Here is a 141,533-nt window from a genome sequence, read left to right as displayed (position 1 = left end):
TTCCAAAAAAGTATTAAAATACTGTAATACATCAAACATTAAAAGCTTCCCTAAACAGGGCTGCCTTCAGATGTCCTCTAAAAGTCTGGTAGTTCTTGTTCTCTTTGACATCTGGTGGGAGGGCGTTCCACAGGGCGGGCGCCACTACCGAGAAGGCCCTCTGCCTGGTTCCCTGTAACTTGGCTTCTCGCAGTGAGGGAACCGCCAGAAGGCCCTCGGTGCTGGACCTCAGTGTCCGGGTAGAACGATGGGGGTGGAGACGCTCTTTCAGACATACTGCTTACAAAGTTCTTCTTTGAATTCATTTTTTTTTTTTGTAACTGTCGTCTTAATTGTAACGATGCCTTTGTCTTCATCTTTTTAATACCTTTCTTCATCATCTTTGTGAAAAGGAATGCTTTCTGACATGGGAGGGCTATAAGTCAAAGCCGGCAGGGAAACAGGGAAGTTTGGAGGAGACTTGGAGCTTTCGCACATGGTAGCAGCTGCAGTAAAGTGAAGAAGAACTATTGGGAGGCAATATCTAGTTCTGTGTCTTCATTTTGGCCAAGGACAGCTATACAGTTAATCAGTGCTGTTTTTCTAGAAAAAGAGGTGCTGGAACTCACCATGAACCCCTCCCTTGTTCTCTTATAATGGCAATGGCACCCACCTGAGAGGTGCCGGAACTGAGTTCCGGATGAAAAAAAGTCCTGCAGTTACTACATCTGATTCTGTTGTGAGAAGAGACTACAGTAATATTTCTCTGGCCCTATTTGTAACATAGACAATTTAAAAGAAAATAGGGACCAGGTTTCCACCCAGTTGGGTGGGTCAAGCACTAAGTGGTTATTTCAGTGATTTCTAGAGAATTCAAAATTGGAAGGTGCCAAAATGCATGACTCAAACAAATCAACCAAAATTTGCATTTTTCATGCATTATTATTATTATTTATTATTATTATTATCATCTGTATACTGCCCTATACTCACAGGCAGTGCTTTTTTTCTTAAAAAAAATGTTTAGGGGTACTCTTATTTTTGACTCAAAAACCCCCACCATTTTATAGTTCAAATCGGGAAGAATAAATACAGTAAATGGACAGAAGTACAAAGATTCACAAAATGTTTAGAGGTATGCGTACCCCGAGAAAAAAAGCACTGCTCACGGGTCTCAGGGTGGTTCACAACATAAATTCACAATATAAAAACACAAAATACATAATAAAATAAAAAAATCCAATTTAAACCACACATTTTAAAAGGGCATCAGATGTCATTTCTGAATTTGCCCTCCTTTTTTATATATAGTTCCTGTTCAATCATTTCTTATTTTCTAGCACTTTTCCCGTTCCTGCTGCTCGTGATAGCCTTGGTTTCCCCAAATCACGCTGAGGACCGCGAGGAATGGATGAAGTGTTTTGAGGATCCCGACTATGAGGAGCTGTTAAATGTTGCCAGAAATGGGCTGGGAAAGGCTTCAAATCCAAAGACCATTGTGATTGTTGGGGCAGGAATAAGCGGGCTCACTGCTGCCAAATTACTGAAAGATGCGGGACATCAGGTAATTGTACTAACAAAGGCTGCAATCCTGTGTACACTTTCCTTGGGGTCAAGTGGATTTACTTCTTAGTAGCCATGCATAGGGACGCGGGTGGCGCTGTGGGTTAAACCACGGAGCCTAGGACTTGCTGATCAGAAGGTCGGCGGTTCGAATCCCCGCGACGGGGTGAGCTCCCGTCGCTCAGTCCCTGCTCCTGCCAACCTAGCAGTTCGAAAGCACGTCAAAGTGCAAGTAGATAAATAGGTACCACTCCAGCGGGAAGGTAAACGGCGTTTCCATGAGCTGCTCTGGTTCGCCAGAAGTGTCTTAGTCATGCTGGCCACATGACCCAGAAGCTGTACGCTGGCTCCCTCGGCCAATAAAGCGAGATGAGCGCCGCAACCCCAGAGTCGGTCACGACTGGACCTAATGGTCATGGGTCCCTTTACCTTTACCTTTAGCCATGCATAGGTCTGCAATCTGAGAAACAGGTCTTTAATCTTGACAAAAAGGAGGAAGAAGGGGGGTGGGTCTAAAATGAGTGGTTCTGCAGAACATGGACTCTTTCCTGCCATTTGAGACCCTTAATTGTAGGTGCCAAGGTTTGAACTGCGCATCTTGCTCCATATAATGAAGCTATTGCCCCTCCTATGTGCAGAGTTATGTTTTTTGCATCCATGCTTGCAGGGCCCGATCTACTATGAAACTAATGAAGGTTAAGCTTCGGGGCTCTTAATCTCAGAGGGGTCCCTGATGTTACTTTAGTCCACATTGCTTAATTTTGGGGGCCATCTAGGTAAAAAGGTAAAGAACCCCTGGACGGTTAGGTCCAGTCAAAGATGACTATGGGGTGCAGCGCTCATCTTGCTTTCAGGCCGAGGGAGCCGGCATTTGTCCACAGACAGCTTTCCGGGTCACATGGCCAGCATGACTAAACCACTTCTGGCGCAACGGGACACCATGATGGAAACCAGAGCACACAGAAACACCGTTTACCTTCCGGCAGCAGCAGTACCTGTTTATCTACTTGCACTGGTGTGCTTTTGAACTGCTAAGTTGGCCTTTCAGAATATTTAGAATTAGCCAAATAGACAGATATAATAAGACAAAAACCAAAAAGTGAAGTGAAAAAGGAATGGGAGTCTCTAAATGAATACCTTAAAAGCCAAGGTTCGAGGACAGAAATCTGGCTGAGTCTGGAATAACCTTGTGAAGTGAAAGGATAAGAAAGAGGGATTTATATCTGGATGCTAGGATAGAGATGATAAGGAAACAGGAAAACACAATGAGAGGTAAAAGAGGTGCTGTGGGATTGGCGGAAGCCAATGTTTGTTTTTCTTTTTAGTGTTTATATTATTAACTTGTAAGATATGGATTTGTGGGGGTTTTTTGAATGTCGGTTTTTGTGTTTTGTGTATTGTTATTTTTCGATATTTTTCGTGTTGTGTGGAAAATACTAATAAAATTTATAATGTAAAAAAAATGAACTGCTAGGTTGGCAGGAGCTGGGACAAAGCAACGGGAGCTCACTCTGTTGTGCGGATTTGAACTGCCAACCTTCTGATCGGAAAGCCCAAGAAGTTCAGTGGTTTAGACCACAGCGCTACCTGCATCCCTTTTGGGTCTACTAGACCCCATTTGAGTTGGACAACTCAAATTCATTATTTTTGTTGTATGTATTTCAACAATCCCAAAGTTTGGGAGTCCGTAGCACAAATCTTATAAAGGTGTGGTGATCTGTCGTGGAACAACCCCACTGAAGAAAGTGGTTGCCCCAACCTTGTTTCTGGTTGTGAAGGGGCCCCCATGACAGTCCAAGCTTCAGGATCCCCAAAATGTAGGTGTGCTTGTTTGTTTCTGGAGCAGCAATCGGTAAGGAAGTGAAGCATAAACAGCGACAATGCATTTGTTCCTAGGTTCAGATTCTGGAAGCCAGTGACCGCATTGGGGGTCGGATAAAGACCTATCGTGAGAAAGACTGGTACATGGATGTGGGACCGATGCGTCTGCCCAAGGCACAGAAGTAAGGCAAAAAGCTTGTGGCCAATCATGCACAAAACTCATTCTGTTTTAGATACATCTGCGGATGAAGTACTTCATTTTACCTTGTACCCTCCTTCCCATTTCCTGGAATTAGCAGTTGGTGTGTTTTTTTTAGTTTTGAGTAGGCATCTGCCTAGAGAGCAGACTTGGGAAGGGGAAGTGTTATGGCTATCGGGTGGTTGCTCGAGAGCAATCAGGCAAGATGCCTCACTGGTCTGTTCTAAAGCTTTATTATTGGTGCTAAAAACCTTTACAATGCAGAGCGCCTCTATTCCATGTCTTGCTCATTCACTGGCAGAATCTGAGAGTGGGCGGTCCTTAAATCTTCCCCAGCAGAGTAGTCTCTTCACCCCCAGTCTACGCCTCCCCTCTCTGCGCGAAAGCCTACTGCGCAAGGAAGGCTTGGGTAACGGGGAACCTCCCCGCTTTGCTCAGGCAAGGTGTCCTGGCACCGCCTTGCCTTCTCCGAGCCCTGCATCTCCTCTCCACTAGAGGCGTGGCTTCCTTCCTCCGCTGAGGAAGGGCTGCTTCCCATGATCTTTGGGGGCTCTCTGTAATCCACCCGCCCTTTCCCCTCTTGCCCCTGAGTCAATAGCAGTTCCCTGACAGGAAGTGACCCTACAAGACCTGCTGCATTCTTGGCCATAACAAAATATGTTCAGCCTTTCGTTCCTATCAGGCATTATCCTCCCTTCTGATCTGTGGGTGTGTAATGAATGCTTCGCAGCCTTGCTAGCATCCCTGAATATGAAAGTATCATGTCCTGTTATATTATTTTACACATATACTTTTTTTAAAAAGGCCTTTCTTACTCCTTTCCCCCGCAGAATTGTTCGTGAATATCTTAAGAAATTCAACCTCACGTTAAACCCGTTTGTTCAGACGGATAAGAATGCCTGGTATTTCATTAGAAATAGAAAGGAAAAAGTGGCTGCGGTGGAGGAAAACGCCAAGCTGTTTGGATATGAAGTGGCTCCCAATGAGAGGGGGAAATCTGCCTCTAAACTCTTCCACGAGTCACTGGATCGGGTAGGTGTTTTGTAAAGAGGCTGTGTGTTCATGAACCAGCTTGCCTGCATCTTAAGGTCTTCTGGTAAGGCCTGGCTCCAAGTACCCTCTTCCAATCACATAGGACTATAAAGGCCCGCCCAGTCTAGCATCCTGTTTCTAGCCAACCAGATGCCTAGGCAAATCCAGCAGCAGGGCCTGCGTTCAGCAGCCATTCTCCCAAGTAGTGGTCAGCGAACTGGCATCGCTCGCCCGGCTTCCCAATGCCGAGTACTGCTGCTGGTTACAAAGAGGGAGAAGGGCAAGATTGGTGGGGTCCAGGACAGAGCCAATGCACCCCACTGCACCCAAACTATAAGGAGTTAGTTCCACAACACTTTGGCCCTCCCAACATTGGGAAGCCAGGTAACCACTGCCACGCTGCCCTGCTGACTGACACTGCCTCTCCCTGCTTGTGATTACCTGCAGCAGGTATTCAGTTCGGCAGTGGAACTGGTTACTCCCTTTAGCAGATACACACTATGCTTCTACAAAGGCCTTCCCATGGTGGTGCTCCAATTTTTTATTGGGGGGAGGGAATGCCCTTCACAGGGAGGCTGGCTGGCCTGGCTGTGACCGTACAAGCTTTTGGGGGGGGGGCAAATTGAGGCCTTTCTATTGGCAAAGGCAGGGACGCGGGTGGCGCTGTGGGTTAAACCACAGAGCCTAGGACTTGCCAATCAGAAGGTCGGCAGTTTGAATCCCCACGACGGGCTCCCGTTCCTCAGTCCCTGCTCCTGCCAACCTAGCAGTTCGAAAGCGTGTCAAAGTGCAAGTAGATAAATAGGTACCGCTCCCGCGGGAAGGTAAACGGTGTTTCCGTGTGCTGCTCTGGTTCGCCAGAAGCGGCTTACTCATGCTGGCCACATGACCTGGAAGCTGTACGCCGACTCCCTCGGCCAATAAAGCGAGATGAGCGCCACAACCCCAGAGTCGGCCACGACTGGACCTAATGGTCAGGGGTCCCTTTACCTTTACCTTTATTAGCAAAGGCACGTCAGACTATGGATGATTTCTGGAGTTGCTTTCTAGTCTGCTCTTCCCATCTTTTCTTTCTTTTCTCTTCACGCTTTTCGCAAAGCTTCTTTGTCGGTTTTGCGCTGTGTTCCTCTGTTGTGTAGATTCATTTTGCTCACCCGTTGTTGCGCAAGCCTTGCGTCTTTTGACGCGGGTGGTGACTTTTAATTGTCAAGGCTTTATGATGAAGGGTTTAAAACAAACAGACAAATAAAGCAACACATGCCCTCCACATCACACATAAGACAACTCCCATAATTCCCCATGCAGATATTATTACTTCCAGGCTGGGAACTTGCAGTGCACATGACTGCAGACATAGCCCACTTCCCAAGCCTTGCCCTGAAGTCCAGTTTGTTTCAAAACAACATGGCAGTGGTAGGAAGGAGCTGCTGCTGTTCAGAAAAACACAAGCCCCAAACTCCCTTTGGGCATCTGAAACTCAATGCACAGTTGTGGGTCATTACTGTTAATATATCGTCAGAGCATATCAGTTAACATAAGAATCACTTAATAAATCTTCAAATGTGACCAGAGTGTTTTTTCTTAACCAAATACTGAATCATAGAATCATAGAATCATAGAATCATAGAGTTGGAAGAGACCACAAGGGCCATCGAGTCCAACCCCCTGCCAAGCAGGAAACACCATCAGAGCACTCCTGACATATGGTTGTCAAGCCTCTGCTTAAAGACCTCCAAAGAAGGAGACTCCACCACACTCCTTGGCAGCAAATTCCACTGTCGAACAGCTCTTACTGTCAGGAAGTTCTTCCTAATGTTTAGGTGGAATCTTCTTTCTTGTAGTTTGGATCCATTGCTCCGTGTCCGCTTCTCTGGAGCAGCAGAAAACAACCTTTCTCCCTCCTCTATGTGACATCCTTTTATATATTTGAACATGGCTATCATATCACCCCTTAACCTCCTCTTCTCCAGGCTAAACATGCCCAGCTCCCTTAGCCGTTCCTCATAAGGCATCGTTTCCAGGCCTTTGACCATTTTGGTTGCCCTCCTCTGGACACGTTCCAGTTTGTCAATGTCCTTCTTGAACTGTGGTGCCCAGAACTGGACACAGTACTCCAGGTGAGGTCTGACCAGAGCAGAATACAGTGGCACTATTACTTCCCTTGATCTAGATGCTATACTCCTATTGATGCAGCCCAGAATTGCATTGGCTTTTTTAGCTGCCGCGTCACACTGTTGGCTCATGTCAAGTTTGTGGTCAACCAAGACTCCTAGATCCTTTTCACATGTAGTGCTCTCAAGCCAGGTGTCACCCATCTTGTATTTGTGCCTCTCATTTTTTTTGCCCAAGTGCAATACTTTACATTTCTCCCTGTTAAAATTCATCTTGTTTGTTTTGGCCCAGTTCTCTAATCTGTCAAGGTCGTTTTGAAGTGTGTTCCTGTCCTCTGGGGTGTTAGCCACCCCTCCCAGTTTGGTGTCATCTGCAAATTTGATCAGGATGCCCTTGAGTCCATCATCCAAGTCGTTGATAAAGATGTTGAATAAGACCGGGCCCAAGACAGAACCCTGTGGCACCCCACTAGTCACTCTTCTCCAGGATGAAGAGGAACCATTGATGAGCACCCTTTGGGTTCGGTCAGTCAGCCAGTTACAAATCCACTGAGTGGTAGCATAGTCAAGACCGCATTTTACCAGCTTCTTTACAAGAATATCATGGGGCACCTTGTCAAATGCCTTGCTGAAATCAAGGTAGGCTACATCCAATGAATGTTTTAAGGCTGGTGAGGAAGGTTTCAAATGGGCATTTCTGATCCAGTAACAATATTTATGTTTACCATGCAGGTAACAAAAAACTGCACGATTTTGAAGGAAAAATACGACTCATATTCCGTCAAGGTAGGCAAAGTGGGCCTTTGCTTGTCTGCAGTATTTTTACTTTGATCTGGATTGTTGCCCTTGTATAAAACTTCTGTATGAGTTACCAGTGCGAATGGTTGATGGCTGAACTTCGCCTGCTTGTTCTCTGTCTTAATGGTTCATTAATGTTAAATAGAACTTGAACTAAACAGCCTTCTGAATCAAAGACTGTGCTCTGTAAAGTGGGCCACCTGGCAGCACGTTCAGGTACATGCACGCCACACTAAATCAATGGAGCTATCCTCTTAGCACGTTAGTGGACATGGGCAGGCTCTGACAGCCTGTGCATTTGCACTAACAGTGAAAATACAGTGGTACCTCGGGTTAAGTACTTAATTTGTTCCGGAGGTCCGTTCTTAACCTGAAACTGTTCTTAACCTGAAGCACCACTTTAGCTAATGGGGCCTCCTACTGCTGCCACGCCGCCGGAGCACGATTTCTGTTCTCATCCTGAAGCAAAGTTCTTAACCCGAGGTAATATTTCTGGGTTAGCGGAGTCTGTAACCTGAAGCATATGTAACCTGAAGTGTATGTAACCTGAGCTACCACTGTACAGCCGTTCTGTTTGCTAAAATTATCATTAGGCCCATAGAATCATTGGCTGGTTGGGAAATTGGATGCAGAAGACAAAACAGGAATGGTGAATCTGTGATCATACTATTGGACTATGTTTGCGGATAAATTAGCTACAGTGGACGCTCAGGTTGCGAACGTGATCCATGCGGGATGCATGTTCGCAACCCGCAGCGTTCGCAACCTGCCTTTGCGTGTCTGCGCACGCGCGGGTTGCGCTTCAGTGCTTCTGCGCATGCGCAAAGCGTGATTTAGTGCTTCTGCACATGCGTGACTGCTGAAACCCGGAAGTAACCCGTTCTGGTACTTCCGGATTTCGGTAGTCCGCAACCCAAAAAAACCCAACCTGAAGCGGCTGTAACCCGAGGTATGACTGTCTAGCTCAAATAAGGAAGCATGTGTACTTTTAACTAGCCTTTCTCTAGCTAATCCCCAACCCCATTTCCTCCAAACAGGAATATTTAATCAAAGAAGGAAATCTGAGCAAGGGAGCAGTAGATATGATTGGTGACCTCTTGAACGAAGAAGGTGGATTCTACACTTCATTTATTGATTCTGCTATGGACTATGTGACCTTCTATGACGATGACAGGTAAAAGGGAGGGGATATTGTATCAGCTTCATTAATACTGTAACTGAGTTGGATAGAGTTTTGGTTTCTCATTATTCCAACCTGAAGGAGCGTCTCCACCCCCATCGTTCAGCCCGGACACTGAGGTCCAGCTCCGAGGGCCTTCTGGTGGTTCCCTCACTGTGAGAAGTGAGGTTACAGGGAATCAGGCAGAGGGCCTTCTCGGTAGTGGCATCCACCCTGTGGAATTCCCTCCCCTCAGAGGTTAAGGAGATGAGTACTTATATAGCATCCGAAGGCAGCTCTGTAAAAGGAAAATTTTAAAGGCTTAATGTTCTATTATGTTTTCATATATGCAGAAAGCCGCCCAGAGGGGCTGGGGGCAACCCAGTTGGATGGGTGGGGTACAAAGAATAAATTATTATTATATTATAAATTTGGTTGTCCACATCTCCACTTCAGTTTGCAGATTTATTTAGTTATTAAGTCCTTGTGAAAATTTAACTGCGCTTTTCTCCTAATATATGCATTTGGAAGAAGATCTGTAGATTATTATTATCATTTATTTATACCCTGCCCATCTGGCTGGGTTTCCCCATCCACTCTGGGCGGCTCCCAACAGAAAAGGAATAATAATAATAAAGCCAAAAAAAAAAAAATCAAAAATCAAACATTAAAAACTTCCCTAAACAAGGCTGCCTTCAGATGTCTTCTAAAAGTCAGATAGTTGTTTATTTCCTTGACATCTGATGGGAGGGTGTTCTACAGGGCAGGTGCCACTACAGTGGTAACTTGGTTTTCGAACATAATCCATTCCGGAAGACCATTCAAGTTCTGAAACTTTTGAAAACCGAAAACTCAATACGAAAGCCTCAATACGGAAAGCTCAATACGGAAGCCCTGTGGCATGTTCTCCATCTGAAAAGTGTTCAAAAACAGAAGCATTTACTTCCGGGTTCACAGCCTTTGAAAACTGAAATGTTGATCAACGGAGACGTTAAAAAACCGAGGTACCACTGTACCACCGGCCCTATTGCTAGGCAAAGTGAGGTGGCTGCCTTAGGTGGCAGATGCAAGCTGTTGGAGGACAGAGTTGTGCATGCCACACAGCCTGCACTATGGCTTCTAAGCCAGTTTGCTTCCTTCAGGTGTAGGGGTTGGTCCACTGCCAGTTCAGTCAGCTTCCAAGCACAGAATGGTAGTAGACACGATCTTGGAATAGCATTGGAGGGGCAACGTCTTGCCCTTTGCCTCAGGTGGCAAAATGTCTTGGTCCTGTTGGAAGTTTGGTAAATATATACAGTAGTACCTTGGGTTACATACGCTTCAGGTTACAGACTCCGCTAACCCTGAAATAGTACCTTGGGTTAAGAACTTTATCTCAGGATGAGAACAGAAATCGTGTGGTGGCGGCAGCAGGAGAACCCGTTAGCTGAAGTGGTGCTTCAGGTTAAGAACAGTTTCAAGTTAAGAACGGACCTCTGGAACGAATTAAGTTCTTAACCCGAGGTACCACTGTACTGCAGGGGTGTTGAGAAAGAAGTAGCCGGAAAGTATAACAAAAACGTAAGGTTATTACTCATGGCGCACAAAGTCATTCTTAGGCTTTACATGGAGCCAAGATGGAGCCAAGAAGTTAACTCTAGGACATGCTAACTCAACTTGGAAAAAAAGCAGGAAGGAAGTAAAACCTGAGATGAAATAAGCTGCTTTCTCAACAAGCAGTTACTAAATGAGAAGGAATCAGGGAGGAAGGGAAGAATAGGTTGCCTTTTGGTCTACCGTATACCCCTTACTGGGCCAACCACTGCAACTTGAGGTAAAAAGGCTGGAGGTGTCACAAAGGAGGGCCAGAGAAACACATAAAGATAAGAAGCGGCACAGCGAGGGGAAAATCAGCAGTGAAATGTGATGGCTGTGCTGCTCTGGATACCATCATTATATGCCTTAGTAACTGTAGGAACCAGAGAATAATAATATGCCATTTTGCTCTTGGGAAATATAAATGTTGCAGGGAGCATATTTTGCTTAGGTTGTTCAATGACTTTTCCTTTCTTTTCTTTTTCTGCTCCTGTTTCCTCCTTCTACCTCCCCAAGTTTTGAGGAAATCACAGGAGGATTTGACCAGCTCCCCAACGGCTTCTCCAGGGAAATGCCCGGGACAATCCGTCTAAGCTGCAGCGTCGAGAAAATACTTAGCACTGGCAAGAAAGTGAGGGTGTTTTACCGCAAGCGGGGCAAAGGAACCTTGTCGAGTCTGACCGCCGACTACGTCATCGTCACGGCGACGGCGAAAGCTGCTCGGCTCATCAAATACCAGCCTCTTCTTTCCCACCCCAAGGCTCGCGCTCTGCGTTCTTTTCATTACGCAAGCTCTACCAAAATCGCCTTGGCCTGCACAGACAGGTTTTGGGAGAAAGACGGGATCCGAGGTGGGAAGTCGATCACGGACCGCCCATCCCGAATGATCTATTACCCGAACCATGTCTTCCCTAGTGGCCTCGGGGTACTCCTGGCCTCTTACACGTTTAATGATGACGCTGACTTCTTCGTTCCCCTCAGTGAGGAAAAGTGCGTTGACGTGGTGATGGATGACCTGTCGGAAATCCACAACGTCTCCAAGTCTTACCTCAGATCCGTCTGCAACAAGCACGTTGTACAGAAGTGGGCCCTAGACAAGTTTTCCATGGGGGCCTTCGCTCAACCCACTCCATACCAGTTCACCCAGCTTTTCGAGGCTTTGAAACAGAATGAAGGGAGAGTGTACTTCGCCGGAGAGTACACAGCCCACCCGCACGCTTGGATCGACTCAGCCATGAAGACTGCTATAAGGGCAGCAAGTGGGATTCATCTCAGTGCCTGATCTGTGTTGCAGGACCTGCAAAACAGACCTTGGTGATCTTTATCCTTCATGAAAAGGAAAGCTCAGTTACTTGATCCTAGCTGATGATTCTTTGCGTACTGCCAGTTTTGTTTAGCAGCCACTGTAACTTTGCAACAGTTTGAATTCATCTGCAAAGGCGCGTTCCGCCATTGTCTCCCAAGGCAGACGGATGCCAACCGGCTAATGTTTTCTATTATTCTTTTTTGGAGAGTGTTTTGATTTTGTCTTCCCAATATGTTGTATGGCATATTGATGTGTTATCTGATTCCCTCCCCCTTTCTATGGCATAATGTATATATGCATATTTTATTTTCAATGGAAGTCGTTTGGAGACCCTTTGGATGACAAACAACTAATCAGATAAACAAACAAACAACAACAACAACAATAATAAATAATTTTTTTATTTATATCCCGCCCTCCCCAGCTGAAGCCGGGCTCAGAGTGGCTAACAACAGTAAATAAAGGGATTTTCTCTCAACCTGCTGTGTGTGTGTGGCAGTGGATGATGTGATGGAGCAAAAATAATTTCCTTATTTGATTCCTGCATTGCAGGGGGTTGGACTAGATGACCATCAGGGTCCCTTCCAACCCTACGATTCTACGATTATTCATCCACTACCCCTCCTCAATCAATTTATGGTGCTGTTGTTTTTTAAGTGATGCACAATATTAAAGAAGATTCATACTGAGGAGGATAAATCATATTTTTTAACTGCATTGCAAGGCACAATCTGTTTGCATTTTCAGGCTGCCAGGCTAATGGTCTTAAATGAAATAAACGCTGCTCAGAAGTCATTGACCGCATTCACACATCATTTCAAGCCATAGTTACGTCTAACTATGATTTGTGCAAAGCTGCCCAAATCATGACAAAGCCATTTTTCACCTTCTCACCCCTTGCTTTTTCCTGTAAGACCTATTGCAGTCGTTAAGAGTCGTCAACAGGCTCATCACAGCTATCTGCCAATCACCCATTCCCACCACCCTTCTGAGTAATACCCCTCCCCACCTTCTCACTATATAGAAGGATCTGGCAACTTCTGTTTCAGTGTATCTGAAGAAGTGTGCATGCACACGAAAGCTCATACCAAGAACTAACTTAGTTGGTCTTTAAGGTGCTACTGGAAGGAAAAAAATTTTTTGTTTTGACTATGGCAGACCAACATGGCTACCTTTCTGTAACTAACACTTATTTATGGTATGCAAAGGTGAAAGTTCAGAAAGGATTCACAAACCATATAATTAGGAAAAACTTAGATAGAGTATGGGATAAATATAAGAATTTATTAGAGGTAAGAACACCATTATGGCTCTCACTGCTGGAAGCTATAGTGGTAAAGAAAAAGAATATGATAGAAGGTTGAACAACTTATAGAAATTTATTAAAACAAGAGGGAGGAGAATATAAATTGAAAAAATTAAAGGAATTATCAGGAAAATTATAAAGTATTTAAAAAAGATAGGATACAAGGGTTGGGGAACAAATCTCACAACTGGAGAGAGACCTGTTGCAATGTAATATAAAAGTGTTGTCTAAAATGTATAAAATATTATTGGAATAGGAGCCAAAGGATGAGCAAGTGAAATCCTCAATGATACACTGGGCAATAGATATCGGTCATAACATAGATATGAAAGCATGGGAACTATTTGAATGGTCCACCCCCACTACTTAATGGATCCAAATGGCTTCCAGAGAGTTGTAGTGGCACACATAATACCATGTTGATGGCCTCTCAGCTGATTCCCTGGTGGCCTACTGGAATGCAGAGTTAACCAGGGCCATCGACTATCTGGCTCCAAAGGGCTGGCTCCGATTGCATGGAGCTCGCAAGAAGACACAGTCAGCCTAAGAGAAAAAAATATCCACTGCAGGGTCCTAAAAGTGTCACATACACACAAACACACACACACGCTCCTCCTCTTCCACGGCCCTTCCATTAAATCTCCCTCAGTCATTTACCACATATGTGATCTCCACCAGAACCTCTCTCTCTCCCACCTACATCCCCAACTCTCTTCCCAATCCATGCTCATCCATAGCACATGTCCCCCTTTTACCCCAACCACTCACTTCCAAGCACTTCTCTGAGATATCCCTGTTCCTGCATCAAAGTTGCATGGCTTTGAATCTTACACAATACTCCTGTTATCTTTGACTTCTGTTACAATTGCAAGGACATTGACCTTCTCCAATACAAAGTGGTCAAAAGGCCAGACTATGCTTGTTAGATACATAGAATGGAGTTATATAGTATTGCTCTTAATTAAAGGGGGTGGTGGGTGTGAATCCTTATCAGGAGGGCAGCATAGGGTGTCTGAGGGTTGCCTCTGTCCACATGCAACTTTGGTCTCTCCTCACCAACCCCCCTGCCCCATACAGATTACACCCATAGATTGCCTCTGGGGTGGCCAGCCTCAGAATTTACTCAACGGTATATTCAGAGTACATTTTTCAATCCGTTTCCTCAGTGCAGCCAGCACATCTCGGTTCCTCAGGCTGTATATCAGGGGATTCAGCATCGGGGTCATAATGTCACAAAACACAGAGATAACCTTATCCTGTTGTGCTGTTCTGTAGGACCTGGGTCTCATATACTTAAAACTGGCTGCTCCATAGAAGATGCCAACCACACAGAGATGGGACAGGCAGGTGCCAAAAGCCTTGCGCATCCCTTCCAACGATTGCATTTGTAGGACGGTCAAGAGAATGGCAATGTAAGAAGCCAGGATGATGGAAAGGGGACCCAGAAGCAAGATTATGCCGGTAAGGTATATCCCATGTTCATAAGTGGATGTATCAGAACAGGACAATTTCAGCAGAGCTTGGACTGTGCAGAAGAACTGATCGATCCTATTTGACTCACAAAAGGGCTGTTGGAACACAGAAATGGTGTGTATCAAGGCATGAAGAGAAGCACCGACCCAGACGCCGGCCGACATGGCCAAGCAGATCCTCTTGCTCATGAGGATGGGATACTGCAGAGGCTTGCAGATTGCCACATACCTGTCATATGACATGAGACTCAGCAGGAGGCATTCTGCTCCTGCCATGGTCAGCGTGAAAAACATCTGAGTCGCACACCCAGCCAACTCAATCGTGTTCTCCTTCCCTAAGTAATCCACAGTCATCCTGGGGACAATAGCAGAAATTAGACAGATGTCCATGAAGGACAACTGGCTGAGGAAGAAGTACATGGGGGTCTGAAGATCAGAACCAGTTTGGATCACAAATAGGAAGAGGCAGTTTCCAGACAAGGCGATGAGGTAGGCAAGTTGGATGGCAGCGAAGATAACAGTGTGCATCACGGTGTGGTTGAGAAGACCGAGAAGAATGAACTCAGTCCAGGACGTCCCATTCATCCTTCGTGTCAGAGGTGCACCTGAAAAGATGGAGGCATGAGAACTGGAGCAGAGCAAGGGCGAGATAATAATAATAATAATAATAATAATAATAATAATAATAATAATAAATTTTTATTTATATCCCGCCCTCCCCAGCCGAAGCCGGGCTCAGGGCGGCTAACAACAATAAAACAGTACAAAAGTACAACACAAACAACACTCTAAAATCATTCATTATAAAATTAATTAAATTCAAGCCACTGGCCACCATTGGGCCAGAGCTCCGCGAAGATTGCCGAGGGAGGGAGTCAGGCTGTGCCCTGGCCAAAGGCCTGGCGGAACAGCTCTGTCTTGCAGGCCCTGCGGAAAGATGTCAAGTCCCGCAGGGCCCTAGTCTCTTGTGACAGAGTGTTCCACCAGATCGGAGCCACAGCCGAAAAAGCCCTGGCTCTAGTTGAGGCCAGCCTAACTTCTCTGTGGCCTGGGACCTTCAAGATGTTTTTATTTGAAGACCGTAAGTTTCTCTGTGGGGCATACCAGGAGAGGCGGTCCCGTAGGTACGAGGGTCCTAGGCCGTATAGGGCTTTAAAGGTTAAAACCAGCACCTTAAACCTGATCCTGTACTCCACCGGGAGCCAGTGCAGTTGATATAGCACCGGATGAATGTGATCTCGCAGCGAAGACCCCGTAAGGAGTCTCGCTGCAGCATTCTGCACCCGCTGGAGTTTCTGGGTCAGTCTTAAGGGCAGCCCCACGTAGAGCGAGTTACAATAATCCAGTCTGGAGGTGACCGTCGCGTGGATCACAGTGGCTAGGTCAGGGCGAGATGAGAAGTGATGAAGGAAGCAGTGCAGGGGAAGGAGACAGATAGGAGCAAAGGAACACCCTAGCTGCCGGAACTTCTTTTTCAAACATTCTCTAAAGTAGCTCCATGTTATGTATTCAGTGGTCAGTGAGATTACATACATCATGCTGAAATGAGGATGGTTGGGGGTAAACCTCCAGGCTTGTATGCTTTAATTAGAGCTGCCACATGTCCGTTTCCCCCTGGAAATGTCCGGGATACCAATGTTGAAATTACAATCCGGGGGGATTGTCAGCAAAATGTCAGGGTTTTTGCAAAAAGCTCAACAACTTTTTGTGTCTGGGTTTTTCCTTCTTTGCATATGTCAACCCTAGAACTTGAATGCAAAAGTTTAGTGGCTTTCAGAAATCCATAGGGGTGCAGCTGGGTCATCTCAGAGCTGGGACTTTATTGTCCCACAGTCTTTGGGTGCTTCAGTTGTGACGCACACAGTTCTATTTGTGAAGCACACAGTTATTAGGGATCTAAAAATCAATTTAGAAATAGTCCCCTCCTCTCCTCTCGAATCCCCTGCTTTCTATCTCTCTCTACATTCCTGATAGGCAAGCTGGAGCAAGAGGAACAAACAACAGTCTGCCAAGTCTGATTGAAATAACAGAACCTTTGAGCATTTTAAACCCACATAAACCAGAGCACCATCATGCCTAAGGAATAAAATGCTCTTTGCTTTTGCGGCCCTTACACTAAGCCCATTCCCTTGGGAATAGAGGGTTGGGGAGACATTCAGTTTGCATTAAAAGACTAATCTGTCAAATCCACACTTTCCAGAACAAGGTGAGAACTAAAACGGAGACCTCCTTTGAAAGTCACACCTACCTGAATTTTCCAGCCAACCAGTGTTAACAAACATGTATAGAAAAGTGCACATAAACAAAACAGATAACTGAAAATGGGAAAGGAAAATGAGCAGCTGGCCAACACCCAGTCCCCCCTAGACTATAACATCTTTCAGAAAAGAGAGAGCAGAAAGGACTTGGCGGGGGCCGTTGTCAGATCTGTTCATAGCCTCAGCACACCCATCAATTCTGGGGGCTGATAGTGGTCATTTGCTGCGGAGAACTGGGTTAAATCATGGCATTTTGAACTTCAACCCCCAACCCCAGCCCTGGTTGAACCACTGGAAATCCAAATGCCCTTTAAAACTCCCCTGTCCCCATCTTCTTATTACCTGCAATCTACACCCCACAAAAGGTTGCTATGCTTTCCTCTGATGTTTGACTTTCCATCTGCATTCCTCCGTGAAATGCTTCTTATAGCCCAAGGAATCCTTACCAGTGGGATATGGTGCTGGAACAATCTATTTTATTTTGCAACTATGGCTATTCCTTTGCGTCGTTCAGGCAACTTAAAATGGTCTCCTTGGGAGAGAAAAGCCTTTCTGGGTTTACACGTCTCCTAAATCCCACAGCTTTAATTAACGTTTGGGCTGGAGAAGCTGCAGCAATTGCCTATGGGATGTGGAGGGACCCAGAGACATTGAGCGAAACAGAGGCATAATAACTTTATCGAATGGACCAGATCATAGCCGCATTCAGTATACCAGTCTTTTCCAAACAGTCACACTCGCAACTGAATTCTGCATATCAGGTGCGAAGACACAGAAATGCAACCAATTGGAGCTTAAAAGAGGCTATGCACTTATTGATTTGAAAAGGTACCATACGGTGGCACCTCGGGTTAAGTACGTAATTCGTTCTAGAGGTCTGTTCTTAACCTGAAGACCACTTTAGCTAATGGGGCCTCCTGCTGCCGCCGCGCCGCCGCTGGAGCACAATTTCTGTTCTTGTCCGTAAAGAACTTTCCCTCAGTCTGTCCGTTGATTTCCCCAGGTTTGCCAAACATATCTCAGAGGGCTCTGCCAGGTCTAGATCACATTCCAATAACCATTCGCATTCCGATGACCCTGGTCCTCCTCCCCCCGTCCTTCTTAGGTAAGCCTGTCTTAGCGAGATGCCATTTGAAACTGCGTCATAAAACTTTCCTCCGTTCTCCAATGTTTACCAATCCTCTCTTTGATCAATAATTCACTCCACACAGTTCTTGAATTCCTGCTTGTGATTAATAAACTGCAACGATTCTTCTCTCTGGGGTGGAGGGTTATTAATACTCACATAAGGCAAAGAAAAGAAAAGTTTTTTCCTCCACCCCCTTTCCGTTTCACTCCAAACATACCAGTCTTTTAATGGTGATTCCTCACTTGATTTATTTGTCCCGCCCGTCGCTCCGCTCACAGAGATCTATTAATCAGCAGTCTTTCTCCCGATCTTCGCTTGATGTATGTGCTTTGGCTTCTTTCCAATTATGTATTTCCAATTATATATTTCAAGCCAAAGCGAACCAGTGCACTGATTGGAGATAGAGTCAGGAAGAGCCGACTTCAGACGAGGGCTTGTGCCAAGTGTCCGCACCCCCTTCTTTCGAATCCGGGGGTGAATTATGGACACCGCTGGCAAGGTAGTCCCCCCCATCCCCTTGGGGGGGCCGGGAAGGCTGCATACTTCCCATAGCAGCCTCTTAATTACCTCGTGTGGGTCGGAGAGATGTTATTGTCGGCCATCTTCCAATGCGCCCCCTGGTGGCCCTCTAACCTGAAACTGTTCTTAACCTGAAGACCACTTTAGCTAATGGGGCCTCCTGCTGCCGTCGCGCTGCTGGAGCACGATTTCTGTTCTTATCCTGAAGCAAAGTTCTTAACCTGAAGCACTATTTCTGGGTTAGCGGAGTCTGTAACCTGAAGCGTATGTAACCTGAAGCATATGTAACCCGAGGTACCACTGTATATTGATTTGAACCAATGGAACAATTAAGGACCACCTCTTATGTCAGAGATGGGGAAACATGTAGGCCTCTGAAACTTGTGGTGGAAAGCCATGGCCAGGAGTAGTGTGTCCCATTTTGCCACCTGAGGAGAAATGGGAAGATGCCGCCATGCCACGCCACAGTGTTTCTTACGTGGGTTGTGCAGTAAACCCATGAAACAGCAGCAACAACAGCAGGTTCCTAGTCATAGCTCCATGGCAGATCTTCTGCTTTGCATGCACAAGATCCCCAGTTCTAACCCTGGCATCTCAAGAGACGACCCTTACATGAAACCCTACAAAGCCAACTCCCAGTGTCATCTCTACTGAGTTGAGTGGACCCATGTTTTGACTCAATCTAAGGCAGTTTCCCATGCTTCTAGATGTAGCTGGGTGCCATCACCTACCAGTGTCAACCATTTGCTCTGATTTCTGGGGCTGGTGGTAGCAGGTGTTGAACATCTGAAGATCCCTAGGCGTTGCCCACAGCTCCTGTAGATAACAGCACATCCATCATAGAGTCAGAGACGCAACTACAATACTATTTTATTGTCATTATCCAGTCGAATGTCACCATGATTCATCTTCTGTGGTCTGAGCATGGAAGCGTTCTTTTGTGCTCTGACACAGTTTCCAGGTTCCCTCTTTTCGTCACCCTGGACCTTGCTGTACTCTCTGTACAGTCACCAACTCTCCCCTCTGCCCTCTATCTTGTGTGCTTTCAAATAGCACAATGGTGTTTTGAGACCCCACTTTAACTGTCCTGTATTCTGCTGCTTTATTGTCCCTCAGATCAGAAATGGGAGTGTTAACCATGGCATCTCCAGTCTTTCCCTTTTCACAGGGAACCAACAGATCACTATTAACAACAAGAGAGAACGAGCCTGCTGCATAGCCTTTACCACCATGTATTTGTCTTTCAAAGCCCTCCAAATTGGTGAACACCACAGCCTCTGGTGGGAGTGACTTCCATAGTTTTAACTCTGCACCGTATGGAGAAGCACATTTGCTTATCTGTCCCGAATCTTCCAATGTCCAGTTTCATTGGATGTGCATGAATTCTAGAGAGAGGGAGAAATATTTCTCTCTCCACAGTGTTTGAAGTGGCAAAAGAGTGCTTTAGATGTATTGTGTGAATATGACCTATAATCCAGTCAATAGGCTGCATTGCACACACACGCACACACACACACACACACACACACACACACACACACCTCTCTTTATACAAGAGGGATTGCCAAAGACATATTCCAGCCAGGCAAAAGAAGGGTGTGGAGCAGGATCAGTGAGGGGCAAGACCTGGGAAGATTCCTGAGGGCTGGACACAGAGACCTGAGCTTCCCCACTCCTGCAGCATATTGTAGCACCCTCAGAGATTCTATCTGGGTGGGTGTCAGAAGCAGACCAGCAATAACTCACACGGCATCAGTGAAGTTAACGCTCTTTATTCAAAGAAACAAAACAGCTCAGGCCTAGAGAGCACAGCAATTCTTCCCAGTAGATCTTGCCCCAATGAGGCAGTTGCGAGGACTGAAGGTCCCCATCTTTCCACAGCTGCCTAAGTCTCCTCTTCCCCCAGGACTTCCAAAGTAATTAGAGACTCTGGCACCTTATCTGCCTCTGCTCCTCTCTCTTCATACCTCAGTGGGTTCTGAGAGACCAAGGAGGAGGGGAACAGGTCACAGCAGGCATAGGAGACCCGTGGCTTCTTCATCTGTTTGCTCATCTCTGCCTCTTGGCCCCCCTCCTCTTCAGCCTCTGCTTCTGCCTCTGAGTCTGGGCTGCTCTCTGCCACAGACGCTTCCTGCTCACAAAACCCTGTTGCCCCTTCAGCTTCCAGCACCTCCTCCTGGTCTGCTCCGTCTTCTCCCTCTGGCCACTCATCGTAGTCCCACCACCAATTCCCTGGCTTTCAGCTTTCTTCTCTTGGAGGTTCCCCAGCTGGTGCCTCCCACCGCCCTTTGGCATCCAACCAGTCACTGGCAGATGCCTGATGTACCTTAGCAAGATGCAGAAACCTTCTTGCCTCACCCCCACTCTTGAACAGTGTATGAGTCATGCAATGACAATAGGATGGGCTACTACCGGTTTTTTCTTGTTTTCGTTTTTACTTTGCGTCTGCCCGTGAACATTAGGCACTACAGTTTACTGTTTGAAAACCAGCTTGACCAGGGCTCCTTTGACATCATTGTTCCTTAGGCTATAGATAAATGGATTCAAAAGAGCAGTCACCACATTGTAAAACAGAGAGAACTTCTTGTCCCTCTCTGGCTCATAGCTGGATGCTGGGCGCATGTATATGAACATGGCAGCCCCGTAGAAGAGCGTCACCACGGTGATGTGCGAGGTGCAGGTGGAAAAGGCTTTGAACTTTCCTTCGGCTGAACGGATGCTCAAAATGGCTGCTAAGACAAAAGCGTACGATACCACTATGAAAGAAAGTGGGATCATGAGCACAATCACCCCCACCACAAAGTCCACCAGCTCATTGACCCGTGTGTCTGCACAGGCCAGTTCCAAGATGGCCGGCACCTCACAGAAAAAGTGGTTGATCTCATTGGGGCCGCAATAAGGCAGCTGCATGGTGAAGCCAGTATGCATCATGGCAAAGAAGAAGCCACAGGCCCACGACCCGGCAGCCATCTTGAGGCAGAGAGGCCTGCTCATGATGAGGGTGTAGCGCAGCGGGTGGCAGATGGCGGCATACCTATCGTAAGCCATCACAGCGTAGAGGACACACTCAGTTATCCCCAGGGACAGGAAGACGTACATCTGGGTAGCGCAGCCAGCAAAGGAGATGGTTTTCCTCTGGGAGAGGAGGTGTATCAGCATCTGGGGTCCTATAGTGGTACTATAGCTGATGTCCAAGAAGGAGAGGTTGGCCAAGAAGAAGTACATGGGTGTGTGGAGACGGGAGTCTGTCCTGATAAGGATGATAATAAGGCTGTTCCCTAGCAGGGTCATCAGGTACATGGTCAGGAAGATCGCAAACAGCAGCTTCTGCATTTGGGGCTGGCTTGAGAACCCGAGAAGGATGAATTCAGTCACAGAACTTTGATTTGCCCCTGTAAGATCCTTTGCCATCCTTAGCCTAAGACAAATGACAGGGAAGTTTAAAAACTGGCAATTTCACGTTAAAATGCATGAACAACAAACAAAATCCCCCCCCCACGTCCCTATGTGAAGGTGAAGGGAACTGGACCTTCCCCACTCCCCTCACATAAAAGTCTCATAGTTCGTCACCCAAACTCCCTTCCCAATAGCATCTATAGCAGAAATGCACTGGGCATGGGGGGCAGCATGGGGCAGGTAACACTGGGGACAGGGAGGGGCAGCACCTACCTGGCCTCCCATTGCCGCCTGGTCTCCGCAGCTTACCGGCAGACAGAGGGGAAGGGACAAGGAGAGGTGGTGCAAATGCACTAGCAGGAAGGGCTGGGTTGGCTCTGCCAGTGAGTTTGCACTACACTGACCACGTCGCTGCCTTGTCCCTCCCAGTAAAAGCTGTGGTGATGCCAGTGGCAGGAGGTCCAGAAAGCACCTTACCATGGTCGGATTCTCCTTACCTCACTCCTATGCCCCTCTTTAAGGTCAAAACCAGATATAGAAAAGGTGATCATATTATTTGTCCAGCTAGTCCAATATACGTAGTCTATTGCTCCAAACAGAAGCTCTAGAGTCAAGAGGTAAAATTTCAGGGAAGCATATTTTGGCTATAGGTCAGGAGGGACTTTCTTGCAGTAAAAACTGATTGACAATAGAAGAGACAACCTCATTCACTACGGTCATTTCAATAGACTCTGGATAAGGACGTTGCATTTGTACTGCGGATTGCAGACTGCATGATCTCCCAGGTCCCTTATGACTCTATGATTGTGTGCACTCTGCTGCAGCTGCAACCCCCGCCTGCCCCCCAACTTCATGCATGAATAGGCAGACACATTATTAAGCCACTGCCACCCCTAGTTTGACCCTAGTCTGAAAACTGAAAATGGTCTGCTGGGGTAAGAAGCCCCTCAGAAAATGGGTTTTGTTTTCAGGAACCAGATGGTCACAATATTTAGGGACAGTGAGAATTTCCTTTACCAGGTCAGACTGGGTGATGATTCTGTTTCTTTGCTCCATCAGACTTCTCCTAGCAATGAAGGATAACTTCCTTCATCCATATGGGCTTCTCTTTAACAAGCCTTTAGTAGTCTGGTGTCCTTCAGAGGGACTGGACCACAACTCTCGACAGCCCTGATCATTGGCTGAGATTAGAAGTCCAACACATTTGGAGAGTCTCAGCATGGGGAAGGCTGCTTTACGGGGTCTTCAGGTCTCTCCCGTCCTGATGATTCCCACCCCTGTCCTGTTGCAGCCAGTCAAAGATTTTACCGCTCAGCCAAAGATCATTTCATTCCCTCTGGCAGCAGAAGCACACATAAAGGAGGAAAACTTGTTTTTCAAGAGCCAACTGTATACATAACCACCAAAGCAAGGAAAAGCTAACTTCCTCATTGTCTTAGGTCTCAGATTCTCAGCTAACGGATCTTTCCTATACTCACACACTCATTTAGAACAGCAAGAACACCAATGACCCTTTTAAATATTTTGGAATTTTTTGGATGAAAATCTGGAAGGTTCCATTCCTTGGTGTCCATTATGTCTATGCAGATAGAATGACAGTTTTGACTATTGAAGGATTTGCTTACCTTCATCCTTTATGGCCACAACTGGAAATAGATTCTTCTTCATGCATGAACCACTCTCTCCCAAAATTGTGCCCATACATTATTAACCTGAAAACCTGTTCAACTAGTTCTATCTCTGAAGCAGCTGTCAAGCTTCATTCTGACAGTAGAATTTGTACTTGAACCAACTGCATTTGCCACTGTTCCTCCTAGATCTACACAGAATATATATTTTGTCAATTAGGTGTCCATGTGCTACAAGGATCAGAGCTGGTCTCTGATAAAGTATGATGGATAAGTCAACAAGCCAAGGAGAAGCATAATTCAATCAAAGAAGGAAAGCGGATCATTCTGGAGGGTAAACTGTTCTGCTGCTCATTCAGTGATGGATGAGAACTTAGGAGGAAACAAAGAATGGTTTTATATTCTTCCAGGATGACTGTCAGTCCCAGAAGAATCCAGTTCTTGAAGAAATTCACTGAGGACTCAATAGCTTGTTATTTCTGGAGCACATAAGTTGCATTGACTGGTTTCCTTCGTGTTATCTGGAAAATCTTTGAGTCTCAAACATCTCTTTTCCTGCTTCCAGCAGCAAGCAATAAAACAGTAAAAACACATTTTTTAAAAAATATATTGAAAACAATTCCCAGACAGATGCAAATGGGGACCAAATATCCCAACTTAAAAGGCTTGTTGAAAGAGGACAGTATTCAGTAGGCGCCAAAAAGACAACAGAGATGGTGCCTGTCTAATATTTAATGGGGGAGGGGGAATCCCAGCGGGCAGGTGCCACAACACTAAAGCCTCAATTCTTATATTGTACAGAATGGAACTCCTAATCAGGTGGTACCTTCAAGAGGCCTTGACCTCTTGAGTACCATGATCAATTGGGTGTATAAGGGGTTAGACAATTTTTCAGGTATCCTATAGTTTTATTCCTGCTTCTCCTTCCCTTAGGTGAAGTGGCTTCCCAGCAACAATTTCATGAGAGCTGCATGAGATCTCGCTGGAAGCTTCTTCTTCTTTCCCCTTCTCCAGTGGCGACAACAGGGTGGGAAGGGCACCCAAAGGGTCACCACCCCACAGGATTCTGCCACCCGAAGTGGCTGCCTCAGTGCGCCACATGGGTGGGCTGGCTCTGCCCCCCCTCCTTTAGTTCACCTTTCCTGCTTCCGTCTCCTTTTGTAGTCATTTGAACATCAAGTCCATCTAAGAGAGATGAATGCACGTAGTAATGAGACAGAGCAAGGTCTTCATCAATGTCTATTTTTATGAAAATCCTCTCTCACTGAAACAAGTCGCCTCTACTATTCATAACAGTTGGAATAAAGGTAAAGGTAAAGGTACCCCTGCCCGTACAGGCCAGTCTTGACAGACTCTACGGTTGTGCGCTCATCTCACTCTATAGGCCGGGAGCCAGCGCTGTCCGCAGACACTTCCGGGTCACGTGGCCAGCGTGATGAAGCTAACCTGGCGAGGCAGAGCCGCACACGGAAACGCCGTTTACCTTCCCACTAGTAAGCGGTCCCTATTTATCTACTTGCACCCGGGGGTGCTTTCGAACTGCTAGGTTGGCAGGCGCTGGGACCGAGCAACGGGAGCGCACCCCGCCGCGGGGATTCGAACCGCCGACCATGCGATCGGCAAGTCCTAGGAGCTGAGGTTTTACCCACAGCGCCACCCGCGTCCCATTTGGAATAGAAGTAACCTAATCCTGTTGTCATCAGTAACTAACAGTTTGTAGCAGATGGAGCATCCAGATGAGACATGAACTTTCCAATAAATGGCATATTATAGCCAATAGCGGATAAGTAATTTAGTCCATTTCCAAGTTATGGGTTTCAAGTCAAGCAGCCTTTGTAGGTTCTGCCATTTAGCTGTGCACATGCAGAGATTAGCCATGTGAACCCAAAGAGAGGAAGAGAAGCTGGCTATTAGAAGATTCCTGTTTGATCAGTAATTAGAAACTGACAGTGGAGATAATCATTTATATGTTAAAGGGCACTCACTGGGACAAATAGGAATGTGCACCTGTTTTAGTGTCTGAATGATACATCTTATGATCTGGGATAATTTTCCTGTGGGGAAAAAATCAATACAGAATCTAATCAAAACAAATAAATTTAAATCTCTTGAGAATCCATCACGGGCTATTTCAAATAGAAACTTTTGAAGAGTTCCATATATCTCAGAGTTTCCCTAAAGTGCTTCTTTGCAACAACTAACTACCTCCCAGAAGCAATGAACCTTATTAACTGAAACCTTTCCCCTTGAGGTTATTTTTTACAAAACAGTTTTAGTTTGTTAAAACAACAGCTCTTTAATGAACCCAATTAACATGTACCAATGGGTCTTGTTGAAGACTAAGACTATTTTTGCCCTGAGTAATGTAATTAAAGAACTTTTAATGAGAGACTGAGTAGCACTTAGCAAATTAAAACTTGATCAAAAGCAGAAAGACAGTTTGAACAGGGAAGTTCATTCATCTAAATTATCTTTTTTCATCTAAATTCAAATAAGTTATTTTTTTACAACGGTAATGTCAATGGTGGTGACATAGCCAGAATACGGCAGCCAGAAATCACTGAAACGTCCGGAAAAATCTGAACATATGGCAACCCTACAAGAAACAAATATTAGTACTAGTTTTGATTCAGCTCCAGTTAAATGCTTCCATTAGACTGTGGATCTGGTTTGCTTTGAACCCACCACCATTGACATTACATGCTGGAAGTCTAGATTTTGGTGAATATCCTAAAAAAATAGCTCAAAAATGTCTCATATATATATATATATATATATATATATATATATATATATATCAAAAATGCTCAACCAATTTGGACAAAACTAAGAAAACCTCAGCAACTTTGGCCAAAAGACAACAACTTCAGTGTCCGGATTTTCACCTTCTGAAATATAGCAACCCTGGTTTATTACATTTACCGTGTTGGTCTGGATATAGGTTATACTTTCAGCCCCAGACCTGGATTGTATGAAACCTGAATGTGGCCTATAATTGCACTCTTGTGAGGCAGCAGTAAAAGGAATGGAAAGTACAATGCAACATCATGGACTGAATTTACTCTTGAGAGTTTTTTAAAGCCAAACCTGGTTGCCCACTCTCTTCTTTGCTCTGCTGGTCTTTATGTTCATCACGGTCCTCTCTGAAAACAGCCTCTTTCTCTATCTGATCCAGGCGGATTCTGCTCTTCACCCCCCAATGTATTTTTTCCTTAGCCCATTGGCCTTCATGGACATCTGTCAAACACTTGCCACTGGCCCTAAAATGGTTGTGGATTTTGTAAGCAAGATGAATGTCATTTCTCTGGCTAGATGTTCAGCTCAGATATTTTTCACTCTGATGACGGGTACGGCAGAATGCCTCATCCTTGCAGCAATGTCCTATGGCAGGTATGGGGCCATATGCAAGCTTTTGCAACATCCGGTCCTTACTAGGAGGAATATCTGCCTGGCTCTGATAGCGGCGGTTTGGTTGGAGACCTCTCTGCAAGTCTTGGTGCCCGCTGTTTAGGAAAGAGTCAGAAAGTACTGGGCACTTGCCTCTCCCCTTTGGTGGTGGTGGGACTCTTCTATGGGGCAGCTAGGCTCATGTACCTGAGACCCAAGGCATATCAGACACCATTCCAGGACAAAATAGTTTCAGTGTTTTGTACCATCATCATGTCAGTTTGCATTTCTTAGTGCAGAAAGGATTGATCTAATGTGTAGATAGCTTTCCTATTCTGATTCATTCAAGAGGGTTCTGGAAGCAACTGGAAGCTTCTCTGTGTGAGATAAGCAGAGGCAGAAAGGTTAACGATTGTTTAAACTAGGGGTAGGCAACCTAAAGTGCGGGGGCTGGATGTGGCCCAATCGCCTTCTCAGTCCGGCCTGCAGACTGTCCGGGAATCAGCGTGTGTGGTGTAGTGGTTAAGAGCGGTAGACTCGTAATCTGGTGAACCGGGTTCGCGTCTCCACTCCTCCACATGCAGCTGCTGGGTGACCTTGGGCTAGTCACACTTCTTTGAAGTCTCTCAGCCCCACTCACCTCACAGAGTGTTTGTTGTGGGGGAGGAAGGGAAAGGAGAATGTTAGCCTCTTTGAGACTCCTTCGGGTAGTGATAAAGCGGGATATCAAATCCAAACTCCTCCTCTTCTTCTTCTTCTTCTTCTTCTTCTTCTTCTTCTTCTTCTTCTTCTTCTTCTTCTTCTTTACATGAGTAGAATGTGTCCTACCCATGGTTTAATGCTTGATGGTTTCACAGGTAAGGCACAAAGTTTAGTTCAAAACAAAACTCTTTACAGATAAACTTTTGAAGAGCACTCTCTTACAAACCAAGTCTTATGTAGGTTTTCCCCACCTAGAATAGCTATCAGAGCTCTAGCCAGAAACACCCACTCAGTGCCTTCAAGCATTTAGCTAACCTTACACGCAAAGTGAAACCTTGTGCGCCTGTATCATCCTTATATGATTGTTATGCTGTCAGCATGTAACTTAAATTCTAGTCTTTCTCTCCTGACTGGTTGATTGTCTTGCCAGCTTTCATTGGTTGCTGGGTCACCAAGAGGCAGCCCCAAGGCCTGTCTGTCACACTCCCAACTACATTCTGATCACCTGCAGAAGTCTCCTTCAATTACCTAGGAGAAACTTTGGGTTTGCTTATGTGTACATTGCGCCATGTCTCTTAGGTTATGGATAACCACTCAAAGGTTGGTTCCACACTTAGTCATACACAGAGTAGGCTCACTGAAATCAACCATTCATTTCAGAAATGAACATTTATTTCAGAAACCAATGTTTATTTCAGAGGGCGGTATTCAACTCCTCACATGTGCCGAATGACTTCTGCTTGCATCGCAGTGTGCCAGTATTGCCTTGTTCAGAGAACAAATCTAAGCCTGATTTGTATGTAGCAGAAACGGTCTCACATTGAAGCTTTTAACTTTAGTTCCCTCTGTAACAACGGCCATGTTGGGCGCAATTCCCCTTCCTATCAGCACACAGAAAATCTAGGGTTGAAGGTTCGTTCTTCAGGCCCATAGCAAATAAGTTTCCTTTAATTGGGAGATCTTGTTTAAATTCTTGATTGAGCTTTACAGAGGAGAAAATAAATTAGGTAAACGGCATTAAACCTTATAATATATTAACATTACAAAGTGAAAATGTTGATCTTTGATACAGAGCTGAGAAACCTTAATAAAATCACCTTTATATAAATCGATGGTGGATAGATGGATAGAGAGAAAAAATATCCCTCTTTCTGGATGCCCAGAACTTGAGGGCGTCCAATAAAGCCAAATGTTGGAAGAATCAGGGCGGATTAAAAAAGTACTTCTTCACCCAGTGCATAGCTAAACTGTGGAACTTGCTCCAACAGTGATGATCACCACTGTGGATGGCTTTAGACAAGTGTTGAACCAATTCATGGAGGAAGTTTTTGATGGTTGCCAGCCATGCTGGCTATATGCTGCCTCCACAGTTGGATTTTGAAGAAGAGGAAGAAGAAGAGTTTGGATTTGATATCCCACTTTATCACTACCCTAAGGAGTCTCAAAGAGGCTAATAATCTCCTTTCCCTTCCTCCCCCACAACAAACACTCTGTGAGGTGAGAGAGGCTGAGAGACTTCAAAGAAGTGTGACTAGCCCACAGCAGCTGCATGTGGAGGAGCGGGGAAGCGAACCCGGTTCCCCAGATTACGAGTCCATCACTCTTAACCACTACACCACACTGGCTCTCACAGTTTGAGTTTGGTGGAATAGCTGAGAAATGGCCCTTGTCAATTCAGTACAGTCCTACTCTAGAATATCGTGTGAAGAGACCCGAAAGAAAAAAAATGGCATTGGGAATACTGAAAATTAAGGGAATCCCAGACTGATTTAGCAAATGGACAGATTCCATGTCACTTAGAGAAGTCCCTTCATATTTCTTAACAGGCGAATGCAGAAGCATCTCAATGAACACCCATGTGCTATCCTATGGCAAGGTGCCTTAAAGTGCTAAATCCTTTTGAGATGCTTGCCACTACGGTCAACACCTCATTAATTGAAGACTGGGGATCAAATTCCCGAAAGCCAGCAATCAACCAGAATGTCCTACTGGAACCTACATTGTAAACCTTGCGTGGCTTTAGTGATGCAAACGCCAGTCTCAATTTAGGACTGATCAAAGTAACAGAAAACAGTTTTCCTCAAGGGATTTCACCCTGGTCACAATACAACTAGAAACTATAAGTAATAAGCACCGGTTTCTACCCAAAGGACTCATGTCATCGGCAAGGGAGCTCAGCTCTGTTTCGTGCAGTATTTAGATGGAATTGTGTCTAAGATCTTTCAGCACACCAGAGTCGCTGATGTAAGATCTCTGGCAGAAACCTTCGTACCTTTCATTCAATAGGTTGGTGTGATGAAACAGGCAGAAGGTACATTACGAGGAGAGGGCGCCTGTCCACAGGTTAGCTCTCTGATGCTTTATGCAGGGTCTATATAGAAGCCTGGATCTGCTTGGTCCATAGCAATCCATTTAAGCTGTGTCCTTTAAGGAGCTAATTGTGTTTAAGAATGTGTGGGGTCATGAGGAGGGGCTGAACTGAATGCTGGAAATCTAGCTCTTCAAGGATCTAAATGGTTCTGTTTCTGCTAATATAGGAACACATGAAGGTATGTGCTTTTTTTGTTATTGCTGTTGCGAAGGGTGGGTCTGAACCAACAAAGTCCTATGATGAATGTTTGAAAGCCTTGGGGCTGTTTTGCCTGGAAAAGAGAAAGTTATGAGGACAAATCATAGCTGCCTTCAGATATCTGAAAGGCCATATCGGAGACAATCATAGAATCGTAGAGTTGGAAGGGACCCAATGGTCATCTAGTCCAACCCCCTTGACTCCTCACAGAGTTACAGCTCTTTCCCACCCTTAACAAAGTACAGTTTCCAGGAATCCATGGGGGAATTCATCTGCTTTAAATGTATGGTGAGCAGGCAGCTTTAAGCAAATGGCTAGCTCTTCTATAGAAATTAATGGAACATGTGGTTGGTGTGATAGCTCAGGCAGTAGAGCATGAGAATTTAAATCCCAGGATTGTCTGTTCAAGCCCCACATTGGGCAAAAGATTCCTGCAGAAGCCATCCTGGTTTCTGATTTGATCCTAGACTATCCCACTTTTCCTTAGGTAAAGGTAAAGGGACCCCTGACCATTAGGTCCAGTCGTGGCTGACTCTGGGGTTGCGGCGCTCATCTTGCTTTATTGGCCAAGGGAGCCGGCATACAGCTTCTGGGTCATGTGGCCAGCATGACTAAGCCGCTTCTGGCGAACTAGAACAGCGCACAGAAACACCGTTTACCTTCCCGCCAGAGCGGTACCTATTTATCTACTTGCACTTTGACGTGCTTTCGAACAGCTAGGTTGGCAGGAGCAGGGACTGAGCAACGGGAGCTCACCCCGTCGCAGGGATTCGAACTGCCGACCTTCTGATCGGCAAGTCCTAGGCTCTGTGGTTTAACCCACAGCGCCACCCGCGTCCCTCATCTGAGAAGATAGGAAGCTGCTTTATACCCAGTCAGACTACTGGTCCATTAAGCTCACGATTGTCCACACTGTCTGACTGTCGGAATCGGGGGATGAAAAGCCAGCTGGCTTGGCCCCAGCTGGAGTGTCTCCCCTGTCAGCCTTGCCATTGTGGAGATCCATCGACCTCTGCTCCTCCAACGTGCGTCTGTGACTCAAGCTGCCATGCAGGCTTAAGCACACACTACTCAGCAGGGTAAACAGCACAACAGATCAGGCTTGAGGCGTGGATACGATACTAAACTACGCATTTATTCTACATAAATCAGGACAAAGAAAACATGGCTTCTCTCTTTGCCGTTCTTCTCGGAGAGAGAAAACAAAAGTAATACAGAGCGGAAGTTCCGCTCACGCCAGCAATCTCTGCTGGAATGTAAACAGACATGTGACATGTAACAATCCACATATCTGCAGCAAAGGGTGGAATGGAATTCCCAATACTGACAGCAGGGCTTCAGACAGGGCAGTCTCTCCCAGCCCTACTAGAAGATTGACCCTGGAGATGCTCCACCACTGAGCTGCAGCCCTGGCCCAGCACACTTAGGAAATTTCTGAATGGAGATCTATGAACTTGCTGGAAACTACCATCAGCACCGTTCCATTGATAGCCAAATACAGTAGTACCTTGGGTTAAGAACTTAATTTGTTCTGGAGGTCCGTTCTTAGCCTGAAACTGTTCTTAACCTGAAGCACCGCTTTAGCTAATGGGGCCTCCCGCTGCCGCTGCGCCGCGGCGGCACAATTTCTGTTCTCATCCTGAAGCAAAGTTCTTAACCCAAGGTAATATTTCTGGGCTAGTGGAGTCTGTGACCTGAAGCGTATGTAACCTGAAGCGTATGTAACCCGAGGTACCACTGTATATTTAAGTTACAAGTGCTACAAGGCTGCGTTAGCATGGTTGTGTCTGACATTGGTGGGGGGTTTTGGGGGGGGTCAGAGGAAGACCTTGTGCCTTTTAAAACGTTGTTGTTGTTTGAAATATCCACATAAAAAACATTTAACCTGGGCCCCTCCAGAATTCTGATGCTTTGCTTTGCTTTGCTTTGCTTTGCTTTGCTTTGCTTTGCTTTGCTTTGCTTTGCTTTGCTTTGCTTTGCTTTGCTTTGCGGGTACATTCCACAATATGCCATTGATGTGCTCATTGTGCATTTGCTGTAGTGAGTTCATTGTTCTGTCATGCTCCCCCAATGCTATTGCAATATTGCATCTGAAGGAGTGTCTCCACCCCCATCGTTGAACCCGGACACTGAGGTCCAGCGCCAAGGGCCTTCTGGAGGTTCCCTCACTGTGATAAGCGAGGTTACAGGGAACCAGGTAGAGGGCCTTCTTGGTAGTGGTGCCCGCCCTGTGGAATGCGCTCCCGTCAGATGTCAAGGAAATAAACAACTGACATTTAGAAAACATCTGAAGGCAGCCCTGTTTAGGGGAGTTTTTAATGACTGATGTTTTAATGTATTTTTAATCTTTTGTTGGAATCTGCCCAGAGTGGCTGGGGAAACCCAGCCAGATGGGCGGAGTATAAATATATTATTATTATTATTATTATTATTATTATTATTATTATTATTATTTTATTATTATTGCTGTCTGGAGGAGCACCCTTGCACCACTGAGCAACAAAAGTGGAAAAATAACACACACACACCCAAAAGCAAACCTTTGTGGTAGGCAAAATTTCAGCAGGAAGTTATTGGACATGCACTGACTGCAAAAGAAGTAGCATGTCCACCCAAAACCTTTTGCACCAACAAAGAGTATTGAAAGTGAGATAATGTCTAACTTCCCCATCATGAGCCCCCAAATCATCATTAATACACAGCAAAAAGAAAAAGCAAAAAGCAAAAAAACCTGGCATTCTGTGAGTTCCATCTCCTTAAATCTTATCCTTTTGTCCTCAGCTCCACCCCAAGGAAGAGGCAATGGGTCATGAAAATGCAACATCCTGGACAGAGTTTCATCTTGTGGGGCTTCTGCATCTAAGGACCCCCACCTTATTTTTTAGCATTGTTCTGTTTATGGCTTTCATTGCTCTGCTGGGGAACTGTCTCCTGCTGCTCCTAATCCAAATGGACTCCTCCCTTCATACGCCAATGTACTTTTTCCTTAGTCAACTGTCCTGCATGGATATGGGCCAGATCCTCATTGTAGTCCCTAAAATGTCTGCAAACTTTTTAACGCAGAGGAGCACTATTTCGCTCGGCGGTTGTGTGGCCCAGATCTTCCTCACTCTGACCATGGGGAGCTCAGAGAGCCTGGTCCTGGCCGTCATGTCTTACGACAGGTACGTGGCGATCTGCAGGCCCTTGCAGTACCCAATCCTTATGCGGAGAACCATCTGCCTCATCATGACTGTTGGGATCTGGTCTACGGCATCACTGACCATCATGGTCATTGCGATTTACATCCACTCTCTGCCGTACTGTGGCTCAAACGTGATTGACCATTTCGTGTGTGAGTTCCCGGCTTTGCTGAAGCTGTCCTGCGCTGACACCTCTGCCTTTGAGATCGTGGTATACCTTGACAATGTGGTCCTACTCCTCTTCCCCATCTCAGTCATTGTTTCCTCTTACGTCGCCATTCTGGTGCAAGTCTTGAGGATGCGCTCGACCGAGGGAAGGCACAAGGCTTTAGGGACTTGCCTGTCCCACTTCTGTGTTGTGGGCATATTCATTGGGGCATCTATGCTGACCTACACCGCCCCTATGAACTCTTACTCAGCGCAAAGGGCCATGATCTACTCGGTCTGCATTACTGTCGTCCCCCCAATGCTCAACCCTTTTATTTACAGCTTGCGCAACAGGGATGTCCTAGCAGCTCTGCGGAAGCTCTTTGTGAAATGCGCAGCGTATTAACGGCGCCTAGAGAGGCAACAAAATTTCACACTCGTTCAGTTTTCGAAATAAATATTCAAGGTTTTAAGGTAGAACCACGACACCATGTCAAACGCCTTTGCAACAGTGGGTTGGGGAGAACAATCAAGAATACATGTCCATACTGATATGGTACATTTGCTTACAAAATTATAGGAATCACTCAGTTTCCAAGGCAAATCTTTTTTACCTTGTTATCTCTTAGTCAAAGGTGGACCTTCAGATCTTGTCAGACTAGACTGCAGCTTCCATCATCCCTGCCACTTGGCTATGGGGGGCCAGTGTGGTGTCATGGTTAGTGTGTTGGACTTTGAGGGTTGGAATCCCCACTCAGCCATGAAGCTCACTGGGTGACCTATGGTCAGCCACTGTCTCTCAGCTTAACTTACTTCATAGTGTTGCTGTGAGGATAAAATTGGTGGAGGGAGAGAACCATGTCCACTACCTTGAACTCCCTGGATAAAAGTTGGGATATAAATGTAATAAATAAACGAAACAAATAAAATGAATGTATGTGGGCAGAAAGACAGCAAAATCTGGAAGATGGAAACATAGAAAGAGAAGGGCTGAAGCAGTAAGGTAACTCACAGGGTCTAATTCAGGTTTATTAAGGGTGTTGACTTGTATTAGAACGATGCAGCAGTTCTAGGGATCAATACAGCTATTTCACTGCAGGTAAAGTCCCTTTCTACAGCAGCCAGTCCTTCAGAAACACAAGAGTCTAACTGAACTCTTTTTAAATCTATAGCGTCCTCTGACTCTCTGCGATGCACATCACGCTTCTTGCTCTGAGTAAAACCAAAGCACACACAGAGATCTGGGGCATGTGCAAAGTTCCAGTTGCACTGAGCTCCAGCTCACCATTTTATCTTCTGTAACTATTTTGGCAGATTTTATCCTCTGCATAGCTGTTTTGGCATTTTGTAAGACTAAACAGATTTCTACTTTGTCCAAACAGGGACTCAGCAATCATGTGCTAATTCCCCCTAGGAATTAAGGAACAATGCAACAACCCCATGTCATAGCATGACTCGGGGCACATAATCTTGAAATAGCATGCCTACTTGGGGTGTGGGTGGTGCTGTGGTGTAAACCACTGAGCCTCTTGGGCTTGCTGATCGGAAGGTTGGTGGTTCGAAGCCCCATGACAGGGCGAGCTCCCATTGCTCTGTCCCAGCTTCTGCCAACCTAGCAGTTTGAAAGCACACCAGTGTGAGTAGATAATTAGGTACCACTGTGATGGGAAGGTAAACAGCATTTCCATGCACTCTGGTTTCTGTCACGGTGTTCCGTTCTGCCAGAAGCAGTCATGCTGGCCAAATGACCTGGAAAGCTGTCTGTGGACAAACACCAGCTCCCTTGGCCTGAAAGAGAGATGAGCACTGCACCTCATAGTCACCTTTGATTGGACTTAACCGTCCAGTGGTCCTTTACCTTACCTTCTACCTTTACTTGTTAATCCAGATTTATACACATGTGGGTTAATGTGTCACTAGGGCATGTCACATTAATATGCCTAAATGCTTGTCATTTCAATTTCAATGCCTCCATGCCACCAAATGCTAGAGCTTTTGAGATTTGTGGTACAATCTCCAGTTTTCTCATTACTTCCTTACCCAGGGCATTGGTATCACCCACTAAAACTCAGCAAAAGTCTTAATTATCTAGTATCCAAGCTAGAAATGGGAAAATAATATCCAGGACATTTTTCTTCCTATTAGCAAGCGTTTTTTTTTTTTTTATAATATTTTTATTGAACAATTTTTTATATAACAGAAACAAAACATACATGAACAAACATTCAACAATAATAAAACATAGAACAAGTACCATTTCATAACCCAATTTCTAAAACCTTACTTCCTCGACCTCCTCTTACTTCCCGTTTCTGTATTCCAAAATCTTACAGTTGTTCAGCGAAATCTTGCCTTATTTTATTATAAATTTATGCTAATCACCCTTATTCTCTTTGTCATAACCATTACTGATAGTAACCATTTATTTTAATCCAACATCATTCTAACTGTCTCCAATTTTATAATATTTCTTTAAATAGTCCTTGAACTTTTTCCATTCTTCTTCCGCCGCTTCTCTTCCCTGGTCTCAGATTCTGCTCGTCATCTCTGCCAAGCTCATATAGTCCATCACCTTCATCTGCCATTCTTCCAGTGTGGGTAGATCCTGTGTCTTCCAGTACTTTGCAATAAGTATTCTAGCTGCTGTTGTAGCATACATGAAAAAAGTTGTATCTGTCTTTAACACCCCCTGGCCGACAATACCCAAGAGAAAGGCCTCTGGTTTCTTGGGGAAAGTATATTTAAATACCTTTTTCAGTTCGTTATAAATCATTTCCCAGAATGCCTTAATCTTCGGGCACGTCCACCAGAGGTGAAAGAATGTACCTTCCTTTTCTTTACATTTCCAACATTTATTATCAGGCGAGTGATAGATCTTTGCAAGCTTGACTGGGGTTATGTACCACCTATAAATCATTTTCATTATATTTTCTCTTAAGGCGTTACACGCCGTAAATTTCAACCCGGTGGTCCACAACTTTTCCCAATCAGCAAACATGATGTTATGACCAATGTCCTGAGCCCATTTAATCATACTTGATTTTACCATTTCATCTTGTGTATTCCATTTCAGCAGCAGATCATACATTTTTGACAAATTCTTAGTACTGGGTTCTAACAGTTCAGTCTCTAATTTTGATTTTTCCACCTGGAAGCCTATTTTTCTGTCTAGTTTAAACACTTCATTTATTTGGTGATAATGTAACCAATCTCTCACCTTCCCTTTTAATTTTTCAAAACTCTGCAATCTCAGTTTGTCCCCTTCCTTTTCCAAGATTTCCCAATATCTTGGCCATTTCGACTCCATATTTAGCTTTTTAACTGCCTTAGCTTCCATTGGTGATAACCATCTTGGAGTCTTATTTTCCAGCAAGTCCTTATATTTAACCCAGACATTCAGCAGTGCTTTTCTGACAATATGGTTTTTGAAACTTTTATGCGCTTTAACCTTGTCATACCACAAATATGCATGCCACCCAAAAATATTGTTAAATCCTTCCAAATCCAAAATGTCTGTGTTTTCAAGAAGCAGCCATTCTTTTAGCCAGCAGAAAGCTGCCGCTTCATAGTACAATTTAAAGTCTGGCAGGGCAAACCCCCCTCTTTCCTTTGAATCCGTTAATATCTTAAATTTTATTCTGGGCTTCTTGCCCTGCCAGACAAATTTAGATATATCTTTCTGCCACTTCTTGAAACAGTCCATTTTATCCATTATTTGTAATGTTTGAAACAAAAACAACATTCTTGGCAAAACATTCATTTTTATAACTGCAATTCGACCTAACAAGGAAAGTTTCAAGTTTGACCATATTTCTAGATCTTTTTTCACTTCTGTCCAAGTTTTTTCATAATTGTCTTTAAATAAATTCACATTCTTAGCTGTCATATTCACACCCAAATATTTCACTTTTTTAGCCACAGTCAACCCCGTCTCATTCTGAAACCTTTCTTTTTCAATCTGTGTTAGATTTTTCTCCAATACCTTAGTCTTTAACTTATTCAATTTAAATCCTGCCAATTGACCAAACTCTTGGATTATTTCCAAAACTCTTTTCGTGCTAGCTTCTGGCTCCTGTAATGTAAGCACCAGGTCATCTGCAAATGCTCTCAATTTTTATTGTTTGACTCCGACCTGTATGCCTTTAACCAACTGGTCCCTCCTGATCATATTAAGCAAAACCTCAAGGACCGATATAAAAAGTAATGGGGAAATAGGGCACCCCTGTCGTGTCCCTTTTTCAATCTTAAACTCTTCTGTTACAACATTATTTACAATTAATTTTGCTTTCTGTTCAGAATATATTGCACCTATACCATTTTCAAACCCTTGGCCTACCCCCATCCCCCGGAGGTTCTTCAACATAAAACTCCAAGAAATGTTGTCAAAGGCTTTCTCGGCATCCACAAATATCAAAACAGCCTTAGTGTTTATATTCACTTCCAACTTCTCCAAAATGTCAATTACATTCCTTACATTGTCCGACAAATGCCTTTTCGGGAGAAAGCCCGCTTGGTCCCCATGAATCTCCTCCATCAAAACTCTTTTCAGTCTCTTTGCTAAAACATCAGCAAAGATTTTGTAATCCACATTTAGTAGGGAGATGGGTCGGTAGTTCTTAAGTTGGGTCTTTTCAGTCTCTGTCTTTGGTATAAGTGTAATGTAGGCCTCTCTCCACGTATCGGGTGCCCTTTTCCCCTTCATGATCTCATTACAGACTTCCTTCAAAGGTTGTATTAGTCCTTCCTTCAAAACTTTGTAATATTTGGAAGTCAGTCCATCTGGTCCAGGTGATTTGCCCAACGTCATGTTTTGAATGGCATCTTCTATTTCCTGTATTGATATCTCCTGATTCAAAATTGTCTTACTTTCCTGCGAAATCTTTTTCAGCCCATTTTTCTCGAGGAATTGTTGTATATCTGTTTCATTCTGCGGCCCTTGTGTATACAGTCGTCTAAAGTAGTTCTGAAAACAATTCCTAATTTCTACTGGGTTGCATATGTTCTTTCCTTCCACTTCTAAGTTTGTTACCGTGTTGAGTTTTTGTCTCTTCTTTAATTGCCAAGCCAATAACTTGCCACATTTGTCTGCAGATTCAAAAGACTTCTGTCTCATTTGTTTAATTTTCCATTCTATTTCTTGATTCATCAGTTCCATATATTGTGTTTGGTACAATTTAATTTCTCTTAGAATCTCTTGCGATTTTGGCTTCAATCTTAATTTCCTTTCCCCTTCTTTTATCTTATCCAGAATTTTCTCCTTCCTCTCATTTTGCTTTCTTCTCTTTAATGTATTTTGTTGTATCAAAAACCCTCTCATCACGGCTTTGCTTGCGTCCCATACTATTCTTTTTTCTACTTTAGTCCTTAGATTAATTTCAAAATAATCTTTCAGGGTTTTTTGGGCCTTTTTACAGATCTCCTCGTCTCTAAATAAGGTGTCATTCATTCTCCATCTGAAAGAGCCAGTTGTTGTTTGCTTCATCACCATCTTTACTGCATTATGGTCGGAGAGAGTTTTTGGGCAGATTTCCACTTTCTTTATATTCGACGCCATACCGCTAGTCACCCAAATTTGGTCGATCCTAGTCCATGTCATTTTGGCTTCAGAAAAGAAGGTTCCCTCTCTCTCTAATGGGTGTTTTGTTCTCCAAATGTCAATCAAATCCATATTGTCAGTCATTTCAAAAAAAAATTTTGGTAGTCTTCCATCTTTTGTGACTACCTGTCTTTGTGCTTTGTCCATATTTGTTGAAACTACTCCATTCATGTCTCCCATCATAATCAGTTTATAGTCCATATAGTCCATTAAAGTCTCATGCAACTTCTTAAAGAATTCTGTTTTCCCTTCATTTGGTGCATACACCCCCACTATCAGAAATTTTTCTCCTTGAAATTGAATTTCAATTGCCAAATATCTTCCTTGGTCATCTTTAAAGATTTGTTTCGGCTGCAAATTTTCCTTTACGTAGATCACCACTCCTCTCTTTTTTACTTTATCTGAAGATATAAATTCTTGTCCCAGTCTCTTATTTATTAACAATTTTCTATGTGCTCTTGTCACATGGGTCTCTTGTAAACAAATCAAGTCCAAATGATCTTTCTTTAAAGCATGAAATATATTTTTTCTTTTTCGGGGGTTATTTAGACCATTACAATTCCAAGTTAGAAGTTGCAAAGCCATGATGGGGTCCTATTAGCAAGCGTTAGGCATAAGTGAAATAATATGGCCCTGGACTCAAGCCAGTGAAGTCCTTATAAATTGCATCAGCTGATGAATTTGCTCTGACTTTAATCCCTAAGGTTTTCCAACTTCTTTAATCCCTAAGGCTGAAAGTTGAATAGACTGTTAAAAAGTTAACCCTTACAGTGTTATTCCCTTACAGTGTGATTCTAACCATGTAACTCAGAGAAGTTAAGTCCTATTGAATTCAGTTGGGGTATTTCTTCCAGGTAAGAAGGCTTAGGACTGCAGCCTACTGGCTAATGATATAATATCTAAAATATATTTTAGGCCTGCCTGAATATTTTGACTTTCAATGTGGCGCTCAATGCCCCCGAGCACCAGCAATTGGGAAGGAAAAGCGGGACATTCCAGGGATCAAATCAGAAACAGGGATGGCTTCTGTAAATTCGGGACTGTCTCTGGAAAATAGCAACACTTGGAGGGTCTGGGGTTTCTGGCATCATCAGCCACTGTGAGAACAGGATGTTGGACTAGATGGGCCAGGTTCTTTTTGGTCAATGGGTCCCCTACTGGGATGTGTGCCTTTGGCATGGTGACCTTGGCCTTTTGAGTGGAGCTGACTGCATTCATAGTACACAGGAAATTCACTCAGTTGGTTCCACCCACACAGTTCTGATATTCACTTACCGTATTTTTCGCTCTGTAAGACACACCAGACCACAAGACGCACCTAGTTTTTGGAGGGGGGAAAGAAGAAAAAAAATATTCTGAATCTCAGAAGCCAGAACAGCAAGAGGAATCGCTGCGCAGTGAAAGCAGCAATCCCTCTTGCTGTTCTGGCTTCTGTGATAGCTGCGCAGCCTGCATTTGCTCCATAAGATGCACACACATTTCCCCTTACTTTTTAGGAGGGAAAAAGTGAGTCTTATAGGGCAAAAAATATGGTATCTTCTCCAACAATCCTCAATCACTCTCTGTGTGTATGTGATGTGAAGGCAATCACAGAGCATTTTAGAATAGTGGATTATTCCCTTAAACAACAATAAATGGTCGTTGTCTTTAAAGCATCCTGACTTTTTATCTGAGGCCTCCTAGTTTGTAAGATTAATACTAGTAGCTTGCTGAATATTGACGCAATATTGATGATTTTCGAATACAATTTCTTTCCTCATTAATTGCTGGATAATGCTCAGAGACGGGGAAATGGGATAAAGTTTTGGTGCAGCACTAGTCATAAAGTCTTCTCATCACTTTGTGTGGACTCAGCTATACAGCTGCAAATAAAACGTTTTGAATGGGTTGTAATATGCAAATGTGATATATGTAATATACAGAGAAGTGTGACTAGCCCAAGGTCACCCAGCAGTTGCATGTGGAGGAGCAGGGAAGCGAACCCGGTTCACCAGATTACATGTCCACCGCTGTTAACCACTACACTACCCTGGCTCTCATCAGTTCCCATAAAGTAAATTATGATGGAAAGGCAAACTCCCAGCTACATTCAAATATCCACAGAGGAGCATTTTCTCCACTCTCTTGAGAAATTCCTTCTAATCCAGAGAGCTTCTGGGTTGGAATGTTGGCTACAGGTGAGAGAGTCAGCCACTCCTTCAGACTGCTCTTGCTCCCCCATGGAAAGTTTGACAGGTATTTGGACAGGTAGGAGGAGACCTAGAAAGGGACAGTTACAGAGACCTAAGGTATAAAGGGAATCAAGCAGAAGAACGCCAACATCATCAAAGAACAGGGAGAATGAGAACTGAATGGAGGCCTGTACTTCTCTCCAGAATCTTCTGCTCCCTCATTCATGTTATTTAGTGGACATTGGCTTGGAGGAACCCACGTCTGCAGAAGTAGCATATGTTGCTATCTTTAGATTCTCATTATCTAGTGGGGCGGGCAATGTACTGTTTGAAGTCTGACTTGTAGCTTCCACTTCTGAAAGTATTACTTAATAAGTTGGGGAGCCAAAATTCCCAAATATACAGGAGTGTGATCGTTTCTCCTTGGAGCTTTTAAATACTGATCGTGAAAATGCTGGTTATAATATAGATCCAAAAAAGGCACATTTTTCTCTTACTGCTAGACCCTGTGGGACTAAGTAAAGATTTTGCAGAGATAAAGCAGGAGACATAGATTTTAAAATGTTCCTTTACAAGAAAGAGCATTATTTATAGTTCACAAGGTCTGGATTGTTTTCCTAGCTGACCTCAAATCAAGCAATTTAGGGTTTGTGATTCTGAATATTTTAAGATGTGAAAAGCAATCAAGAAAATTAAATATTGATTGTGATTTTCTCTCTCTTTTTCTTTTGGAGTTATAAAAATATTTATGGTTTTCAAAATGTAAGAAGAAAAGATGCCGTTATATCAGAGTAACAACTCTGTTCTAAATCATTTTTTGCTTGCAACAAGAAAAAGGCTGTAACACTTTTAAACTGAATTATGGTTAATAGTTTAGGGTGGAGGACATGAGCAAGATTTAATTAAATCAATGGCTGGAGCACTGAAAGTTCACAGCAGAACATCTAAAGGCCAACAGCTTCTAAAAAATCACATCGGTTTTCTACTTACTGGCAGAAAGACAAGCGTTAGACACAGGTATGTGATGTTTAATATTTATATAGGTTGCATTTTCAACACAAATTTCTGTGGTTGGCATATCTGATGATGATAACATCAATTTTCATACACAAAATTCTTTGCAAGTGAATGTGGGACAGGCAAACACAATCCAAAGGGGGGGGGGCACAAGTTTGTGTGTGTGTGTGTGTGTGTGTGTGTGTAACCAGCACACCTGAAATTGTGAACCTAATTCTGGTGCCGAGAAGAGCAAATCTGTTTGGGTTGTTGTTAGAGGCGAAGGATCTTTCTTGCTTCAGTATCAGTTATATGGTTGCATCCCTATCTTTACAAAACACAAAATTCAAAGTGAGAAAAAGATCCCAGAAACAGAAATGTGTATCAGCAGAGAACAGAAATCTACACGAACACAGAATTCTATGGCATATTCTACACTGACTTTGGGCAGAATATATAGTTCTCTCTGTGTGCTTATCAGAGCCTTTGAAGTAATGTGAATGTTACTTAAAAAAAAAAAAGTTTACCATTTCTCCAACGAACTCAGGGCACTATGGGTGATACCCAGGGCTTTTTTCTTTTCAGCCGGAACTCACCGGAAATCAGTTCCAGCACCAATAAGGTGGGTGCCATTGTCATTTATAAGAAAACAAGGGAGGTGTTCGTTGTGAGTTCCAGCACCCCTTTTTCTAGAAAAATAGCACCACTGATACTCGCTTTAGTGTCCGGTGTAAAAGTGGCAAATGATAATACAAACGTCCACTCAATCCCATGTCTTGTTCACAACAACCCTGGGCATTAGGCAATGCTGAGAGGTAGCAAGTAGTTTTTTGTTGGTTGCCATTTGGTAACCCTCCGTCTTCCAGAAGATTTCCACGAGAGCTGGACCATCAAGAAGGCTGATCGCCGAAGAATTGATGCTTTTGAATGATGGTGCTGGAGGAGACTCTTGAGAGTCCCATAGACTGCAAGAAGATCAAAACTCTCCATTCTGAAGGAAATCAGCCCTGAGTGCTCACTGGAAGGACAGATCCGGAAGCTGAGGCTCCAATACTTTGGCCACCTCATGAGAAGAGAAGACTCCCTGGAAAAGACCCTGATGTTGGGAAAGATGGAGGGCACAAGGAGAAGGGGACGACAGAGGACGAGATGGTTGGATAGTGTTCTCGAAGCTACAAACATGAGTCTGACCAAACTGCGGGAGGCAGTGGAAGACAGGAGTGCCTGGCGTGCTCTGGTCCATGGGGTCACGAGGAGTCGGACACGACTAAACAACAACAACATAGATCAATCTGGCAACTCACGCCATTGGCATCTATGCAAATTGGCCATTTCAAACTTTGGCACCATTGTAAATTGCTCACCGAAAGCGTTAGTTAGTTGGGGAGTTACCTTTGAGTTTTAAGGCACAAAGACACCCAGGGGGCCTTTCTCTTACTCACTTCTTTCCTGTGTCTCCCCTCTGGCCATGTTGTCAAGTGAAGACGAGCAACTTACTTTTAGGAAGAGCTAAGGGGAAGGGAAAAGTTGCAGTGCACAAATGATTGGGAAGAGACAGCTATCAGGCTAAAGAAGTCTGTCAAGTTAAAAAAAATGGCAGGATCTGTTCTTGGTCATCATTTCTCCTGATCCATGAGCCACCACGCACAATGGCTGTATTTTGGGAATGGTGAATAGGTCAGACCATCAAAACCCAAATGACCAATTTTCTCCAGCTCCCAGCTGCTAATAAGTGCTGTGAAGAGCTCCACAAGAAGCCCATCACGAAACCAAATGGCTACTTCTGGGTGGTTACAAAGCTGCTGAGACTACCCAGTACTCACTGCTGTGTCACAATACTGGACTTCCTCACTCTCTCCCTTTTAATTATTGTTAATATGACATGTTTTTATGTTGGCTAAGCCATTGTAAAGGTAAAGGTAAAGGTACCCCTGCCCGTACGGGCCAGTCTTGACAGACTCTAGGGTTGTGCGCCCATCTCACTCAAGAGGCCGGGGGCCAGCGCTGTCCGCAGACACTTCCGGGTCACGTGGCCAGCGTGACAAGCTGCATCTGGCGAGCCAGCGCAGCACACGGAACGCCGTTTACCTTCCCGCTAGTAAGTGGTCCCTATTTATCTACTTGCACCCGGGGGTGCTTTCGAACTGCTAGGTTGGCAGGCGCTGGGACCGAGCAACGGGAGCGCACCCCGCCGCGGGGATTCGAACCGCCGACCTTTCGATCGGCAAGTCCTAGGTGCTGAGGCTTTAACCCACAGCGCCACCCGCATCCTGCGCCATTGTAGGAGGTCACAATATGGTAAGATAAAACAGATAAACTATTCCCCCCCCATTGACTTTTTATACTCATTTTTTTGTGCTTGTATTTCTTCAACATAAGAAGTGGAGATTTGATAACGATGTGTTTTGCACCCTTTTTTCTTCTATTTATTTATTTATTTATTTATCTCTTTCCCTCTTTTCTCATCAAGATTTTCTGTATGGTTCGTTCATACTGTACTGTTCCATTGTTCTATTTGTGTTATAAAATTTTAACAGCAAAAAATTATCGAAACAAAAACTGATAACTAATAAAATAAAAAAATTAGCATGTAACATTATGGTGGAAAACTCTTTGAAAGGGGTAGCCTGGGCTGGATCTATTTCCTCTCTTTCCAGGTTTCCTCCATTTCTCCAACAGGATGGTTTTAGCTGCGTGGCTTACCCTCAAAAACCACTTGCAACTGAAGATGGCATGTTTTATTTTTAAATGTTTCCACTCCACAGTTATAATATTAAGGGTACTTTACCTATGTTTTTTCACAGGGAAGTGTGACTTCCATTCCCCACATATTCTCTCCTTGTATCTTACTCAGCTGAAATCCAGACAAATGAAGACGGAATGGGGAGTGAGAATAAAACATCGTGGACGGAGTTTCTTCTTGTTGGACTTCAGCATCAAAAGTCACCCACCCTTTTCCTTGGTACCATCCTCTTCATGTCCCTTATCGCCCTCCTTGGAAACAGCCTCCTCCTGTTCTTAATTAAAATGAGCTCTGGCCTTCGGACCCCAATGTACTTTTTCCTCAGCCAACTGGCCTTCATGGACCTCTGCCAAGTTCTCTCCATCGTTCCCAAAATGACACTGGATTTCGCAACCCACAGCTACACCATTTCACTCTACGGATGTGCCGTCCAGATTTTTGTCACGCTGGTCATGGGAGGAGCAGAGTGCCTCATCCTGGCAACCATGTCCTATGACAGGTACGTGGCTATCTGCAGGCCGCTCCAATATCCGGTTCTCATGAGGAGCAAAATCTGCAACATCATGTCAGTCGCTTCCTGGTTCTGGTCTTCTGTGCAGGCCCTGAACTGTTCCCTCTACGTGCTGCCTCTTCCCTACTGCAAGTCCAACGTGATTAGACACATTGGTTGTGATTATACAGCGCTTTTAAAGCTTTCTTGCTCCGACAATTCTGCATTTGAAAAATCAATATACCTCGGAACATTCCTAGTATTCCTCATCCCCATCTCAATCATCCTGGCTTCCTACACAGCCATCCTCCTTCAGGTTCTGAGGTCCCGCTCCTCCGGAAGTAGCCACAAGGCCCTAGGGACTTGCTTGTCCCACTTGTGTGTGGTGGGGGTCTTCTATGGTTCGGCCATTTTAACATACATGACACCCGTATCTTCCTATTCAGCAGAAAAGGCTATGATCAACTCAGTGTTCATTACCATTGTCCCAGCCATGCTGAACCCATTCATATACAGCCTGAGGAACCGAGACGTTTTAGCAGCTCTGAGGAGAATTTTGGAAAAATGCATATTGTGTAAATAGTTGGACAAGAAAAAAATATATTAGGAACTTACATACAATGCTACTACTACTACTGTGATTTGCTTTCTATAAGGGATCTCAGTGCTATTTTACAATACAATAAAAACATTCATATACCCATTTCATATGTACAAACCGCTAAATAATTGCACATATAAAAATCTCTTTTAAAAACCATTACATACCTAAAAACAATTTCAGATTCAACACAGATGCCAAGTGGGATGACTTGGAAGATTTGATGGAAGAAAATAATGACAAAAGCAAGTTTGTCCAAACATATTTTAATCTTTTGATTGGAAAGAAAAAGTATCCAAATGCTTTCATGGGGAACACACTGAGGCTGCTTTCCTTCCCTTCCTCCCCAATTCCCTGCTCCCTGAGTGTGCCAGATTGCTCCGGACAGCCCAACCCAGAGCTGTTTCTGCTTGACTCCGCCAAAGTCCAGGTCTCCCTTATTTGGTTTCGGCTTTGGCTGGGCCCAGACCTAATGTACATTATCCCATCAAATGTCTGAGTCACAATCCAGAGAAAGGCTTCTTAAACAAAGAGCAGCATTGCTGCAAGACAGGCGCGGTTGGTGGTGAGAGGTAGTTCTGCAACCCTGGCCTCCCAGTAGCAGCACCCCTAATATTTATGAGGAAAGTGATGGAGTGGTGAATGGCAGTGCTGACAGCAGGGCAGTTTGAGTGAAGTGGAAGAGCCAATCTGGTGTGCCCAAGCTGTCACAATCTTCCCACCACCCCGTCCCACCCAACTAACCATCCTGGTACATGGCAGTGACGCTCGTGCTGGGAGGCTGATCCTACAGTGCCTTCCCTCACTGTTGGCTATTCCTGCTCCAAGCACTAGTCCCTGTTTGAACTCACACAAGAGAATTTGAGCTTTGGCATAGCTCTGCTCTCAGTCATGGCCTGGCATTCAAGGAATGAGGTCTATCCCCACAGCAGAGTCCAAACTCTAAATATACTGTACTTTTCTGTGTATGAGACTATGGTTTTTTCTTTTAAAAACATGCTAAAAAGTAGGGGTCGTCTTATACATGGGTGGCATAGCTGTCAACGTTTCCCTTTTTTAAAGGGAAATTCCCTTATTCCGAATAGGATTCCTCGTAAGAAAAGGAAAAAGTTGACAGCTATGATGGGTGGTCCATAGGGTGGACGTTTGATTGGTTGCTGCCGCAGCTGTCAACAGCTATATTGCATGTTATTGGTTGCTTTGTCAATGGGTGGTGTTGATTGGCTGATGCTCTGGCACTTGGATGGGCGATTGGCAGCTTCTGCCGGTGATGGGACAGACGGGATGTGGATTTTGTGACGCGTGCAAAAGCTCCACAACTCTGGACATTTCTCCACTAAAAAGCTCAACAACTCTGTGGCATCTCCCCCCATTTTCTTAAATCTGAGTCCCCCAAAATAGGGGTAGTCTTATACACAGGGGCATCTTATAGACGGAAAAGCACAGTACATTTTGAAGTCAGGCAATGAGAACTGTATACAGTGTTCCAAATGTGATCGCACCATAAATTTCTATCATGGTATTATGGTATCTTTAATTTTATTTTCAGTTCCTTTCCTAATGATCCCAGGCATGGAATTAACCTTTTTTTCATAGCTACCACACGCTGGATACCTTACGACTCCAAGGCTTCATTCCTGGTCTGTCTTTGCCGTTTGACACAGTTTTCAGACCCTGTGTCAGAAGCTAGAGTCAAGTGTAGGTCAACAATAAAAACATGGCGTCAGTGACGTTAACGTTTTATTCAAAACAACTAAACAGTGCAGGCCTAGTAATCCCAGTAACTCTTGCCTCAATGAGACAATAGCGAGGCGCGTTTGAAAACGGAAGCATTTACTTTCGGGTTTTCAGCGTTCAGGTTCGAGACGTTCTAGAACAGAGATACCACTGTACTTTTGAGATACACTCATATTCCCCCAAAGTGCTGGATCGCTCTCTATGTGTATGTGATGTGAAGGCAATCACAGAGCATTTTGAATGCTTCCTGGTAGAGATGGTGTGTGTGTGTGTGTGTGTGTGTGTGTGTGTGTGTGTGTGTTCCCTTAGGCAATAATAAATGGCAATTATCTTTAAAAATAGCCTGACATTTCTTTTTCTTGAGAACTTCTATTTATAAGATTAATACCAGTAACTTAGTGAATGTCGACATAGCAACAATTACCAAGTTACTGGCATTCATAAGATGTTTGTAGGCCACTGGTCAGGAACTACATGAGTAGATCTCTCAAGACCTGTTTTGGACTTGTTGCATATTTAGTGCTAAAATATGGACATAATATTGAAATTTGACCATCTCTCAAAGGTATTCAGCTGGTCGAATGTCAGAATTTGTTGACATTTCCTGCTGGCCCCTAAAATGTAAAGAATTACCAGAAGAGATGTAGAAGTTACAATAATCACTATCACATGTTTGAAGAAGTTCTAACAATCACTGTCATGACTGAGATGTGGAGAAAGACCATAATGAATGTTGCGTCAAAGTTCTCTTCCCCTGTGAAAGGGGCTTCCTTTTTTTTTGGCCTCACTCTCTGTGCATTTTAAGGGACGTGGGTGGCGCTGTGGGTTAAACCACAGAGCCTAGGACTTGCCAATCAGAAGGCTGGCGGTTCGAATCCCCACGACGGGGTGAGCTCCTGCTGCTCGGTCCCTGCTCCTGCCAACCTAGCAGTTCGAAAGCACCTCAAAGTGCAAGTAGATAAATAGGTACCTCTCCGGCGGGAAGGTAAACGGCGTTTCCGTGCGCTGCTCTGGTTTGCCAGAAGCAGCTTAGTCATGCTGGCCACACAACCCGGAAGCTGTACGCCGGCTCCCTCGGCCAGTAAAGCGAGATGAGCGCCGCAACCCCAGAGTCGGTCACGACTGGACCTTTACCTTTTACTGTGCACTTTAGAATTTCTTTAGAGTTTTGGTGGGTTTGTGGTTTGCATTCCTTTCATCTAGCAAATTGGAGGGGGGGGTTGGTGGGTGGGAATGGACAAGAATTTCCATAAGGAAAATGTGCTTTGAAAGTATGTTTGAAGTTTGAGTTGTAGCTTCCAGTGTGCCTTAATTGAAGTCATGGGGCCAAAATTCCCAAACGTATAGGAGGGTGATCATTTCTTCATGAAGATTTTAAATACTGTTGGTGAAAATGCTGGTTGTGATGGAGCAGATGTAGATTTTAAAAATGTCCCTATATAAGAGAAACTATTTTTTAATAGTTCAGAGAGTCTGAATTGTTTCTGCAACTGACCTCAAAACAAGGAATTCAGTCTTTATAATTCTGAATATTTTAATGTGTGGAAAGCAATCAAGAAAACACTTTACTACGCTAAGGCACTAAATATTGATTGTGATTTTTCCCCCTTCCTTTTGAAGTTATAAAAATATTTCCACTTTTCAAAATGTAGGCAAAGTAAGTCATTTATTCAGATTAACAACTCTTTCAAAGAATGTACTGCAAATCATTTTTTGCCTACAACAGGAATCCCTTTAAACTGAATTGTGATCAATTAGCTTAGGGGAGTACTATGGAAGAGATGAGCAAGATTTAATTAAATCAGTGAATGGAGCACTGATCATTTACAGCAGAGGACTTATATACCAGCTTCTTTTAAAACATAAGCTGTCTTTCTGCTTGCTGTTGCAAACACATGAATTAGACACAGGTATGTGACTCTTCTCATTGTCATTGCAATCTATTTCTTCTTCTTTCCTTTTCTGTTTTGTATTGTTCTTTGGTGACAACACGAATTTTCATAAAGAAAATCCTTTGCAAGAGAATCTTAAACAGGCAAAGAGAGACCAAAGGAAAAACAATATATATATATATAGATAGATATATTGATATATTGATATATTGATATATTGATATATCACTATAAAGTATATATACTGATAGTGTGTGTGTGTGTGTGTGTGTGTGTGTGTGTGTGAGACACCATAAGACCCTAGAACTCAGGACGCAAGGGAGAAATCAGTCATAGCTGAGTAAGGTTGTCTTCCATGAACACGGTTTTAACAGTGAGTCTGTAAGTGACTGTGGTGGCCAATTCTGGATCCACATGTCCTTCCACAGTGGGGACAGGGCGGGAGTTGATCAAGGTGTGGATTTGCCAAGCGTGCCTTCCTCTTAGCACGTTTCTCCCTTTCGTCCCGAATTTGAGTGTCTTCAAAGCCCATGGCGTGTTTGGTAAAGGCTATTCTCCAATTGGAGAGTTCGCAGGCCAGTGTTTCCCAGTTGTTGGTGTGACAGCTACACATATACTCCATTTGGGAGTCATGCTTATGTCGGGGGTATTAGTCATTCATTTTCAGAAAACTGTCTTCATGAGTTTCTGCATGTATGATGAAACTCTGGCTGTGAAGCTGGATTGTTTGTACTGGTGCAAATATAAGACCGTGGAGTCATGGACATGCACAGTGCGTTATGTGAGAGTGACTGTGAGAGAGCTTCAGTTATAATCTAATGAGAAGATGCAAGCAGATCTGCTGCTGTGGGGATCCACAGCAGTCTCTATAAATAGCAATCGCTAAGCTTAATGACATGCAATAAAAGTAATCTTCCTAGAACAATTGTGTGTTGCTCATCAATCAAGACTCAGGGCCGATTTCCTCATGCTTCACTAGCAGACTATATTTCAACTCTGCTAAACACGTGGTCGGAAGTGTGCTGAGCGAATCTTTCACAGCAGCTTTCACGCCATAAACAGCCACAGTTTACTCAGAAGTTAATGGGAAATCCATTCTTTATTTGAAAAAAAACAGAAAAAAAATCATCTTGTATCCTATCTGGGCACTGGGATGTGGTTCTCGTCTCTGATCTAGCAACTGGTGTTGCATGCAAAGCCCTTTTATTTTAAATTATTTCATCTGTGAAAATTAGCATCTTTTAATCTCATATATCATTCATGGCTTTGCCTCCCCCTTCAATCTACTTTTCATTTGATTTATCGTTCGTAAGGTATGTTTTATGTTGGTTAAGGCAGAAATCTATTGCGCCAGGTCTCCATTCAGCAAGATAAAATGATAACTAATAAAATAAAAAAATAAAGGGGGATATATTAATGATAGGCTTTTTGAAAGAGGGAACCAGAACTGGATTAATTGGCTACAAACAGGAGGATTTCAGCTCTTTTAAAAGACCACTTTGCCTGTAAATCATGAAATCTCGCACACATCCAATTGGGTCATGTAGCCTACCTACAAAAAAACACTGATAACAGAAGATGGCATAATTTATTTAGAAATCCTGGGTTCCCACCCACCCCAGTTACAATATTAGTGGTTGTTTACCTAAAATTCTCTCAAAGTACTATGTGACTTCTATCCCCAGCTATTCTCTTCTTGTATCTTATTCAGCTAAAATATGGACAAATGAAGAAGGAATGGGGGGTGAGAATAAAACATCGTGGACGGAGTTTCTTCTTGTTGGACTTCAGCATCAAAAGTCACCCACCCTTTTCCTTTGTACCATCCTCTTCATGTCCCTTATCGCCCTCCTTGGAAACAGCCTCCTCCTGTTCTTAATTAAAATGAGCTCTGGTCTGCAGACCCCAATGTACTTTTTCCTCAGCCAACTAGCCTTCATGGACCTCTGCCAAGTTCTCTCCATCGTTCCCAAAATGACGGTGGATTTCGTAACCCACAGCTACACCATTTCGCTCTCTGGATGCATCACCCAGATTTCTGTCACGCTGCTCTTGGGAGGAGCAGAGTGCCTCATCCTGGCGACCATGTCCTATGACAGGTACGTGGCTATCTGCAGGCCGCTGCAATATCCGGTCCTCATGAGGAGCAAAATCTGCAACATCATGTCAGTCGCTGCCTGGTTTTGGTCTGCGTTCCAGGCTCTGAGCTGTTACCTCTACGTGCTGCCTCTTCCCTACTGCAAGTCCAATGTGATTAACCATTACCTGTGTGATTACCCAGCGCTTATACAATTGTCCTGCTCTGACAATTCTGCATTTGTGAGATCAACATACTTTGGTAATTTCATGGTCCTTCTCATCCCCATCTCAGTCATCCTGGCTTCCTACATAGCCATCCTACTTCAAGTCCTCAGAGCACGCTCCTCCGGAAGTAGCCACAAGGCTCTGGGCACCTGCTTGTCCCATTTGTGTGTGGTGGGAATCTTCTATTCAATGGCCATGTTTACGTACATGACCCCCTATACAGCGGAAAAGTCCATGATCAACTCAGTGTTTACTACCATTGTCCCTGCTATGTTGAACCCTTTCATATACAGCCTGAGGAACCGCGATGTTCTAGCAGCTTTGAGGAGACTTTGTGCAAAATGCATATTGTGCAAATAATTGGATAGGAAAAAAGAAACTATCCATGATGTTATCCTCAGAATCAGCAGAACTCTTAAACATAACTGGAAATAACTAACTAGGCATAGGTGATTTTTTCATTTCAGTTTAACTCAGTTTCTCATTTTTCCAATTTTAAGTTCAGCTCTCCACATTTCCACGTCAGTTTACAACTGGGTGGATTTTTAAAAGGTCTTGTTAAAATTCATTAGCATTCGAATCTGAATTTCTCCTAATCCTCCTGTTGTTGTATGCATTTCCCCCTAACCAGTTTGCAGAGCAGTTTCCCCTATTGTGATGCATTTCTATGTGCTTCTTTCTACAATATAAGCATGTTCATGCACACCTTACCCTATCAAATGCATTTTTAAAACATTTTTTGGGCTGGAGAACTGTATTGTAAAGTCTGGACAACTGCAAAATTTGAAAGCTGGATGTATATTTGTTTGTGTGCTGCTTAGGAAAGCATGAATTTGGGAGAACTGAATCAGAGTTATCTTCCACCAATAAGAAGCAGACAGGCAGAAGTGACTGAAGGCTGCTGAAGCTGCTAAGTGGTTTAAAACTAACTTTATTTGTTGACAAGAAAGTATTAAAATGTAAATTACAAAAAAATAGAAAGAGGTAATGCAGTACTGCAACAAGACAGAAACAACAGAAACATTTCGTATATTTATTTTTCAAAAAAACACACACATTGTAAATAATTATTGAGAAACTGAACAATAAAAAGGTCCTTCTATTAACTAGCAGTCCCTGTAATATATCAATCATAGAATTCTAAAGTTGGAAGGGATCCTGAGGGACATCTAGTCCAACTCCCTGCAATGCATATATTGAGAATAAAGCTCTTAAAATTCTATGCCTTGGTCTGGGAGGCTACAAAATTGGGTTGGGGGATTTCAGTGATTCCAGTGATTTTTTGGGGGGAGGCACACAGGTCATGATTTCTCCCTCACCCCAATTCCCTATTCCAAGGTACATTTGGCAGTGGAGCGGGGAAATTACTGAGCAAGGTCTCAATATGGGGGTGGTACCATTCCACTACCACTATTCCACAGGATGTCACTTGGAAGAATACATTGGGAGGTAGGAAGAAGGTGCCCACTGGCCAACTGGAGTCAAGAGGAAACTCCAGTGAGTGTCTTGTCCCCAGATCACAGCACCTTTCAAAAACCTGTGCGGCACAGCACTCTCCCCATTTGCATAGGCACGCACAGCACGTTTCATTAGGGTGTGCACCCAGGGATGTTGTAAAAAATGATTTCAGCAAAGGAAGAAGGGGCAGGGAATGGCAAGACAAACAAATAGGGACAAGAGAGAGGTAAAGAGGAAAAACCACAAGCCAAAATAGGATTTTTTTCAGCAGAGAAAAAGACTCATGCCAAGCTGACCAGATGCAGGGCACTTATGGAGGGCGAAGGGTGGAATGGCTTCTCCACTTCCTTGCTTAAAAGGTAAAGGGACCCCTGGCTGTTAGGTCCAGTCATGACCGACTCTCGGGTTGCGGCACTCATCTCGCTTTATTGGCTGAGGGAGCTGGCGTACAGCTTCCGGGTCATGTGGCCAGCATGACTAAGCCACTTCTGGCGAACCAGAGCAACGCACGGAAACGCCGTTTACCTTCCCGCCAGAGCGGTACCTATTTATCTACTTGCACTTTGATGTGCTTTCGAACTCCTAGATTGGCAGGAGCAGGGACCGAGCAACGGGAGCTCACCCTGTAGTGGGGATTCAAACCACTGACATTCTGATTGGCAAGTCCTAGGCTCTGTGGTTTAACCCACAGCACCACCCGCATCCCTATTTCCTTGCTTACAGACCATTAAAAAAGCAGCCCCTATCCCCTTCAGATCTCTCTCCATGAAAGGTGGCCAGTGGAGTGAGGATGGAGACAGAAACAGACACAGGCAGAAGAAAAAGGCTGGAATGGATCTGCAGGGGCAGCTAGTGGAGCCAATCACTCTCATTCCCACTGCCACTTCCAGAGACAGACACAGGCAGAGGCTCCAAGTCCTTTCCAGATCCATTCCATTCCATTTCTTCTGCCTGCATCTCTCTTTGTCTGCTTCCCTTGACCCACACCCTTTGTAACATCAGGGTATGCCTGGACACCCCCAGCACACCCCCTGTGTACTTCTAAGCCCACTTGTGATTCCCAGTGATGATATTCAGAGACCTCCAGCACTGGGGGTACAACATTGTGGCTGGAAGCCACTGATAGTCTAATCCTCCATGAATTTGTTGATATTGGGATGAGAGCAGAAAAGCTAGCAGGCAAGTACTTGCAGATGTGATTATAAAGGAAGGCATACAAATAATAAATTCATCATCATCATCATCATGGGTGGTTATTGTACATGTTGCAACCTGTCTGGTTCAAGACAGGAACCAGAGCTGACTGGTCAGAACAGAATGGCAATATGATCATGTGAGCCCGTGCACTGTCAATCCATAGCAATCTGTCCCTCAATAAGTAGGAGAAACGTCACGATGGGGAAAATCAATGTGGTTTGACCAGGACTCTCTCTGCACGGTGTCCTATAAAATCATTTATACCATGTGATATTTTACAAAGAATTTTCTCAGTCCTGCTAGCATATCCCAGTTCCTCTAGACATATAGGAAAGTATTTGTCATTGTAGGTGCTATAGTAATGAACACCATATATCTCCAAATAGATGCTCCATAGCAGAGTACCACGACACACAAATTGGGCAAGCAGGTTCCCTAAGGCCTGGTGGCTTCTCAAATAATAGCACAGCATCTAACTTTTAAGGGATCCAGGAACAATGAAGACTTTCCTATCGCTGGAGCTGGCAGCCCAGAATATGCCTGGCCCCTTCACTGAAGTTTATTGCAAAAAAATATTTTTTTGTGAGACCGGGGAATGATAATACTTAGAATTCATACAACATTTTAGGGCATTCAAAACACTTTAGATTACACGTTATCCCTGAACATTATGTTATTATCATCTCCATTTAGGAGCTCAGCCCCAGCAGGGACACACTGTCTTGCTTGAAGCTGCAGTATATATTATTAAACCAAAGGAAGTAACATTCATTCAGAAACAAAGCTACAGTATGAATATTGGGGAACATTTTTTGCTACGGTCACCAATCACACAGCAATAATGAAAGTTAGGGTGCTTCCAGATGGGGGATTAATAATGCAAACAGGACATTAAGGTATTGCAAATAGGTTTTGGTTTGCAGACTCTGTTCACACATGAGTAGCATGAAAACCACAATAATACGCCCATCTGAAGCGCCCTTAGACAAAATTTGCATCTCTCACCTTAAGTTCCTTCCAGATAAATTTCAGCCCCTGGATAAATTCCAAAGAGAGAGTACCTGCCATTTTGTATCCTGCTGAAATCATTGACACATTGTGCATCTTGCAAAGAGCTTTCTCAGTGCTGCTAAGACGTCCCGGTTCCTCAGGCTGTATATGAAAGGGTTCATCATGGCAGGCACAATGGTACAAAACACAGCGTTTATCATGGCCCTTTCTGCTGAATAGGAAGCGGCAGGCGTCATGTACGTCAAAATAGCCGTAATGTAGAAGATCCCCACCACACACAGATGGGACAAGCAGGTCCCCAAGGCCTTGTGGCTTCTTCCAGAGAAACGTGCTCTGAGAACTTGAAGCAGGATGGCTATGTAGGAAGCCAGGATGATTGAGATGGGGATGAAAAAGATCACAAAACTACCAACGTATTCTGTTATATCAAATGCAAAATTGTCAGAGCAGGACAACTGAACAAGTGCTGGGTAATCACACATGTAGTGTCTGATCACATTGGACTTGCAGTAGGGAATAGACAGTACATAAAGGGAACAGATCAAGGCCTGCACAGAGGACCAAAACCAGGCAGCAACTGACATGATGTTGCAGATTCTGCTCCTCATGAGAACCGGATATTGCAGCGGCTTGCAGATAGCCACATACCTGTCATATGACATGGTCGCCAGGATGAAGCACTCTGCCCCTCCCATGAGCATTGTGACAGAAATCTGTACAAAACATCCATAGAGTGAAATGCTGTAGCTCTGGGTTACAAAATCCACCGTCATTTTGGGAACAATGGTGAGAACTTGGCAGAGGTCCATGAAGGCTAGTTGGCTGAGGAAAAAATACATTGGGGTCTGCAGACCAGAGTCTGTCTTGATCAGAAAAAGAAGGAGGCTGTTCCCTATCAGAGCTACTATGAACATGAAGAGGATCACACCAAGGAAAACCATAGGTGACCTTTGATGCTGAATTCCAACCAGAAGGAACACAGTCCATGACATATTCCCTTCTCCCATTCCTCCTTCACTTGCCTGAAGACTTAAGCAGAAGACTTGTGAGAAGTGGTGTGCCAAATTGTAGGGTTGAATCCACTGTAGACATAACATAAACAACAAAAAGAGAGCAGTTTTTATAGAATGGATTGTGTCTAATGCTCCTCACACTTAGTTCTGCCTGTGCAACAAGACTTCTCTTCTCTCCTGCAAGAGTCCCCAAAATATGTTTGGGGGTTCCCAACCCTCCAGTTGAGATTTTGAGGATTCAATGGGGCAGCTGGAGGGAAGAGGAGGTTCTACTGAATGCATGGAAGTCCATTTTGCAGGCAGAGCTTCAATGTTGGATACTGCCCAACATGTTAGAAGTCTCTCTGGGTGCATCCAGATTCTCACTACAGTGGTACCTTGGTTTACAACCTTAATCCGTTCTGGAAGTCCAGACTTAAACCAAAGTAGACTTTAACCAAGGCATGCTTTCTGATGGAAAGTAAAGGGAAATGGATTAATCCATTCCAGACGATGAAAGCAACCCCTAAAGCAGCAATTTGTCATGAACTTTACCATTGTATTTTGCTTGTGGGATTCAATGGCATAGCCGCAGCTTAGGTTTGCTCAGTTAATGTGGATTCGGTGCTTTTGTGCTACCCCTGTCCCCCTCCCCTCACCACAAAAGGTGCAGAAATGCTTGGGAAATGGTAGGATAATTCCTAAAAACCCAGCCAACCTTGTTTTTTAGAAGAGAAAGGAAATAGGGTGTTTGAGGTTGATCTAGCCCCAACTTCTTCTTTCATATAGCTAATTCCTGGGACTTTGGCTTGGGACTTTCCCATTGTTGTTTTGGTGAAGCCCATTGCAATTCTTTTTCAGTGGAAATGGGTCACTTGGGATCCAGATTCAACGCTATAGAAGGGAAATCTCTCAAGGCCACCTCTAACATGCAACCACCGGAAGGACCATGTTCCTGTCCCTCCAGATCCATAGCACTACCCCTTTCTCAGCTTATCTGGAGCAGGGTTATAGATTCTGGCCCGTTCTCAGGCATGATGGGTTCTATAGCTCCAACATCTGGATGGCATCATGTTGGCGGCTCCTGCCTTACTCTAACCTATCCAGCAGGCTGTTATGGTATGAAGGAAAGGGCAAACTCAATATTTAAAAAATGAATGCACAATAAAGGGTCATTTATCAAAGCTTTATCATGCTTTAGAGAGACACAAAACTCCCCGTCCTGCCCAAACTCAGCCTAAGCATGAGAATGGAATACTCTGTTCATAAATATTCCTGTTTGAAATGAAAGGACATGGATGGCAGGCGTTAAGCCTGGTGTCTATGATACAGCTAAAGAATACCAATGCCAGGCTGTTGTAGCTCAGTTGCTTTACAGCTGCAAAACCATGAGTCCTGTAGTAAATTGTTTCCAGCAGAATGTTTTATCCGATGTACATTTTAAAGTGCCACATAGACAGCATGTGGGAATAAATAGTATGTGTAGTGCCAAGCCTGACTTTCAAATGAAATCTGGTTTATAAAAATATCTGTTTCTCTTTATTGAATCCTATGACTTTTCCTGGAGGGTATGGCAGGATAAAAAAAATAACTAAAAGGAATATGCATACGCTAAATAAATACATACATTTTCCTGTTTGAATATATTTTTCCTATTTTCCATAAGCTTGCAAGGTTCTTAAGTACAAGTAAATTGGTGTTATCATGAATCAGCATAATGGACCATCATGTGGCAAAAGATTGCATCCCATTTTAGTTCTACTCAGAGTAGATCTGTTGAAATGAATGGCCAGGACTAACTGAGGTCCATTGATTTCCATGGGGCTACAGAGTTGCATGCAATACAGAATAACTATGACTTCTACAAATATTCAGAATTACATACCTGTGTCAACCGCTTCTGTTTACAACAGCAAGAAGGGAGCAAAGTTTAGTTTCTTAAAATGAAAATTAATTCACAAGGCTCGGATGAAAAACTGTGATGCCTCTGTTGTGTTAATTAATTTTTTTACAATAATTGCTGCTGTTATAGCTCCCCAGTTTCAAAGGGGTGGCAATTCATACTCTACCACAAAAATGATTTCCCTTCCATTCTTTGAGACAAAGAGAAATGCCTTCTTGATTAAAGAGAAACGTTCCCATTCTTTTTATATTCAAAAATAGGGGGGAGGAATGCCCTGACCTATATTCATGGCTGCAGAATTACATGAGCCTTTGCTTCCTCTTGAAATGCTTGATTTTTAAAATTCCAAAACCTAAACAAACCAGTTCATGCTCCCTGATAAAGCAACGTGCATATCTCTGAAAATTTCCCAATGTACATTTCCAGCGAAATGTTTGCTTAGCTCCACTGACTAGAAGCAGGAAATATATATCTGCCTTTTGATTCTGAAACATTCAGACCAGAACCAGTATTTCTCACCTGGCACATTTCCAGTCCAGCATTTCTACTCTCCATGGATAAATGCTCTGCTAGCTCCACCCTGAGGGAATGTGGCTCCCAAACCATTATTTTAATTGTTACCCAACTTCATTGCAGTTCAAAAGTGAAAACTTCCTACCACCTTCTGAAGACGCAGAAGGTGCATTCTTGGACAGTATGTATGTATGTATGTATGTATGTATGTACATATTTTCAATTTCTATTCCTCTTTATATTTTAAATAAAACGCTCAAAGGGGTGTACCACATATTAAATGAATAAATCAATAAAACAATAGCCGGGTGATGTTACTCTGACCCCATGAGGAGCCTCTTATTAGGTCTGGGTGAGTGTGGGCCCCGCCCCCTAAGCCAGGTGGAAGGGGCCTTGCCGGGAGTGGCCTTCGCGCCTCACAGCTGGGCATATTTGATAATATTGAGGATGGGCGTGATGGTGAATGTTCCTACGCATCTACTGGACAACAAAGCAGCAGAAGATTCATCTGTTCCGTGCTCTGGTTCTGCTTATGGGCTCCTCACAGACATGTGGTGGTGGGCATTGTGAGAACAGGATGCTCAGCTGAAAGGGCCAGAAGGACTTTCCTTGTGGTTTTATGGAAGGGGGCAGACTAGGGAGAATTCTCCCTCTCCCTCCGTCCCTCCCCCCCCTCTCTCTCACACACACTCCTCACTTGCATAGCCATGCACAGCATATTTCATTTTGGAGAGGCCCCAGGGGTTTTGTACAAATTATTTCAGCAAAGGAAGAAGGGATAGGGAATGTCAAGACAAACAAGCAGGGACACGGAGAGGGTAAAGAGACAAACAACAACAACAACAACAACAACAACAACAACAGACAAAACAGCCACAAAGGCGCTCAATAAGCCAAAATAGGAGATATTTCTTGCAGAGAAAAAGACTCAAGCCCATTTGACCAGAGAAAGGGCACATCAGGAGGTTCAAGGAAGGAATGGCTTCTCCTCCTTGCCTGCAGACCACAAAAAACAGTCCCTGCCCCCCTCAGATCTCTCTCCTCAAATGGTGGCCAGCAGTACGTGGATGGAGATGAAGCTGGGAGACAAAAGCTGACAGAGGCAGAAGGAAAAGGCTGGAATGGATCTGCAGGGGCCACTGCTGGAGTCAATCAGCACGCTGCTGCTTCCAGAGACAAACACAGGCAGAAGCTGCAGAGCCAATCCAGATCCATTCCAGCCTTTTTCTTCTGCCTGCATCTCTCGCTGTCTGCTTTCCTTGGTCCCTGGGTTAGTGTTGGTGTTTTTCATTTTAGGGACAATAGGGGACAAATGTACGGTTCTGGACTTAAGCAGGAAGAACCAGATGCACAAATAAAGGATGGGGGACACCTGGCTTACTAGCAGTACATGTGAAAAGGATCTACAGGTCTTGGTGGACCACAGGCTTAACATGTGTCAACAGTGTGATGCAACAGCAAAAAAAGGCTAATGCTATTCACGGCTGCATCAACAGAAGTCTAGTGTCCAGATCAAGGGAAGTAATAGAACCACTCTATTCTACCTTGGTCAGTCCACACCTGGAATACTGTGTCCAATTCTGGGCAACACAATTTAAGAAGGATGTTGACAAGGTGGAACGTGTTTGCAGGAGAGCAGCCAAGATGGTTAAGGGTCTGGAAAGTAAGCCTTACGAGGAATGCTTGAAAAAGAGGAGACTGAGAGGCGATATTATAGCCATCTTCAAATATGTAAAGGGCTGTCACATGGAGGAGGGAACATGCTTGTCTTCTTCTGCTCTGGAGGGTAGGACTCGAGGCAATGACTTCCAATTGCAGAAAAGCAGATTCTGACTAAACATTCAGAGAAACATTCTGACAGTAACAGCTGTTGGTCAGTGGAACAGTCTCTCAGGAGAGGTGGTGGAGCTGGAAGCCCAGAAGATGCCCAGCTCCTTCAATGAAGGTTATTGCATACACACACACACACACACACACACACACACACACAGTGGTACCTCCGGTTAAGTACTTAATTCGCTCTGGAGGTCCGTTCTTAACCTGAAACTGTTCTTAACCTGAAGCACCGCACCACACAATTTCTGTTCTCATCCTGAAGCAAAGTTCTTAACCCGAGGTACTATTTTTGAGTTAGCGGAGTCTGTAACCTGAAGCGTCTGTAACCTGAAGCGTCTGTAACCTGAGGTACCACTGTGTATATATATATATATATATATATATATATATATATATATGAATGAGACAGGGGAAATGATCCTTAGAATTTATACAATGTTTTAGAGCATTCGTAACATTTCCTATAATACATTATCCCAATAAAATTTGCAGCAGTCCTGTAAGTTATGTTATTATAATCGGTAAGAAAGCTACAGTATGAATGTTGGGATTCATTTTTTGCTACCATCACAATTCATATAGTGGTAATGATGCAAACAGAACATTCAGGTATTGCAAAGTAGTTGTTTGAAACATTACGCATGCATACCACCCCCACCCACATACATATGATTTTCCACGGAGAAAGTAAATGTGTTTTAAAAGGGGTGGGTTGGGGAATATAGGCACACATTTCAATGCCAAGAACACCATATGACATTGTTGAAAACCTGTGTTATTCATTTACTTAGTAGATTCCATTTACGAATGATGCCCCATAAAATATTTCCAAGTGCTTTTACAGTAAAACAACATGAACAATGACAACAACTAATAACCATTTAATTAAAGCAGACTCTGGTTTCTAGATTCTATTCACCAATCCCACAATAATACGCCCATCTGAAGTGCCCTTAGACAAAATTTGCATCTTTCACCTTAGGTTCCTTCCAGCTAAATTTCAGCCCCTGGATAAATTCCAAAGAGAGAGTACCTGCCATTTTGTATCCTGCTGAAATCATTGACACATTGTGCATCTTGCAAAGAGCTTTCTCAGTGCTGCCAAGACGTCCCGGTTCCTCAGGCTGTATATGAAAGGGTTCATCATGGCAGGCACAATGGTACAGAACACAGCGTTTATCATGGCCCTTTCTGCTGAATAGGAAGTGGCAGGTGTCATGTACGTCAAAAGGGCCGTAACGAAGAAGATCCCCACCACACACAGATGGGACAAGCAGGTCCCCAGGGCCTTGTGGCTTCTTCTAGAGGAACGTGCTCTGAGAACTTGAAGTAGGATGGCTATGTAGGAAGCCAGGATGATTGAGATGGGGATGACAAGGAACATGGAATTACCAAAGTATGCTGTTATATCATATGCCAAGTTGTCAGAGCAGGACAACTGGACAAGGGCTGGGTAATCGCACATGTAGTGTCTGATCACATTGGACTTGCAGTAGGGAAGTGGCAGTACATAAAGGGAACAGAACAAGGCCTGCATAGAAGACCCAAACCAGACAACAACTGACATAATGTTGCAAATTTTCCTCCTCATGAGAACCGGATATTGCAGCGGCCTGCAGATAGCCACATACCTGTCATATGACATGGTCACCAGGATGAAGCACTCTGCCCCTGCCATGAGCATTGTGACAGAAATCTGCATGACACAACCATAGAGTGAAATGCTGTAGCTCTGGGTTACAAAATCCACCGTCATTTTGGGAACAATGGTGAGAACTTGGCAGAGGTCCATGAAGGCTAGTTGGCTGAGGAAAAAATACATTGGGGTCTGCAGACCAGAGTCTGTCTTGATCAGAAAAAGAAGGAGGCTGTTCCCTATCAGAGCTACTATGAACATGAAGAGGATCACACCAAGGAAAACCACAGGTGACCTTTGATGCTGAATTCCAACCAGAAGGAACACAGTCCATGACATATTCCCTTCTCCCATTCCTCCTTCACTTGCCTGAAGACTTAAGCAGAAGACTTGTGAGAAGTGGTGTGCCAAATTGTAGGGTTGAATCCACTGTAGACATAACATAAACAACAAAAAGAGAGCAGTTTTTATAGAATGGATTGTGTCTAATGCTCCTCACACTTAGTTCTGCCTGTGCAACAAGACTTCTCTTCTCTCCTCCAAGAGTCCCCAAAATATGTTTGGGGGTTCCCAACCCTCCAGTTGAGATTTTGAGGATTCAATGGGGCAGCTGGAGGGAAGAGGAGGTTCTACTGAATGCATGGAAGTCCATTTTGCAGGCAGAGCTTCAATGTTGGATACTGCCCAACATGTTAGAAGTCTCTCTGGGTGCATCCAGATTCTCACTACAGTGGTACCTTGGTTTACAACCTTAATCCATTCTGGAAGTCCAGACTTAAACCAAAGTAGACTTTAACCAAGGCATGCTTTCTGATGGAAAGTAAAGGGAAATGGATTAATCCATTCCAGACGATGAAAGCAACCCTTAAAGCAGCAATTTGTCATGAACTTTACCATTGTATTTTGCTTGTGGGATTCAATGGCATAGCCGCAGCTTAGGTTTGCTCAGTTAATGTGGATTCGGTGCTTTTGTGCTACCCCTGTCCCCCTCCCCCCACCACTAAAGGTGCAGAAATGCTTGGGAAATGGTAGGATAATTCCTAAAAACCCAGCCAACCTTGTGTTTTAGAAGGGAACGGGGAATAGGGTGTTTGAGATTGATCCAGCCCCAACTTCTCCTTTCATATTGCTAATTGTGGGACTTTTCCATTGTTGTTTCGGTGAAGCCCATTGCAGTTCTTTTTCAGTGGAAATGGGTCACCTGGGATCCAGATTCACCACTATAGGAGGGAAATCTCTCAAGGCCACCTCTAACATGCAACCACGGGAAGGACCATGTTCCTGTCCCTCCAGGTCCATAGCGCTACCCCTTTCTCAGCTTATCTGGAGCAGGTTTAGAGATTCTGGCCCGTTCTCAGGGATGATGGGTTCTATAGCTCCAACATCTGGATGGCGTCATGTTGGCGGCCCCTGCCTTACTCTAACCTATCCAGCAGGCTGTTATGGTATGAAGGAAAGGGCAAACTCAATTTTTAAAAAATGAATGCACAATAATGGGTCATATTTCAAAGCTTTATTATGCTTTAGAGATACACAAAACTCCCCATCCTGCCCAAACTCAGTATAAGCACGAGAATGGAATACTCTGTTTGTAAATACTCCTGTTTAAATAAAGGACGTGGATGGCAGGTGTCTATGATATATCTAAAGAATAGTAGTGTTGTAGCTCAGTTGCTTTAGAGCTACAAAACCATGAGTACTGTAATAAATTGTTTCCAGTAGAATGGTTTATCTAACGTACATTTTGAAGTACATAGGCAGCATGTGGGAATAAATAGTATGTGTAGTGCCAAGTCTCACTTTCAAATGAAATCTGGTTTATAAAAATATCTGTTTCTCATTTTTTAATCCCTTGACCTTTTCTGGAGGGTATGGCAGGACAGAAATTATCTAAAAGGAATATTCATACGCTACATAAATACATACATTTTCCGGTTCCAAATTATATTTTTATTTACCATACGCTGGCAAGGTTTTTAAGTACAAATAAATTGGTGTTATCATGAATCAGCATGAAGGACCATCATGTGGCAAAAGATTGCATCCCATTTTAGTTCTACTCAGAGTAGATCTGTTGAAATGAATGGCCAGGACTAACTGAGGTCCGTTGATTTCCAAGGGGCTATAGAGTTGGATGCAATACAGAATAACTATGACTTCTACAAATGTTCAGAATTACGTACCTGTGTCAACCGCTTCTGTTTACAACAGAAAGAAGGGGGGACAGTCTAGTTTCTTAAAATGAAAAATAATTCCCAAGGCTCCGTTGAAAAACTGTGATGCCTCTGTTGTGTTAATTAAGTTTTTACAATAATTACGATTGTTATAGCTCCCCAGTTTCAAAGGGGTGGCAATTCATCCTCTACAGCAAAAATGATTTCCCTTCCATTCTTTAAGAAAAAGAGAAATGCCTTCTTAATTAATGAGAAACGTTCAGAATCTTTTTATATTCAAAAATAGGGGTGAGGAATGCCATGACCTATATTCATGGCTGCAGAATTACATGAGCCTTTCCTTCCTTTAGACATGCTTGTTTTTTAAAATTCCAAAACCTAAACAAACCAATTCATGCTCCCTGATAAAGCAACGTGCATATCTCTGAAAATTTCCCAACGTACATTTACAGCGAAATGTTTGCTTAGCTCCATTGACTCCCTGTTTCAAGAAAGACTCTCCTCCCTGGAAGAGAGGGGAGTGGTTGTGGGCGGGAGCCTGAGCTCCGCCCCTGGCCGGGGGCCTTAGCCCCCGCCCCTCCTCACCTGGCTGGCGCCCACGCCCACCGGAGGCAGCCAACCAGGTGTCTCCGGGGGGCGTGTTTAGCAGCTTAATGCTGCGGCTCCAGCTCCGCTTCCTCCTCAGTCGTCCATTGACTCCCTGTTTCAAGAAGCGGGAAATATATATCGGCCTTTTGATTCTGAAACATTCAGAGCAGAACCAGTATTTCTCACCTGGCACATTTCCAGTCCAGCATTTCTACTCTCCATGGAGAAATGCTACGCCAGCTCCACCCTGAGGGAATGTGGCTCCCAAACCATTATTTTAATTGTTACCAAACTTTGTTGCAGTTCAAATGTGAAAACTTCCTACCACTCACCATTTGAAGATGCTGAAGATGCTTTCTTGGACAGTATGGATGGATGGATGGATGGATGGATGTATTTTTGATTTCTATACCTCTTTATATTTTAATTAAAAACTGAAAGGGGTGTTCCACTTATTACGGTAAAGCAATAAAGCAATAAAGCAATAAAGCAAAACCGGGGATGTTCTTCTGACCTCATGAGGAGCCTCTTAGTAGATCTGGGTGAGTGTGGGCCCTGCCCCCTAAGCCAGTTGGAAAGGGCCTTTCCGGGAGCAGCCTTCACGCCTCACATTCAGACATATATGATAATATTGAGGATAGTGAAGATGATGAATGTTCTTACGCATCTACTGGACAACAAAGCAGCAGAAGATTCATCTGTTCCGTGCTCAGGTTCTGCTTATGGGTTCCTCACAGGCATGTGGTGGTGGGCATTGTGAGAACAGGATGCTCAGCTAAAAGGGCCTTTGTTTGGGCTGATCCAGAAGGACTCTCCTTGTGGTTTTGTGGTAGGGGGCGGACTAGGAAGACTTCACACACACACACACACACACACACACCCATCACTTGCATAGGCATGCACAGCCTATTTCATTTGGGTGTGCCCCCAGGGATTTTGTAAAAATTATTTCAGCAAAGGAAGAAGGGATAGGGAAAGTCAAGACAAACAAACAAGGCCATGGAAAGGGTAAAAAGACAAAACAGCCACAAAGGCGCTCAAGAAGCCAAAATAGGAGATATTTCTTGCAGAGAAAAAGACTCAAGCCCATCTGACCAGAGGAAGGGCACTTCAGGAGGTCCAAGGATGGAATGGCTTCTCCTACTTGCCTGCAGACCACAAAAAAACAGTTCCTGTCCCCCTCAGATCTCTCTCCACAAATGGTGGCCAGCAGAATGTGGATGTAGACGAAGCTGGGAGACAAAAGCTGACAGAGGCAGAAGGAAAAGGCTGGAATGGATCTGCAGGAGCCACTGCTGGAGTCAATCAGCACGCTGCTGCTTCCAGAGACAAACACAGGCAGAAGCTGCAGAGCCAATCCAGATCCATTCCAGCCTTTTTCTTCTGCCTGCATCTCTCGCTGTCTGCTTTCCTTGGTCCCTGGGTTAGTGTTGGTGTATTTCATTTTAGGGACAATAGGGGACAAATGTACGGTTCTGGACTTAAGCAGGAAGAACCAGATGCACAAATAAAGGATGGGGGACACCTGGCTTACAAGCAGTGCATGTGAAAAGGGTCTACCGGTCTTGGTGGACCACAGGCTTAACAAATGTCAGCAGTGTGATGCAACAACAACAAAAAAGGCTAATGCTATTCTCGGCTGCATGAACAGAAGTCTAGTGTCCAGATCAAGGGAAGTAATAGAACCACTCTATTCTACCTTGGTCAGTCCACACCTGGAATACTGTGTCCAATTCTGGGCAACACAATTTAAGATGGATGTTGACAAGGTGGAACGTGTTTACAGGAGAGCAACCAAGATGATTAAGGGTGTGACTCAAGGCAATGACTTGACTAAACATTCAGAAAAACATTCTGACAGTAACAGCTGTTGGTCAGTGGAACAGTCTCTCAGGAGAGGTGGTGGAGCTGGCAGCCCAGAATATGCCCAGCCCCTGCACTCAAGGTTATATATTAGACAGGGGAAAGATCCTTAGAATTTATACAATGTTTTAGGGCATTCCAAAAATTTCCTATAATATTCCAATAAAAGTTACAGCAGTCATGAAATCAGGTAATTGTAATCTGTAAGAAAGCTACAGTATGAATGTTGAGATTCATTTTTTGCTACCGTCACAAATCATATAGTGGCAATGATGCAGATTGGACATTCAGGTATTGCAAAGGGGTTGTTTGAAATATTACGCACACATTAACACCCCCCCACACACACACACATACATATGATTTTCCACATAGAAAATAAATCTGAATTAATGGGGAGAGTTGGGGAATACAGCCGCACATTTCAATGCCAAGAACGCCATATGGACATTGTTGAAAACCTGCGTTATTCATTTACTTAGTAGTTGATTTGATTTACAAATGATGCCCCATAAAATATCTCCAAGCGGTTTTACAGTAACACAACATGAACAATGACAACAACTAAAAACAATTTAATTAAAGCAGACTCTGGTTTCAAGACTCTGTTCACATGTGAGTAGCAAGAATCCCACAATAATACGCCCATCTGAAGCATCCTTTGACAAATTTTGTATATCTCACTTAAGTTCCTTCCAGCTAAATTTCAGCCCCTGGATAAATTCCAAAGAGAGAGTACCTGCCATTCTGTTTCCTGCTGCAATCATTGACACATTGTGCATCTTGCAAAGAGATTTCTCAGTGCTGCTAAGACGTCCCGGTTCCTCAGGCTGTATATGAAAGGGTTCATCATGGCAGGCGCAATGGTAAAAAACACAGTGTGTATCATGGCCCTTTGTGCTGAATAGGAAGCAGCAGGTGTCATGTATGTCAAAATGGCCGTAACGTAGAAGATCCCCACCACACACAGATGGGACAAGCAGGTCCCCAAGGCCTTGTGGCTACTTCCAGAGGAACGTGCTCTGAGAACTTGAAGTAGGATGGCTATGTAGCAAGCCAGGATGATTGAGATGGGGATGAAAAAGATCATGAAATTACCAACATATCCTGTTATATCATATGCCAAGTTATCAGAGCAGGACAACTGAACAAGGGCTGGGTAATCGCACATGTAGTGTCTGATCACATTGGACTTGCAGTAGGGAAGTGGCAGCACATAGAGGGAACAGGCCAAGGCCTGCACAGAAGACCCAAACCAGGCAGCAACTGACATGATGCTGCAAATTTTACTCCTCATGAGAACTGTATATTGCAGCGGCCTGCAGATAGCCACATACCTGTCATATGACATGGTCGCCAGGATGAAGCACTCTGCCCCTCCCATGAGCATTGTGACAAAAATCTGCACAAAACAACCGTAGAGTGAAATGCTGTAGCTCTGGGTTACAAAATCCACCGTCATTTTGGGAACAATGGAGAGAACTTGGCAGAGGTCCATGAAGGCTAGTTGGCTGAGGAAAAAATACATTGGGGTCTGCAGACCAGAGTCTGTCTTGATCAGAAAAAGAAGGAGGCTGTTCCCTATCAGAGCTACTATGAACATGAAGAGGATCACACCAAGGAAAACCATAGGTGACCTTTGATGCTGAAGTCCAACAAGAAGGAACACGGTCCATGACGTATTTCCCTCTCCCATCCCTCCTTCACTTGCCCAATTTTCACCTGAAGATTCAAGGAGAGGACTTGTGAGAAGTGGTGTGCCAAATTGTAGGGTTGAATCCACTGTACACATAACATAAACAACAAAAAGAGAGCAGTTTTTAATATAATGGATTGTGTCTAATGCTCCTGACACTTAGTTCTGTCTGTGCAACAAGACTTCTCCTCCTCTTCTCACCTCCAAGAATCCCCCAAATATCTTTGGGTGTTCCCAACCCTCCATTTAGGGACGCGGGTGTCGCTGTGGGTTAAGCCACAGAGCCTAGGACTTGCCGATCAAAAGGTCGGCGGTTCGAATCCCTGTGACGGGGTGAGCTCCCGTTGCTCGGTCCCTGCTCCTGCCCACCTAGCAGTTCAAAAGCAAGTCAAAGTGCAAGTAGATAAATAGGTACCACTCCGGCGGGAAGGTAAGCAGTGTTTCTGTGTGCTGCTCTGGTTCACCAGAAGCGACTTAGTCATGCTTGCCACATGACCTGGAAGCTGTACGCCAGCTCCCTCGGTCAATAAAGCGATATGAGCGCCGCAACCCCAGAGTCGTCTGCGACTGGACTTAATAAAGGATGGCGGTTTGCTCAGTTAATGTGGATTCGGTGCTTTTGTGCTACCTCTGTCCCCCTCCCCCCACCACTAAAGGTGCAGAAAGGCTTGGGAAAAGGTAGGATAATTCCTAAAAATCCAACCAACCTTGTGTTTTAGAAGGGAAAGGGGAAAAGCTGTTTGAGGTTGATCCCGCCCCAATACCTTCTTTCACATTACTAATTGCTGGGACTTTTGCTTGGGACTTTTCCATCATTCTTTCAGTGAAGCCCATTGCAGTTCTTTTTCAGTGGAAATGGGTCACTTGGGATCCAGATTCACCGCTATAGGAGGGAAATCTCTAACATGCAACCACCGGAAGGACCATGTTCCTGTTCCTCCAGATCCATAGCACTACCCCTTTCTCAGCTTATCTGGAGCAGGTTTAGAGTTTCTGGCCCATTCTCAGGGATGATGGGTTCTATAGCTCCAACATCTGGATGGCGTCATGTTGGCGGCCCCTGCCTTACTCTAACCTATCCAGTAGGCTGTTATGGGTATAAAGGAAATGACAAACTCAATATGTAATAAATGAATGCACAATAATAGGTCATATTTCAAAGCTTATCATGCTTTAGAGAGACACAAAACTCCCCGTCCTGCCCAAACTCAGTCTAAGCATGAGAATGGAATATTCTGTTCGTGAATATTCCTGTTTGAAATGAAAGGACATGGATGGCAGGCGTTAAGCCTGGTGTCTATGATACAGCTAAAGAATACCAATGCCGCGCTGTTGTAGCTCAGTTGCTTTACAGCTGCAAAACCATGAGTACTGTAGTAAATTGTTTCCAGCAGAATGGTTTATCTCATGTACATTTTGAAGTGCCACATAGGGAGAATGTGGGAATAAATAGTATGTGTAGTGCTATGTCGCACTTTCCAATGAAATCTGGTTTATAAAAATATCTGTTTCTCTTCTTTGAATCCCTTGACCTTTCCTGGAGGGTATGGCAGGATAGCAATGATCTAAAATAAATATTCATACCCTACATAAATACATACATTTTCCTGTTTGAATATATTTTTCTATTTACCATACTCTTTCAAGTTTTTTAAGTACAAATAAATTGGTGTTTGGTGTTCCCCTTCATGGATCACTGCCTTGCTGTGGTGAAGGGGCTTGAATAACTCAGAGAAGCTATGAGCTATGCCGAGCAGGGCACCCAAGATGGACAGGTCATAGTGGAGAGTTTTGACCAAACGTGATCCACCTGGAGGAGGAACCGGCAAGCCACTCCAGTATCCCTGCCAAGAAAACTCCATGGACAAAGACAACAGGCATATAAAAGTTATGGCGCTGGAAGATGAGCCCCTCAGGTCAGAAGGCGTCCAACTTGCTACTGAGGAAGAGCAGAGGACAAGTACAAGTAGATTTAGAGCTGATGAAGCAGCTGGGCCAAAGCCGAAAGGACGCTCAGTTGCGGATATGCCTGGAAGCGAAAGGAAAGTCCAATGCTGTAAAGAAAAATATTGGATAGGAACCTGGAATGTAAGAACCACGAATCTGGGTAAGTTGGATGTGGTCAAAAATGAGATGGCAAGAATAAATATTGACATCCTGGGCATCAGTGAACTAAAATGGACAGGAATGGGCGAATTCAGTTTGGATGACCATCATATCTACTACTGTGGGCAAGAATCCCATAAAAGAAATGGAGTGGCCCTCATAGTCAACAAAAGAGTGGCGAATTATATTCTCTGCAGCCAAAGATGGAGAAGCTCTATACAATCAAAAAAACAAGACCTGGAGCTGACTGTGGCTCAGATCATCAGCTTCTTATAGCAAAATTCAAGCTTAAACTGAAGAAAGTAGGAAAAACCACTGGGCCGGTAAGATACAATCTAAATCAAATCCCTTATGAATACACAGTGGAAGTGACGAACAGGTTTAAGGATCTAGATTTGGTGGACAGAGTGCCTGAAGAACTATGGATGGAGGATCGCAACATTATACAGGAGGCAGCAACAAAAACCATCCCAATGAAAAGGAAACGCAAGAAAGCAAAGTGGCTGTCCAATGAGGCCTTACAAATAGCGGGGGAGAGAAGGCAAGCAAAATGCGAGGGAGATAGTGAAAGATACAGGAAATTGAATGCAGATTTCAAAAAAATCGCAAGGAGAGACAAGAAGGCCTTCTTAAACGAGTAATGCAAAGAAATAGAGGAAAACAACAGAACGGGAAGAACCAGAGATCTGTTCAAGAAAATTGGAGATATGAAAGGAACATTTCGTACAAAGATTACCATAATAAAGGACAAAAGTGGTAAGGACCTAACAGAAGCAGAAGACATCAAGAAGAGGTGGCAAGAATACACAGAGGAATTATTCCAGAAATGTATGGATGGCTCGTACACCACAGGTAGTGTGGTTGCTGACCTTTAGCCAGACATCCTGGAGAGTGAAGTCAAATGGGCCTTAGAAACCACTGCTAATAACAAGGCCAGTGGAAGTGATGGTAGTCCAGTTGAACTATTAAAAAATTTAAAAGATGATGCTGTCAAGGTGCTACACTTAATATGCCAGCAAGTTTGGAAAACTCAGCAGTGGCCAGAGGATTGGAGAAGATCAGTCTACATGCCAGTCCCAAAGAAGGGCAGTGCCAAAGAATGTTCCAACTACCGCACATTTGCCCTCATTTCACACGCTAGCAAGGTTATGCTTAAAATTCTACAAGGCAGGCTTAAGCAGTATGTGGACCGAGAACTCCCAGAAGTGCAAGCTGGATTTCGAAGGGGCAGAGGAACCAGAGACCAAATTGCAAACATGTGCTGGATTATGGAGAAAGCTAGAGAGTTCCAGAAAGACATCTACCTCTGCTTCATTGACTATGCAAAAGCCTTTGACTGTGTCGACCACAGCAAACTATGGCAAGTTCTTAAAGAAATGGGAGTGCCTGATCACCTCATCTGTCTCCTGAGAAATCTCTATGTGGGACAAGAAACTACAGTTAGACCTGGATATGGAACAACTGGTTGGTTCAAAATTGGGAAAGGAGTACGACAAGGCTGTATATTGTCTCCCTGCTTATTTAACTTATATACAGAATTCATCATGCGAAAGGCTGGGCTGGACGAATCCCTAGTCGGAATTAAGATTGCCAGAAGAAATATCAACAACCTCAGATATGTAGATGACACAACCTTGATGGCAGAAAGTGAGGAGGAATTAAAGAACCTTTTAATGAGGGTGAAAGAGGAGAGTGCAAAATATGGTCTGAAGCTCAACAGCAAAAATACGAAGATCATGGCCACTGGTCCTATCACCTCCTGGCAAATAGAAGGGGAAGAAATGGAGGCAGTGAGAGATTTTACTTTCTTGGGCTCCATGATCACTGCAGATGGTGACAGCAGTCACGAAATTAAGACGCCTGCTTCTTGGGAGGAAAGCAATGACAAACCTAGACAGCATCTTAAAAAGCAGAGACATCACCTTGCCAACAAAGGTCCGTATAGTTAAAGCTATGGTTTTCCCAGTAGTGATGTATGGAAGTGAGAGCTGGGCCATAAAGAAGGCTGATTGCCGAAGAATTGATGCTTTTGAATTATGGTGCTGGAGGAGACTCTTGAGAGTCCCATGGAGTGCAAGAAGATCAAACCTATCCATTCTTAGGGAAATCAGCCCTGAGTGCTCACTGGAAGGACAGATCATGAAGCTGAGGCTCCAATACCTTGGCCTCTGCATGAAAAGAGAAGACTCCCTGGAAAAGACCCTGATGTTGGGAAAGATGGAGGGCACAAGGAGAAGGGGATGACAGAGGATGAGATGGTTGGATAGTGTTCTCGAAGCTACCAGCATGAGTTTGACCAAAATGTGGGAGGCAGTGGAATATAGGAGAGCCTGGTGTGCTCTGGTTCATGGGGTCACAAAGAGTCGGACACGACTAAACGACAACAACAACAAATTGGTGTTATCATGGATCAGCATAATGGACCATCATGTGGCAAAAGATTGCATCTCATTTTAATTCTACTCAGAGTAGATCTGCTGAAATCAATGGCCATGACTAACGGAGGTCCATTGATTTCCATGGGGCTACAGAGTTGCATGAAATATAGAATAACTATGACTTCTACAAATGTTCAGAATTACATACCTGTGCCGACCGCTTCTGTTTACAACAGCAAGAAGGGAGAAAACTTTAGTTTCTTAAAATGAAAATTAATTCCCAAGGCTCAGATGAAAAACTGTGATGCCTCTGTTGTGTTAATTAATTTTTTACAATAATTGCTGCTGTTATAGCTCCCCAGTTTCAAAGGGGTGGCAATTCATCCTCCACCACAAAAAATGATTTCCCTTCCATTCTTTAAGAAAAAGAGAAATGCCTTCTTAATTAATGAGAAATGTTCACAATCCTTTTATATTCAAAAATAGGGGGGAGGAATGCCCTGAGCTATATTCAGGGCTGCAGAATTACATGAGCCTTTGCTTCCTTTTGACATGCTTGATTTTTAAAATTCCAAAACCTAAACAAACCAATTCATGCTCCCTGATAAAGCAACGTGCATATCTCTGAAAATTTCCCAACGTACATTTACAGCGAAATGTTTGCTTAGCTCCACTGACTCCCTGTTTCTAGAAGCAGGAAATATATATCTGCCTTTTGATTCTGAAACATTCCAACCAGAACCAGTATTTCTCACCTGGCACATTTCCAGTCCAGCATTTCTACTCTCCATGGATAAATGCTCCGCCAGCTCCACCCTGAGGGAATGTGGCTCCCAAACCATTATTTTAATTGTTACCAAACTTTGTTGCAGTTCAAAGGAAAACTTCCTACCACCACCTGAAGACGCTGAAGGTGCATTCTTGGACAGTATGTATGTATGTATGTATGTATGTATGTATGTATGTACATATTTTCAATTTCTATTCCTCTTTATATTTTAAATAAAACGCTCAAAGGGGTGTACCACATATTAAATGAATAAATCAATAAAACAATAGCCGGGTGATGTTACTCTGACCCCATGAGGAGCCTCTTATTAGGTCTGGGTGAGTGTGGGCCCCGCCCCCTAAGCCAGGTGGAAGGGGCCTTGCCGGGAGTGGCCTTCGCGCCTCACAGCTGGGCATATTTGATAATATTGAGGATGGGCGTGATGGTGAATGTTCCTACGCATCTACTGGACAACAAAGCAGCAGAAGATTCATCTGTTCCGTGCTCAGGTTCTGCTTATGGGCTCCTCACAGACATGTGGTGGTGGGCATTGTGAGAACAGGATGCTCAGCTGAAAGGGCCTTTGGGCTGATCCAGGACTCTCCTTGTGGTTTTATGGTAGGGGGCGGACTAGGGAGAATTCTCCCTCCCTCTCTCTCTCTCTCTCTCTCTCTCTCTCTCTCACACACACACACACACACACACTCCCCACTTGCATAGACATGGACAGCATATTTCATTTGGGTGTGCCCCCAAGGATTTTGAAAAAATTATTTCAGCAAAGGAAGAAGGGATAGGGAATGTCAAGACAAACAAACAGGGACACAGAAAGGGTAAAGAGACAAAGAACAACAACAACAACAACAACTGACAAAACAGCCACAAAGGTGCTCAAGAAGCCAAAATAGGAGATATTTCTTGCAGAGAAAAGGACTCAAGCCCATCTGACCAGAGAAAGGGCACTTCAGGAGGTCCAAGGGTGGAATGGCTTCTCCTCCTTGCCTGCAGACCACAGTTCCTGTCCCCCTCAGATCTCTCTCCTCAAATGTTGGCCAGCAGAACGTGGATGCAGACGAAGCTGGGAGACAAAAACTGAGAGAGGCAGAAGGAAAAGGCTGGAATGGATCTGCAGGGGCCACTGTTGGAGTCAATCAGCACACTGCTGCTTCCAGAGACAAACACAGGCAGAAGCTGCAGAGCCAATCCAGATCCATTCCAGCCTTTTTCTTCTGCCTGCATCTCTCGCTGTCTGCTTTCCTTGGTCCCTGGGTTGGTGTTGGTGTATTTCATTTTAGGGACAATATGGGACAAATGAACAGTTCTGGACTTAAGCAGGAAGAACCAGATGCATAATAATAATAATAATAATAATAATAATAATAATAATAATAATTATAATAATAATTTATTTATATCCCGCCCTCCCCAGCCGAAGCCGGACTCAGAGCAGCTAACAACAGTAAAATGAAGGATGGGGGACACCTAGCTTACTAGCAGTACATGTGAAAAGAATCTACAGGTCTTGGTGGACCACAGGCTTAACATGCATCAACAGTGTGATGCAACAGCAGAAAAAGGATAATGCTATTCTCAGCTGCATTATTATTTCGAATCCCCGCGGCGGGGTGAGCTCCCGTCTTTCGGTCCCTGCTCCTGCCCACCTAGCAGTTCGAAAGCACCTCTAAGTGCAAGTAGATAAATAGGTACCGCTTTATAGCGGGAAGGTAAACGGCGTTTCCGTGTGCTGCGCTGGTGCTGGCTGGCCAGAGCAGCTTCGTCCCGCTGACCACGTGACCCGGAAGTGTCTCCGGACAGCGCTGGCTCCCGGCCTCTAGAGTGAGATGAGCGGACAACCCTAGAGTCTGTCAAGACTGGCCCGTACGGGCAGGGGTACCTTTACCTTTACTGCATCAAGTCTAGTGTCCAGTGGGAAACACAATTTAAGAAGGATGTTGACAAGCTGGAATGTGTTTACAGGAGAGCAACCAAGATGATTAAGGGTCTGGAAAGCTTTCCTTACGAGGAATGCTTGAAGGAGCTGCGTATGTTTAGCCTGGAAAAGGGGAGACTGAGAGGCGATATGATAGCCATCTTCAAATATGTAAAGGGCTGTCACATGGAAGAGGGAGCATGCTTGTTTTCTCCTGCTCTTGAGGGTAGGACTCGAGGCAATGACTTCCAGTTGCAGAAAAGCAGATTCTGACTAAACATTCAGAAAAACCTTCTGACAGTAACAGCTGTTGGTCAGTGGAACAGTCTCTCAGGAGAGGTGGTGGAGCTGGAAGCCCAGAATATGCCCAGCTCCTTCAATGAAGGTTATTGCATACATATATATATATGTATATGTATATATATATATATACAGTATGAATGTTGGGATTCATTTTTTGCTACCATCACAAATCATATAGCGGTAATGATGCAAATAGGACATTCAGGTATTGCAAAGTAGTTGTTCGAAACATTACGCATGCGTACCACCCCCACCTCCATACATATGACTTTCCCCGGAGAAAATAAATCTGAATTAAATGGGGAGGGTTGGGGAATACAACCACACATTTCAATGCCAAGAACACCAAATGGGCACTGTTGAAAACCTGTGTTATTCATTTACTTAATTGATTCCATTTACGAATGATGCCCCATAACATATTTCCAAGTGGTTTTACAGAAAACAATGTGAACAATGACAACAAATAAGAACAATTTAAGTAAAGAAGACTCTGTTTCCAGATTCTGTTCACACGTGAGTAGCACCCATCCCACAATAATACGCCCATCTGAAGCAGCCAGATAAATTTCAGCCCCTGGATAAATTTCAAAGGGATGGTACCTGCCATTTTGTATCCTGCTGAAATCATTAACACATTGTGCATCTTGCAAAGAGCTTTCTCAGTGCTGCTAAGACGTCCCGGTTCCTCAGGCTGTATATGAAAGGGTTCATCATGGCAGGCACAATGGTAAAAAACAAAGTGTTTATCATGGCCCTTTGTGCTGAATAGGAAGTGGCAGGTGTCATGTACGTCAAAATGGCCGTAATGTAGAAGATCCCCACCACACACAGATGGGACAAGCAGGTCCCCAAGGCCTTGTGGCTTCTTCCAGAGGATCGTGCTCCAAAGACTTGAAGTAGGATGGCTATGTAGGAAGCCAGGATGACTGAGATGGGGATGACAAGGAACATGGAATTACCAAAGTATGCTGTTATATCATATGCCAAGTTGTCAGAACAGGACAACTGGACAAGGGCTGGGTAATCGCACATGTAGTGTCTGATCACATTGGACTTGCAGTAGGGAAGTGGCAGTACATAAAGGGAACTAGTGAAGGCCTGCACAGAAGACCCAAACCAGACAGCAACTGACATGATGTAGCAAATTTTCCTCCTCATGAGAACCGGATATTGCAGTGGTCTGCAGATAGCCACATACCTGTCATATGACATGGTCGCCAGGGTGAAGCACTCTGCTCCTGCCATGAGCATTGTGACAGAAATCTGCACAAAACAACCATAGAGGGAAATGCTGTAGCTCTGGGTTACGAAATCCACCGTCATTTTGGGAACAATGCAGAGAACCTGGCAGAGGTCCATGAAGGCTAGTTGGCTGAGGAAAAAATACATTGGGGTCTGCAGACCAGAGTCTGTCTTGATCAGAAAAAGAAGGAGGCTGTTCCCTATCAGAGCTACTATGAACATGAAGAGGATCACACCAAGGAAAACCATAGGTGACCTTTGATGCTGAATTCCAACCAGAAGGAACACAGTCCATGACATATTCCCTTCTCCCATTCTTCCTTTAATTCCCCAGTTTTGCCTGAAGACTTAAGCAGAGGACTTGTGAGAAGTGGTGTGCCAATTTGTAGGATTGAATCCACTGTATACATAACATAACAAAAAGAGAGCAGTTTTTATAGAATGGATTGTGTCTAATGCTCCTCACACTTAGTTCTGCCTGTGCAACAAGACTTCTCTTCTCTCCTCCAAGAGTCCCCAAAATATGTTTGGGGGTTCCCAACCCTCCAGTTGAGATTTTGAGGATTCAATGGGGCAGCTGGAGGGAAGAGGAGGTTCTACTGAATGCATGGAAGTCCATTTTGCAGGCAGAGCTTCAATGTTGGATACTGCCCAACATGTTAGAAGTCTCTCTGGGTGCATCCAGATTCTCACTACAGTGGTACCTTGGTTTACAACCTTAATCCGTTCTGGAAGTCCAGACTTAAACCAAAGTAGACTTTAACCAAGGCGTGCTTTCTGGTGGAAAGTAAAGGAAAAAGGATTAATCCATTCCAGACGATGAAAGCAAAGCCTAAAACAGCAATTTAACATGAATTTTGCCATTGTATTTTGCTTGTGGGATTCAATGGCATAGCAGCAGCTTCGGTTTGCTCAGTTAATGTGGCTTGGGTGCTTTTGTTCTGCCCCTGTCTCCCTCCCCCCACCACAAAAGGCGCAGAAAGGCTTGGGAAATGGTAGAATCATTCCTAAAAACCCAGCCAACCTTGTGTTTTAGAAGAGAAAGGAGAATAGGGTGTTTGAGGTTGATCCAGCCCCAACTTCTCCTTTCATATCGCTAATTCCTGGGACTTTTGCTTGGGACTTTTCCTTCATTCTTTTGGGGAAGCCCATTGCAGTTCTTTTTCATTGGCAATGGGTCACTTGGGATCCAGATTCACCACTATAGGAGGGAAATCTCTAACATGCAACCACCGGAAGGACCATGTTCCTGTCCCTCCACATTCATAGCACTACCCCTTTCTCAGCTTATTTGGAGCAGGGTTAGAGATTCTGGCACGTTCTCAGGCATGATGGGTTCTATAGCTCCAACATCTGAACCAACCTATCCAGCAGGCTGTTATGGGTATAAAGGAAAGGACAAACTCAATATTTAAAAAATGAATGCACAATAACGGGTCATTTATCAAAGCTTTATCATGTTCTTAGAGAGACACAAAAATCCCCATCCTGCCCAAACTCAGCCTAAGCATGAGAATGGAATACTCTGTTCAGAAATATTCCTGTTTGAAATGAAAGGACATGGATGGCAGGTGTTAAGCCTGGTGTCTATGATACAGCTAAAGAATAGCAATGCCAGGCTGTTGTAGCTCAGTTGCTTTGCAGCTGAAATCCATGAGTAGTGTAGTAAATTTTTTCTAGTAGAATATTTTATCTCATGTACATTTTGAAGTGCCACATAGGCAGCATGTGGGAATAAATAGTATGCGTAGTGCCAAGTTTATAAAAATACCTGTTTCTCATCCCTTGACTTTTTCTGAAGGGTATGGTAGGATAGAAAATAACTAAAAGGAATATGCATACGCTAAATGAATACATACATTTTCCTGTTTGAATATATTTTTCCTATTTACCATAAGATTGCAAGGTTCTTAAGTACAAGTAAATTGGTGTTATCATGAATCAGCATGGAGGACCATCATGTGGCAAAAGATTGCATCCCATTTTAGTTCTACTCAGAGTAGATCTGTTGAAATGAATGGCCAGGACTAACTTAGGTCCATTGAATTCCAAGGGGCCATAGAGTTGAATGAAATATAGAATAACTATGACTTCTACAAATGTTCAGAATTACATACCTGTGCCGACCGCTTCTGTTTACAACAGCAAGAAGGGAGAAAACTTTAGTTCCTTTAAAAGAAAATTAATTCCCTAGGCTCCGTTGAAAAACTATGATGCCTCTGTTGTGTTAATTAACTTTTTACAATAATTACTACTGTTATAGCTCCCCAGTTTCAAAGGGGTGGCAATTCATACTCTACCACAAAAATGATTTCCCTTCCATTCTTTGAGACAAAGAGAAATGCCTTCTTGATTAATGAGAAACGTTCACATTCTTTTTATATTCAAAAAAAAATTTTTTTAAAGATATTTATTAAAATTTTCAAATTTTTATGCAAACAAAAAACAAACAAAAAAATTAAAAAGACATATAGTTCATAATACCTAATTTTCAATAACATATTTCTCTGACCTCCTCATACCTCCCCTTCTTGTATTCCATTTCAGATTATTTGTACAGCAAATCCTTAACTCAAAGCATTACAGCTTATAAAAACACCTTATTTTCTATCCAACATCTTAATTTATTATAATCTTAGATTTTTTTACTTATAAAGAACCATTTTTTCATATTCCTTTATACCTTTACAGCTAGAAACCACTCAATTTCAATCCAGCATCATTCAACATTCCTTAATTTTACAATATTTCTGTAAGTAGTCCTTAAATTTTTTCCAATCTTCTTCTGCCGACTCTTCTCCCTGGTCACGGATTCTGACAGTCATTTCTGCCAATCCCATACAGTCAATCAGTTTCATCTGCCATTCTTCCAGAGTGGGTAGATCCTGTGTCTTCCAGTATTTTGCGATGAGTATTCTTGCTGCTGTTGTAGCATACATAAAGAAAGTTCTATCCTTCTTTGGCACCAATTGGCCGACCATGCCCAGGAGAAAGGCCTCTGGTTTCTTCAAGAAGGTATATTTAAATACCTTTTTCAACTCATTATATATCATTTCCCAGAAAGACTTAATCCTAGGGCACGTCCACCAAAGGTGAAAGAATGTACCTTCATTTTCTTTACATTTCCAACATTTATTATCGGGCAAATGATAGATTTTTGCGAGCTTGACTGGGGTCATGTACCACCTATACATCATTTTCATAATATTCTCTCTTAAGGCATTGCATGCCGTAAATTTAATCCCAGTGGTCCACAACTATTCCCAGTCAGCAAACATAATATTATGTCCAACGTCTTGTGCCCATTTAATCATTACAGATTTAACCGTCTCATCCTGAGTATTCCAATTCAACAGCAAATTATACATTTTTGACAAAATCTTAGTTTTGGGTTCTAGCAATTCTGTTTCCAGTTTAGATTTTTCCACCTGGAAACCTACTTTCTTATCGAAATTGTAAGCCTCCATTATCTGATAATAATGAAGCCAATCTCGCACTTTGTCTTTTAATTTCTCAAAACTCTGCAATTTCAATCTGTCCCCTTCTTGCTCCAAAATTTCCCAATATTTTGGCCATTTGGCCTCCATGTTAAGTTTTTTCTGAGCCTTAGCCTCCATTGGTGACAACCACCTTGGGGTTTTATTTTCCAATAGATCCTTATATCTAGTCCAAACATTAAACAATGCTTTCCTGACAATATGGTTTTTAAAAGCTTTATGTGCTTTGACCTTGTCGTACCACAGATATGCATGCCACCCAAAAACGTTGTTAAAACCTTCTAAATCCAAAATGTCTGTATTCCCAAGAAGCAGCCAGTCTTTCAACCAGCAGAATGCTGCTGATTCATAATAGAGTTTAAAGTCTGGCAGGGCAAATCCACCCCTTTCCTTTACATCAGTTAATATCTTAAATTTTATTCTAGGCTTCTTGCCCTGCCAGACAAATTTAGAAATGTCTTTCTGCCACTTCTTGAAACAGTCCATCTTGTCCAAAATTTGCAATGTTTGAAACAAAAACAACATTCTAGGCAATACATTCATCTTTATAGCTGCTATTCGACCCAACAAGGAAAGCTTCAAATTTGACCAAATTTCTAAATCTTTTTTCACTTCAGCCCAACATTTTTCATAATTATCTTTAAACAAATTCCCATTTTTAGCTGTCATATTAATTCCCAGGTATTTCACTTTCTTAACCACAGTCAGTCCTGTTTCATTCTGGAACTTCTCTCTTTCAATCGGTGTTAAGTTTTTCTCAAGAACCTTAGTTTTTAACTTGTTGAATTTAAACCCTGCAACCTGACCAAATTCTTGAATTAATTCTATAACTCTTTTAGTACTAGATTCTGGCTCCTGTAGTGTCAAAACTAGGTCATCTGCGAATGCTCTCAATTTATACTGTTTAGCTCCGACCTGTATACCTTTAACCATCCGGTCCCTTCTGATCATATTCAGCAAGACCTCCAGGACCGATATAAAAAGCAATGGGGAGATTGGGCATCCCTGTCGTGTCCCTTTTTCTATCTTAAATTGTTCCGTAACCACATTATTTAAATTAATTTGGCCTTTTGTTCAGAATATATTGCACCTATACCATTCTCAAAACCATGGCCTACCCCCATACCCTGTAGGTTCTTTTTCATAAAACTCCAAGAAATATTGTCAAAGGCTTTCTCCGCATCCACAAATATCAAAACTGCTTTAGTGTTTATGTTCACTTCTAGCTTTTCCAAAATGTCAATTATATTCCTCAGGTTATCAGAAAGATGTCTTCCCGGAAGAAAGCCCGCTTGGCCCTTATGAATCTCTTCAATCAATACTTTTTTCAGTCTCTTAGCCAAAATGTCAGCAAAGATTTTGTAATCCACATTTAATAAGGATATGGGACGGTAGTTCCTAAATTGAGTCTTTTCAGTCTCTGTTTTTGGTATTAGTGTAATATAGGCCTCTTTCCACGATTCTGGTGCCCTTTTCCCTTCCAAGATTTCATTGCAGACTTCCTTCAATGGTTGTAATAGCCACTCTTTCAAAGATCTGTAATAACTGGAAGTCAACCCATCCGGTCCTGGAGACTTGCCTACTTGCATATTTTGAATGGCACCTTCTATCTCCTAGTCAGATATTTTGCAATTCAACATTAATTTACTTTCTTGTGAAATTTTTTGTAATCCATTTATCTTCAAAAATCGGTCTATGTCCATTTCGTTCTGTGGCCCTTGTGCATATAATTGTTTAAAATACTTCTGGAAACAATTTCTAATCTCAATTGGGTTATGTATATCTTTTCCTTCTACTTCTAGATTTGTAATAGTGTTTAATTTTTGTCTTTTTTCCAGTTGCCAGGCTAATAATTTCCCACATTTATTCGCTTGGCCCTTATGAATCTCTTCAATCAATACTTTTTTCAGTCTCTTAGCCAAAATGTCAGCAAAGATTTTGTAATCCACATTTAATAAGGATATGGGACGGTAGTTCCTAAATTGAGTCTTTTCAGTCTCTGTTTTTGGTATTAGTGTAATATAGGCCTCTTTCCACGATTCTGGTGCCCTTTTCCCTTCCAAGATTTCATTGCAGACTTCCTTCAATGGTTGTAATAGCCACTCTTTCAAAGATCTGTAATAACTGGAAGTCAACCCATCCGGTCCTGGAGACTTGCCTACTTGCATATTTTGAATGGCACCTTCTATCTCCTAGTCAGATATTTTGCAATTCAACATTAATTTACTTTCTTGTGAAATTTTTTGTAATCCATTTATCTTCAAAAATCGGTCTATGTCCATTTCGTTCTGTGGCCCTTGTGCATATAATTGTTTAAAATACTTCTGGAAACAATTTCTAATCTCAATTGGGTTATGTATATCTTTTCCTTCTACTTCTAGATTTGTAATAGTGTTTAATTTTTGTCTTTTTTCCAGTTGCCAGGCTAATAATTTCCCACATTTATTCGCTGATTCAAATGTCTTCTGTTTCATTTGTTTAATTTTCCATTCTATTTCCTGATTCATCAATTCCATGTATTGTACTTGAAATAACTTTATTTCTTTCAAGATCTCCTGTGACTTTGGCTTTACTCTCAGTTTTTTCTCTCCTTTTATTTTTTCCAAAATTTTGTCCTTTTTCTCATTTCGGCTTCTCTTCTTTATTGCATTCTGTTGAATCAGGAACCCTCTCATCACAGCTTTACTTGCATCCCAAATTACTCTTTTTTCCACATTAGTAGTCATATTTATTTCAAAATAATCTCTCAAAGTTTTTTGGGCCTTTTTGTATATTTCTTCATCTCTAAATAGAGTGTCATTCATCCTCCATCTAAAGGAACCGGGTGTTATTTGCTTCATCTCCATCTTTACAGCATTATGGTCTGAGCAAGTTTTAGGGCAGATTTCCACTTTTTTTTATCTTTGGTGCCATTCCTCTAGTAATCCAGATTTGGTCAATTCTAGTCCATGTCATCTTAGCTTCAGAGAAGAAAGTTCCCTCTCTCCCCAGGGGGTTCTTAGTTCTCCAGATGTCGATCAAGTCCATATTGTCAGTCAATTCAAAAAAAGTCTTTGGTAATCTACCATCTTTGGTGACTACCTGTTTTTGTGCCTTGTCCATATTTGTAGATACAAGTCCATTAATGTCCCCCATCAAAATTATATTATAGTCCATATAGTCCAGAAGAACCTCATGCAACTTCTTAAAAAATTCAGATTTCCCCTCGTTCGGTGCATACACCCCTACAATCAGAAATTTCTCTCCTTGAAGTTGAATTTCAATAGCCAAATATCTTCCTTGTTCATCCTTAAAAATTTGTTTCGGTGAGAGTTTCTCCTTTGCATATATCACCACTCCTCTCTTTTTGACCTTGTCAGACGAAATAAATTCTTGTCCCAATCTCTTATTAATAAGTATTTTCCTGTGTAGCCTCATTACATGTGTTTCCTGTAAACAAATCAAGTCCAGTTGTTCTTTTCTTAATATATGAAAGACACTTTTTCTCTTTTGAGGGGAGTTAAGTCCATTACAATTCCAACTTAGAAGTTGCAGAGCCATGGTGAGTTACTTGTTCTTCCCTCCGACTGCCCCGAGTTGTTGTTCTTCTTCTGTCGGTGGTGTGTCTTTCCCTGGTTCAGCAAGTCCAAATGATAAATTTGCTATGTCCACAATTCCTTTTCCTGATGCAGTTGGTTCCTCTTCAGCTTCCACTTCCTTCTGTAAGTCCTCCTCGTGATCATTCAAAAATTTGTCTTTATCATTCACTGTCCTTATTCTTATTTTTCTTCCTTTGTATTTGAAAGATAGACCTTGGGGAAATTCCCATCTAAAAAGAATTCTGTTTCTTCTCAGTAAACCCACAAGATCTCTGTAGTGGGCCCTTACATCCAAAATAAGTTTGGGTATGTCCTTGAAGATCTCCACAAATGAATCTTCAATTTCCAGAGTTCTTTGATATTGCAGATTTAAGATTTTGTCTCTCCCTTTGTTCTTAAAGTAATCAAACAGTCTCTTGCTCTGTTCTTTCTTTGTCTTCTACCAATCCTAAATGCGCTCACTATCTTAAATTCTTCCTTCCCCAGGTCCTTTTGCCAAAAGTCTGTAAATTCCTTTGTAAGGAAGTCTACCAGGTTGTCTTTCTCACTTTCCGGTACCGCCCTGAGTCTTAAATTCCTCTCTTTCCCTTGTAATTCAATCATAGACAATGTCAAATCATGATCCTCAAGTTTCTTATATACCGGTGGTATCTTCTCCTGGGCAGCGGTTGCAATCTCCTTAGCTTCCTCAGCTAACTTCCGAGACGAGGCCGATTCCTCCAATAATTTTTCAATGGTCTGTGTATTAGAGTTCACTTTCTTTCCCAGTTCATTTATACTTGTGGTGTTCAAATCAATTTTTACTGAGGCCTCAGCTACTTGTTTATTTGTCTCTGCAACCTGTTTATTTGTCTCTGCAACCTGTTTAGCTAAGTTTTCCAGAGATGCATTAATTTTACTAAGTGCCTGAGCCAGTAGGTCTTGTGATGACATAGCCTTTAGCTTTACTTGCGAAGCAGCAGCTCCCGCTGTGCCTGCTGCTCCGGATGTTGAGGCCCTTCTCTGCTGAGCAATGTCAGTTTTGTATTGTCTACCAGACCTGAGAATTTTTTCCTGTGTCGGCTCTATCTTCCCTTTCTCATCTGCCATAGCACTTCCATACACAGTCCAAGGTCAGTCTCACGCCTAATAACTTTGTTTTGAAAAGGAATTTTCCAGGCTAAGTTGCTTGGTGGCTTAATACTTGCTACAACATAATCTCCTCTAGGGGGACACACTTCCAACTTCAGTTGCAACTTTTAGAACAAATATAATCCTTATAGATCCCCTTTATCCCTTAAAAAGCCACAGTTTCAGTTAAAAGTTACTTTTTAGTCCAAATCCGTTCAGAAAGCAATTGTATCCTTTCACAGAGTATCAGTATTCTTTACCCTTAACGCGTTGACAGCTGTCAAAAGCAGTCCGTTCCCAGGTTTTAGAGGCAGCAGATATAGCTTTACTTCTCTCTATCCTTGCAGGTAAATAATGCTCAAAATTCTCCCCTCCACCCCTGCAAACAGGAGGGGGATGCTTCTTTTTTGGTGATGGATTTGAAATCTTTAAGAGACGTCTTTCAAAGTTACAGCTTTACAATCTCTTTGCTTTGCTCTATTTACAAGCCGGGAAAGGCAGACTTCCTGTTTATAACTTTCCCGTTTCGGTACCTAATTAGCTCAAATTTTCTTCAATTTTTTTAATTTCTTGCTCCTACTCACGGGTAGTTGCTTTAAGTCCCAATTGTCCAGAAAGGAATCAGCGCTCTCCGACTATGGCTTGCGGCTTCACTCCGCGAAGAGGGTAGACGACTCTCAGCTCCGCGCCGCTCACCCCCGTTCCGTTCGGAAGCCTTTAAAAAGGCTCCTTCGCAGTCAGGGGGGGGCACAAATGGAGCCCGCTGAGTCTCCGTGCTCACAGGCTTCACCGCCTGTGATTTCTTCAGGTCTCCGCTTCGCTGCAGCGGCCAGACCCAGACCTCGCAGAGCCGGTTCCCTCCGGAGCTCAGAGGGAACCCGCCATTAGTCGCTGGTGCTGACCGGAAGTGTTTATATTCAAAAATAGGGGGGAGGAATGCCCTGACCTATATTCATGGCTGCAGAATTACATGAGCCTTTGCTTCCTTTTGACATGCCTGATTTTTAAAATTCCAAAACCTAAACAAACCAGTTCATGCTCCCTGATAAAGCAACGTGCATATCTCTGAAAATTTCCCAACGTACATTTCCAGCGAAATGTTTGCTTAGCTCCACTGACTAGAAGCAGGAAATATATATCTGCCTTTTGATTCTGAAACATTCCAACCAGAACCAGTATTTCTCACCTGGCACATTTCCAATCCAGCATTTCTACTCTCCATGGAGAAATGCTCCACCAGCTCCACCCTGAGGGAATTTGGCCCCGAAACCATTATTTTAATTGTTACCAAACGTTGTTTGCTTGGGACTGCCGATGGCAGTTCTCTGACATATACAAATAAAGCTGTATTCGATGGATGAAAGGATATGTGATGTCTGACATGATTGAGAATCGTAGAGCCAGAGAGGGAGATCCTTAAAGCATTAAAATCGAGATGTGGAAAATATGGAAACAACGAGGAGAGGCGGGACTGAGATTTGGAGATATGCTTCAAGGCCCAGACTATGGGAAGTCCAAAAAAATTAATAATTATAATCTGGATGATAATTCCATCTTTTTATTTTAGTTTTTTATTTTAATTGGATTATGATTTGATATGTTGATTGGATGTTTTTTATTGGAAAATTAATAAAAATGATTTAACAAAAAAAAATTAGTCCAGAGCAAATATTGAGGATGCTGATGATGGTGAATGTTCCTACGCATCTAATGGACAACAAAGCAGCAGAAGATTCATCTGTTCCGTGCTCAGGTTCTGCTTATGGGCTCCTCACAGACATGTGGTGGTGGGCATTGTGAGAACAGGATGCTCAGCTAAAAGGGCCTTTGGGCTGATCCAGAAGGACTCTCCTTGTGGTTTTATGGTAGGGGGCAGACTAGGGAGAATTCTCCCTCCCTCCCTCTCTCTCTCTCTCTCTCTCTCTCTCACACACACACACTCCTCACTTGTGTAGGCATGCACAGCCTATTTCATTTGGGTGAGCCCCCAGGGATTTTGTAAAAATTATTTCAGCAAAGGAAGAAGGGATAGGGAATGTCAAGACAAACAAACAGGGACAAGGAAAAGGTAAATATGGGGGGGGGACCCTGACAAAATAGCCACAAATGCGCTCAGGAAGCCAAAATAGGAGATATTTCTTGCAGAGAAAAAGACTCAACCCCATCTGACCAGAGGAAGGGCACTTCAGGAGGTCCAAAGGTTGAATGGCTTCTCCTCCTCGCCTGCATACCAGAAAAATCAGTCCCTGTCCCCCTCAGATCTCTCTCCACAAATGGTGGCCAGCAGAACATGGATGGAGATGAAGCTGGGAGACAAAAACTGACAGAGGCAGCAGGAAAAGGTTGGAATGGATCTGCAGGGGCCAGAGTCAATCAGCACACTGCTGCTTCCAGAGACAAACACAGGCTGAAGCTGCAGAGACAATCCAGATCCATTCCAGCCTTTTTCTTCTGCCTGCATCTCTCGCTGTCTGCTTTCCTTGGTCCCTGTGGTAGTATTGGTATTTTTCATTTTAGGGACAATATGGGACAAATGGACATTTCTGGACTTAATCAGGAAGAACCAGATGCACAGATAAAGGATGGGGGATACCTGGTTTACTAGCAGTACATGTGAAAAGGATCTACAGGTCTTGGTGGACCACAGGCTTAACATGCGTCAACAGTGTGATGCAACAGCAAAAAAAGGCTAATGCTATTCTCAGCTGCATCAACAGAAGTCTAGTGTCCAGATCAAGAGAAAGTAATAGAACCACTTTATTCTACCTTGGTCAGTCCACACCTGGAATACCGTATCCAGTTCTGGGAAACACAATTTAAGAAGGATATTGACAAGCTGGAATGTGTTTATAGGAGAGCAACCAAGATGATTAAGGGTCTGGAAAGTAAGCCTTACAAGGAATGCTTGAAGGAGCTGCGTATGTTTAACCTGGAAAAGAGGAGACTGAGAGGCAATATGATAGCCATCTTCAAATATGTAAAGGGCTGTCACATGGAAGAGGGAGCGTGCTTGTTTTCCCCCTGCTCTGGAGGGTAGGACTCAAGGCAATGACTTCCAGTTGCAGAAAAGGAGATTCTAACTAAACATTCAGAAAAACGTTCTGACAGTAACAGCTGTTGGTCAGTGGAACAGTCTCTCACGAGAGGTGGTGGAGCTGGCAGCCCAGAATATGCCCAGCCCTTTCACTGAAGGTTATATATTAGACAGGGGAAATGATCCTTAGAATTGATACAATGTTTTAGGGCATTCCAAAAATTTCCTATTATGCATTATTCCAATAAAAGTTACAGCAGTCATGAAATCAGGTTATTAAGGGGTTGTTCGACACATTATGCACGCATTCACCTCCCCCCCCCCATAGACATACATATGATTTTCCTCAGAGAAAATAAATCTGAATTAAATGGGGTGGGGAAAATAGCTACACATTTCAATGCCAAAAACACCAAATGGGCACTGTTGAAAACCTGCGTTATTCATTTACTTAGTAGTTGATTCGATTTACAAATGATGCCCCATAAAATATTTCCAAGCGGTTTTACAGTAAAACAACATGAACAATGACTACAACTAAAAACAATTTAATTAAAGCAGACTCTGGTTTCCAGAGTCTGTTCACTCGTAAGTAGCAAGAATCCCACAATAATACGTTCATCTGAAGCACCCTTAGTCAAATTTGGTATCTCTCACTTAAGTTCCCTCCAGCTAAATTTCAGCCCCTTGATAAATTCCAAAGAGAGAGTACCTGCCATTCTGTTTCCTGCTGCAATCATTGACACATTGTGCATCTTGCAAAGAGCTTTCTCAGTGCTGCTAAGACGTCCCGGTTCCTCAGGCTGTATATGAAAGGGTTCATCATGGCAGGCGCAATGGTAAAAAACACAGTGTGTATCATGGCCCTTTGTGCTGAATAGGAAGCGGCAGGTGTCATGTACGTCAAAATGGCTGTAACGTAGAAGATCCCCACCACACACAGATGGGACAAGCAGGTCCCCAAGGCCTTGTGGCTACTTCCAGAGGAGTGTGCTCTGAGAACTTGAAGTAGGATGGCTATGTAGGAAGCCAGGATGACTGAGATGGGGATGAGAAAAACTAGGAAATCCCCAAAATATATGACTTTATTGAAGGCAGAATTGTCAGAGCAGGACAACTGTACAAGGGCTGGATAATCACACATGTAATGGTTGATCACATTGGACTTGCAGTAGGGAAGTGGCAGTACATAAAGGGAACAGGTCAAGGCCTGCACAGAAGACCAAAACCAGGCAGCAACTGACATGATGTTGCAGATTTTGCTCCTCATGAGAACCGGATATTGTAACGGCCTGCAGATAGCCACATACCTGTCATATGACATGGTCGCCAGGATGAGGCATTCTGCCCCACCCAAGAGCAGTATGACAGAGATCTGCACGACACAACCGTAGAGTGAAATGCTGTAGCTCTGAGTTAAAAAATTCACTGCCATTTTGGGAACAATGGTGAGAACTTGGCAGAGGTCCATGAAGGCTAGTTGGCTGAGGAAAAAATACATTGGGGTCTGCAGACCAGAGTCTGTCTTGATCAGAAAAAGAAGGAGGCTGTTCCCCACCAGAGCTACTATGAACATGAAGAGGATCACACCAAGGAAAACCATAGGTGACCTTTGATGCTGAAGTCCAACCAGAAGGAACACGGTCCATGACGTATTCCTCTCTCCCATCCCTCCTGCATTTGCCCAAATTTCACCTGTAGACTCAAGGAGAAGACTTGTGAGAAGTGGTGTGCCAAATTGTAAGGTTGAATCCACTGTACACATAACATAAACAACAAAAAAGAGAGCAGTTTTTAACATAATGGATTGTGTCCAATGCTCTGCACACCTAGTTCTGCTGGTGCAACAAGACCTCCTTTTCTCTACTCCCCCCCCATGAGTCCCCCCAAAATGTTTAGGGGTTCCCAACCCTCCAGCTGAGATTTTGAGGGTTCAGTGGGACAGCTGGAGGGAAGAGGAAGTTCTATTGAATGCATTAAAGTCCATATACTCCCCAATATGTTAGAGGTCTCTCTGGGTGCATCCAGATTCTCACTCCTTTGCTTGTGGGATTCAATGGCATAGCAGCAAATTCGGGTTTCTCAGTTACTGTGGATTGGGTTCTTTTGTGCAACAAACCTACTCCTGTCCCGTCCCGTCCCCCCTGCCGCCCCCCCCCCGGGCAAGAAAAGGTGGGGAACTGCATGGGAAAGTGTAATATAATGCAATCTCATTTAATTGGCCCTCAAAGTCGGATAAATGCTCAGTAAACAGGTGTCTTGAAAGTGCTCCAATCCTATTTTCATACATGTAAACCACTTAGAAGTGTATTTTGATGTCAAGCGTTATATAAATATTACTGCTAATAACAAATGGGTTGGATAATTCAATTGAATAGCGCGTTTTCATGACCGCAAGTAAATTCTTAGGAATGAAAATATTTCTCCGTTTCTGCTCTTTTATTATTTATCTGGTCTGCTCCATATTTACATACTACCTGATTTCTGGTTCAACCAGGTGAATTTCTAAAATTAACTTCCAAACTGGAGAATTTGTTACTTGTCTCAACAATCTTTTCCTTCAATTTGGATCTATCTTTTCATCCTGTCTACGTTATGAATGTGGATGACATTGGAATCAAAACAAAAGACACCTCATTGCAGCAAATCACCATATTGATGTGATTGTGTGTATGATTGCAAAATAGTGACAACTATCAGCAGAAATTTTATCTGAACAGAGCCTTTCAGTATTTTAAGAAGATAATAATCTTCACCATTCACAGAGCCTTAAAGAGTGAGCCAGAATTAAAGATAGCACATGTACAGGAAGAATGCAATGATAATAAATGTTGCTTAATTTAATGGATGTTAGAATGTAAGGTAAAGATGCCAGAATCTTATTCTGCTAGTCTATATGTCTTCATGACTGAACTCTTTGAAAACATTAGCAAAACATTCAAATGGATTTTATTACCCTGACATTAAAATGTACATTTCCAAATTTCCTAGAAAACACAGATTCTTACACATTCTAAATATATACATTTTACATTTTATCTAATGCAAAATTCTGAAAATAGGTGTGTGGAGCTGTCACTGATATGGTCCAAGCCAATCCAAATCGCTTTTCACTGATATGATAAACAGTTATGTTTTCTCATTTTTCCAATCTTAAATTCAGTTCTCGACATTCCCACAGCAATTTGCAATTAATAATAATTTTTTTAATACTCATGAAAATTCAGGTGCCATTTAGTGCTAGTTTCTCCTAATAATACACATTTTTGCAAGCAATTGTCCTTACACGTTGGTTGGCAAAAGATGAAGGACAGCTGTGTTTCAATTTGCATAGTGGTTTTGGAAGTGTGAATTAATTTTAATGCAAATGAAATGAAATGAAATGAAATGAAATGAACCCATCCCTAATTTGTATTTATCTCGCTCTCTTTTTAATCCCTTGGCCATTCCTGGAGGGTAAGGCAGGATATAAATTAACTAAAATACACTAACTAACTAACTAACTAAATAAATACATTTTCTTGTTTGATTATATTCTTGCATTAACCATATGCTTACAATTTTTGAGTAAAAATAAGTGAATTAACATGATGGACCATCACACTTCAAAAGATTGCATCCAGAGTAGCCCCATTGAAATTAATGGCCAGGACTAACTTAGGTCCATTAAATTCCATGGGGCTATGGAGCTGGATGCAATCCAAAGTAACTATGACTTCTACAAAAGTTAAGAATTACATACCTGTGCCGACCGCTTCTGTTTACAACAGCAAGAAGGGAGAAAAATTAGTTTCTTAAAATGAAATATAATTGCACAGGCTCCGTTGAAAAACATTCATGCTTCTGTTGTGTTAATTAAATCTTTTTCAATCATTACTACTGCTATAGCTCCCCAAATTTAAAGGGGTGACAACTCTTCTTCTACTGCAAAAATAATTTCTCCTATATTCTATGTGAAAAAGAGACGTGTCTTCTTCATTGATGAGAAAGGTTCACATTCATTCACATTCATTTTATATTCAAAAGTAGTGGGGAGGGATGCCCTGAACTATATTCATGGCTGCAGAGCTGTATGTGCCTTTGCTTCCCTTTAACATGCTTGATTTTTAAAATTCCAAACAATAAACAAAACCAATTCATACTCTCTTATAAAGCAACATGCATAAGTCGGAAAATATCCTAAGCTATGCTTACAGCAAAATGTTTGCTTAGCTCCACTGGCTCCCTGTTTCTAGAGACAGGAAAAAGATAGATGCCTTTTGATTTTGAAACATTCAAACCAGAACCAGTATTTCTCACCCGCCACATATCCAATCCAGTATTTCTCATCCCAATGGAGAAATGTTCAGCCAACTCCATCTTTAGGGAATTTGGCTCCGAGTCCAAGATTTTAATTGTTACTGAACTTTAATGCAGTTTGAAAGTGAAAACTTCCTACAACTCACATCCCAAAGTTGCTGTAACTTTCTTGCACAGTATTTTATAATGTTGTTGTTGATGAGGATTAATGCTCCTACTCATCTACTGAACAATAATAAAAAGAAGAAGATTCAAATGTTCAGTGGTGAGGTCCTATTTATGGGCTCCTCACAGACATGGGGTGCTGGGCACTGTGAAAACAGGATGCCCAACTAAAACGGCTGAGCCAGCAGGCTACTCCTTATGGTTTTGGGGTGTGGATAGCGCTGTGGTCTAAACCATGGAGCCTCTTGGGCTTGCCGATTGGAAGGTTGGTGGTTCAAATCCCCGCAACGGAGTGAGCTCCCGTTGCTCTGTCCCAGCTCCTGCCAACCTAGCAGTTCAAAAGCACGCCAGTGCAAGGAGATAAATAGGTACCACTGTGGTGGGAAGGTAAACGGCATTTCTGTGCGGTCTGGTTTCCGTCATGGTGTCCTCTTGCGCCAGAAGCGGTTGAGTCATGCTGGCCACATGACCTGCAAAGCTGTCTGTGGACAAACGCCAGCTCCCTCAGCCTGAAAGCAAGATGAGCACCACAACTCCATAGTCATCTTTGACTGGACTTAACTGTCCAGGGGTCCTTTACCTTTTACCTTTTTGGTTTTATGGCATTGGGCAGACTAGGAAGACTTGCAACCTACCTTTTAAGGATTGCATGCCAGTGGTGGACTGGGCCAAAACAACAGTTAAAATTCTATCATTTGGAAGATGGAAGGTACCTCAAGGGTCCTCTAGTCTAACCCCCTGCAATGCAGAAATCTCAGCTAAAGCATCCATGACAGATGACCATCCAAACTCTGCTTAAAAACCTTCAAGGAAGGAGAGTCCATCACCTGTCGTGGGAGCCTGTTCCACTGCCAAACAGCTCTTATTGTCAGAAAGTTCTTTCTGAAAGGAGTCTCCTTTTCATAACTTGAAGCCACTGATCCGGATCCTATTCTCTGGAGCAAGAGAAAACAAGTTGGTTCCTTCTTCCATGTGGCAACGCTTGACATATTTGAAGATGGCTACCATATCTCCTCTCAGTCTCCTCTTTTCCAGACTAAACATACCCAGCTCCCAAACTGTTCCTCGTAAGGCCTTATTATATTGTAGGTCTACTAAGACCCCTAGATCCCTTTCGCATATACTCCTGGCAAGCTAGGTGCCCCCCATCTTATATTGGTACAGCTGACTCTTCCTGCCTAATTGCAGAACCTTGCATTTGTCCCTTATGAAATTCAGTTCGCTAGATTGGGCCCGGTTCTCCAATCTATTAAGGTCATCTTGTATCCCGATTCTGTCTTCTACGGCATTAGCATCCCAGTTTGGGGTCATCTTCAAATTTGATGAGCATCCCCTCAATTCCTTCATCCAAGTCATTTACAAATATGTTGAACAACAACGGGCACAGGGAAAGCAGTACAGCAAAGGCAAAACTGCCCAGCCCCATGCCTAGAAAGCACAGGGCAAGCAGAAAACTGCTCAGACCCATGCTTTCTAGCAGTGGTGTAGCGTGGGTTGCCAGCCCTCAGGGTCTCACAGAGGGGAGGGGGTGGAGACCCCAGGGGGTCACAGCCACAGAGATAAGAAAAGAAGATTTGTTCTGCTGTCAGGAGAGGTCACTTCCTGGTTTGCATGGAGAAGCTGTTTTCAAAAGAGCCCAGCAATGGAAACATGCTTCCGTATGGAGGCAACACGGGGTGTTGAAATTTTGCGCCCCTAACAATTTTGCGACTGGGGCAACAGACTCTGTGCCACCACCACAACGTTACGTCACTGCTTCCTAGGGATGGGACAAGCAGATATTTGGACAAGCCCTCAAATCCTCTGTGAATTTCTGAAGTTGTCCAAGTTGGTGGACGTCACTACATGTTGTGGTTGCGATTTCCACAGCATAACCCTGTGCTGTGTGAAGAAGGACTTTCCCCCTCTGTCATGAATCATTCCACATTCAGCTTGGGTGGGTGACCCACAGAGAGGGTTTTGCTATCCTTTCTCCCTTTGCTATTGCTAATGAATCCCCTTGCTAATTGTGAATGTAGAATGACCATCCTACCTATCCAAATAAATAAGAATTACACTTACGAGGAACAAGTTTTTGTGTTTCCATGTAATCATCAATATTTACTGTTCCTACGTCATAGGTAAAAAGAGAAAACTTGCCATTTCTTAGTGCTCGTTGTGTCAGACATTATGGAGAGTATGAAACTTGAGTCAAAAGCGGCTTCTGAGAAGGAGAGCGTGGCGCTAGAATTACACAAGTACATGCTTGCAGAAAATCTCTGAAAACTCTGAGCATTGGTAGGTGCACATGGTAAACAGCAGATTAGATATCATTAAATGACTGACCTTACAGGACCTGCCAATTTATTTACCTAACAAATAATTTTAAGCACTGCACATTTTGCATGGAGTTTTCTCAATGCCGCCAACATGTCCCGGTTCCTCAGGCTGTATATGAAAGGGTTCGTTACGGCAGGAACCATAGTGTAAAAGGCTATGATAATGATGGACTTCTCTGCTGTGTAGGAGCTTCTGAGAAGGAGGGCATGGCGCTAGAATTACACAGACACATGCTTGCAGAAAATCTTTGAAAACTCTGGGCATTGGTAGGTGCACATGTGTAAGGAATAAAAATGTCGCCTTTTCATAAAATCATAAGAGGTCATAAGGCCTCAAACAGTTACAGCATCTGAGTAGATGGCTGCAATAGTTAGAAACCACGGACTCACTTAGAGGCTTATCTTTACTGGCTTGTGGATAGAATGCCCCAAAACAGGGCAGATTGCTGTTAGGCTGTGGTTTATCGGGACACCTCAGCAAGCTTGGGCAGGGCATATCTCATGCATGCCTAAGGGGTGGTTGGGGTGTGGCTTTATCGCTTGAGCAGATGTGTGAAAGCACAGGAACATACCGCCTTATTTGAGTAAAAGTAATTAGGAGTAATTCCTCCATTCTGAAGGAAATCCGCCCTGAGTGCTCACTGGAAGGACAGATCCTGAAGCTGAGGCTCCAATACTTTGGCCACCTTATGAGAAGAGAAAACTCCTTGGAAAAGACCCTGATGTTGGGAAAGATGGAGGGCACAAGGAGAAGGGGACGACAGAGGATGAGATGGTTGGACAGTGTTCTCGAAGCTACCAGCATGAGTCTGACCAAACTGCGGGAGGCAGTGGAAGACAGGAATGCCTGGCGTGCTCTGGTCCATGGGGTCACGAAGAGTCAGACACGACTAAACAACAACAACAATTAAGAGTGATGGTCCCTGGATTTAGAGGGATAGGAGATGTCAACAGGGGCGAGCCTCCAGCCAATGGAGGACAGGGGAGGAACTTGTGATAAAAATGTGTGTTTTACTAAATGGTTGGGTGTGCCTGTTTTTGGACACCCATCCTTGCAAGTATGTCTCTAGAAACATTTTGCTGCTTCACCAATTTTGTTCAGGTTTCATTTTAAGTGTTCCAGGACCCCAGTCTTTGGACCAGTGTTTCATTTCCAACAACATGGTAAGCAGCAAATTAGATATCATTAAATGACTGACTTCCCAACCAAGCTGAAAAAGGCTCAGAATGGTGGCCGCAAAGGCACTTCCCCACCCAAAGGTGAACCGAAAGGTCACCCAAAGTGTTCAAGTGTCAAGTGTGACACTTATCTAGACTTCAAACACTAGCACAGCAAAGGCACGGGAAACAAGGAAGGCACTGCAAATAAGGTGGGGGTGGAATAAAGAGGTGGAAACTGATCACATTGGTTTGGCTATTGCATGAGGTGGATTCTTCAGAGTAGCCAAGGAGGCAGGATGGGGGCTGAGGGGGACTAGTATGGACAGTCTATAAACAGACATTGCTTCTGTCCTTCTTCATAACCTTCCATTGTATTTCCGGAAGTGGATTTCGCTGGCTCCTCCAGAACCTGCCAATATGTTTATCTAACAAATAATTTAAAGCACTGCACATTTTGCACGGAGTTTTCTCAATGCCGCCAACACGTCCCGGTTCCTCAGGCTGTATATAAAAGGGTTCGTTATGGCAGGGACCATGGTGCAAAAGGCTATGATAACCATGGACTTCTCTGGTGTGTAGGAGGACGCAGGGGTCATGTACATCAAAATGGCCGATCCGTAGAAGATCCCCACCACACACAAATGGGACAAGCAGGTCCCCAGGGCTTTATGGCCACTTCCAGAGGTGTGTGCTCTGAGGACTTGAAGGAAAATGGCTATGTAGGAAGCCAGGATGACTGAGATGGGGATGAGAAAAACTAGGAAATCCCCAAAATATGTGACTTTATTGAAGGCAGAATTGTCAGAGCAGGACAACTGAACAAGGGCTGGATAATCACACATGTAATGCTTGATCACATTGGATTTGCAGTAGGGAAGAGGCAGAACATAAAGGGAACAGGTTAGGGCCTGCACAGAAGACCAACACCAGGCCGCTACTGACAGCAGATAGCAGATTTCCCCTCTCATGAGGATTGGATATTGCAAGGGCCTGCAAATAGCCACATACCTATCATAGGACATGATAGCCAGGATCAGGCATTCTGCTCCGCCCAGTGTCAGCGTGACAGCAATCTGGATGACACACCCACAGAGTGAAGTGTCATATCTCTGGGTTACAAAATTCACTGTCATGGAAGGAACAATTGAGAGAACCTGGCAGAGGTCCATGAAGGCTAGTTGGCTGAGGAAGAAGTACATTGGCGTCTGCAGGCCAGAGTCCGTTCTCATTAGGAAAAGAAGGAGTCCGTTTCCCACCAGAGCTATTACAAACATGAAAAGCATCAGACCAAGAAAAACTCTGGGTGACCTCTGGTGCTGAAGCCCGACAAGAAGGAAAACCGTCCAGGATGTAATATTTCCTTCTCCCATTCCTCTTTCATTTGCCAGGATTTCGCTTGAAAACACAAAGAAAAAGCATGTGGGAAAAGCTGTTCATAATAGTAGAGTTACTGTTCATATATTCTTTGCACAACATAAACAACAATGATAGAGCAGTTTAAAATACAGTGTGTTAGAAGAATCTCTGAGAGCTTCCAGGAGGGATTTAGTCAGCTAGTTCAGGTTGGGAATTAAAGAGGACCAACTTAGCACTGTTATGAAACAAACCCACTCTTCCCTTCACCCTAACGATGGGGAAATGCTCTTGAAAGTGCCACTTAACATTGCTCGAGGCAATGTTGTATAACCTCCCTGCAAAACAAATCAGAATTAATGCTGAGACCCGACCTGCCCGTGGACTGTCTTGCCAGAGTGGTGCATGCTCTGGTTATCTCCCATTTGGACTACTGCAATGCGCTCTACATGGGGCTACATTTGAACTGACCCTCCCATCAGATGTCAAGGAGATAAACAACTATCTGACTTTTAGAAGACAACTGAAGACAACCCTGTTTAGGGAAGTTTTTAAAGTTTGCTGTTTTGTTATGTTTTTAATATTCTGTTGGGAGCCGCCCAGCGTGGCTGTGGAAACCCAACCAGATGGGTGGGGTATAAATAATAAATTATTGCTATTATTACTCAACAAGTAGCAGATTTTGTAAAATCTCCTTGTGATCATTGTGCAAGGAAATCAGGAGAAATGCTCAATGGGCAGGACTTGGAAACTCTATTGTGCTCTTTCTGGTGCTTGCTAAAAACATTTTTGTTTAGACAAGCCTATCTGGAATGCTGCTGTGTCTTTAGTTTATTGCTGGTTTTAATTTCCTCAGTGTTTTAATTGTTTTTACTAACTATTTCACTGGTTTATTCTTTTTGTAAACCTTGTTGATTTTGGGGGGATTTTTCTTTGCAATTAAGTAGTATATACATTTTATGAAATAAAGTTTGGTAACTATACGATGCTACCAGTAATATTTTAATAACCGTGAGCCACTTAGAAGTCTAGTTTGGAATTAAGGGTTATAAAAGCATCACTAATAATAATATATGGGCAGGCACGTCAGTCTAATAGCTTGTTTCCGTGACTGCAGCTATATTCTTAGACATGAGAAGATTTCAATAATAATAATAATAATAATAATAATAATAATAATAATAATAATTTATTTAAACCCCACCCTTCTGGCTGGGTTTCCCCAGCCACTCTGGGCGGCTCCCAACAGATAGTAAAAACATATTAAAACATCAAACATGCTACTCCATGATTATTTTACCTGGTCTGCTCCATGCTTCCTCTCCGTCTGATTTCTGCTTAACTAGGAAATTTATTAAATTAACTTTCAAACAGAAGAATACAGTACAGGTATGCATGGTAGATAAAACACACAAGCACAATTTTGATGAGATCCTGTGTATGATTGAATGATTTTTTTTAAAATGTAGAGGTTTATTATTATACAGATCCATACATGTGTTATACCGCTAGGAATGGGGAAATCTCTCTTCTCCACCAACCCCCACACTCCGGCCAGCTTTAAATTCACTTATTCCCATTTCCATTAGACTTTGTAGTTTGTTTCTTTTTAAAGGCCCAGTGAAATTTCAGCAGCATTCTAATGCGAATTTCTCCCAATACCCATCTTTGTGTATACAATTTTGCCTAATGCAAACATTTCTACAAGGCAATTTCTGTTAATATAATACATTCTCACTAATATATGCATTAACTCTAGTTTATGCATGTATGCAAACAGTATTTAACCAGAGAAGTGAATTGCAAAATTCAGATGTAGTGTGAAGTCAAAGGATGGCTGTGCTTTTGGTTTCTGAAGAGTGCGGAATAGGTAGATTTGCCTTTATGTGCAAACAGAATATAAATTCTCCTCATCCCTGCATCCTATGAGACAAAAATGGTAATGATGCAAATGAATGTCAATGCCAGGACACGAACGCACACCCTTTTTTTTTTTTTTGGCAGTGTTTCATTAATGAATACATGTGAATGGGAAAGTTGGCTGGAGTGGCAGGCAAATCTAATTCCCATTTATTCTGTTTTGGAAAGAAGACTCGGTCATTTGGAACTCCCAAATCCAGGAGGAATTTTGGAAGAGTTCCTCAAAGCCCTACCAACCCTCTGTTTTAGGGGGGAGAAAGAGAGTGAAGTACATGAGATTAATCCAGCCCTAATGCCCTCTTCTGAAACAGCCAATAGTTGGGATGTAAAGGTAAAGGTAAAGGGACCCCTGACCATTAGGTCCAGTTGTGGCTGACTCTGGGTTGTGGTGCTCATCTTGCTTTATTGGCCGAGGGAGCCGGCGTACAGCTTCCGCTTCATGTTGCCAGCATGACTAAGCCACTTCTGGCAAACCAGAGCACACGGAAACGCTGTTTACCTTCTAGCTGGAGCGGTAACTATTTATCTACTTGCACTTTGACGTGCTTTCAAACTGCTAGGTTGGCAGGAGCTGGGACTGAACAACAGGAGCTCACCTGTCACGGGGATTCGAACTGCCGACCTTCTGATCGGCAAGCCCTAGACTCTGTGGTTTAGACCACAGCGCCACCTGCATCCCTAGTTGAGATGTAGCCTTTCGTAAAACGGTAGTGCCCTCTCTTCCAGAGGTTGTTGTAATAATAATGAATAATAAAAAAATTTTATTTATATCCCGCCCTCCCCAGCCGAAGCCGGGCTCAGAGCGGCTAACAACTTTAAAATGATACAACATTCTAAAATCATTTCATTATAAAATCAGTTCACATCAGATTAATGGCAACCATTGGGCTAGAGTTCTGTGAGGATTGCCAAAGGAGGGGGTCAGGCTGTGCCTTGGCCAAAGGCCTGGTGGAACAGCTCTGTCTTGCAGGCCCTGCGGAAAGATGTCAAGTCCCGCAGGGCCCTAGTCTCTTGTGGCAGAGCGTTCCACCAGATCGGGGCCACCGTCGAAAAAGCCCTGGCTCTGGTTGAGGCCAGCCTAACCTCCCTGTGGCCCAGGACCTCCAAGATGTTTTTGTTTGAAGACCGTAAGTTCCTCTGTGGGACATACCAGGAGAGGCAGTGCCGTATGTACGAGGGTCCTAGGCCGTTAAGGGCTTTAAAGGTTAAAACCAGCACCTTAAACCTGATCCTGTACTCCACCGGGAGCCAGTGCAGCTGGTATAGCACCGGGTGAATGTGATCCCGGGAATTGTACTCCAATTCCCATCATCTCTAGACAGCATGGCCAATGTTCACGGACAATGGAAGTTTGAGCCCCTACAACTTCTGGAAGCCATATATTGGTTAACCTTAACCCTGCCTCACTCTGACCTGCCTAGCAGCCTGTAGAGGTAAAGGTAAAGGGACCCCTGACCATTAGGTCCAGTCGTGGACGACTCTGGGGTTGCGGCGCTCATCTCGCTTTATTGGCCGAGGGAGCCGGCATACAGCTTCCGGGTCATGTGGCCAGCATGACTAAGCTGCTTCTGGTGAACCAGAGCAGCACACGGAAACGCCGTTTACCTTCCCGCCGGAGCGGTTCCTATTTATCTTCTTGCACTTTGATGTGCTTTTGAACTGCTAGGTTGGCAGGAGCAGGGACTGAGCAACGGGAGCTCACCCCGTCACGGGGATTCGAACCGCTGACCTTCTGATCGGCAAGTCCTAGGCTCTGTGGTTTAACCCACAGCGCCACCCGCGTCCCATCTAGCAGCCTGTACAGGAGTATAAATGAAAGGTTGGACGAAAGAAGTAATGAATGACTGCCCCAAATGGATCATATTTCAAAGCTTTATAATGCTTTTACAGATACACAAAGCTCTGCATTCTGCCCAAACTCAGTCCAAGCATGAGAACGGAATACACTGTTCATAAGCATTCCTGTACGTACATACATTTTCTGATTCAATTTGCCCTTCTATGATAGACTTTTTGTGTATAAGAAAGTGGATGTTATCATGAATGAACATTATGGAATGTCAAATTACAAAAAAAATGCATCTGATGGTAGTCCTTCTCCAAGTTGACCCATTGTAATTACTGGACATGATTAATTTAGGTGTGTTAATTTCAGTGGGTTTTCTCTGAGTAGGACTAAGTTGGATACCACCCAAATAAAGTATGGCCTCTGCAAAAGTTAAGAATTACATACCTGCGTTGGCTGGTGCTGTTGAGTAAGAGAGGAAAGTGTAGGCTTTAAAAAAGGAATTTAGTTGCAAATGCTCCTTTGAAACATTTTGTTGCTCCTGCTGAATTAATTAAATATTGTTCCTCATTTCTCTTTGGCTGATCAAACTATGCGCTGTGATCCAATTAAAATGGGTTACGAGTCAACTCTTCTTCTACTTCAAAAATGCTTTGCACTACATTCTTCGGGGGGGGGAGACCTGTCATTTTAAATTAATGAGATACACTGAAAATATTTTTATATTCAAAAGCAGAGGGTGGATGTCATCGCTACAGAGGTTCTTATGCCTTTGCTTCCTTTTGACATACTTAAGTTTTTGAATTCTAAACCCTAAACAAAACCAATTCATACTCCCTGAAAAAGCAACATTTCCTAACTTACATTTACAGCGAAATGTTTGCTTAGCCCCACTGGCTCCCTGTTTCTAGAGGCAGGAAAAATATAGATGCCTTAAAATTTTGAAACATTCAAACCTGGACCTGTATTTCTTACCCACCACATATACAATTTCTAATCTCTATGGAGAAATGTTCAGCCAACTCCATCCTCAGAGAATTTGGTTCCAAATCCAAGATTTTAATTGTTACCGAACTTTAATGCAGTTCAAAAGTGAAAACTTCCTACAACTCACATTCCAAAGTTGCTGTAACTTTACCACTCACAGTCTGAAAATGCTGTCATTTTCCTGGACTGTATTTGATAATATTTTGTTTTATTTAGTTAGTTAGTTAGTTATTGAATTTATATACTGCCCCACACCCGGGGGTCTCAGGGCGGTTCACAGAATAAAATCCAGATATAAAACCACAAAATACCTAATAAAAATAAAAACAACACTCCCCCACCCAAACAGACACACAAAAAACAAATTTTAAAAGGGCATAGGATGTAAATCAGATCAACCAAATGCCTGGTTAAAAAGGAACGTTTTTGCCTGGTCCCTAAAGGTGTGTAGTGAAGGCGCCAGGTGAACTTCCCTAGGGAGAGCATTCCACAAATGGGGAGCCACTGCAGAGAAGGCCCCGTTCTCCTGTTGCCACCCTCCAGACCTCTCAGGGAGGAGGCACACAAAGAAGGGCCTCAGAAGATGATATCAGAGTCCGGGTAGGTTCATATGGAAAGAGGCAGTCCCTGAGGTATTGCGGTCCTGATCCATTTAAGGCTTTATGGGTCAAAACCAGCACTTTGAATTGGGCCCAGAAACTAATTGGTAGCCAGTGCAGTCAGACCAGGATCAGTGTAATATGCTCAAACCGTCTTGCTCCAGTGAGCAACCTGACTACTGAATTCTGCACTAGCTGAAATTTCTGATCCATCTTCAGAGGCAGCCCTACATATAACGCATTGCAGTAATCTAACCTTGAGTGTAGCGGCGGCAAGACGCGTACACGTACAGTCAATTAAAAGTTGGTTTTATTCCAGAAAAAACATGCCACTTGTCCGGAGCGCTCTGCCCCCGTGACTTATGGTTACCCTGATGATGACTCAACTAAAACCTCAGCGTTGTTCCTCTTCCTCTGGAAACTACGCGTGAAAACGATTCTCTACCGTCGCTTCTGTGGTGTCAGTTTCCCCTTTTCTTGTACCCCTCCTCATCTGCGTTCTTGCACGCTGAGAGGTTTGCAAACTGGTTTGGACAAGCTATGGTCTGCTAAGTCCTGTGTTTCTCTGGGCTGTGAACTCCCCCCCGCCGCCCTTTCCTCTGATCTTCCCATAGCAAACCTCCCTTCGTCCCCTGGGCTGCCGTCCAAGTCTGGCAGCTGCTGCTGTTCGCTTGATGGCTCCAGCCTGACACTGAGGTTACCAGAGCATAGACAACAGTAGTTAGGCTATTCCTGTCCAGATAGGGGCATAATATTGAGGATGGCGGTGATAATTAATGTTCCTACCCATCTACTGAACAACAAAACAGCGGAAGAGTCATATGTTCCGTGCTCAGGTGTTGGGCAGGTGTGAGAATAGGTGTCACAGTCCGGTTCACAGGCTATCGAAGTCCCAGCAGGGGACGTCAGGACCGGAGGCAAGATGGCGGGGTGGGAACAGGAACAGGGGTCCAGAAGCCAGGAGTCAGGAAGCCAAGAGTCCGAGGGTCAGAGAGCCGGGAGTCAAGAAGCCAAGGGTCCGAAGATCAAGAAGCAAGGAGTCCAGAAGTCAAGGGTTTGGAGGTCAAGAAGCAGGGAGTCAAGAAGCTGAGGTTCAAGGATCAGGAAGCAAGAAGCCAAACGCAGCAAGGCAGGAAGCATGTTGCTGTGGCAAAGAGCCAAAGGGAAATGCTGACCTTATATCCCTTCCCAGCTCTTGCCACCAGGTGCTGTGAGTTACCAATCGGCCTCACCTTGCCTCTTCAGAACAAACTTAGGAAGGCCCCAGTCCTACGAAGTCCTATTGGTCACAGGGCCTGGCTCCTTCACGCACACCTGACAATAGGACTCCCCACCACCCCAAGGACTCCATTCAACTGGGCATGCTCAAAGTGGGGATGGCCATAGCTGGCATTCCACAAACACACCACACACCCTACAAACTCACAGCACACTTGCAATCCATGCATGCCTACATACATTTATGGACATATCCAAGACACATCACACTGACTGACTCCCACCAGTAACTAGGCTTTTCTTGTCTAAGACATTTCAACTTTTTTCAAGCCTAGTTGCCTGAGTCTATGCTAACACCACTCGACAAAGTTGGAAGTCTTATCCCCCTCTTCTTCCAGGTTTGTTTTTTTCCTTCTGGTCATCTCCTGGCATGAAATGATTTATTACCAAACAAGGACGGGCAGCTACTTAACGAAGCTATGGATAAGTTTCCACTCCATGATCCATGGACCCTAAAGATTCCAAGAACCCCGATGGATCACACCAAAGCCCCATCTCGTCCACCATCCTGTTTTCAGTGGCCACCCCAATGCATCTTGGAATCCCACAAGCCGGACATAAGGAGTTGCATGAGCCATAAGCATGTTTCTCAGATGCTGTTTATTTATCACATTTTTTACTGCTTTATGTAATAAAATATCTGCACAGTTTACATAAAAGCAACAAAAATACAACAGTAAAATTTCCTAAAAAGAAACTAAGAATATGATAAAGATGCCACACCACTGTGCATCTCAGCTAAAACAAAGCAATTACAGTGGTACCTCTGGTTGCGAACAGGATCCGTTCCGGAGGCCCATTCGCAACATGAAAAGAGCGCAACCTGAAGCCCCTTATCTGCGCAGGTGCACGGCACGATTTGGCGCTTCGGTACATGCGTGAAGCACGATTTAGTACTTCTGCTCATGCTTGAGTGGCAAAACCCAGAAGTAACCCTTTCTGGTACTTCCTGGTCGCAGCAGGACATAACCTGAAAGAACATAACATGAAGCAAACATAACATGAGGTATGACTGTACACAGAAAGTGAATTCTAAAAATGTACAAGTAGTTGCAACAAAAAAGCAAGCTCCACCCCACCCTCCTTTTTAGAAACTGACCTGCAAGTTGTTAGAAGGGCTGGTGTGTAGAACTGCTGGGCACCTGCCGGTGAAAAACTGATTCAGAGCCGTTTTGCTTCTCCTATCAGCCATTTAATTGAAGTCTTGGGACTGTTTTCCCTACAGAATGAGAGACTTCCCCTTGGATGATGGAAGCAGAGCCTGCTTTTTTTAACCAACAAAAGCTGTCTAGAATTGAGCAATATCTCCAAAACAGAGATTAAGCACCAAAGTGCCATCAAATAACAAAGAGCATCTCCGTTTTCGGGAGATATTGAAATGTGGGATTCTCCCATTGCCACCTTAAGGATTCACAATGATACAGGTACACCTTTTACACCTGTAATCCAGCAGTAAAAACAAAACAGATGATTTGAGGTGGTTGTTTTGTGTTCTGTGCTAATGAAATGAGTTGCGCAAACATTTTCTCATTTGTTTATCGAGGAATGCATAGCCTACGTTTCTTTTATATAAACTAGGATTGTCCCTCCAGATACTGACAGATTGTACTCCCCACCATCCCTGGCCATTTGCTAGAAAACTGGAGGGCCACAGGTCCTTCTCCCCTGAGGTAAGTCAAGGTAGGACGGCATTTAATAGTCCTCTTCACACTTAAAATTTGTGTGTAATAGAGAATGGGGGAGGGAAGCAGGATCCTATATTTTTATTATTATTTTGTGTTTTTACATTGTAATTTCATGTTGTGAACTGTCCTCAGATTGACGGGTATAGGGCGGTATACAAATTTAATAAATAATCATCATAATAATGTGCAAATAACTTTCACACCTGCATTTGCAGGGCTCGCCTCTCACAGTTGGGAACCTCACTACATCCGGAAGATGTGAAAAGGGCTCTTGCTATTATGGCTGTAATAAATGCACCTGTCAGGGGGGACTACTTGATTCACTGACTGTTAACTGGGACAACAGATTGCATTTCTTCTGAATCATGTTTGCTTGAATTAAATAACACCACACGCTGGGCTCCTTTGTTTAGAATGGAATGAACAGTACCAATTTTTTAGAAAAAGAGGTGCCAGAACTCATCACGAACGCCTCCCTCATTCTCTTAGAATGGCAATGGCAGGTGCCAGAATGGAGTTCCAGTGAGTTCCAGCTGGGGGAAAAAGGCCCTGGGGATGACAGGCATTTACTTAATTCATAATTCCACTCAATGAGCTAGTTCACGTGCAACGCTAAGCCAAACCACGGGTCAGCGAAAGCACTAGGGCTCCCAGAGATGAGATTGCAACCACTTTGCTCCTTCCCCACTCCTCCTCCTGCCATGGTGCTGTGAGCTAAGTCATAGTTTGGTTTAGCATGCCATTCAGACCAAAGAGAGCCCAGTCTGTAGCCAAGGTTTGTTAAGTGGGTTTACAGCATGAGTCTGGGTTGGGATGCTAAGCCAAACCATGGCTTAGTTCAAAGCAGCACTGCAGCAGTAGGACTGGAGGAGGAGTAAGGTGGCTGCAATCTCCTCTCTGGAACTCCCATTGAAGACTTTACTACCCCATTTCTTCTCTTAGAAAAAGAAAGAATGACATTCAATGAAAATAGTAAGAATAAAATGGCAGCACTCAAGGACTACCTTCCCTATCATTGTCTCTCCTTGTCTCTTCAGATTCAAGCAAGCCAACTCAAGAGGTCCTGGAAAAGAACAACGCAACATCTTGGTCAGAATTCATTCTTATGGGTTTTTTGAGCCAATCGAAATCACCCAGTGTCATCATGACTCTGTTTGTCATGATGTTCATCATGGTCCTCTCTGAAAACAGCCTCCTCCTCTACCTGATCCACGTGGACTCTGGCCTCCATTCCCCAATGTATTTTTTCCTTGGTCAGTTGTCTGTCATGGATATTTCTCAAACTCTCGCCATCGGCCCTAAAATGCTTGTGGACTTTTTAAGGGAGAACACCATTTCACTGACTGGGTGCTCAGCCCAGATATTTTTCGTACTGCTCATGGGCAACGCAGAATGCCTAATCCTTGCAGTAATGTCCTATGACAGGTACGTGGCAATCTGCAAGCCCCTCCAATATCCGGTCCTCATGAGAAGAACTGTCTGTCTCATCCTGACCGCGGTGGTTTGGTTTTGTGCCTTTGGTGCCTTGGGACCCAGCATGTACATGCGGCTACTGCACTACTGTGGCTCCAATGTAATCTATCACATCTTTTGTGACCTCCCGTCGATGCTGAAGTTGTCCTGTTCTGATACATCTCGCTTGGAAAAGACACTGGTTTTTACTGGCTTTCTTCTGCTGATCCTCCCTTCAGCCATCATTCTGGCCTCCTATGTGTGCATTCTTGCTACGGTCTTGAGGGTGCACTCTTCTGAAAGGAGCCACAAGGCTCTCAGCACTTGCCTGTCTCACTTGACTGTGGTGGGGCTCTTTTATGGGGCAGCCATGTTCAAATACTTGAGACCCAGGTCCTACCAAATGCCATACCACGACGATATGGTTTCTGTGTTTTGCCTCATCGTCACTCCCATGATGAACCCTCTCATCTACAGCCTGAGGAATCGGGATGTGCTGGCGGCACTGAGGAAAACGTTCCGGAAAAACACATCTTGTGTACCTACCCCAAAATGGTAAATCTCTCAGGGGGAAAGCCACTGTAGCAGGCAGAAAATTCTGGCGTAAAATAAAGGATACCTTTTCTGTTTAAGAAGAAAAAACTTTAAAGGTCCCCAGCAGTAAAACCCTTTGATCTGCCTAAAATTGTTCAGCATTAATCCACTCTGGATTTGCTCCTTTGCCTGCAAATTTCATCCATTTCTGCAAATTTAGAAACAAGTTGTAGCTGTTTGTAAAGTCATAATTTTAGTGAATGGGGAAGACGGGGACACAACTTTGTTTTTTAACAACTCTAATGCCAGTCCCAAATAATGAGTCAAATTTGACCGACACAGAGAGGCTCCAAAGCAAGTCAGTCTGCTTTCCAAAGCTGCAGATTAAGATAACAAATTGAATCTTGTGGCCAGTGCATACCAGCAGGGCCACATTGAACTAACTGGTCCCACCAGTGGAAGCCAGAGAAAGGACATAGCACATCACAGCTTTCCTTCCTCTCCTTCCCCCCAAATCGATTCAAAATTGCTTTTTGAGTAGATGTGTCTAGGATTGCACTGTTAGTAATGGACATATATGAAATAAATCAAAGGCTCTTCTTCAGAAGCATAAGGACATAGTACAGGTGAAGGGTGTTCTATATTTGTGTGCAGCAACTGCTGAGAACTTGTGCATTGTGACTATTATTCAATTTTCAGTTAGTGCAACAAGCACAGTATACATTAAAGTGCATTGAAAAAAATTCCAGAGGAGTCTTTGTGTTAGCTTCTCACTGCAAAAACAGTCAAAGGGTGCTGTGGTGCCATAAAGATTGACAAAGCTTCCTTGGACTTGAGCTTGCTTTGTCAGATGCATGAAGTGAAACGGTACGTAATACAGTGGTACCTCAGGTTACATACGCTTCAGGTTACAGACTCCGCTAACCCAGAAATAGTGCTTCAGGTTAAGAACTTAGGTAGTTTAAAATGCAAACAAAATCAAATTCCTCCTCTATCCGTACTCCCAGGTAAATGTGCGTGGGATTACAGCTCAAATGCTTTGTTTATACCTTTCTTTGATGAACATTCACATTTATTAGGCAATTAAAGATAATATTTCCCTTCTGCCATTGTGCAAGAGAAGAAAGTATGTGATGCCAAGGGAATACAAGACTACTGTTTGCAGAAGTTCTTAAGTCTTGATCTCTCTCTCTCAAAATAGCAGCTAGTTACTAACATGTCTACCCAGAAGTAAATTTGATTGAATTTAAAGGTGTTAGGATAGCAAGCCTAGCTTTATATCTTCTACAAAAGAAGAATGTATCAATGAGTTTCCTTTTTTTTAATGCCAATTAATTTTTATTGATTTTCAAAAAAATTAACAAATTAACAACAAATTTCTTCAAATTTAAAACAAATTTAAAAGTTGGCTTCCCATCCCACTTCCAGATGTTTCTTTTCTCTCCTTCCTTTGCTGCTCTCAATAACATACTTTTTCCTAATTTCTATTCATTTCCCATCTTTCTTAATTTTCAAAAGCTGTGCATGTTTCAATTCCAGCTTAGACTTTTGCTTAACTACAGCATGTCCCCACTTATTCAAGTAGAGTTATTCTTCCTTTATCTATCCATATAAATTGTGAACGAGCTTTTCCTTTGAGTTTTGTAAAACTGAGCTGACTGTGAAATGTGGAACAAGCAAGCAGCCTCCTGTTCATGTCTGCAAACTGCTTGCTCACCTTCCTCTTGCTCTGCCACTCCAGAAGGGAGGACCACTCGAACTATAACAGAGATGAGGAGGAGGAGGAGAAGCTGTCACTGCCTGCTTGCTCATTGGCAACGCACACACACATACCCCTTAAAGAAAACATTGAAGGTACTTGCAGATATTGAAGCAATTTTAGGATGCAATAAAAAGAATAAGAATAAGAATTTATTATTTGTACCCCGCCCATCTGGCTGGGTTTCCCCAGCCACTCTGGGCAGCTTCCAACAAAGATTAAAAATACATTAAAATGTTACACATTAAAAACTTCCCTGAACAGGGCTGCCTTCAGGTGTCTGTTGTGGTTGCGATTTGTTGTGGTTGCGATTTCCACAGCATAACCCTGTGCTGTGTGAAGAAGGACTTTCCCCCTCTGTCATGAATCATTCCACATTCAGCTTGGGTGGGTGACCCACAGAGAGGGTTTTGCTATCCTTTCTCCCTTTGCTATTGCTAATGAATCCCCTTGCTAATTGTGAATGTAGAATGACCATCCTACCTATCCAAATAAATAAGAATTACACTTACGAGGAACAAGTTTTTGTGTTTCCATGTAATCATCAATATTTACTGTTCCTACGTCATAGGTAAAAAGAGAAAACTTGCCATTTCTTAGTGCTCGTTGTGTCAGACATTATGGAGAGTATGAAACTTGAGTCAAAAGCGGCTTCTGAGAAGGAGAGCGTGGCGCTAGAATTACACAAGTACATGCTTGCAGAAAATCTCTGAAAACTCTGAGCATTGGTAGGTGCACATGGTAAACAGCAGATTAGATATCATTAAATGACTGACCTTACAGGACCTGCCAATTTATTTACCTAACAAATAATTTTAAGCACTGCACATTTTGCATGGAGTTTTCTCAATGCCGCCAACATGTCCTGGTTCCTCAGGCTGTATATGAAAGGGTTCGTTACGGCAGGAACCATAGTGTAAAAGGCTATGATAATGATGGACTTCTCTGCTGTGTAGGAGCTTCTGAGAAGGAGGGCATGGCGCTAGAATTACACAGACACATGCTTGCAGAAAATCTTTGAAAACTCTGGGCATTGGTAGGTGCACATGTGTAAGGAATAAAAATGTCGCCTTTTCATAAAATCATAAGAGGTCATAAGGCCTCAAACAGTTACAGCATCTGAGTAGATGGCTGCAATAGTTAGAAACCACGGACTCACTTAGAGGCTTATCTTTACTGGCTTGTGGATAGAATGCCCCAAAACAGGGCAGATTGCTGTTAGGCTGTGGTTTATCGGGACACCTCAGCAAGCTTGGGCAGGGCATATCTCATGCATGCCTAAGGGGTGGTTGGGGTGTGGCTTTATCGCTTGAGCAGATGTGTGAAAGCACAGGAACATACCGCCTTATTTGAGTAAAAGTAATTAGGAGTAATTCCTCCATTCTGAAGGAAATCCGCCCTGAGTGCTCACTGGAAGGACAGATCCTGAAGCTGAGGCTCCAATACTTTGGCCACCTTATGAGAAGAGAAAACTCCTTGGAAAAGACCCTGATGTTGGGAAAGATGGAGGGCACAAGGAGAAGGGGACGACAGAGGATGAGATGGTTGGACAGTGTTCTCGAAGCTACCAGCATGAGTCTGACCAAACTGCGGGAGGCAGTGGAAGACAGGAATGCCTGGCGTGCTCTGGTCCATGGGGTCACGAAGAGTCAGACACGACTAAACAACAACAACAATTAAGAGTGATGGTCCCTGGATTTAGAGGGATAGGAGATGTCAACAGGGGCGAGCCTCCAGCCAATGGAGGACAGGGGAGGAACTTGTGATAAAAATGTGTGTTTTACTAAATGGTTGGGTGTGCCTGTTTTTGGACACCCATCCTTGCAAGTATGTCTCTAGAAACATTTTGCTGCTTCACCAATTTTGTTCAGGTTTCATTTTAAGTGTTCCAGGACCCCAGTCTTTGGACCAGTGTTTCATTTCCAACAACATGGTAAGCAGCAAATTAGATATCATTAAATGACTGACTTCCCAACCAAGCTGAAAAAGGCTCAGAATGGTGGCCGCAAAGGCACTTCCCCACCCAAAGGTGAACCGAAAGGTCACCCAAAGTGTTCAAGTGTCAAGTGTGACACTTATCTAGACTTCAAACACTAGCACAGCAAAGGCACGGGAAACAAGGAAGGCACTGCAAATAAGGTGGGGGTGGAATAAAGAGGTGGAAACTGATCACATTGGTTTGGCTATTGCATGAGGTGGATTCTTCAGAGTAGCCAAGGAGGCAGGATGGGGGCTGAGGGGGACTAGTATGGACAGTCTATAAACAGACATTGCTTCTGTCCTTCTTCATAACCTTCCATTGTATTTCCGGAAGTGGATTTCGCTGGCTCCTCCAGAACCTGCCAATATGTTTATCTAACAAATAATTTAAAGCACTGCACATTTTGCACGGAGTTTTCTCAATGCCGCCAACACGTCCCGGTTCCTCAGGCTGTATATAAAAGGGTTCGTTATGGCAGGGACCATGGTGCAAAAGGCTATGATAACCATGGACTTCTCTGGTGTGTAGGAGGACGCAGGGGTCATGTACATCAAAATGGCCGATCCGTAGAAGATCCCCACCACACACAAATGGGACAAGCAGGTCCCCAGGGCTTTATGGCCACTTCCAGAGGTGTGTGCTCTGAGGACTTGAAGGAAAATGGCTATGTAGGAAGCCAGGATGACTGAGATGGGGATGAGAAAAACTAGGAAATCCCCAAAATATGTGACTTTATTGAAGGCAGAATTGTCAGAGCAGGACAACTGAACAAGGGCTGGATAATCACACATGTAATGCTTGATCACATTGGATTTGCAGTAGGGAAGAGGCAGAACATAAAGGGAACAGGTTAGGGCCTGCACAGAAGACCAACACCAGGCCGCTACTGACAGCAGATAGCAGATTTCCCCTCTCATGAGGATTGGATATTGCAAGGGCCTGCAAATAGCCACATACCTATCATAGGACATGATAGCCAGGATCAGGCATTCTGCTCCGCCCAGTGTCAGCGTGACAGCAATCTGGATGACACACCCACAGAGTGAAGTGTCATATCTCTGGGTTACAAAATTCACTGTCATGGAAGGAACAATTGAGAGAACCTGGCAGAGGTCCATGAAGGCTAGTTGGCTGAGGAAGAAGTACATTGGCGTCTGCAGGCCAGAGTCCGTTCTCATTAGGAAAAGAAGGAGTCCGTTTCCCACCAGAGCTATTACAAACATGAAAAGCATCAGACCAAGAAAAACTCTGGGTGACCTCTGGTGCTGAAGCCCGACAAGAAGGAAAACCGTCCAGGATGTAATATTTCCTTCTCCCATTCCTCTTTCATTTGCCAGGATTTCGCTTGAAAACACAAAGAAAAAGCATGTGGGAAAAGCTGTTCATAATAGTAGAGTTACTGTTCATATATTCTTTGCACAACATAAACAACAATGATAGAGCAGTTTAAAATACAGTGTGTTAGAAGAATCTCTGAGAGCTTCCAGGAGGGATTTAGTCAGCTAGTTCAGGTTGGGAATTAAAGAGGACCAACTTAGCACTGTTATGAAACAAACCCACTCTTCCCTTCACCCTAACGATGGGGAAATGCTCTTGAAAGTGCCACTTAACATTGCTCGAGGCAATGTTGTATAACCTCCCTGCAAAACAAATCAGAATTAATGCTGAGACCCGACCTGCCCGTGGACTGTCTTGCCAGAGTGGTGCATGCTCTGGTTATCTCCCATTTGGACTACTGCAATGCGCTCTACATGGGGCTACATTTGAACTGACCCTCCCATCAGATGTCAAGGAGATAAACAACTATCTGACTTTTAGAAGACAACTGAAGACAACCCTGTTTAGGGAAGTTTTTAAAGTTTGCTGTTTTGTTATGTTTTTAATATTCTGTTGGGAGCCGCCCAGCGTGGCTGTGGAAACCCAACCAGATGGGTGGGGTATAAATAATAAATTATTGCTATTATTACTCAACAAGTAGCAGATTTTGTAAAATCTCCTTGTGATCATTGTGCAAGGAAATCAGGAGAAATGCTCAATGGGCAGGACTTGGAAACTCTATTGTGCTCTTTCTGGTGCTTGCTAAAAACATTTTTGTTTAGACAAGCCTATCTGGAATGCTGCTGTGTCTTTAGTTTATTGCTGGTTTTAATTTCCTCAGTGTTTTAATTGTTTTTACTAACTATTTCACTGGTTTATTCTTTTTGTAAACCTTGTTGATTTTGGGGGGATTTTTCTTTGCAATTAAGTAGTATATACATTTTATGAAATAAAGTTTGGTAACTATACGATGCTACCAGTAATATTTTAATAACCGTGAGCCACTTAGAAGTCTAGTTTGGAATTAAGGGTTATAAAAGCATCACTAATAATAATATATGGGCAGGCACGTCAGTCTAATAGCTTGTTTCCGTGACTGCAGCTATATTCTTAGACATGAGAAGATTTCAATAATAATAATAATAATAATAATAATAATAATAATAATAATAATAATAATTTATTTAAACCCCACCCTTCTGGCTGGGTTTCCCCAGCCACTCTGGGCGGCTCCCAACAGATAGTAAAAACATATTAAAACATCAAACATGCTACTCCATGATTATTTTACCTGGTCTGCTCCATGCTTCCTCTCCGTCTGATTTCTGCTTAACTAGGAAATTTATTAAATTAACTTTCAAACAGAAGAATACAGTACAGGTATGCATGGTAGATAAAACACACAAGCACAATTTTGATGAGATCCTGTGTATGATTGAATGATTTTTTTTAAAATGTAGAGGTTTATTATTATACAGATCCATACATGTGTTATACCGCTAGGAATGGGGAAATCTCTCTTCTCCACCAACCCCCACACTCCGGCCAGCTTTAAATTCACTTATTCCCATTTCCATTAGACTTTGTAGTTTGTTTCTTTTTAAAGGCCCAGTGAAATTTCAGCAGCATTCTAATGCGAATTTCTCCCAATACCCATCTTTGTGTATACAATTTTGCCTAATGCAAACATTTCTACAAGGCAATTTCTGTTAATATAATACATTCTCACTAATATATGCATTAACTCTAGTTTATGCATGTATGCAAACAGTATTTAACCAGAGAAGTGAATTGCAAAATTCAGATGTAGTGTGAAGTCAAAGGATGGCTGTGCTTTTGGTTTCTGAAGAGTGCGGAATAGGTAGATTTGCCTTTATGTGCAAACAGAATATAAATTCTCCTCATCCCTGCATCCTATGAGACAAAAATGGTAATGATGCAAATGAATGTCAATGCCAGGACACGAACGCACACCCTTTTTTTTTTTTTGGCAGTGTTTCATTAATGAATACATGTGAATGGGAAAGTTGGCTGGAGTGGCAGGCAAATCTAATTCCCATTTATTCTGTTTTGGAAAGAAGACTCGGTCATTTGGAACTCCCAAATCCAGGAGGAATTTTGGAAGAGTTCCTCAAAGCCCTACCAACCCTCTGTTTTAGGGGGGAGAAAGAGAGTGAAGTACATGAGATTAATCCAGCCCTAATGCCCTCTTCTGAAACAGCCAATAGTTGGGATGTAAAGGTAAAGGTAAAGGGACCCCTGACCATTAGGTCCAGTTGTGGCTGACTCTGGGTTGTGGTGCTCATCTTGCTTTATTGGCCGAGGGAGCCGGCGTACAGCTTCCGCTTCATGTTGCCAGCATGACTAAGCCACTTCTGGCAAACCAGAGCACACGGAAACGCTGTTTACCTTCTAGCTGGAGCGGTAACTATTTATCTACTTGCACTTTGACGTGCTTTCAAACTGCTAGGTTGGCAGGAGCTGGGACTGAACAACAGGAGCTCACCTGTCACGGGGATTCGAACTGCCGACCTTCTGATCGGCAAGCCCTAGACTCTGTGGTTTAGACCACAGCGCCACCTGCATCCCTAGTTGAGATGTAGCCTTTCGTAAAACGGTAGTGCCCTCTCTTCCAGAGGTTGTTGTAATAATAATGAATAATAAAAAAATTTTATTTATATCCCGCCCTCCCCAGCCGAAGCCGGGCTCAGAGCGGCTAACAACTTTAAAATGATACAACATTCTAAAATCATTTCATTATAAAATCAGTTCACATCAGATTAATGGCAACCATTGGGCTAGAGTTCTGTGAGGATTGCCAAAGGAGGGGGTCAGGCTGTGCCTTGGCCAAAGGCCTGGTGGAACAGCTCTGTCTTGCAGGCCCTGCGGAAAGATGTCAAGTCCCGCAGGGCCCTAGTCTCTTGTGGCAGAGCGTTCCACCAGATCGGGGCCACCGTCGAAAAAGCCCTGGCTCTGGTTGAGGCCAGCCTAACCTCCCTGTGGCCCAGGACCTCCAAGATGTTTTTGTTTGAAGACCGTAAGTTCCTCTGTGGGACATACCAGGAGAGGCAGTGCCGTATGTACGAGGGTCCTAGGCCGTTAAGGGCTTTAAAGGTTAAAACCAGCACCTTAAACCTGATCCTGTACTCCACCGGGAGCCAGTGCAGCTGGTATAGCACCGGGTGAATGTGATCCCGGGAATTGTACTCCAATTCCCATCATCTCTAGACAGCATGGCCAATGTTCACGGACAATGGAAGTTTGAGCCCCTACAACTTCTGGAAGCCATATATTGGTTAACCTTAACCCTGCCTCACTCTGACCTGCCTAGCAGCCTGTAGAGGTAAAGGTAAAGGGACCCCTGACCATTAGGTCCAGTCGTGGACGACTCTGGGGTTGCGGCGCTCATCTCGCTTTATTGGCCGAGGGAGCCGGCATACAGCTTCCGGGTCATGTGGCCAGCATGACTAAGCTGCTTCTGGTGAACCAGAGCAGCACACGGAAACGCCGTTTACCTTCCCGCCGGAGCGGTTCCTATTTATCTTCTTGCACTTTGATGTGCTTTTGAACTGCTAGGTTGGCAGGAGCAGGGACTGAGCAACGGGAGCTCACCCCGTCACGGGGATTCGAACCGCTGACCTTCTGATCGGCAAGTCCTAGGCTCTGTGGTTTAACCCACAGCGCCACCCGCGTCCCATCTAGCAGCCTGTACAGGAGTATAAATGAAAGGTTGGACGAAAGAAGTAATGAATGACTGCCCCAAATGGATCATATTTCAAAGCTTTATAATGCTTTTACAGATACACAAAGCTCTGCATTCTGCCCAAACTCAGTCCAAGCATGAGAACGGAATACACTGTTCATAAGCATTCCTGTACGTACATACATTTTCTGATTCAATTTGCCCTTCTATGATAGACTTTTTGTGTATAAGAAAGTGGATGTTATCATGAATGAACATTATGGAATGTCAAATTACAAAAAAAATGCATCTGATGGTAGTCCTTCTCCAAGTTGACCCATTGTAATTACTGGACATGATTAATTTAGGTGTGTTAATTTCAGTGGGTTTTCTCTGAGTAGGACTAAGTTGGATACCACCCAAATAAAGTATGGCCTCTGCAAAAGTTAAGAATTACATACCTGCGTTGGCTGGTGCTGTTGAGTAAGAGAGGAAAGTGTAGGCTTTAAAAAAGGAATTTAGTTGCAAATGCTCCTTTGAAACATTTTGTTGCTCCTGCTGAATTAATTAAATATTGTTCCTCATTTCTCTTTGGCTGATCAAACTATGCGCTGTGATCCAATTAAAATGGGTTACGAGTCAACTCTTCTTCTACTTCAAAAATGCTTTGCACTACATTCTTCGGGGGGGGGAGACCTGTCATTTTAAATTAATGAGATACACTGAAAATATTTTTATATTCAAAAGCAGAGGGTGGATGTCATCGCTACAGAGGTTCTTATGCCTTTGCTTCCTTTTGACATACTTAAGTTTTTGAATTCTAAACCCTAAACAAAACCAATTCATACTCCCTGAAAAAGCAACATTTCCTAACTTACATTTACAGCGAAATGTTTGCTTAGCCCCACTGGCTCCCTGTTTCTAGAGGCAGGAAAAATATAGATGCCTTAAAATTTTGAAACATTCAAACCTGGACCTGTATTTCTTACCCACCACATATACAATTTCTAATCTCTATGGAGAAATGTTCAGCCAACTCCATCCTCAGAGAATTTGGTTCCAAATCCAAGATTTTAATTGTTACCGAACTTTAATGCAGTTCAAAAGTGAAAACTTCCTACAACTCACATTCCAAAGTTGCTGTAACTTTACCACTCACAGTCTGAAAATGCTGTCATTTTCCTGGACTGTATTTGATAATATTTTGTTTTATTTAGTTAGTTAGTTAGTTATTGAATTTATATACTGCCCCACACCCGGGGGTCTCAGGGCGGTTCACAGAATAAAATCCAGATATAAAACCACAAAATACCTAATAAAAATAAAAACAACACTCCCCCACCCAAACAGACACACAAAAAACAAATTTTAAAAGGGCATAGGATGTAAATCAGATCAACCAAATGCCTGGTTAAAAAGGAACGTTTTTGCCTGGTCCCTAAAGGTGTGTAGTGAAGGCGCCAGGTGAACTTCCCTAGGGAGAGCATTCCACAAATGGGGAGCCACTGCAGAGAAGGCCCCGTTCTCCTGTTGCCACCCTCCAGACCTCTCAGGGAGGAGGCACACAAAGAAGGGCCTCAGAAGATGATATCAGAGTCCGGGTAGGTTCATATGGAAAGAGGCAGTCCCTGAGGTATTGCGGTCCTGATCCATTTAAGGCTTTATGGGTCAAAACCAGCACTTTGAATTGGGCCCAGAAACTAATTGGTAGCCAGTGCAGTCAGACCAGGATCAGTGTAATATGCTCAAACCGTCTTGCTCCAGTGAGCAACCTGACTACTGAATTCTGCACTAGCTGAAATTTCTGATCCATCTTCAGAGGCAGCCCTACATATAACGCATTGCAGTAATCTAACCTTGAGTGTAGCGGCGGCAAGACGCGTACACGTACAGTCAATTAAAAGTTGGTTTTATTCCAGAAAAAACATGCCACTTGTCCGGAGCGCTCTGCCCCCGTGACTTATGGTTACCCTGATGATGACTCAACTAAAACCTCAGCGTTGTTCCTCTTCCTCTGGAAACTACGCGTGAAAACGATTCTCTACCGTCGCTTCTGTGGTGTCAGTTTCCCCTTTTCTTGTACCCCTCCTCATCTGCGTTCTTGCACGCTGAGAGGTTTGCAAACTGGTTTGGACAAGCTATGGTCTGCTAAGTCCTGTGTTTCTCTGGGCTGTGAACTCCCCCCCGCCACCCTTTCCTCTGATCTTCCCATAGCAAACCTCCCTTCGTCCCCTGGGCTGCCGTCCAAGTCTGGCAGCTGCTGCTGTTCGCTTGATGGCTCCAGCCTGACACTGAGGTTACCAGAGCATAGACAACAGTAGTTAGGCTATTCCTGTCCAGATAGGGGCATAATATTGAGGATGGCGGTGATAATTAATGTTCCTACCCATCTACTGAACAACAAAACAGCGGAAGAGTCATATGTTCCGTGCTCAGGTGTTGGGCAGGTGTGAGAATAGGTGTCACAGTCCGGTTCACAGGCTATCGAAGTCCCAGCAGGGGACGTCAGGACCGGAGGCAAGATGGCGGGGTGGGAACAGGAACAGGGGTCCAGAAGCCAGGAGTCAGGAAGCCAAGAGTCCGAGGGTCAGAGAGCCGGGAGTCAAGAAGCCAAGGGTCCGAAGATCAAGAAGCAAGGAGTCCAGAAGTCAAGGGTTTGGAGGTCAAGAAGCAGGGAGTCAAGAAGCTGAGGTTCAAGGATCAGGAAGCAAGAAGCCAAACGCAGCAAGGCAGGAAGCATGTTGCTGTGGCAAAGAGCCAAAGGGAAATGCTGACCTTATATCCCTTCCCAGCTCTTGCCACCAGGTGCTGTGAGTTACCAATCGGCCTCACCTTGCCTCTTCAGAACAAACTTAGGAAGGCCCCAGTCCTACGAAGTCCTATTGGTCACAGGGCCTGGCTCCTTCACGCACACCTGACAATAGGACTCCCCACCACCCCAAGGACTCCATTCAACTGGGCATGCTCAAAGTGGGGATGGCCATAGCTGGCATTCCACAAACACACCACACACCCTACAAACTCACAGCACACTTGCAATCCATGCATGCCTACATACATTTATGGACATATCCAAGACACATCACACTGACTGACTCCCACCAGTAACTAGGCTTTTCTTGTCTAAGACATTTCAACTTTTTTCAAGCCTAGTTGCCTGAGTCTATGCTAACACCACTCGACAAAGTTGGAAGTCTTATCCCCCTCTTCTTCCAGGTTTGTTTTTTTCCTTCTGGTCATCTCCTGGCATGAAATGATTTATTACCAAACAAGGACGGGCAGCTACTTAACGAAGCTATGGATAAGTTTCCACTCCATGATCCATGGACCCTAAAGATTCCAAGAACCCCGATGGATCACACCAAAGCCCCATCTCGTCCACCATCCTGTTTTCAGTGGCCACCCCAATGCATCTTGGAATCCCACAAGCCGGACATAAGGAGTTGCATGAGCCATAAGCATGTTTCTCAGATGCTGTTTATTTATCACATTTTTTACTGCTTTATGTAATAAAATATCTGCACAGTTTACATAAAAGCAACAAAAATACAACAGTAAAATTTCCTAAAAAGAAACTAAGAATATGATAAAGATGCCACACCACTGTGCATCTCAGCTAAAACAAAGCAATTACAGTGGTACCTCTGGTTGCGAACAGGATCCGTTCCGGAGGCCCATTCGCAACATGAAAAGAGCGCAACCTGAAGCCCCTTATCTGCGCAGGTGCACGGCACGATTTGGCGCTTCGGTACATGCGTGAAGCACGATTTAGTACTTCTGCTCATGCTTGAGTGGCAAAACCCAGAAGTAACCCTTTCTGGTACTTCCTGGTCGCAGCAGGACATAACCTGAAAGAACATAACATGAAGCAAACATAACATGAGGTATGACTGTACACAGAAAGTGAATTCTAAAAATGTACAAGTAGTTGCAACAAAAAAGCAAGCTCCACCCCACCCTCCTTTTTAGAAACTGACCTGCAAGTTGTTAGAAGGGCTGGTGTGTAGAACTGCTGGGCACCTGCCGGTGAAAAACTGATTCAGAGCCGTTTTGCTTCTCCTATCAGCCATTTAATTGAAGTCTTGGGACTGTTTTCCCTACAGAATGAGAGACTTCCCCTTGGATGATGGAAGCAGAGCCTGCTTTTTTTAACCAACAAAAGCTGTCTAGAATTGAGCAATATCTCCAAAACAGAGATTAAGCACCAAAGTGCCATCAAATAACAAAGAGCATCTCCGTTTTCGGGAGATATTGAAATGTGGGATTCTCCCATTGCCACCTTAAGGATTCACAATGATACAGGTACACCTTTTACACCTGTAATCCAGCAGTAAAAACAAAACAGATGATTTGAGGTGGTTGTTTTGTGTTCTGTGCTAATGAAATGAGTTGCGCAAACATTTTCTCATTTGTTTATCGAGGAATGCATAGCCTACGTTTCTTTTATATAAACTAGGATTGTCCCTCCAGATACTGACAGATTGTACTCCCCACCATCCCTGGCCATTTGCTAGAAAACTGGAGGGCCACAGGTCCTTCTCCCCTGAGGTAAGTCAAGGTAGGACGGCATTTAATAGTCCTCTTCACACTTAAAATTTGTGTGTAATAGAGAATGGGGGAGGGAAGCAGGATCCTATATTTTTATTATTATTTTGTGTTTTTACATTGTAATTTCATGTTGTGAACTGTCCTCAGATTGACGGGTATAGGGCGGTATACAAATTTAATAAATAATCATCATAATAATGTGCAAATAACTTTCACACCTGCATTTGCAGGGCTCGCCTCTCACAGTTGGGAACCTCACTACATCCGGAAGATGTGAAAAGGGCTCTTGCTATTATGGCTGTAATAAATGCACCTGTCAGGGGGGACTACTTGATTCACTGACTGTTAACTGGGACAACAGATTGCATTTCTTCTGAATCATGTTTGCTTGAATTAAATAACACCACACGCTGGGCTCCTTTGTTTAGAATGGAATGAACAGTACCAATTTTTTAGAAAAAGAGGTGCCAGAACTCATCACGAACGCCTCCCTCATTCTCTTAGAATGGCAATGGCAGGTGCCAGAATGGAGTTCCAGTGAGTTCCAGCTGGGGGAAAAAGGCCCTGGGGATGACAGGCATTTACTTAATTCATAATTCCACTCAATGAGCTAGTTCACGTGCAACGCTAAGCCAAACCACGGGTCAGCGAAAGCACTAGGGCTCCCAGAGATGAGATTGCAACCACTTTGCTCCTTCCCCACTCCTCCTCCTGCCATGGTGCTGTGAGCTAAGTCATAGTTTGGTTTAGCATGCCATTCAGACCAAAGAGAGCCCAGTCTGTAGCCAAGGTTTGTTAAGTGGGTTTACAGCATGAGTCTGGGTTGGGATGCTAAGCCAAACCATGGCTTAGTTCAAAGCAGCACTGCAGCAGTAGGACTGGAGGAGGAGTAAGGTGGCTGCAATCTCCTCTCTGGAACTCCCATTGAAGACTTTACTACCCCATTTCTTCTCTTAGAAAAAGAAAGAATGACATTCAATGAAAATAGTAAGAATAAAATGGCAGCACTCAAGGACTACCTTCCCTATCATTGTCTCTCCTTGTCTCTTCAGATTCAAGCAAGCCAACTCAAGAGGTCCTGGAAAAGAACAACGCAACATCTTGGTCAGAATTCATTCTTATGGGTTTTTTGAGCCAATCGAAATCACCCAGTGTCATCATGACTCTGTTTGTCATGATGTTCATCATGGTCCTCTCTGAAAACAGCCTCCTCCTCTACCTGATCCACGTGGACTCTGGCCTCCATTCCCCAATGTATTTTTTCCTTGGTCAGTTGTCTGTCATGGATATTTCTCAAACTCTCGCCATCGGCCCTAAAATGCTTGTGGACTTTTTAAGGGAGAACACCATTTCACTGACTGGGTGCTCAGCCCAGATATTTTTCGTACTGCTCATGGGCAACGCAGAATGCCTAATCCTTGCAGTAATGTCCTATGACAGGTACGTGGCAATCTGCAAGCCCCTCCAATATCCGGTCCTCATGAGAAGAACTGTCTGTCTCATCCTGACCGCGGTGGTTTGGTTTTGTGCCTTTGGTGCCTTGGGACCCAGCATGTACATGCGGCTACTGCACTACTGTGGCTCCAATGTAATCTATCACATCTTTTGTGACCTCCCGTCGATGCTGAAGTTGTCCTGTTCTGATACATCTCGCTTGGAAAAGACACTGGTTTTTACTGGCTTTCTTCTGCTGATCCTCCCTTCAGCCATCATTCTGGCCTCCTATGTGTGCATTCTTGCTACGGTCTTGAGGGTGCACTCTTCTGAAAGGAGCCACAAGGCTCTCAGCACTTGCCTGTCTCACTTGACTGTGGTGGGGCTCTTTTATGGGGCAGCCATGTTCAAATACTTGAGACCCAGGTCCTACCAAATGCCATACCACGACGATATGGTTTCTGTGTTTTGCCTCATCGTCACTCCCATGATGAACCCTCTCATCTACAGCCTGAGGAATCGGGATGTGCTGGCGGCACTGAGGAAAACGTTCCGGAAAAACACATCTTGTGTACCTACCCCAAAATGGTAAATCTCTCAGGGGGAAAGCCACTGTAGCAGGCAGAAAATTCTGGCGTAAAATAAAGGATACCTTTTCTGTTTAAGAAGAAAAAACTTTAAAGGTCCCCAGCAGTAAAACCCTTTGATCTGCCTAAAATTGTTCAGCATTAATCCACTCTGGATTTGCTCCTTTGCCTGCAAATTTCATCCATTTCTGCAAATTTAGAAACAAGTTGTAGCTGTTTGTAAAGTCATAATTTTAGTGAATGGGGAAGACGGGGACACAACTTTGTTTTTTAACAACTCTAATGCCAGTCCCAAATAATGAGTCAAATTTGACCGACACAGAGAGGCTCCAAAGCAAGTCAGTCTGCTTTCCAAAGCTGCAGATTAAGATAACAAATTGAATCTTGTGGCCAGTGCATACCAGCAGGGCCACATTGAACTAACTGGTCCCACCAGTGGAAGCCAGAGAAAGGACATAGCACATCACAGCTTTCCTTCCTCTCCTTCCCCCCAAATCGATTCAAAATTGCTTTTTGAGTAGATGTGTCTAGGATTGCACTGTTAGTAATGGACATATATGAAATAAATCAAAGGCTCTTCTTCAGAAGCATAAGGACATAGTACAGGTGAAGGGTGTTCTATATTTGTGTGCAGCAACTGCTGAGAACTTGTGCATTGTGACTATTATTCAATTTTCAGTTAGTGCAACAAGCACAGTATACATTAAAGTGCATTGAAAAAAATTCCAGAGGAGTCTTTGTGTTAGCTTCTCACTGCAAAAACAGTCAAAGGGTGCTGTGGTGCCATAAAGATTGACAAAGCTTCCTTGGACTTGAGCTTGCTTTGTCAGATGCATGAAGTGAAACGGTACGTAATACAGTGGTACCTCAGGTTACATACGCTTCAGGTTACAGACTCCGCTAACCCAGAAATAGTGCTTCAGGTTAAGAACTTAGGTAGTTTAAAATGCAAACAAAATCAAATTCCTCCTCTATCCGTACTCCCAGGTAAATGTGCGTGGGATTACAGCTCAAATGCTTTGTTTATACCTTTCTTTGATGAACATTCACATTTATTAGGCAATTAAAGATAATATTTCCCTTCTGCCATTGTGCAAGAGAAGAAAGTATGTGATGCCAAGGGAATACAAGACTACTGTTTGCAGAAGTTCTTAAGTCTTGATCTCTCTCTCTCAAAATAGCAGCTAGTTACTAACATGTCTACCCAGAAGTAAATTTGATTGAATTTAAAGGTGTTAGGATAGCAAGCCTAGCTTTATATCTTCTACAAAAGAAGAATGTATCAATGAGTTTCCTTTTTTTTAATGCCAATTAATTTTTATTGATTTTCAAAAAAATTAACAAATTAACAACAAATTTCTTCAAATTTAAAACAAATTTAAAAGTTGGCTTCCCATCCCACTTCCAGATGTTTCTTTTCTCTCCTTCCTTTGCTGCTCTCAATAACATACTTTTTCCTAATTTCTATTCATTTCCCATCTTTCTTAATTTTCAAAAGCTGTGCATGTTTCAATTCCAGCTTAGACTTTTGCTTAACTACAGCATGTCCCCACTTATTCAAGTAGAGTTATTCTTCCTTTATCTATCCATATAAATTGTGAACGAGCTTTTCCTTTGAGTTTTGTAAAACTGAGCTGACTGTGAAATGTGGAACAAGCAAGCAGCCTCCTGTTCATGTCTGCAAACTGCTTGCTCACCTTCCTCTTGCTCTGCCACTCCAGAAGGGAGGACCACTCGAACTATAACAGAGATGAGGAGGAGGAGGAGAAGCTGTCACTGCCTGCTTGCTCATTGGCAACGCACACACACATACCCCTTAAAGAAAACATTGAAGGTACTTGCAGATATTGAAGCAATTTTAGGATGCAATAAAAAGAATAAGAATAAGAATTTATTATTTGTACCCCGCCCATCTGGCTGGGTTTCCCCAGCCACTCTGGGCAGCTTCCAACAAAGATTAAAAATACATTAAAATGTTACACATTAAAAACTTCCCTGAACAGGGCTGCCTTCAGGTGTCTTCTAAATGTCAGGTAGTTGTTTGTCTCTTTGACATCTGATGGGAGGGCATAGTATAGGGCGGGTGCCACTGCTGAGAAGGCCCTCTGCCTGGTTCCCTGTAGCCTCACTTCTTGCAGTGAGGGAACTGCCAGAAGGCCCTCGGCGCTGGACCTCAGTGTCCGGGCTGGATGATTGGGGTGGAGACGCTCCTTCAGGTATACTGGACCGAGGCCCTTTAGGGCTTTAAAGGTCAGCACCAACACTTTGAATTGTGCACGGAAACGTACTGGGAGCCAATGTACACAAAGACTGCATGATCCTTTTTGTAATGAAACCATATTCTTTTCCTTTTAAATAATTTGGAACTTTTTCTTCTTCTTTACCTTTACTGCCAGTGCATGGAAACTTGTTTACTAAACCAGCCTCACATCCCAGAAGACAGAGGGTCTAAGAGGCAGCTCTGAATACAGCTCATTTTATTAAACTGTTCCTCATTCTCAGTGGCTGCTGTTTGACCCGGGAACATTACAAACTTATGCGAAATGGTGTTTCGGCTCTAGAAATTACTTATGAGGGGCATGCTTCAGAAAGAGTTTCCTTAGGGCTGCTAGAACATCCCTGTTGCGCAGGCTGTATATAAAAGGATTCAGCATTGGGGGGATGATGGTAGTGCACATTGAGTAGATCATGGCCCTTTGTGCAGAGTAGGAGGATACTGGGACGGTGTATGTCAGTGCAGCTGCCCCATAGAAGAGTCCCACCACACACAGGTGGGACACGCAAGTCCCTAAGGCCTTGTGTCTTCCTTTGACTGAGCGCATGCCCAGCACTTGCACAAGGATGGTGATGTAAGAGGCAACGATGACTGAGATAGGGAGGAGAAGTATGACCACGTCATCAAAATACACCAGTTTTTCAAAGGCAGAGGTGTCGGCACAGGACAACTTCAGTAAAGCTGGGAAATCACAAACATAATGCTCAATCACATTTGACCCACAGTAAGGCAGAGACTGGACAAAGATCGCAATGGGCATGATGGAAAGCGTTGACAAAGACCAGATCCCAGCCGTCATGGTGAGGCAGGTTGTTCTCCGCATGAGGATGGGGTACTGCAAGGGCCTGCAGATGGCCACGTACCTGTCGTAAGACATGGCGGCCAGGACCAGGCATTCTGCGCCTCCCCCGGTCAACGTGAGGAAAATCTGTGCCACACAACCGCCGAGCGAGATGGTGTTTCTGTGGGCTAAAAAGTTTGCAGACATTTTAGGGACAATAACGAGGATTTGGCCCAGATCTATGCAGGCCAGTTGGCTGAGGAAAAAATACATTGGGGCGTGAAGGGAGGAGTCTCTTTGGATTAGGATCAGGAGGAGACCATTTCCCAGCAAAGCAACAAAAACCATGAGAAGAATTGCACCAAAGAAGACGTTGGGTGTCCTCAGATGCACGAGGCCCACAAGAAGAAACTCTGTCCATGATGTGGCATTCTCATTTCCCATGATCCCTTTGACCTGAAGACAAAAGGGCAACGTTTGTGAAGAAGGAAATAGCCACACCCAACAAACAAAACAGAAAACCTTCAAGCTTTGGCCAATGCTTTAGCTACATGGCTATTAAAAGAAAAGCTCAAGGAAGTCCATACAATGTTAATTTGACTATTAATGTTCTGTAACAACAACAAAAAACATTGGTGCTGTTGGAATTCCACAGGTACCAAGACAGGAGGTGTGATTCAGGCAGTTTCTATTGACTCAGAGTCCTCCTATGGGTGCAGCTCTGAGGCATATGGCCAAGAAGCTCTGGAGATGATGTACAGATGGTACACAACACCAGTGCAGTTAGGAAAAATGTACAAAACTAGTTCAAATATATGTTGGAAGTGTAAGGAAAAGGAGGGGACATTTTATCATATGTGGTGGGATTGTAAGGTAATTTAAAAATTTTGGGAAATGATATACAACGAATTGAAGAAAATGTTCCATTTAACATTTGTTTAAAAAACCGAGGCATTTTTGTTGGAGATTGTAGGGAAAGACCTGCCAAAAAAGTTGAAAAACATCTTCATGTATGTGACAACGGCCGTGAGAGTTCTGGTAGCACAAGGATGGAAGACTGACGAAACCCCAACTAAAGAATCATGGCAAGAAAAATTGATGGACTATGCAGAACTGGCAAAACTGACATATAAGCTACAGGACAAGGATAACTGTGACTTTAAGGATGAATGGGAACCCTTTACAAAGTATCTGAGGACGCAACAAAGCGAACTGGACTCCTTGGCAGGTTTTGAATAAACATTCACAAACTTTTTATTGATAATATGTCTTGTTGTAATTTTGAATAAAAAAAATTAAAAAAAGAAGAAGAAGCAGCTCTGGTTTTTTCAGATTTGGCTTTTAAGCTACGTCACCTTAATCTACTCTGTTCAGTTAAGGAAAACTATATCATTGCATTGAATGTGAGGCATCGCTTTCATCTGGACTCAAAGCCAGTGGCAGGATTAGTAGAGTGGAAAGTAGGGAGACGGAGGGTAGCAGAATCAGAGTCAATGATAGGCAGAGCCAACTCGTTCTCATTTTGTCTCCATCTCTCTCATCTCTGGCAAATTTCACAAGGACAACACAGAGCCTAAAGAGCAGGATGTTGCCACTGGCCTGGAAGAAGTAGCAAAACTGGCAGGTTGGGTCTGACTGAGGACTGACTGAGGTTGGCAGGGCAGCCCTCACGAACCAGCCTCCACTGCCAGCCTACACACAACATATGCATGAAGCTATTGTGCATACAAGTTCTGTGTGGTACCTTTTAGGCTCCACTCCCATCTGGGGACCATCCCCAAGGAATTTAGTGGGACTTACTTCTGAGTAATGTGTGGCTATTGTGACATTACCTGTCACATGACAAACTGTGACAGGAGAGACTGCTTCTAAGCCAAGGTTAGACACTTTTCGGTTTAGTTAGGCACTAAGTACTTATACAACAGCAGTGTTTTTGTGGCCACGCTTTTGACCACACCCATGTGATCTCCTCGGTTCCACTTTCTTAACTTCCAGTAACAATAGTTCCCTGGGAGACATTCAAAATGTAGTTTTTAAATAAATAAAATATTATATTTTTCCTACATGGTGGGAGGAAATGATGTCTTCATTTAGGAAAAGCATCCTAAATATGCTTTAAGTATCTGTGAGTGTCTTCAGTGTTTCCTTTAAAGTGTGTGTTTTGTGTGTCTTGAATGCTGCTTGTACTGCTCTCTTTCTCTTGCTACTTCTTCAGTCCTCGTGGTCCCTTCCAACTCTACAATTCCATGATTCAAGGGGAAAGAATACATGGAATCTCACCATCCCATTAAGAGTGCCCTTCATTCCAGTTCTTTCATGGGCCAGCCATCCCTCCTCCTCCCAAACACATGCAAAAGCACTTTCCTTGGCACAATCCAGAAAACTAATCCATGCTCACCCAAGGATGTGAAGAAATACATCTCTGCAGATCAACTAACACAACCACTCTGCATGTGGACCGGCTCTTGTAGCTTATTGAGCAGGTGCAATTTTGGCAGGTCAAAGGTCTCCAATTCTGCTGTGGCACATTTTTAGGGTGGCAAGTTGTCAGGAAGCATGTCCGCAAGGACCTTTCCAAAGTTGGAAAGCAGAATAGCCTGGGCTGTACTTGACTAGTGTTGACTTTTTCTGCCTTAAGCTGAACTGCCCAGTGCACCTGGTGACTGAACAATCCTCCCTTATTTGTCATAAAAATCAACAAAAATTAATTGACAAATTTTAAAAAAGGAAAAGCTCATTCATACATTCTTCTTTTGAAGAAGATATAAAGCTAGGCTTGCTATCCTAACACTTAACTCTAAATTCCATCAAACATACTTCTGGGTAGACATGTTAGTAACTAGCTGCTATTTTTAGAGAGAAAGAGATCTTGAACTTCTGCAAACAGTAGTCTTGTATTCCCTTGGCATCACATACTTTCTTCTCCTGCACAAGGTGAATGGCAGAAGGAAAACATCTTTAATTGCCTAATAAATGTGAATGTTCGCAAAAGAAAGGTATAAACACAGCATTTGAGCTATAATCCCATGCACATTTACCTGGGAGTAGGGATAGAGGAGGAATTTCATTTTGTTTGCATTTTAAACTACCTAATTCAGACTTTCTGAAACAATATGTGAACCAAAGCACACCTATCTGTCAAAATTTACGTCTTTGAATTTTGCAGAGTATCCTTCACCCATCCACACACACACCTGAATCATATCTCAAATGGCATATTTTAAAGGGAAATTGCCTTGAAATGCACATTGGTTTAAATAGTGTAGAAAAAGCATTATATTAGGGGAAATTGTTTGCATAAATGTGAATATTAGTCAAAATCAATGCTTTTTTCTGGGGGGTACGCAGGGGTACGCATACCCCTAAACATTTTGTGAATTTAAGTTTGGCCTCATTGAGGGGCAGTATTTCAATAGGAGTAGGAAAATGAGAGTACCCCTAAACATGTTTTTTTTTGGGGGGGGAAACCATGCAAAAATCATGCAAAACCATGCAAAAATCTGTCTGGAGAAATTTGTGCTAAAATGCTGGTGAATTTTCAGGAGGAGGTATTGTAACAAATTGCTACATAAATGTGGAGAACTGAATTTAAAACTGGGAAAACGAGAAACCTTGAGATCCAAAAGCAACAGATTTGCCCTTTCCTACCTGGGAGTAAGCTCCATTGAACCTAGTGGGGCCCACCTCTGAGTAAACATGTCTAGGACTTCACTGTCATCACTGCCCAACTCATTCTTGCTTCCAGGTTCTCAAAACGCTGATGCATGAATGAAAGGGTTTACATCGAGTAAATAAGATTCTGATATGCATTGGAATGTCCCAATAATTGTCAATGAATTGAAATAATATACCGAATGTTGCATTTGTAACATCACAAAAGGTTTATTATCCCAATAATGTTGACAGAATAAATGCAAGATTAAAATAATTCCAAGGAAGGTTTAGGGAAGAAACCCATTTAGAGGAAACAGAAGTAAACACTTGTCTAAGTCAGGGGTCAGCAAACTTTTTCAGCAGGGAGCCGGTCCACTGTCCCTCAGACCTTGTGGGGGGCCGGACTATATTTTGAAGAGAGAAAAAAATGAACAAATTCCTATGCCCCACAAATAACCCAGAGATGCATTTGAAATAAAAGCACACATTCTACTCATGTAAAAACACCAGGCAGGCCCCACAAATAACCCAGAGCTGCATTTTAAATAAAAGGACACATTCTACTCATGTAAAAACACGCTGGTCATATAATTCAAAAGGATATTTTGCTCTGTAAATGTAAGGTTGTTCTGTTCAGTTCTGTTGATAGTTTCAGTTACCTTCTGCCAAAAATCTTTCAATATAGGACAATGAAAAAACATGTGTTTTAGAGAAGCATTATCCCTATTGTATCTTCAACAGTTAGATACCTTAGACAGCCGTTTTTTAAACAAACGTAATGGGGTCCAGTATATTCTAAATATTATTTTTTGTTGTATGAGCCTCAATTTAAGGTCCAGAGATGCCCTTGTTATAGTATTTAAAACAGTTTCCCACTGTGTGGTCGAAATTGAGATCAACCCCAGAGTCGTCCGTGACTGAACTTAACGGTCAGGGGTCCCTTTACCTTTATGCAAATATGAAATTGGTATTGTTTAAATGGTTAAACCAACAAGTTATTTCCTATTAACATCAACTCCAATTTGGACCAGCGCGGGTGGCACTGTGGGTTAAACCACAGAGCCCAGGACTTGCCAATCAGAAAACACAGACTCACTTAGAGGCTTATCTTTACTGGCTTGTGGTAAGAATGCCCAAAAACAGGGCAGATTGCTCTTAGGCTATGGTTTATCGGGACACCTCAGCAAGCTTGGGCAGGGCATATCTCATGCATGCCTAAAGGGTAGTTAGAGGGTGGCTTTATCGCTTGAGTAGATGTGTGAAAACACCCCGCCTTATTTGAGTAAAAGTAATTAGGAGTGATAAGGGACACGGGTGGCGCTGTGGTATAAACCACGGAGCCTAGGACTTGCCGATCGGAAGGTCGGTGGTTCAAATCCCCACGACGGGGTGAGCTCCCGTTGCTCGGCCCCTGCTCCTGCCCACCTAGCAGTTTGAAAGGATTTCAAAGTGCAAGAGGATAAATAGGTACCTCCTTTGAAGTTTCTCTATGTTTTTGTATCAACCATAGTACACACCAGGCTTTTCAAACAGATATTAAAAAGCTGAAAGTGGGCATTATACTTACGATGATGGAACCTAGAATTACAATAGCATTTTTTGCTCCTGTAGCACACTGTTTACTTGTGTTAAGCGGAGACCCATAGATCCTTTTCAGATGTCCCCCATCCTATATTTGTGCATCTGATTATTCCTGCCTAAGTGCAGAACCATACATTTGTTGCTGGTGAAATTCATTTTGTTAGTTTTGGTCCAGTTCTCTAGCCTGTTAAGGTCATCTTGAATTCTATCTTCTGCCACATTAGCTACACCTCACCACCAGGTGATATGTAGAGGAATGGACAGAAATATCAAAAGGGGAAATCACAGAAAAATAAAGTAAAACTTTGTCCAAGCATTCGTGGGAGGCAAATTTCCGCTTTTCTAACTGAACCTTAATTTTTTACCTCTGGCAAAAGATCGGCATAAAACGCAAAGGAAATGCGAATGGAGGTACGTAGACCCGTGAATTAGCATACTGCTAATTAGGATTCAGCTAGGGAGAGCATAAGTGTCACTGTCAGGATGGCCGAGTGGTCTAAGGCGCCAGACTCAAGGCTCATAATCCTTCCCAGGCTCTGGGTGTTCTGGTCTCCAATAGGAGGCGTGGGTTCAAATCCCACTTCTGACACATCCCTTTTCTTAAAAAAAGAATATTTTTTTTTGTTCCCCCTCATCCCTGGGACATTTGCAGGGAAACCAAAATGCTTGTTAACAAAGCTATTGTACTACCAACTTTACTGTATATTTCTGAAACACAGACCTCTTATAAACGCCATCTCCAACTCCTCGAAAGATTCCATCAGTGGTGTCTCCCAAAATTTTTACACATCACTTGGGAAGATGGGAACTAATGGCAGTGTACTGGAAGAAGCAAAGATCACCAGTGTCAAAGCAATGATTCTTCAACATCAACTTCACTGGACTGGTCATGTTGTGCAGATGCCTGATTATCATATTCCAAAGCAACTACTCTATTCCGAACTTAAAATTGGAAGGCATAATGCTGGTAGTCAACAAAAGAGATTTAAAGACTTTCTCGGGGGGGGGGGGAGTAGTATAAACACTGACAACTGGGAAACATTGGCTTTTGAGAGCTCCAGTTGGAGGACAGCCTTTACCAAAGATGTCATGGACTTTGAAGATGCTCAAACTCAGGACAAAAGGGAGAAATGTGCTAAAAGGAAGGCACGCTTGGCAAACCCTCACCGTGATCAACTCCCACCTGGAAACCTATGTCCCCACTGTGGAAGGACGTGTGGATCCAGAACTGGCCTCCAGAGTCACTTACGGATTCACAGTTAAGAAGGTGTTTATGGAAGACAATCTTACTCGGCTACGAGTGAACGCCGAAGAAGAAGATTGTTAGGTTTTGTGGTTGTATTTGGTTTGCACTTCAAAGCTCCCTGTCCAAGTGTTCTTTGTCTTGCTCCGGAGCTTTCTCCATGAAAACCCACTCTTTAAAGCTAAGTTGGAGCAAACAGCAATCTGCAGAAAACCCATTTAATCTGAAAGGTAGGTATGGATAAGCCCTTAGTCTCCATGTTGCCCATGTTGGACCCACCAGGGCAGAGGACGACGACAAAAGGAGAACAAGTTGATTTTGTGTGTCATTGCTTCTGGCTCCCCCTACTGTTGGCCTCCCAGTTTTCTCCCTACCAACCCCTATGGGCTTCCTAGAGACATAAATGCAAACCACAGAACCAGATATCGAGAGAATTCCAGTTCTTTGATAATGGCTTGATGCATAATTAGAGTGGGAGGAGGAAGAGAAAGTAGGGGAGGAGCCTGCAAAATGCTTAAATCATTCTTCACTCACTCTCCTGTTCTGTTCGCGTATGAGTGTTTATTTGAAAAAGTATTTGGAGCGCCTCGCTTAGCAAAAGAAATGGCCCCAACAAGTTTTGCCATTCAAGTTCCCAAGGCAAAAGATATGAGCATCTTCTGTAAGTATAATCCTGGGTAAGATCACATCGCTGAGATAATTGTCTGATTTTAATCTTATTAATGACATTTCTGATGTCAATTTCACTACACTCAACTTTCAGAATTTGATGCTATTTAGAAAATATGTGGGAGGTTTTCTTATTATTATTACTAGAGGAGCAGAGAGCACAGAATAACAAGCGACAGAGAGAAAATACTGTTTGATATTATACATTTCCAACAAGAGAAACATATGTTAGATAAAAATGGATCAACTATTTGGTGGATTTGACTAATTCAGTATTTGTTCACCAGCATACCTAGTTGTTGATGTTACTGGATTTAGAGAAGGGGAGATGTAAAAATCTTTTGCAAGTTGCTATTAAACAAAAATGCTTTAAATTTATTATTATTGTTCTAATTTGTAGAAGTACATAAAGGAGACTGGGTACTGTACAAAAGCCCAGCCCATAAGCAAACAGTCTAAAACAAACAAAACCCCAAAAGTATTTCCAGTGCAAGATTTTAAAATAATATTCCGCCAAGTTGAATTTCAGAAAGCAAAAGGTGTGGGAGGACAGGGAGGGGGAGCTTGTTGTGGAAAGCTCTATTTTGACTCTTAAGTGTTACCTGTGGGATTTTGCTCTTTTGCAAACTCCCACTCATTTCAGTGGAACCGATGCAGGAAAGCCTTGCACCCTGTCTGCAATGTGAATAGGTGTGTGTTAATCTGAGCTTTTGCTATGGTTTACTACTGTACTACTGTAGTCCTTGCATGAGTAAAAGATCCTTGTATGAGTAAAACCTGATGTGGCACGAGATCTTATCTCAAATGTGTCCTAATACATTGAATAAAGATTCGCGTGTGTCCTCCAGTTCCCCTAAAAGCTAATCGACACCTGCTGCGCAGACAAAATGGTAAGACAACTTTAAGAAACAAAGCAGACAAGGAGAACCAGTTTAGTCTTTGCTCACTAGGCTAATATTCTTTCAACTTTTACTTAAGCAGACTAAGCAAAATGGGAAATAGGCAGGGAGTTCCAGAAAGGAACAACACAACAATAGAGCTGTTGGACATAGCTGTCAACCTTTCCTTTTTTTGCGGGAAATTCCCTTATTCCAGTGCTGTTTCGCGCTGCTTCCTGCTGCTATCCCGGATTGTTAGATATCCCGTAGACTGTCCCCGGAACAGGTGAGGCTGCTGATCCCTTATTTTCAAATCTGAAAGTTGACAGCTATGCTGTTGGAATTACAGGAACTGCTCATCTCAAAGTCCCTTCTCCATTAGAATGCATTGGCTAAAATTAGTACAGAAACCCTATGTTACTTAGCTCTCTCCAAGCTCCAACAACGAACTTACTCAGCACTCTCAAGGAACCAACACATGCCTCTCCTTAAGGACACGTATTCCCTTCCCCTTCCCTCGCTTGCTTTGTCATAAGTTTGGGTTTTGTGGCAAAATTGTCACATTCACTTTCCGTAGGCGTTTGAGAATAGTAATGGATTACTTCACTCTTTAGACCAATGTGTAGGATTTGCTGCCTGCTTAAACTGTAATTTTGCTGTCCAAAGCAACATTTATATATTCTGTCCCTTTCTTTTCACACAATAAACCGGGTGTGCCAACTCTAGGGGGCTGAGGTGTCATCAGTCCCATCAATATTCCTTAAAACAAAACAAAACCTCTCTGCATTTTTTAAAAAATATTTTATTAGTTGAATATAAAAACAACATATAATCAAATATGAAAACAACATAATCAAATACAAGCAATCAAGTACAATTTTCCCCTACCCCCCCTCAAAAAAACCAGCCCCAACTACGTCCAGGTAATTACATTAGTAATATAATCAAATAACAAATTATTTCTCAGTTGCTGTTTAAAAAATATCATTCCACATGCTCCCATGTGTCTCAGGTGGTTTAAATGCATGTTCTTTCTTTGATGCATATGTAATAAAGGAGGACCACGTTATGTAAAAGTTATGTAGTTTCTCATGTTGTTTTCTTTAACACATCCTTTCTGTTAACTTTTCCATCAAAATTAATTCCCAGACATAAGCATACAAAACTTCATATAGGTTCACGTTTAATGTCCTCCAGTGTCTAGCAACAGCAAGACGTGCTGCAGTTAGAAGATGCACAATTAAGTCTTTGTCTCTAAGATTTTGTGCTTCATCTGCAAATATAGAAAGCAATGCTATTTTGGGATCTAAATTGATTGATTGAGATGTAATTTGTTCCATTTCCTGAAATATTTTTAACCAGAAGTTTTTAATCAATGGGCATTTCCACCACATGTGTATAAATGTTCCTTCATTCCCACAATTTCTCCAGCATTGTGGAGAAATATTTTTGTCTATTTTGCTTAGCAATGTGGGATGCAAGTACCATCTGTGGGTTAGCTTTAAGGTGTTTTCTCTTATTTGGGCAGAAATAGCTCAAAATGGGGCTTTTTGCCACATTCCTTCCCACAAACCATCATCAATCCCTTCTCCCAAGTCTCTTTCCCATCTAGTCTTCAACATACAGGGTTTTGAGGTTGAGAAATTTACAATTGCTTTATAAATTAAAGCAATTAGACCTTTACCTCTAGGGTCTGTGGTGTATAAAATATTTTCAAATGCGGTTAGTGACTTCGTCCCTTGTTTGCAGATTTCTGTGCTACTTATAAAATGGATGACTTGATGGATTACCATCCAATTGTGGGGAAAGTTTTGAACCATTTCTTGTAGTATTAATCCAGACAAAGGGGTGTTTTCTTTGTAAAAGTCTTTAAGCCAAAACAGGCCCACATATTCCCATTTTTCAAAGGGGAATGTTCTGTCTCTATTATAGAAAGTAGGGTGAAATGCCAATGGTATTACAGGAGAAAGCTGAGAGACCATCTGTGGGAACCATTTCTTCCAAACTTTTAAATTACTGTATTTTTCGCTCTATAGGACGCACTTTTTCCCTTCTAAAAAGTAAGGGGAAATGTGTGTGCGTCTTATGGAGCGAATGCAGGCTGCACGGCTAAGCCCAAAGCCAGAACAGGGAGACAGAGCGCTGTGCAGCACTCCGTCTCGCTGTTCTAGCTTGGGGGTGGCTGCGCAAAGCCTCCACAGGGCAGCGGGGAGCCTTCATCCCGCTGCCCTGCGGAGGCTTCAAAGGCTGTCCCCAAAGCCAGAACAGCAAGAGGCTATCCCAGAAGCCAGATCCCGCTTGCTGTTCTGGCTTCTGGGGTTCAGAATTTTTTTTTTTCTTGTTTCCTCCCCCCCAAACTAGGTGCGTCTTATCGTCCGGTGCGTCCTATAGAGCGAAAAATACGGTGGATAATAAAAAGGGGTTTTCTATCTCAATATTATTATTATTTTATTAATTTGCCCAAATGGGACCCCTCTTATTGAATTCTGTTCATTTGGGTTTTCCATATTTAGCCAAGCTATTTCTAGATATCATTGGTACTGCCACGCCACCTCCTTTGGCTGGTTGTTATAATGCTTTATATGGTAACCTTGGCCTTTTATTCTGGTGTATAAATTTTAGAAGCATGTTTTGCCAATTTTGTGATTTTTTTGTCTTCTATGGCAATTGGTAAGACCCTAAAGAGATAGAGGACGCAGGGCAGCACCATCATTTTTATAGTGGCAAATCGGCCCAAACATGACAGCGAACCCTTGTTCCAAGTTTTCAGTTTTTGTCTAATCTCTTGGATGATTGGACCAAAATTAAGCTTCTCCAAAGTTTGGAGGTTCCTGGGGTAATAACTCCTAAATATTTAAAATATTTCTGACAAAGTTTTATTCGGCCTCGGTCCTGTATACCTGAAGGAGCGTCTCCACCCCCATCATTCAGCCCGGACACTGAGATTCAGCACCGAGGACCTTCTGGCGGTTCCCTCATTGCGAGAAGTAAGGTTACAGGGAACCAGACAGAGGGCCTTCTCGGTAGTGGCGCCTGCCCTGTGGAACGCCCTTCCAGCAGATGTCAAGGCAATAAACAACTATTTTACTTTTAAAAGACAACTGAAGGCAGCCCTCTTTAGGGAAGTTTTTAATGTCTGATGCTGTACTGTTTTTAATATTCAGTTGGAAGCCGCCCAGAGTGGCTGGGGAAACCCAGCCAGATGGGCGGGGTATAAATAAATTATTATTATTATTATTATTATTATTATTATTATTATTATTATTATTCCAGTGGAGTGCTGAAGTTGTAGTTCTACTTCAGGTGGCATATGAATGCATAGCAGGTCTGATTTGCTATAGTTAACACAAAATGAGAGACCTTTCCGTAAGCATCAAGAATTTTCATTACTGCCGGGAAACTTGTTCCAGGGTGAGACAGCATCAAGGCTACGTCATCTGCGAACATGTTCACCATATAACTCTGCCCGTTAATTTGTATTCCAGACACCTCAGGGTCTCCCCTAAGTGCTAAGAGCCAAGGGTTCCATGGCCAGGGCAAAAAGCAGGGGCGACAAAGGGCAGCCCTGCTTCACGCCACGGCCCATCGATATAGGCTCTGAGTGTATACCATTTATCAAATTATTTGCGGTGCAATCCTGATAATAAGGTAGTCAGTAGTGCAATGAATGGGGTTCCCATGCCAAAACCTCACAAGGTTTCAAAAAGAAAATTCCATTCAAGACAGTCAAATGCCTTCATTGTATCCAATGTAAGGATGGCTGTTGGTGCCGGTTGGTTTGATCCCCAGTATATTGCATTGAGGATCCTCCTAATTGGGGTAGTTATTGACCTTTGCCTAATTAAACCTGTCTGATCCGAATGCATATAATTCGGTAGAATCGTCGCTAACCTGTGTGTAATAATGTTTGTAAGTAATTTTAAATCAACATTTATTAATGAAATAGGCTGATAGGACTCAACCGACTCCAAGTCTTTATTTGGTCTTGGTAGCACTACGATGTGCGCGTTTTTCCAAGTTCCAGGTACCAGGCCATGATCCTTTATATCTGTAAATAATTTCAGCAAGAATGGGGCCACAAGTTCAGAAAAGGTTTTATAAAAATAGCCAGTAAACCCATCTGGTCCAGGTGCCTTAAATGGTTTTGTCTTTTTTATACTAGCTAATATTTCCTCAAGTGAGAAGGGGTGATTTAAATAAGTTGCACGCTCTTCTGTTAATTTTGGAATGTTAACTGTGGCCAGAAATTCATGAATGGCGTTTAGCGATGGTATAAGGTCTTATAGAATGCATGAAAGGCTTGGTTAATTTTAAGTTTATCATGTGTTATTTCGCCTTTGCCTGTTTTTATTGAGTGGGTTGTTCTGTTTAATTTACGTTTCTTTAGTTGGTTTGCCAAGATTGTTGAGTTTTTATTATTAAATTCATAGTATTGTTGATTTAAATATTGAAGGGATGTTATTATTTTTGGTATTTCTAACATGTCTATTTCTTTCCTTTTTCAAATTAATTTGCGATACACTCTCTTACTACATGTTATGTTTTTATTCTAATTCTTTTATTTCTTTTTCTAATTGGAGATGAATATTTTATTTCCTTTTTTTGATTCTACTCTTCTCACTGATTAATGTTCCTCTAATTACTGTTTTGAAGGTATCTCAAATTAAAGCTGGGTTATATAATCCTGTATCATTGATCTTAAAAAATTGTGGTAACTCTTTTAAAACAAAACCTCAAAAATATTTCCAGCGCAAGATTTTAAAATAATATTCCGCCAAGTTGAATTTCAGAAAGCAAAAGGTGTGGGAGTACAGGGAGGAGGAGCTTGAACTTGTTGTAGAAAGCTCTATTTTGACTCTTAAGTGTTACCTGTGGGATTTTGCTCTTTTGCAAACTCCCACTCATTTCAGTGGAACCGATGCAGAAAAGCCTCACACCCAACTAATAGTGCATGTCTGCAATGTGAATAGGTGTGTGTCAGTCTGCTATGGTTTACTACTGTACTACTGTAAGAATAAGAATAATAAATTTTTATTTATACCCCGCCCTTCCCAGTTCAGAAAACCGGGCTCAGGGCGGCTAACAACAAATTTAAAACACTTAATTAATGCAACAAAAAACAGCATAAAATACAGTATGAAACATGAATAACAATAAATTCAGAATTCAAAAATCAATTTAGGGGGGAAATCCATACAATAAACATTAGATGATCACCAGGGCTAGCTGGCTGAATTAGTCCCATTTGGGCCAGCGAGGAGACCAGGGGAGAATTAGCTGTGGGATCCCAGAGCGGGGGGTAATCTTCATAAAAAGGGGAGGGGAGGGAAGGAAGGGGAATAAAAGATCAGGCTAAGTTCAAATTGAAAGCCAAGCGGAATAGCTCTGTCTTACAGGCCCTGCAGAAGGAAGTTAAATCCTGCAGAGCCCTGGTCTCATGGGACAGAGCATTCCACCAGGTCGGAGCCATCACTGAGAGGCCCTGGCCCTGGTGGAGGATAGGGACCGGGACCTCTAAACTATGATTATTCATGGACCTTAAGGTCCTCTGCAGGGCATACCAGGAGAGACGGTCCCGTAAATATGAGGGTCCTTGCATGAGTAAAAAGACTGGCATAACTTAATGTGGCACGGGATCTTATCTCAAATATGTCCTAATACATTGAATAAAGATCTGCACATGTCATCCAGTTACCAGTAAAAGCTAATTGACACCTGCTGCACAGACAAAATGGTAAGATAACTTTAAGAGACAAAGCATACAAGGAGAATCGGTTTAGTCTTTGCTCACTACGCTAATATTCTTTCAACTTCTACTTAAGGAGACTAAGCAAAATGGGAAATAGGTAGGGAATTCCGTAAAGGAACAACACAACAATAGAGCTGTTGGAATTACAGGAACTGCTCATCTCAACATCCCTTCTTCATTAACGTCCCTTCTTCAATTTTATTCTTGGCTAAAATTAGTACAGAAACCCTAGGTTAGTTAGCTCTCTCTAAGCTCCAACAAGGAACTTACTCAGCACTTTCAAGGAACCAACACATGCCTCTCCTTAAGGACATATATTCCCTTCCCCCTCCATCACTAGCCCTGTCATAAGTTTAGGTTCTGTGGCAAAATTGTCACACTCACTTTCCGTGGGCATTTGAGAATAGTAGTAGATTACTTCACTCTTTAGACCAATGTGTGTATATACTGTAGGATTTGCAGCCTGCTTAAATTGTAATTTTGCTGTCCAAAGCAACATTTATATATTCTGTCCCTTTCTTTTCACAAAATAAACTGGGTGTGGCCAACTCTAGAGGGCTGAGGTGTCATCAGTCCCATCAATATTTCTTAGCAGGGGACCCAGCTGAAGGCAGCCCTGTACGGAGAATTTTTTAATGTTTGTGTTTTGTTATGTTGTTTTATCTGTTGGAAGCCACCCAGATATTAATTATTATTATTATTATTATTATTATTATTATTATTATTATTATCATTATCATTATCATTATCATCACCACCACCACCACCACAGTTTGGCTTTTGTTTTAACAAACATCAGGTGTGAGCTAAATCGGTAGTGCTAAATATGTCATGTCATTTACAAGCAGAATCTTCACTGGGGAGAAACAACTAGCTGGGGAAAAGCAATCACGACTACACTTAGCATTCAAGCACTGCCCCTGTCAGTATTTTGAGGACACTCCAATTTTGTTTTGAAACCTTTAATGATGGTGTCATTAAACACCCCTCCCATGCCATTGCTAAATCTTATCTGACAGCACCAATTCATTTCTCCTGTTGTAATATATAACTGGTAGGCAGTTTGCAGCTAATGCACCCAAGGTTCAACCACTTGACCGTTGAATGTGTTTCTTCTGCTATATACACTTCACACTTGGCCAGTCTTGGGAGAGGCTTGTAAACAGCTAAGAACATCAGAAGAGCTTGCTGGATCAGGCCAATGCCCCATCTAGCCCAGCCAGTGTGGTGTCGTGGTTAAGAGCAGTAGTCTCGTAATCTGGGGAACTGGGTT

At 43.2% G+C, this 141,533-nt stretch overlaps 17 protein-coding genes and 1 non-coding gene across 18 annotated transcripts in view; 8 read left to right on the top strand and 10 right to left on the bottom strand.

Moving 5' to 3' along the window:
• The window catches only part of LOC128408905 (L-amino-acid oxidase-like), a 12,871-nt gene extending 1,048 nt beyond the window's left edge, over positions 1–11,823 (top strand). Inside the window, exons 2-7 of the mRNA XM_053378952.1 lie at positions 1,320–1,543; positions 3,439–3,545; positions 4,393–4,594; positions 7,438–7,491; positions 8,541–8,677; positions 10,754–11,823. Of these exons, the coding sequence (XP_053234927.1) occupies positions 1,320–1,543; positions 3,439–3,545; positions 4,393–4,594; positions 7,438–7,491; positions 8,541–8,677; positions 10,754–11,519 (1,490 nt within the window). The 3' untranslated portion in view covers positions 11,520–11,823. The remainder of the gene's footprint in view (positions 1–1,319; positions 1,544–3,438; positions 3,546–4,392; positions 4,595–7,437; positions 7,492–8,540; positions 8,678–10,753) is intronic.
• Positions 11,824–13,961: 2,138 nt separating this feature from the next.
• On the bottom strand, positions 13,962–14,906 carry LOC128408739 (olfactory receptor 2T2-like). Its single transcript, XM_053378763.1, has one exon. The coding sequence runs from the start codon at positions 14,904–14,906 to the stop codon at positions 13,962–13,964; it is 945 nt and encodes a 314-aa protein (XP_053234738.1).
• A 5,793-nt stretch (positions 14,907–20,699) lies between these two features.
• Positions 20,700–21,638, bottom strand: LOC128408941 (olfactory receptor 2D3-like). Its single transcript, XM_053379025.1, has one exon. It carries the CDS (start codon positions 21,636–21,638, stop codon positions 20,700–20,702), a length of 939 nt encoding a protein of 312 aa, XP_053235000.1.
• Positions 21,639–32,711: 11,073 nt separating this feature from the next.
• LOC128408738 (olfactory receptor 2Z1-like) lies at positions 32,712–33,644 on the top strand. The gene has a single exon (XM_053378762.1). The coding sequence runs from the start codon at positions 32,712–32,714 to the stop codon at positions 33,642–33,644; it is 933 nt and encodes a 310-aa protein (XP_053234737.1).
• Positions 33,645–45,154: 11,510 nt separating this feature from the next.
• Positions 45,155–45,817, top strand: LOC128408737 (olfactory receptor 2AG2-like). The gene has a single exon (XM_053378761.1). It carries the CDS (start codon positions 45,197–45,199, stop codon positions 45,815–45,817), a length of 621 nt encoding a protein of 206 aa, XP_053234736.1. The 5' UTR covers positions 45,155–45,196.
• Positions 45,818–51,549: 5,732 nt separating this feature from the next.
• On the top strand, positions 51,550–52,128 carry LOC128408736 (olfactory receptor 2T27-like). Its single transcript, XM_053378760.1, has one exon. It carries the CDS (start codon positions 51,550–51,552, stop codon positions 52,126–52,128), a length of 579 nt encoding a protein of 192 aa, XP_053234735.1.
• A 3,380-nt stretch (positions 52,129–55,508) lies between these two features.
• LOC128408735 (olfactory receptor 2AK2-like) lies at positions 55,509–56,441 on the bottom strand. Its single transcript, XM_053378758.1, has one exon. The coding sequence runs from the start codon at positions 56,439–56,441 to the stop codon at positions 55,509–55,511; it is 933 nt and encodes a 310-aa protein (XP_053234733.1).
• Positions 56,442–61,735: 5,294 nt separating this feature from the next.
• On the bottom strand, positions 61,736–62,323 carry LOC128408734 (olfactory receptor 2AK2-like). The gene has a single exon (XM_053378757.1). It carries the CDS (start codon positions 62,321–62,323, stop codon positions 61,736–61,738), a length of 588 nt encoding a protein of 195 aa, XP_053234732.1.
• A 5,379-nt stretch (positions 62,324–67,702) lies between these two features.
• LOC128408733 (olfactory receptor 2AK2-like) lies at positions 67,703–68,290 on the bottom strand. The gene has a single exon (XM_053378756.1). It carries the CDS (start codon positions 68,288–68,290, stop codon positions 67,703–67,705), a length of 588 nt encoding a protein of 195 aa, XP_053234731.1.
• An 8,461-nt stretch (positions 68,291–76,751) lies between these two features.
• LOC128408731 (olfactory receptor 2T27-like) lies at positions 76,752–77,399 on the bottom strand. Its single transcript, XM_053378755.1, has one exon. It carries the CDS (start codon positions 77,373–77,375, stop codon positions 76,752–76,754), a length of 624 nt encoding a protein of 207 aa, XP_053234730.1. The 5' UTR covers positions 77,376–77,399.
• Positions 77,400–89,198: 11,799 nt separating this feature from the next.
• On the bottom strand, positions 89,199–90,188 carry LOC128408730 (olfactory receptor 2AK2-like). The gene has a single exon (XM_053378754.1). It carries the CDS (start codon positions 90,186–90,188, stop codon positions 89,322–89,324), a length of 867 nt encoding a protein of 288 aa, XP_053234729.1. The 3' UTR covers positions 89,199–89,321.
• Positions 90,189–96,965: 6,777 nt separating this feature from the next.
• On the bottom strand, positions 96,966–97,561 carry LOC128408729 (olfactory receptor 2T27-like). Its single transcript, XM_053378753.1, has one exon. It carries the CDS (start codon positions 97,548–97,550, stop codon positions 96,966–96,968), a length of 585 nt encoding a protein of 194 aa, XP_053234728.1. The 5' UTR covers positions 97,551–97,561.
• An 8,268-nt stretch (positions 97,562–105,829) lies between these two features.
• Positions 105,830–108,147, top strand: LOC128408728 (olfactory receptor 2AG2-like). The gene is made up of 2 exons (XM_053378752.1): positions 105,830–105,875; positions 107,174–108,147. The coding sequence occupies exons 1-2, from the start codon at positions 105,830–105,832 to the stop codon at positions 108,145–108,147; spliced, it is 1,020 nt and encodes a 339-aa protein (XP_053234727.1).
• Positions 108,148–112,248: 4,101 nt separating this feature from the next.
• Positions 112,249–112,844, bottom strand: LOC128408727 (olfactory receptor 2T27-like). The gene has a single exon (XM_053378751.1). The coding sequence runs from the start codon at positions 112,831–112,833 to the stop codon at positions 112,249–112,251; it is 585 nt and encodes a 194-aa protein (XP_053234726.1). The 5' UTR covers positions 112,834–112,844.
• An 8,273-nt stretch (positions 112,845–121,117) lies between these two features.
• On the top strand, positions 121,118–123,435 carry LOC128408726 (olfactory receptor 2AG2-like). The gene is made up of 2 exons (XM_053378750.1): positions 121,118–121,163; positions 122,462–123,435. The coding sequence occupies exons 1-2, from the start codon at positions 121,118–121,120 to the stop codon at positions 123,433–123,435; spliced, it is 1,020 nt and encodes a 339-aa protein (XP_053234725.1).
• Positions 123,436–125,452: 2,017 nt separating this feature from the next.
• Positions 125,453–128,733, bottom strand: LOC128408942 (olfactory receptor 2Z1-like). The gene has a single exon (XM_053379026.1). It carries the CDS (start codon positions 126,928–126,930, stop codon positions 125,995–125,997), a length of 936 nt encoding a protein of 311 aa, XP_053235001.1. The 5' UTR covers positions 126,931–128,733; the 3' UTR covers positions 125,453–125,994.
• A 3,465-nt stretch (positions 128,734–132,198) lies between these two features.
• TRNAL-CAA (transfer RNA leucine (anticodon CAA)) lies at positions 132,199–132,310 on the top strand. Its single transcript has 2 exons — positions 132,199–132,236; positions 132,265–132,310. It is a non-coding gene; the product is annotated as a tRNA-Leu (tRNA).
• Positions 132,311–133,388: 1,078 nt separating this feature from the next.
• Positions 133,389–141,533, top strand: part of LOC128408725 (L-amino-acid oxidase BmooLAAO-I-like) — a 21,814-nt gene continuing 13,669 nt past the window's right edge. Inside the window, exon 1 of the mRNA XM_053378749.1 lies at positions 133,389–133,625. Coding sequence (XP_053234724.1) covers positions 133,475–133,625 — 151 coding nt within the window. The 5' untranslated portion in view covers positions 133,389–133,474. The remainder of the gene's footprint in view (positions 133,626–141,533) is intronic.

Source organism: Podarcis raffonei, chromosome 2 (assembly GCF_027172205.1).
Source record: "Podarcis raffonei isolate rPodRaf1 chromosome 2, rPodRaf1.pri, whole genome shotgun sequence".
In the NCBI taxonomy this organism is placed as follows: domain Eukaryota; kingdom Metazoa; phylum Chordata; class Lepidosauria; order Squamata; family Lacertidae; genus Podarcis; species Podarcis raffonei.
The sequence above is the reverse complement of the archived record's forward strand: the minus strand, read 5'-3'. Positions and strand labels throughout refer to the sequence as shown.

What these genes read in the sequence shown, in the direction of transcription:
- LOC128408734 (XM_053378757.1), bottom strand. Translation starts at nt 62,323, where the DNA reads ATGTCATATGACAGGTATGTGGCTATCTGCAGGCCGCTGCAATATCCG.
- LOC128408735 (XM_053378758.1), bottom strand. Translation starts at nt 56,441, where the DNA reads ATGGGAGAAGGGAATATGTCATGGACTGTGTTCCTTCTGGTTGGAATT.
- LOC128408727 (XM_053378751.1), bottom strand. Translation starts at nt 112,833, where the DNA reads ATGTCCTATGATAGGTATGTGGCTATTTGCAGGCCCTTGCAATATCCA.
- LOC128408733 (XM_053378756.1), bottom strand. Translation starts at nt 68,290, where the DNA reads ATGTCATATGACAGGTATGTGGCTATCTGCAGGCCGCTGCAATATACA.
- LOC128408728 (XM_053378752.1), top strand. Translation starts at nt 105,830, where the DNA reads ATGTGGGATTCTCCCATTGCCACCTTAAGGATTCACAATGATACAG. An exon ending in AAGGATTCACAATGATACAG is followed by an intron (nt 105,876 to 107,173) that starts GTACACCTTTTA and finishes TTGTCTCTTCAG; the next exon opens with ATTCAAGCAAGCCAACTCAA.
- LOC128408730 (XM_053378754.1), bottom strand. Translation starts at nt 90,188, where the DNA reads ATGGTTTTCCTTGGTGTGATCCTCTTCATGTTCATAGTAGCTCTGGTG.
- LOC128408739 (XM_053378763.1), bottom strand. Translation starts at nt 14,906, where the DNA reads ATGAATGGGACGTCCTGGACTGAGTTCATTCTTCTCGGTCTTCTCAAC.
- LOC128408942 (XM_053379026.1), bottom strand. Translation starts at nt 126,930, where the DNA reads ATGGGAAATGAGAATGCCACATCATGGACAGAGTTTCTTCTTGTGGGC.
- LOC128408729 (XM_053378753.1), bottom strand. Translation starts at nt 97,550, where the DNA reads ATGTCCTATGATAGGTATGTGGCTATTTGCAGGCCCTTGCAATATCCA.
- LOC128408737 (XM_053378761.1), top strand. Translation starts at nt 45,197, where the DNA reads ATGGGAGGAGCAGAGTGCCTCATCCTGGCAACCATGTCCTATGACAGG.
- LOC128408731 (XM_053378755.1), bottom strand. Translation starts at nt 77,375, where the DNA reads ATGCTCATGGCAGGAGCAGAGTGCTTCACCCTGGCGACCATGTCATAT.
- LOC128408738 (XM_053378762.1), top strand. Translation starts at nt 32,712, where the DNA reads ATGGGTCATGAAAATGCAACATCCTGGACAGAGTTTCATCTTGTGGGG.
- LOC128408726 (XM_053378750.1), top strand. Translation starts at nt 121,118, where the DNA reads ATGTGGGATTCTCCCATTGCCACCTTAAGGATTCACAATGATACAG. An exon ending in AAGGATTCACAATGATACAG is followed by an intron (nt 121,164 to 122,461) that starts GTACACCTTTTA and finishes TTGTCTCTTCAG; the next exon opens with ATTCAAGCAAGCCAACTCAA.
- LOC128408941 (XM_053379025.1), bottom strand. Translation starts at nt 21,638, where the DNA reads ATGGCAAAGGATCTTACAGGGGCAAATCAAAGTTCTGTGACTGAATTC.
- LOC128408736 (XM_053378760.1), top strand. Translation starts at nt 51,550, where the DNA reads ATGTCCTATGACAGGTACGTGGCTATCTGCAGGCCGCTGCAATATCCG.